General features: G+C 42.2%; 1 protein-coding gene across 2 annotated transcripts; it reads right to left on the bottom strand.

Annotated features, from left to right (window-relative positions):
* Nucleotides 1-39,047: 39,047 nt before the first annotated feature.
* Nucleotides 39,048-111,679, bottom strand: LOC147630167 (putative trehalase). 2 transcript variants are annotated; one of them, XM_086811809.1, is made up of 13 exons: nucleotides 111,295-111,679; nucleotides 110,749-111,046; nucleotides 109,932-110,051; nucleotides 77,363-77,478; nucleotides 77,125-77,225; nucleotides 76,887-76,993; nucleotides 76,696-76,768; nucleotides 75,878-76,057; nucleotides 75,635-75,722; nucleotides 40,561-40,660; nucleotides 39,875-40,088; nucleotides 39,600-39,730; nucleotides 39,048-39,506 (listed from the first exon to the last, which is right to left on the bottom strand). In XM_086811809.1, the coding sequence occupies exons 1-12, from the start codon at nucleotides 111,521-111,523 to the stop codon at nucleotides 39,644-39,646; spliced, it is 1,713 nt and encodes a 570-aa protein (XP_086667935.1). In that variant the 5' UTR covers nucleotides 111,524-111,679; the 3' UTR covers nucleotides 39,048-39,506; nucleotides 39,600-39,643. The 2 variants fall into 2 exon arrangements, 1 of the variants encoding a protein (XP_086667935.1); XR_015267791.1 differs by lacking the exons at nucleotides 39,048-39,506; nucleotides 39,600-39,730 and adding an exon at nucleotides 74,790-74,839 and having other exon boundaries at nucleotides 39,950-40,088; nucleotides 111,295-111,666.
* Nucleotides 111,680-144,179: the final 32,500 nt, after the last annotated feature.

Below are 144,179 nucleotides of genomic sequence, written 5' to 3' on the forward strand. Positions count from 1 at the left end.
CTGATTGGGCTGGTAGTGTTGCAGACATGAGATCTACTAATGGTTTATATTCTTATTTGGGTGTGTTGTTGTGAGTTGGAGCAGTAAGAAGTAGCCAACAGTTGCCTTGTGTCGAGTACAGAGGCAAAGTACAAGGGTGCTTCTATGGCAGTTGTGAGGTAGCTTGGTTTTAGAAGCCACTTGGTGATATGGGTGAGCCCGTGGATAGGGTAGTTGTCATTTATTGTGACAACATGAGTAGCATACAATTGGCCAGTAACCCAATATACCATGCTAGAACAAAGAACATTGAGGTGCACTATCAATTTGTGTGAGGAAGAAGGTTCTAGCAGCAAGTGATGATGACAAAGGATCAAGTGGCTGACATCTTCACGAAGGCATAGGGCATAGAGAAGCTCCATAGGTTTAGGAGCTTACTTGGAGTGCAGTGTGTGGAGTTGACGTCAAGGGGGAGTGTTGAGACATCGATCTCAACTAGTGCTATGGGGCGGACATTGATGACCCACCTGGGTGATAGCTTCCTCACTTATGTCACTAGCACAGTTGGTGCAATTATGGTTTATACGCTGTCAGTGGATGATAGTGTGACAATCACTTTGGAGTCCTAGAGTTATAGCATAGTTATAGAGCCAGCTCATATAGTCGGGTTTACACTATAGACTGACCATTTTGTATGTTGTTGCAGGAGAGTACTTTCCCTTTATGTATGTACTCTTATCTTTTAGTTATATGGTTGTAGAGAAGAGAAGAAGATAGAAGAAAATTTAGCCATCCATCTCTCTTGTGTCTTGCTCTCTTGTGTGTGTGTTTGCTTGCAAGGGAACTCAAGCTCTCTCTCTCCCCCATGTTCTCTTTATCTCATGCCAGTAATGTGTGTGTGTGTGTGTGTTTGCTTGCAAGGGAACTCAAGCTCTCTCTCTCCCCCATGTTCTCTTTATCTCATGCCAGTAATGGGTTCCTAAGGGTAGAGACAAACAAAGGATTAAGTCACACACACAAATGATATAGACCAAATTATTACATCTCATTTTAGGGGACATCCCAGGCAGAGTACCCTACACACATATCTTGGACTAAAAGGCCCATTCGTCATAACAATAGTTAGTTTTCTCTTTGGAAAGCTCTTCCTCTTCAGCAACATTTGCAGTGATCTTCTTGGAATAACAATCTTTCTCAAGATGATTGTTCTTACCACAAATAGCAGAAGATTTAATGTGAAGAAAACCTTTTCCAAATGATTACTTTTACCACACAATTTGTGAAAGATCCCTGCCGGATTCGAGGGTGCTAGCAGCAGAAGTAGCACTTCTTGCGCGGGGCAGGATCCCTCACTCGGGGCCTTACCCACGGATATCTAGACAAGAGACTAATCCCTTGGTTCTTCAAAAACCAAACCCAGAAAAACTCCCCCTACCAGAAAGCACGGGCGATTCCTCCAGGATATTTGTACTCTAACGTTGTCAGGGTCCTTACTGACCAAACTGATCCGACCGAACCTATGAGTCACTTGGTCAGATCAAGGAAGAAACTTGCACTTGGATCATAGAAACCAACGCTTTTTTCCCCATCGAGAGAAACAACCGTTGATTCTTTTTCTATAGAACAATTACTATTCGGGATTTACTTTAACTATCGTACTATAACAGAATTGAGTCTCATTTTACGGATCCATCAGTCCAGCCTCTAACCCCATCCACCAGCCCCATGGGTTAGCCAACTGCACAACCACTGTAGTGATGGGATCCAATTAGAAATTTGGTTAGGTTTTGTCCCGGGTACCAGGGAAAAGAGTTCCTAGGCCCCCAAGCCGGATATTCATGCAAATTTAACGCCAGTCACACCACTAACACACCCAATATGAAATTACCTTTTTCACAGATTCAGCTATCTTTAAAACAACAATTTAATGAAACCACAGTGTCACTGATCATAATCCTCCAAAATATCCGGTTGAATCCTAATTTCCAATCATTCCTTCATCGGTGTACCTATGGCATCATTGGCAACCAAAATGCTCACCACCTGTCCCTCAGTTCCTAGCTCATAGTACTCGACAATATATTCACTTATAAAAATCAAGATGGAATCTCCGTTAAAGATCAGCAAGGACTCATCCTTTGAAGACCAGCGAGGTCAATCAACCAGATCCATGCCCGGATTCAAAAAACAACTCTTACTCCTTGATCCAATATCTTCCACGACGCATGTGTGGGTATCTTCAACGACCCAGAGCCCGAGCATCGTATGGTCAGCACCCTCTAGAATCCTTTGCAGGTCACCTAGCGCTTCACTCATAGGCCGCTTCCTTGGTCCCTCATCCATCGTACCGGAAGCTCACCATTTAAATCGAGGCTGGTCAAGACCTCGGTCGACCTTGCTACGCGAGACATCCTCCGTTGACTCTCCGTCAACTGTTGCAACTTTATCAGTTAGGTCTCCACGACCTCATTCTCAAGACAGTCAAAATGCTTCCCCAGCATTATTGACATAAAACAGTCATTTAAAAACAGGTCATAAATACAGTTTCTATAATGAACTCTCGTCTTTCACATTGTTCCACATTTGTCCACATTACTTAATCCATATCCAATTCATATGTATTCCTATTCTCATCCAATCACATCATTTTTCATCTCATCACATCTTTCCTCATTTATCCTCATCACATCTCATCCACTTGCATCTACCCATATTTACATCCCATCACACCTCATTCATTTACATCACATATCATTCATTCACATCCATCTCAATTTACATCACATTCATTTCACATTTCATCTCATTCATTCTTATTCCGATTCACATCTCATCCATTCACATTCCATATCATTCCTTTACATCCGATTCACATGACATCACATCTCATTCATTCTCACATCCTGATTCACATCACGTTACATCTCATCCATTCACTCACATCGACATCACATCCTTTCACATACACATACACATCCACATCCATTCTTCCACATACACATCCACATCCATTCTTCCACATACACATCCACATCCATTCTTTCACATGCTATTCCCATTTAGTAGCTTTTTCTAGTTTGATTCCGATAATGGGACTTTTTCTAAATTTCTACCAATTGCTTGGCCTAATTAAAGGTTCCTTTTCTCGAACGACTATTTCTATATTCCTTCTCAATTCCTCAATTGAATTATATTCAATATTCCTCTTTTGAATAAAAGAATTCATGGGATCTACAGAAATCACTTCTACCCATATTTCCACTTTTGATAAATAATCATAAATTGAATTATACTAAAAATTCCTCTTCTTTCCATTTAATTTCTTGGATCTCAAATACCATGGGAATTCCTCTTTTTTGCATTTAATTATTTGCATTCCAATGTCATGGAAATTTCTCTTTTATCATCAATATTTTTCATAATAAAATACCCATTAATTCAATATGCTAGGAATTTCTCTTTTCCTATCTAAATGATGGAATTCCAAATGTCATAGGAATTCCTCTTTTACCATTTAAATATTTCTCGTAGATAAAATAAATTTATCTAAAATTCATCTTTGAATTTAAATAAAATACCCATTAATTCAATATGCTAGGAATTTCTCTTTTTCCATCTAAATGATGGAATTCCTCTTTTACCATTTAAATATTTCTCATAGATAAATTAAATTTATCTAAAATTCATCTTTGAATTTGAATAAAATACCCAAAAATTTTAATATACTAAAAATTATACTTTTCTCATTTAAATATTTCATTTCTAATATGGTGAAAATTCCTCTTTCATCATTTAAATTTATATATGCAAAAAGATAAATTTAACTAAAATCCTTCTTTCATTTTAAAATAAAATATACATTATTTTAGCATCCTAATTTTTCTCTTAATTCATTGAAATACATGGATTTTCATTTTCATGGGGATTACTCTTCTAACATAAAAATGAATTACTAGAAATTTCTCTTTTTTTCAATTAACTATTTATGCATAAACATAAAAATTAATTTTTCCATGATTATAATGAGAATCATTCAATTAATCTAGGATGATTAATCCTAGAATATGGTAGGAATTCCTCTTTTCATATTATGAATGAAAATGATTTATGTGTTAATTTTTCAAAAAATTTACCATAGCTTCGCTGCTATTACTGATAATTCTCAATAATTTTGAAAACATAAAGTTTAGTAATATCATATGATAGAACAACCATTAATTGGATCAATATCCAATTATGGACTTGATTCCTAATTTTTTCATGAATTAAATAGCATAAAAGCATTAAAAAGACACTTATTTGGCCTCAATTTGACAAGCATAGAAATTACTTTTAGATTATAGAATTGCTTCATGAGAAGCTTCATTTGAATATAGAATAGGTCATAGGAATGACCATTCTTTAGGGGGGGAGAGAGAGAGAGAGAGAGAGATGCTTTAAAAAAACATTTAATTTAAGCATAAATAAAAATTTATGTGTTTTATCACTACAATTCATTAAAGAACTTCAAGTGTATTAAAAAGCCATTCAATTGAATGCTTCTCAAGCTTGAGAGGGGTTGAGAAGAGAGAACATTTGGAGATTAAAAAGAAAAAAAGACCATAAACCACACTTTACCTCCTAGATTGCTTGATTCTTTAATCAATGTAGAGGCCCCCAACCAATCAATTGGTTTGGTATATTGATAAAGACTCCAAGGAAGATTGAAGAGAGAGATAAACTCCAATCTCTCCAATTTGTAGAGGATTTTTAGAGGATAATAGAAAATATCATTATTTCAGTATAATATTGGCATGGTATAGTTCTCATATTTTTTTACAAAGGGCTAAGGATCTATTTATAGGTGAGGGAGGCCTCTAACCAAGTCCAACTAGTTTCTAGAATTTTCCAGGTTCAGTTTGTGGACAAGATTTGGCTCCCTTTTGATTTGGTTTGATCCAAGAGAGAGGAGAGATAAAAATATCACAATATTTTTGAGTTTAAAACTCCACCACACATGTGAAATAGGCGCCTCCTTGAAGAGCCCCCATCTCCTTACCAAGGTGTCAAAATTGAATCATTATACCCAAAATATCTCATTTTTTTAGTAATATTCATAGTAATAAACCTTGTACTCAGTCAACTCTTCATCTTAAGTGGGCATTTACTCATTTTTGGATATTTTTCTTTTATAAATTGGATTTATCTCCTCCCCACACTTGGATTGATCGTATTGGCCCATAGGAACCTTAATTGAACCATAATTCAAAAAAATTCTGAAAATCTAGACCCTTAGGCTAAGGTCCTTTATACTTATTTTCAATTAATTCCAAATGCACATTGGAAATTTCTTTTTGAATTTCTGTTTTAGGGGAAACCATTTTAGACACTAGGATGATTTTTATATCCAAAAATATCTCAATTTTGGATTACCTCTCTCTAGATATTTTCTCTCTCTAGATCAAAACAGGGTAAAACAGAATCTTTCTTTTATTTCAAAGAGGGGAATAATTACAAGATCAGAAGGGGAGGTTCTTACACCTGTACACCTCAAAAGCTGGAGGGAGGAATCTTACCATTTGCAGGGTTTACCTTTGGAAGATCCCTTGAACTTTACAACAAATCCTTGTTCAGTGAGATAGCTTCAATTGATCTTTGCTTCTTCTTTCTTTCTTCTTCCTGCAAAAGGCACTGATAATTCCTTCCAGGGTTGGATCATATAAATTCTTCAAGGTTGTGACCAGGTTGTCATATTCTTCAGGCATGCTTTTGAGAAGCACTGTCATGGCATCATCATTGGTCTCAGTGGGCGGACTGAACTACAGCTAGTTGAGTCATAAGACTCCTCATCTTGTTGACGTGAGCAGCAAGAGATTCACCTATTCTCAATTATGGCTCAAAGAAAGCTTAGAGTTTTTAGAACTAGCTCCAAATAGTAAATCAAGTTTAGCCCATGCATCAAAAGGTGATTCAAGATCAAAAATGCGATGAAGGTAATCATCACCAAGACCAAGAGCACTGCTGTCGTAAGCCTTTTCTTGTCTAGCAATATCTCTAGCACTCTCTTGAGGTGACTTCCCCTTAGTAGATTCTCCTTCATTGGATACACTGGAAGAAGTACCTTCATTGGTTTTAGCAAATCCCCACAAGTTCTCTCTCAAGTGAAACTTGATTTTCATTTGCCAGGTGAACTTTTCTATCAACATATGAGAGCTCATGGCTATGAGGAAGGGCCTTACCTTTTTGACTCAAAGGGAAATTTCTATCTTCCTTAACAAGATGATTAGGAGTGCAAATGCAAGAAAATGCATAAATATTTTGAAAAGCCCCAGAATTTTGATGAACTGTAGAAGCTGAAACTTTAATTAAATGATTTTACCATGCTGTTCCAACAAAAACCTTAAATTTGCTGTGATGATAAGGATGTGAGTCTGCCTTGTAAGTCATGGTGTAAAGAAATAACTGAAGATTGAAACTTCACCAACTCAGCACACCGCTTGTAGAGCTTTGAGGACTTTGGTGATGGCGCAGTAAGAAGATACTACTACTAGTAACTTTGCTCATCACGACCACTAGACTATTGGAAAGGAGATCATATACCATTGCCTCGACCACATTAGAAAGATTACAGATAATTGGAGTGGACTTGTCTCTCACAGGTCATCTCGAGATGGCAGTAGATAGCGAGCAAGAGATGGCGCTGGATAGAGGTAGGTGAGGACCAGCAGATGATGGTGGTAGAACGGCACGGCAAGGAGCGTGACCCAAACTTGAGGTCAAAGAGTGATGTAAATGGAGAGCCAATCACACCAAAGAGTTGACCCAAAGGGCGGCTGAAAAGCGAGGTTTATTAGGACGATTCATGAGCTGATGTCTAGGGTGGCAGTGTAAGACGTGGGCAGAGTGCAGAGAGCCTAGCTCTGATACCAAATGTGATTGCAAATCAGCAGTACCATCTATGGAGGGTGGAAGTACCATCTATGGAGGGTGGAAGATGTCCATAGCTATGGATAAGTGTATGTGTGTGTGTGTGTGTGTGTGTGTGTGTGAGAGAGAGAGAGAGAGAGAGAGAGAGAGAGAGAGAGATGTCCATAGCTATGGATAAGTGTGTGTGTGTGTGTGTGTGTGAGAGAGAGAGAGAGAGAGAGAGAGAGAGATTTAACAAAGCTCAAAGGAGAGAGATAGTGAGATTGCATGACTCAATGATTATAGATTTGATTGATGTGTGAATTCTTCACCACATACATTGCTTTTGTACGCATAAAGCCTTATCTTTGACCCATTCACACATTATAGGGTAATGACACATAGCATGGCCTATAACATCACTGCTTACTACATACACACATAATATCTAGCCTTCAAAGGCTATTCACACACATAATGCATACATAAGAAAGACCTTGATCCCAACACCCAAGTCACAAAATCTTGCCGCAAACCCTTCTATATGCAAAAATCTCATTAGCAAAACCACGCCAATCACCCCAACCACACGACCGAACCAGCGAAGAAAAGTGGATACAAAACAGATGACCAAAACGGGTCCCAATCAAGCACATCACTCTACCATGTCAAGTAACATTTGGGTACCCAAGACAAGACCCAATTTAAGATTTGAGCTCACTAAGTTAATCAGAAAGATCGAGACTCAGTGGAAATGAAGACACGAGATAGGAACCACTGAACATGCACCTGGGAAAGCCACACACACTTGAGAAAAAACCACAAGAACCTTCCCAACTCGACATTGCAGAAGATGCCATGCAAATTGAGGTAAAACATGGGAATTACCCAATTCTCTGCCTCAAAGGTAAAGATGTCATAGCAAAACTACAATATCCACATATCTAAGGAGAGGTTCCCACAAGACCTAGATACAGATTCAATGGGCTGGCTTATTCAATGGATGGAGCAAGAACTCCTTTGTTCCACAGAGGAGCTATAAAAATTACACCAACATGATCCCTCTACATCACGAGCTTCATCCAGATATGCTTGGGGCTACCCATGGAGCATCACCCCAAGAAAACACCATGGTTTTGCATAAAAAGCCCCAAAGGACTAACTTACTTCTTCATACTCTTTCTGACAAACTCTCACTCACAATTGTGATTCTGCATAATCACGTCAAATTTCTTCTTCCCATCAATATCATGAAGGGCCACAATCAGTTACCAACAACAAATGCATCAGGACCCAAATCAAACCCCCTAATGGCCAACACTTCATTGTCTTTTCATTGTGATTTTGGTGGAATCATAGATGTGATTCCCCCTTGTGCAGAAACACCCCTCAAAAAATGTTTATGAAAAGCATTTTTTCTAAACCCTAGTAGTGTTATATGCATGGCTATGACTAAATCAGATCCCTTTTGGCAATCTCACTTGGCGTGATTATCTAATACTCACGGCCTTGAATGATGTGATCACAATTAACTATGACATGTTCACGCGAGTCCTTGCCGTGATCACGGCATAAATCCCTATACCACCTACATAGTGCTATGTGTCAAGCCATTAATCCACTAGCCATCGTGATCCCCTTTGCTTTAAATAGGCAAGTTTTTCTTTTTTTGTTATTATGTCCCTTTCTTTTTTAATTATCGCCTTCATTTTGGAGCTCTTCAATATGCTTGTGCTTGTTTCTTCCTTGGTTGTTTCTGCACAGCTTCTCTCCACTATCACCACCCACTCTAGAATCATGGCAAGCAAGGAGACCACACATAATCCTCTATATCAGAAACCAGGCTCTTTGACTTCATCGAGGGGAGAGAAAAAGTAAAAGGAAAAAACTAAATAGTAGAAGGGCAGTTACCTTGGTCCCCTGATGGATAGGTGCCATCATCACCCACATGTAGAACGGTGGGCAATTAGAAGGTTTACTTTCAATACCACTCCCCTAGCTACATGTAGTTTTATTGCATGACTCAAAGCTGAGGGAAAATCTGGAGAAGACAAGACTTTGAAACCTAGCAAAAGTAGTCCAGTGCCGGTGGGTGAACATCCAATTATGTGCCAAGTTCGTGGCCTCATATCAACAAGGCACAAAATGTAGTATGGTGGACAGCGGGAATAGATGGTGCCGAGATGCCAGTGCTCATTACAGAAAGATTAATTAGAGAAGCACTCTACCTACCTTGGTCAAGCCAAAACATTCCTCCTCCTCCAAAAAAGTTGGACTTCTCTAACATTTTCCTTCCCACACATGAATAACAATGGAGCAGAATTCACAGCTCTCAAGGATTGCCAGCTCGAGAAGGCATGTAGGGTGGCATCTATGATCATGCACGTAAAACTAGCCAACCGCTTCTACAACCATATGGATATGCATAAGGTTTATTGCCTACACCGCGGGATGATTGTGCCAGTATGCTTCACAGGGATTTTACTCATTACCTCACCAAGCATGGCAATAAGGTAGTAAATTCATACCTACTCACCCAAATCCTCAGCCATGTTGTTGGAGTCCCATTACCACGAATGCCCCACCTAAAGAACCAGAAGTGGCCGCCACAGCACCAAAAGTATTACAAAGAGAGCTGGCACAAGGCTCCACCATCCTGGAAGACACTAGGCGCTTGGTGGGCACAAACAACTGTAGACTCTTTAGAGCAACCCCAAAGAAACATGTAAAGAGCACACCTCCCTGAGCCCATTCTATTTCTTTGACTACCTTGACTCATGCGAAAGGCCAAGAGAGAACCCCAACAGAGCCAAAGTTTTGAGCCCACCACCACCTTCTTCGGCCCCCTAAGAATCAACCATCCCAAGTTTTGAGCCCACCACCACCATCTTCTCCAGCCCCCTAAGAATCAACCATCCTTGAAGTCTATGATGTCAGGACAAAGCATGCTTCCCCTAGAGCCCACAATAGCAAATAAGGCACAAAGCTAGCCTAGCCTATCTTGTACCTCACCACATCATATCCCGTTTATTCCAGCTCGAGGGTCAGCAAACCCATTCGAGCAGGGACTCATTTCTCATGTCCATACCCACACCTCCCTCCAACCCTCCTCATCCAAGAAGCACTTAAGAGAACCCATTCATGTGTTCTCTAGAGAAGTCACCCAACACTACAGCTAAGAGATAAAAAATAGAATCTTCTCAATGTAGTGAGGAGCCATACAAGCCCCTTTACATGTAGTGAGGAGCCATACAAGCCCCTTTACATGTAGTTGCAGGAGATGGATGCCACGACCAAAAGGGAGGTAGTACATAAGGTGGAGAAGGGAATTTTACATTGTTTATAGCCCAAATACACCCAAGTCAAGGAGTACCTAAAGTAAGGGGAACAAGTGGACTACAAAATGGAGTCTTATGTATCCGACCTAAATATCCTCTCCACCGAAATGATGGAGCACAACTTCCACATACACGCCTCAGCCAACAAGTTATTGAAAAATCATGCTAGCATAACTACAAGTTAAATGTGTAACTGATGGCGGAGATGGATTAACTAGTAAAGGATGCAGAAGAAAAGCAAAAAGGAATACTCGAGGCTAACTTTTCTCTAGATCAACAAGTCCAAGAGTTGCTCCATCAACTAGAATGCCACACAGCCCCATGAAAGAAAAGGCTCGCACTACACAATTACAAATTCAAGTGGATGGCATCAAGTTGAAGTGTCGGAGCTATAGAGACTAAGGCACATACTAAGTGCTGGATCTCCAGGCTCAAGTTAATGATCACCCAAGCCATGGAGCATCATTTGGAAGAGAAGGAAAATGAATTAAAGGCCACTGAAGTAGGGCTAAAAGCCCAAATGGAGGTGTTACAAAAAAAGGACAAGTGGGAGCAGACCAAAGAAATTTATGAAAATTAGTTACGCCAACTATGACATCTCCCTCCAACCCTACAAGTTAAATGTGTAACTGATGGCGGAGATGGATTAACTTGCAAAGGATGCAGAAGAAAAGCAAAAAGGAATACTCGAGGCTAACTTTTCTCTAGATCAACAAGTCCAAGAGTTGCTCCATCAGCTAGAATGCCACACAGCCCATGAAAGAAAAGGCTCGCACTACACAATTACAAATTCAAGTGGATGGCATCGAGTTGAGGTGTCCGAGCTATAGAGACTACGGCACATACTAAGTGTTGGATCTCCAGGCTCAACTATCTAATGCAGTTAATGATCACCCAAGCCATGGAGCATCATTTGGAAGAGAAGGACAATGAATTAAAGGCCATTGAAAAAGGGCTAAAATCCCAAATGGAGGTGTTACAAAGGACAAGTAGGAACAGACCAAAGAAATTTATAAAAATCAGTTATGCCAACTATGACATCTAGGTCAACAACCTCAAGGCCACACTGTAAGACCTCCAAGTCGAAAAGGTGACCATGTTGGCTATCTCACATCTTAATGAATAGATCATGGATGTCCATGCTGTGGACAGCCAGATTACAAGCCAAGATGGGTGTCCATGCTGTGGACAGCCAGATTACAAGCCAAGATGGGTGTGCTACAAAACAAATGGGGTGGCCTACTCTTACAAAATATCCAACTCCAAGAAGCTTGCCACCAAAGGTATCTACAGATTGCCCAGTCCCAAGATGCTTGCCTCACCGATCTTCACCAGAAGCTGTGGGCCGCAAGGAGAACCCGCCATGTCTGAAGAAAATGACACTTACAATAAGCTCGTTTGAATAGGGTAGCCCCACTAGTGGCTGACCTTCTTCCAATGCTTCCTTGGGCCCCCCTCACCAAAATTTCTCTTTATTTTTTGCTTCACTAACACTCTCTCTATGCCAATATAGTATTAACTTAAGTAAGAAACTAACCCAAGGGAGGACCTAGAATTAATTCAACAAAATGCTACACTACGTTATGCTGACCACACTATTATTATGGCTACCTTTACAAGGGCCCTCTAACTTCATAAGGCCCAATCAATATACATATATCCCCTACACCCTATAGTGCTAAATTTTAGATCTTGGTGCATGGTACTTATTAATTCTACTAGTTTTAGTGAGAGGAGGAACCAATTGACTCAATGAAACCATCTCCACCTAGCTCTTTTGTAGCCTCCCTTCCCAAATTATAGGAAAGCTTAACTTGGATGCTTACACATGGCTAGGTAGAGGCTTGTGACACCCACCGACACCTCCTCTTCCATAATAGCAAGCCTTATCATCCCTATGGTATTTTTCATCTTTTTGATATTATTTATGCATATCTATAATCTTTATTAACAACCTTAATACATGACTCTAATCAAGTACACATAGAATATCCCACATTATCTAATGAAGTAGATCTTCATCCTTTACATGATTTGTTTATCACTCACCAAGAAACCACCACTGGCAATGATGGGGATGGAGATAAGAGGGATGATATAGAGGATAAAACCTAGCCGGTGTTTAGTCCTATAATTCCTTATTTATCTACTCTATATGAAAATAAAAATAAGGATGATACTAATCCTCTACTAACCGAGAGAGATTTCCTTGATTCATCTTTTGATTTTCCCACTAACCTTCTCACCCCCGGAGGAACCACTGGATGGCCTGCTATAGAGGCGGATCCTGTGCCACACGAGCACAATGCAGTGGATCTTCCTATATAGATCAAATCTGGATCTCCCAGTCCTCAAATAGAAACAGGTAATCAAGGCTAGGAATCCCCTTTTAAATCCTCACTTGATGCATTAAGCCCTTCTGGGTGAAAGCATGATAAGGTGGACTGAAAACCTATGTCATGGACAATGGTTTACAACTGGTTGTAAACCATTGTCATGGACAATGGTTTACAACAACTGGTTGTGAAACACTTTTATGCAAAGTTAGAGAATTAAAACATGGTTGTTTAATCTTGTTTCACATTTATTATACCTAAAAGGCACTGGATAAATTTCTAAATACATCTTATAATGATATTAAATCCACTAATATTGGTTGTCTTCAAGTGTGGTAGCAACAACCAATGCAACTGGTAGAAAGTGTACCACACCTTACATACTTTCACCCTTCTACAGATAACCACGTTCGACCCAACCACTCCTATACAAGTTGAATCCTATACCACGGGGTTGTACCTTCAAATGTACCATACCCTTTAATGGGTGACACACCAGATGATAGAAAACTGGGGCACATGGAGTAGCAAGAGACCTTATGGTCTAATGTAGCACAAGGCTCAAAACTAGCCAACCCGTTGGTGGCTAGTGGATTTGCTCGTCGAGATAAGGCTTGTCACATACATGATCACCCATGCATATAAGCAATGGAGACACGAGCATACCATTAAGTCACGGGGTGGATACAAGGAGATTTAAGTGGATGCTAATGGTCAAGTTGCACTTGCAAACTTTGGAATATCTAGCCAGACTATTTCCCTTCTTTGCAATCAAATAATGTGCAAATATGTACATGGCATCTCTGTGACATCTGCATGTGGACCCCCTATATATGCCCATCATAGGAAGATTCATAGCTAGGGAGTTTCACATAAAGCATGCTCATGACTCACATTTCATTTACAATTTTTCATACTTCGAGCATAGCACTTTGGGGTCATTCAACCAACAATGATAATATATACTTACCACTATCCAGGTGTGGCAAGTCATTCCAGATTCTATAATTTTTTCAACACAGTCAGATTTCTTAAGCTCATCATCCTTCTCATTAACATTAAGGCATTCAAGATGATTATGTCCATAGCTATAATAGGGAAGGTATGCATTTTGATTTAAACAAAGGGTCATACAATAGTGGCATTAAGTATTATTATCACCTCCACTGCCTTCCCTCTTATATGCATACCACCTTTGATGAGGACATGATCGACACCAACTTTTGGGGATCCTTATACTTCCTACGTTGCACATTACATGTCCTCCAAACACACAAAAAGCCACTGCAAACAATACATGTACCAACAAGCCCTGTGGTGGTAGTAGATTTCGAGGACAAAATCTGGATTAGATAGGGGGAGGTTAACCCCATTTTGGGATTAACTTAGCATATCTCCATTACATATGGAGATAGCATAATAAGTGTCATGAAACAACACTCTAAATGATGTAATTATAAGAATATCTAGCTATGCTGCAAAACCATGTAATTTGTAAACATCTAGTTCATTTTTCATTAAGTTTTAGGTGCCCAAGTGCGAATAAGAGCCAGTTGTATAAATAAGATTCTCATAATACAAGACACAATCCCCCTTTATGCCATTTGAGTCCAGTCTTATCTCCTTTCTCTCTTGCTTGTCTATGGGGTGTGTGTGCATGTGTGCGTGTGCGTGTGTGTGTGTATGAGAGAGAGAGAGAGAGAGAGAGAAAAAGAGAGAGAGAGAGAGAGCTACATTCTTGGTACATGTTCCTTTCATGCTTGTATCCTTGAGTGTGAGAGAAGATAGGAGTAAATGTCGTTATATGAATAATGGAAACCTCATGGTGATAGCTTAAGGAGGAAGCAAGAGAGTGGTGCTAGCTACCACTAGCAAAGCTTGGAGTCTACCAAGATATGAGCTTGGAGCACCAACAAGTTCCCCATGACAAGTTAAGGTGAGCATTGTCCATTACATTAGGAGAGGGATGGTGCAGCCAATAACAACCATAAAGGTACAACATATATAAATATTTAAGTTTATGTGCTTTCTTGTTTATTCTTGTAAAATGAATGGTTTAAATGGTTTTCTTTTAATTTAAATACATAAATTAATAATTCTTTGTTAAATTACTACACAGTACATCTAGCCATTTATGTAGTAGTGACATGTGGACGTAGGCTATAATGGGTTGATGCAATTTTTCTCTACTTAGGAGGTTTTTTTTCCCAAGCGTGTGTACACACTCTTATGAGTGTGTTTAAATAACCTTATCATGTCATTTCACTTGTACTTCACTCATTCTCATCAATCTACTTCACTCATCAATCTACTTTGAATGTTGTGATTCTATTTTTCTCTCCTTGCTTGTTACATCTATTATGTGTGCTGCTACCTCCATCTCCACTCTAACAATTGGTATCAAGGTAGGTTCTCTTGGCCCTTACCCCCTTGTCATCTTCTCATCAAGCTACTCTTTTTATTGTATTAGATTTAGCTATCCTCTTACGTAGAGAAGGTATACCCTATAGTGTGCTGCTTAACTACATTAACATTCTAATTTTAACTATGTTAAACTGTTAACTACATTAACATCATGATTTCAACTATCTTAACATAGTTTTTGTATGTTTCGAGGTATTTTGGGTGCGTTTCGGGACTTATTTGCATGCTGTAAGTTTTTTGCAAACCTATTGGGGGAGTGTCAGCTCGAACTATCTTTGTTTGGCTTTGCTACACTGTAGCGGCATTTGTTGTGCACATAGGGCTATATCAACACATCATCGACATCGCATCTTTGCGCTCATTATCAATAGCATCTTTTTCATTGTTATTAATATTTTCATTCTTGCTAGTAACATTTCTACACTCTACACTCTGTCATTTTTTATACACTTTACAGCTTTCCTTTGTCATCAATGATCTACTAGCAATAACTATCTCGTGGTTGCAAGAAGAAGGTTATAAGAGTGATGCATTCCTAAATTTTGTGTATAGATTACACAAATGTTTAAATCAAGCGCCTAGAGCATGATGGTCAAACAAGATTGGGAGTACCTTGTTACCATTGCATTTCAGATATCTAATACAAATTTTTCACTTTATGTGAAAAAGATAGATAGAGGAATCATGTTGTTAGTAATTTATGTGAAAAAGATAGATGGAGGAATCATGTTGTTAGTAATTTATGTGGATGACTTGATTATCACTGTGGTGATAGTGATCCTTACAGACATGATGTTAAGACACATTTGAAGAAAAAGTTTAAGATGAAGGATTTAGATGAGCTATGGTATTTCTTAGGTATAGAGGTGGTGAGATCACCTCATGGGATTTTGTTGTTACAAAGGAAATATGGCTTGGACATATTATCCAAGTATGGTATAACAAGCTGTAAGCCTATTTTAGTGCAATTGAAGCACACCATTAGAGCAAAACATAAAGCTTTTCATAGATAGAGGTGAGCTTTTAGAGGATCCCACTATGTACAAGGGCAGAGTTGTTAGAAATCATGGATCTAGAGCGGCTCATAGTAAGCAATCAAATCCATGGTGGATCTTAAGAAAAATGCTAATATAAGATTATGTTAGAGATTAAGAAATCTCATAATAATAAGGATATAAACTCAATAATCAAGTTTCATACACCCATATTTATAGCCTTGGGAAGGGCTCCAATACATGCTTTATGTGCACCCTAGTGCCAACCATGTGTCCATAAATGCTCACACTACATGTGCTCCCTTGCACTTTCCATGTGCTACCTTTTTTACCTTTGACTTCACCTTTTACAAGCGACCAGACAAATCAACCTTTGCCAATGTACCCTTAGTCTTTTCCTTTTGAAATGTGCATGCTTCTTCTCTTGCTCATGTGACTCACTCCCTACCTTCCTTGTGCTCATTGGCACCACATTTCTCAACACCCCCCCTTGGTGCCAAATTTTTTGGGCTACTCAAGGTGGTTGGATGTGAGGTTTTACAACATATTTTCACCCCCCTTGATGGTGACTTGACCTATCTTTGAGACCTAGAGGTCATCTCTAAGAGTTATTTCCTCCCCTTGATAGATACTCTGTGGACGAGTGTTACAACATTTCAAATGATTTTTGGCCTACTCATTTGGTGGCCTTTACAATGTTGGCTTGGGTAGTGAGGGAATTTTTATGCACTCATTTGGCCGCATTTTATCAAAGGTTACATTTTTTTATAAATTCCTGGTCATGCATTTGCCTGCTCATACTCGGCGGCATTTACAAAGGTCACATATTTTTTATGAAACCATTTTGTCGATGACAAATTTGATCTTGATGAAGATCTCATATGTAATGCGCATATTGCTAATAATATAACAGCCCAACTCAATGATGAACATGATGAAAAAAACCTTTGTAGACAATGCTGGGGAAGCCAAACATGTGAAAGGTCGAGTTCATTTTCACAACATTTCTTTGTTATTTTAATTTTATTAATTTTATTTTTTTGAATGGATCTTTTCCAGCCGTGAATTTTCTGCCCGCCACACAGAACTGTGCATCATTTTTGACATTGTAGCCATTAGACTGGCTACAATGCCTCCATAACAGCATGATGTACTTGCTGTGCTATTCGAAAGATTCGACAGAATGCCTCTACCTCAGCAAGATCAACCTCCAAAGGTTCATGCCCAAAATGGCACAGATCTTCATCCCTCATCTTATCTGCTGGTGTGGAGTCGAAGGATTTTATTGCAAGAAAGCCTATCCCTCTGCCATATTTGCTGATGGCCAGATATCGTAGCAACTTGCTGCTTCGATGAACTCTCAGAAGAAGGAAAGGTTAGAGATAACGAGATGAAAGGGATGCATCAAGGCTTGTCATGTGTTCACCATCGTTTCATCATCCTCATCAGTTTCTCGTCGTGGCCAACTTCTCCATTGGCCTACCTCTTGCCAGCTGTTTTTCAATGCTTTTCTTCTCTTCCCCTCCTCCTTCTCTTTGCTTTTCTTCTCAATGGTGGGTGGTAATCTATCTCATTTCTAATGCACACTAAGAGAAGCTTGGTGAAGAGAGAAAAAAAAGGATTTTCTAAGACCTAATCAACTAATCAAAGATAGAAAATGATAGCTCCCTATCAAAGAAAACCTAATGTTCTTGATCACTTACTAAAATGAGCTAGCCCGACCAAGCTCTTATACCATGTTAGAAATCATGGATCTAGGGTAGCTCATAGTAAACAATCAATGGTGAAGCTTAAGAAAAATACTAATAGAAGATTATGCTAGACATCAAGAAATCACACACAATAACAAGGGCAAAACTCAATAATCTCCTTGCACTAATCAAGTTTCATACACACCCATATTTATAGCCTTGGAAAGGGCTCCAATACATGCTTTCTGCGCACCCTAGTGCCAACCATGTGTCCATAAATGGTCACACTACATGTGCTCCCTTGCACTTTCCATCTTGCACTTTCCATGTGCTACCTTTTTGACCTTTGACTTCACCTTTTACAAATGACCAAACAAATCAACCTTTGCCAATGTACCCTTAGTCTATTCCTTTTCTGATGTGCATGCTTCTTCTCTTGCTCATGTGACTCACTCCCTACCTTCCTTGTACTCTTTAGCACCACATTTCTCAACAATAGTGTAGATTGATCTATATGGTCATTATACTAGGCAAGACTTAAGCTATGTTATTAGACTTGTAAGCTAGTTTATGTAGGCCCCAAGAAGCCACACTTAAATGTGGCTACACAGATCTTGGGGTATATAAAATTCATATAGTTGATTATGGATTCTTCTATGAGGCTAGTAGAGACATATAACTAGATGGGTACACAAATGATAGTATGCTGATTGATGGTGGTATGTTAATTGAGCTAGTAGTGTTGCTTAGGAGTGTTGCTATGAGTTGGAGCATCAAGAACCAATAGTTGCCTTGTCAAGTACACAGGTAGAGTATAGGGGCATTGCTATGGCATTTTGTGAGGTAGTTTGGTTTTGGAAGCTACTTATGTGAGCCCATGGATAGGGACATTGTTATTTATATTGTGACTCTATCTCAGTATCATCAATAACTAAGTATACCATGCTAGGATGAAGCATATTGAGGTACATTATCACTTTGTGAGAGAGAAGGTTCCAACAATAATGTAGTCTGATGTATATTAGCATAGAGGATCAAGTGGCTAACAGTTGGTACAAAGAAGCTTGACAAGTTTAGCAGCAATAATGTAGATCTGATATATGTTAGCATAGAGGATCAAGTGGCTAACATCTTCATGAAGACAGTTGGTTACAGAGAAGCTTGACAAGTTTAGGAGCTTACTTGGAGTACATTGTGTGGAGTTGAGCTCGAGGAGTGTTGAGATATATCGAGCTCAATTAGTGCTACGGACATTGAAGACATGCCTAGGTGATAGCTTCCACACTCATTCCACTAGCATGGTTGGTGAGATTATGGTTGATATGCTGCTCGTGGATGGCAGGCTATGTGATAGCCATATTTAGATTACTAGAGTATGGCATAGTTATAGCGCCAACTCATATAATAGGGCTCACACTATGGATCAACCATTGTATGTTAAAGTAGGAGAGTACCTTCCCATATAGTATGTACTCTTATCTCTTTATGTTAATGGTTATGGAGAAGAGAAGAAGATAGAACAAAGTTCAACCATCTATCTCTCTTGTGCCTTGTCAAAAGATTGAACATGACCCTCAAGTATGCATGACTATGGTGTGCTTAACTCCAATTATTATGATTAAAGATTACTAATCTTATGGTGGATGTAGCCTAATTAACAACATAATAATGATCCTAATGACTTAATCAAGCTTGACTCAAGCACAATTAGGTTACAAGATGGAAACTTGTACTCATAGTAGAGAGGCTTGAGAGCTGCTTGAAAATGGCCCTTTTTATATAAGAAGAGCATACCTCTTACAAATGTGATCATGTGGGATAATTTTCAAGTGTGGTGGTTGCATTCTCTTTATCCTTGTCCTCTAATCATACCTTGCCCTCAATGGCACCACAAATTTCAACACCTCCCCTTGGCTCCATGATGTATATGCTACTACAAGGTGGTTCGATATCAATAAAAGTGTGGTATTATAAGATGTCTCATCACCCCCCCTAGATGAGTAAATTTCTACTCTCGGGTGGTTAAGTGCGGTAGGAAAACACAATACAAAGAACTAGGTCTACTCATCAGTAGAGACATTTTACAATCATGGGCTAAGGTGGTGAGGTTTGTTGATGTAGCTTTGGTTTAGAAGAGATTCTCATTAGGGATCTTCTCTTTGCTTTGATAAAGCCTCCATGTAGTTGGCCTCCAGGTTCTTCAGTCTACATTCTTCTTCGTTGTGCCCAAGGTTGTTGTTGTAGTGTCCACATTTGGGCTTGTGTTTGAGCTTGCATTCTCTTTTGAAGTGCCCTTTCCTTCCACAAAACAGTGGTAGCATTATTTTATGCCCTTATTGGTTTAGAATGCTTGTTCCCTTGTTGTACTTTGTATTCCATTCTTTAGCCGCTTCTCTTCTTCCATAAGTGATGAAATACAGCTCTCGAATGTTGGTTTAGGTAAATTTGTTACTAGTGCACCATATTCCTTTGGCATGCTTTTTATAAGTATTTCAAGTGCATCCTTTTCACCTATCTTTTCATCAATGACATCCAACTGGGTCATAATACTTTTCATTTTTCTCCATGAATTGTGCTAATGACTCCTAAAATTTCATCTTTAAGCCATAAAATTCTATTTTCAAATGAATTTCTTGAGTTTTGGCCACCATGTTTGTTTTTTTGTGGTTTGGAATCAATGTGATGAATAAGGTTAGTTACCAAGTGCAATCTAATTAATAATAGTGCATGTTCATCCTTTTCAATCTAATCCTCATTTGGATTAGCAAGTGCATTCTCCTGAATTAATTTCCATAGCTTCTTCTGCATGAGAAGTTACTTCATTTGTGTGGCCCATGTCTGAAACCCCTCTCCAAAAAACTTCTCAACATTCGTGATAGTTCCTAGTGCCATTGTAAAGGTATTACCGGAGTTTGACTCTCAGTAGTGTCTCCTTACAAATTGGCAATGCAGTGGACTTGGTATTTCATACACATGTAATGATGTGATTTGAGCGCATGTGAGTGTCTATAAGTGTCAAATATCAATCCCACTTATGAGTTCCAGCATCAATTTCTACTTTGGATGGTTAATTAATTGTTAATTGCATGAATTAGGCCTTAAATATAATAATTACCACGATTGATTCTTGGAGGATTCAATTGAGCAAGAGGAAAGAAATTTTGATGGTGGGGATTTTTACATAGCCCCCTTACCCTTGATGAGGACTAATGGCACAAGTGAAATACCCAGCTCAACTGGCTCAAAACTTAGTCAATTAAGGAAATCATGGCGATTGGTAAATTGATTACTACAGTCGACTTAGTGGATCATTTGACATAAGATTTGGAATGTAGAGTCCTTGTTGCATTGTTAATGAGCTCCTAAGAGGTATTTGATTGATTTGAAGTAGACGTGGAGAATAGCATGATTTACCAATCAGGGAGAGAAAGCGTCAAATTCGCATACTACATGCTAAATTAGGTTAAATCCTCCTAGCCAAGGATTTGCCTATGGTTGCTAAGAATGCCCACAAATTTTGAAGATAAACAGTTAGGAGAATGGGCAATGGCAAGTTAATCAATTTTTCACCACACAAGGGAGAAGAAGAGGATAAAGGTGAGATTAGGTCTGCTAATGATTTGATTAGTGAAAATAATTCTAGAGAAGTGCTAATGAGAAGCTCAAGGAAAGAGGGAAGGCTCTGATACCATGTCAAAATATTGAACATGGACCCTCAAGCATGCATGTCTATGGTGTTCTTAATCCTAATTATTATGATTAAAGAACACTAATCCTATGGTGGGTGTATCCTAATCCTAATTATTGTGATTAAAGAACACTAATCCTATGGTGGGTGTATCCTAATTAACAATATAATAATGATCCTAATGACTTAATCAAGCTTGACTCAAGCACAATTAGGTTACAAGATGGAAAATTTTACACTCATAGAGAGGCTTAAGAGTTGTTTATCTTCATTGCTTAAAATGACCCTTTTAATATGAGGAGGGTACACCTCTTACAAATGTGCTCATGTGGGATAATTTCCAAGCGTGATGTGGTTGCATTCTCTTGATCCTAGTCCTCTACTCATACCTTGCCCTCAATGGTACTACAAATTTCAACATATCTTACTCTCTCTCTTATGTGTCTTTTCTTGCAAGGAACTCAAGCTCTCCCTCTCCCCCGCATTCTCTTTAAGAAACACCTCTCAGAAACAAGATCTTAAAAGAGTATCTCTATTCAAGTGAAAAAAATTTCTAACTAAAGATGCCACTTGGGAGAAAGAGGAAGAATTGAGGAATCTCCTCAGAGGAGGAAGAATTGAAGACTATCCCTAGTTTGCAAGATGAGAACATATTAGTTCGTTAAGTGGGGGAGAATGTAAGGTCCCACTTCCTATGCAATAATTTAGTAACATGGAGTGTTGTTTCCTATATTGCACATTCTAATGAGAGAAAAGAAATTTAAAAAGAGAAGGTGTGCATTTAATGACAAAAACTTGAGAGCTTAAGAAGAAAATCAGATAAATAAATTAGGTTATTTTTATGCAAACTGGGCAAGTTGGTGTGTGCACAAATTTATTGAGACCTTCCCTAGCATATACTCTATTAGGGTTGAAAGAAAAAATGCCATTAGGAAATATTGTAAAATAAATAAAGAAGTAAATCTAAGAAAAGTAAACTTAAAAAATAGTCTCCATACGAATTTAAATTAAGCATATGCTTAGGTGTGAAATTATTAGCCTTTGCACTTATAAACGGAAGACTTCATATTAGATTTAATTAGTCTAAGCTTGAATGGTGTAAGGGTATAAAGCCAATGCTAAGGTTAAATCGTGTAAGGGTATAAAGCTTACGCTAAGCTTAAATGGTGTAAGGGTATAAAGCTTACGCTAAGGTTAAATGTTGTAAGGGTATTAATTACGTTTAATTAGTCTAAGGTTGAATGGTGAACTCATGGTGGAAGGGTACAAAAAAAGCCCAAGGTTTAATTTGGGTTGTGAAATAAATACATAAGTATAAGATAAGCTTTGGACCTAATTATAAACTCAAACCATGCATGAGGGAGTGAGTTTACTTGGTGTAAAGTCTAGATGCATGAGGAAGTGGTTAATTGCATGAAAAGTGGTTGGCTATATGCGCTATAGTCTCTAGTTATATTAGATTTTATGGGCTACATGCATTAGTTAAGTGGGGGTTCCCATTTGTCTTATTAATCTATAAAAAAGGCCTCCCTCCCTTCATTTTTATAACGACTTTTTCTTTGAGGCTGAAGAGTACATGTTACATCAAAATCTATGTGTAGACTAGGTTTTATACAAGTCTACTGTATAGGGTACCCATAAGGTCAACTTCTCCAAGTTCCGAAAGGTAACCCTCTTGGAATTAGCTTGACTTTGCGGAGCTAGGCACTTCGTCCATATCATTTTCAGTGCACTTGGATTGTTGTTGTACATTGGGAACTCAAAAGTAGGTGAGTTTTTTTTAGAGCAAAAGAGCATCACCATCAACTATTTTAGCAATCTCCATCAACCCCAAAGCTAGGCCATAAAGATATAGCATGTACAAATATTCAAGTCTATGCATTTTCTCTTCTATTCTTACAAATGAATTATTTAAATCATTTTATTTTGAGCTAAATACATAACTAAATAATTCTCTATTAAATTACTACATAGTACCTAAAACAAAGAGCCCAAAGGTCTAAATAATTAAATAGACCTTAGAATAATGTGCATTTATGACCAATACCATGTAAATTTATGTATTTACTTCTATACCTAGATTAAGGTGTGGATAGACTAGGATAATTTGACCCAACCCTAGAGAAAAATTAACTAACAAATTAATCTAAGATTAATTTATATTTTTATAAAAAGAGAAGCATTAGTACACATGCATAATTTAGCCTAATATTCTTTTTTATATGCATAAAATGGTTCAATAATGCACGGATGAGACCCTTAGAATGACTTTAGGATAGTTGCACTTTTAATTAGTAAGCTAAAATAATAATTATACAAGTTTTTAGTGACAAAACCTTTGAGAATCGCTTCATTATATAAAGGCATAAATGCACAAATAGTTTCTCATAATAGAGTGCAATTCCTTGTCCTTTTTGTGAAGAAAAGAGAAATAATTTACCCATACGAATCTAGTGTATCCTTAGCAAACCACGCCAACTTCATATTTTCTCTCTAAAAATAGTGAAGAAAATGGCCAAACCCTAGGGGAAAAAACGGAGATCAGTCAACTAGAGTTAGCCAAATTAGATGTAGATTTTTAGCATCATAACTAGAAAATTTTAGAGAGAGAATCAAGAAAATTAAGGTAAGAACCATAAAAGAGATAGCTTGAAAATGCTAGTGACTTCTTAAGAGTGCATAGTTTTTGTAAACATTGATATTCAATTCTTAGGGTATATATTAATATAAATCAACATAAGATTAGAAAAAAATTCGACCCAAAAATATCGCTTTATCAAGTTAGAAATCATGGGTGCTTTACCCTAAAAACAGTAATGTGCATGGATGCACACATACACAAAATGTGTCCTAGGATATCTATGACATAACCTTGACCCCAAAAATGTAAGCAAGAAATTAAGTAAAATTAAGACCAAAAATTATGGCTAATAAGATAGTTAAAGAAAGGCTAAGGAACTTATGATAACTTTAGGGTGACCCTAGAAGACCCACTAAGTACAACCAAAGGTCTCGACTAAAAACCATATAAAGGAGGACTATTTTATTCCTAAAAAATCTAGAGTTATGACCATAAGGCCCTTAAAGAGATTGTAAGTATTAAGATGATCAATTTTAAATAAGAAAGACCGAATGTATGACCTTAGAAAGACCCTAGTATACTTGAAACGCTCGCTTAAAGTTGTAATGAATGGCTACATGGCTGAGTTGTAATATTTTATGAATAGATGATCTTAGAAAGATTGAATAGATGACCTTTTAATACCCCATTGTACTTGAGACTCTGGTTTAAAGTTGTGATGAATGACCGCGGTTAAGGAGTTGTAATCTCATTTATAAAAATTGGTGTCAAATTTCAAGAACGATGCTTAAGGAGTTCATACTCTAGCTTAAAGTTGTGATGAATGACCATCTCGTTAAGGAGTTTTTATCTCCTTTATAAGATTGTGGGTGAAATTTCAAGAACGATGTATAAAGGAGTTTTCTTGAGAAGACCATGCCAAAAAATATATGATGGAGAAATTTCACGTACTCAAACTGAAGCTATAATGTCTCGTCAACTTGCAATGGTTTACATTGCTTCGGATATGTGCATAATAGGTGTTGCTTAAAATTATGTTTTACTAATTGAATAATGTATTCATGTGATGTATATGTGGGAATCTTGTAAAGGTGCTACATAGTTTCATGGATTGCTATCATCCATAAGGTGCGTCGCACATGAAGGTGGATGTCCATCGAGACCTTGACCCCTCTCTCAGCCAAACATGGATGTGCTCTTGACACAGTTGGTGTGATGAACAAGGAATCGGGTTTAAATTAATTTAGGCAAGGTGGTGCCTAGTTGCTAAGTATGGATGTGGATACTAGACTATTTGAGCTTTTGGGACCGGTGATAGCTACTAGAACAATGGCTCCTTGGATAGTGGGATTTCATGACCGTGGTGAATGTGACCATATGTAGGCTCCTCCGTACACCAATATTGAAACGGGACCCTTTAATCTTCTTGAAGAGAATAATCAAAAACTCATAAAATATATCAAATATTAAAACAACTACTTGAATTAAATTGAACATTAAAGCATATGACAAAACATAAGACAAGAGAAAGAAAAACATCACCATCAACACCATGCTGGGTGCAATCTTCCCACCCCTTGTGCGTGGCCTTCCCCCACACAAGAGTATTTTTATTAGCTTTCTTGCAAAAATACGCCATAGCCCCCAAAAATATACAAAGTGTGCTTTTAGAGAGCACGACACTCTTCCACAACAAAAATAGAGTGTCCCTAAAATATGGGCTAGGGTAAAGCCTTTAGGCTTTAATAAATTCAACATTATGAATGTATTTTTCCCAATGTATCAAAATGAAAAAATCAACTACTAAGGTTATAAACTACGCTTGTAAAAATAAATGTGATACACATAAGAAACATTCGACGGCCCCAAGCATACGTCATATACCGCACGTATTAATATTTATAGTGGTGTCACCCACGATATTAACCTAGCCGGCATGACGCAAGAGTAACCTAGGCGTTCCCAAATTACTCAAGAGGGAAAAATAATATTCTTAAAGAGGACTTAAAATATATTCTCATAACATCCCTCTTGCTTGAGTTTGCAATTGTCCTCAATTGCAGGTTTGCTGGGTTTGAAAAGAACGAAGGATCTCAGGATAAGCTCGAAAAAATTTCTCGGGCATCCATTTTGCATCTTATTGAGGATGGTTTTTGAATGTCAAAAGATATTTAATTAACATGGATCATAACAGTCCCCCCTGTTGGGAATCAACTGTCCTCAGTTGCGCAATCAATGAGTGGATGGCTTCATGGCACAAGTGGAGGACAAGATTATCACATCAAACAATTTCTAAAAATAAAACCAAACAAGTGAACGCATGTGAAATGTATCTAAGTGTCCCATACCACAGAGGTACCTTCCACATACAAACACTCGCTGGTGAAAGATAGAAGACATAAATACGTCTGGTGTAGCTAATTCCCTCTGAATCTTTCATTCTGACATAACTTTTCTCTATCCTCAAAATTAGACTACAAGTCTTATTCCAAAAATGAATTAGGTCGAAATGAAAATTGTTATCAACTTAAGATTGAAAAATAATCACTTACATTACTGTCAATAACTTGATGAATTCGGGGGATTGGTTCTTGATCTTAATCTTGTAATTGTCTAACTAAATTCTCGAGATTTGTTTTTGATCTTAATCTTGATGAATTCTCAAGATTTGTTTTTGATCTTAATCTTAATCTTGTAATTGTCTAACTAAATTTAAAAATTATAATCTTTGAATGGGTTTATAATTCTTGAATTTGTGAATCTTACTTGTAAACAATGAAATCTAAAGGGGATCTTGATCTTAAGCTTAATCTTAAACTTGAAATCAGAACTTGAAGAAAGATAGATATCTTGCGTCCTAGTTGATAGCAAGAACTTGATATACTAGTAATGAATGTTGGCTTAGATTAAAAATACTTGAATGGACGAAAATTGAGAGATTAGTCTTTAATAATTAATCATAATTATAATTCTTGAATAAATCTTGTTCTTAAGGGGTTTAAATCTTGTGGTTGAATATATCGTTGACTTAGAGTAATTCTTGGTCTAGAAAAAATCTTGTACTTGGATAGATCTTAAACAAGAACACTTGAAAATTTAGACAAAACTTTACTTGAATTGATATAAACTTCGTAATTGTGATTGGTATACAACTTAAGCTTGGTTTCTAGTCACTTGAGAGCTATTTCTTTACTTTTCTCATCATCACTAAATTCGATGGTGAAGCAATTGATAACTTGAATCAAAGACTGGAGAAACTTGATTGGTTCTTGAATCTTCAAATTGGTCTTAATCTTCTATGAAATGTCTAGCAATCATTTTTACTTGAATTTGGGTAACTAGATCTTGAAGATAACTTTTGCTAATCTTGTCGCGATCTTTCTAGTTAGGTCACGGTATCTAAAATTCTTTTCACGAGCTAAAGTTTTCTAACTAGGTCTAAAAGGAAATAATATTGAGAAAACAGATGCAAAAGCAAACAAGAAATTGTATACAATAAATAAATAAAAAATTTACACATACCTCCACCTTTGGTTAATGTGTCGAGTGCGTTAACCTCTTTGGTGTCAAGCATGTCCTTTGCTGCAATCTGGTTCTTCTTTTTAGTTGGACAAGATTTAGCATAATGTCCCTTCATCTTACACGTGAAACACTTGACAATAGACAGTTTGGATACGATGTCATTGGTCGGGCTATATGCATGTCAGATGCTTCCACAGTTTTAACTTCCTTCTTAATATATTTGTTCATTCTAGACAGATGTTGTTCAATCTTTCTTTGAAAGTTATCCCGATGCTCTCGTTCTTTATTCAAAAGAATATGGAGAGAATCAAGCTGTTCCTGAATAGTACGACGTGTTGCGGATATTCACCCATTTTCTGACAATTAAAAAGAATAGGAAAAATTTAAAACAAGAGAAAAGATAGGGTTTCTTATCTCATATGGAACGTCGAGATGGATGTGTCCTGCCAAGTTAGCTTAATACACAAATGCATAATTTTTCAAGAAATAATCCATGTACTTGTAAAATTAGAAAACTAGCCGTAGGTTAAAGCAATATTTTAATGATATCTTCACTAACAAGCTGTTTATATTATTCGTACTTCATGAGGATTTAGAAAACAACATTATTCACAAGAATTTGACTAAAGTCTCAAAATTTCTCTTGAGATAAATTCTAAAAATCTGTAGAAGAAATCCAAACTAACTATATGTACATGGGATCCTTTTCTATAAAATATGATGGGAAATAGTCCAAAAAAATATATTTTCTTTTGTAAAACATTTTATTGATCTCATTTGTAAAGCTTTAAGCTTTAAAAAAAACTTAACAAAGCTTTATAATAAAAGCTTTTTCAAGCATTTCTCAGCCTGAAGCTATTAGCTCAGCTAACCCAAATTTTGAGAAGAGGAATGAAAAATAATAATAGTAATAATATGAAGCTTTTTTTAATATTATTATTATTTATAAAGCTTTATCTCTATAAAGCTTTGCTAATGATTTATTCATCTACACAACGCCCATGATGAAGGAGGGAGATTTAAAAAAATAAAAAATAAAAATTACAACAATAAAAAATTTTAAAAATATATATATATATATATTATGCTGGTTTTATTAAGCTTTATTAAAGCTTAATCAAGGCCAAACCTCTCCTCTTGACACTACCCGCGCAGTGCGCAAGGAGAAAAATAAAAAAAATAGCGCAAGAGTAAAATTCTGCGCCTCCCTGAATTCGCAAATCTGAAAATTCCTCCCCTCCTTGAATTCGCACCCTGAATTCGCAGCGGTCGTCGCCGCCGGGGTATGAAGGAGGGAGAGAGAGATTGGAAATTATATATATATATATATATATATATATATATATATATGGCTTTTACTCATTTTCCTCACAGAGATGCGCTTTTACTACTCGAGAGAAATTAAGAAAAATCCATCACCTGCCACCCTTGATTATAGAAACTGAGCAAAGGGAAGGTTTAGCAATTCTGATTATGGCTCTCCATGCTCCTCTGCTTGCTCTTTCAATCCGTACGGACAGATTAAGAAGAGGGATTAGTGAAGAGGAAGGTGGTTTTATGGTTTTGGAAAACCCACTAATGGTTTTCCACCTAGTTTTACCCTTTGGGCAATAGATTAATGGAGATTGATTACCCAATGATTAAAAACAAGCTTTATTTCATCCATACATAAACAAAAATCCCTAAACGTGTTCTTCTTTCATTTAAATTCAAGAAAATTACCAAATCACTTCTGTTTTTGTCTCTTTCACCTCTTTTGACTGCCTTCAAGAAAATTAAATTACACCAAAGCTCTGATACCACTGAAACGGGACCCTTTAATCTTCTTGAAGAGAATAATCAAAAACTCATAAAATATATCAAATAGTAAAACAACTACTTGAATTAAATTGAACATTAAAGCATATGACAAAACATAAGACAAGAGAAAGAAAAACATCACCATCAACACCATGCTGGGTGCAATCTTCCCCCCCCTTGTGCGTGGCCTTCCCCCACACAAGAGTATTTTTATTAGCTTTCTTGCAAAAATACGCCATAGCACCCAAAAATATACAAAGTGTGCTTTTAGAGAGCACGACACTCTTCCACAACAAAAATAGAGTGTCCCTAAAATATGGACTAGGGTAAAGCCTTTAGGCTTTAATAAATTCAACATTATAAATGTATTTTTTCCAATGTATCAAAATGGAAAAATCAACTACTAAGGTTATAAACTACGCTTGTAAAAATAAATGTGATGCACATAAGAAACATTCTCCTCCACATTATTTATCAATCCTCGTAATCTTCTTCACCTGAAAATATAAGCCCAATTAATAATTAAATTAATCCCATAAATATTAAACAGGCACAAACCATAACCAACTCATGACTACCAGGCGTAAGTACTTCCAGGGATCACCCTGCCAATACAAACCTAACTGAAATAATCATAGACGGCCCCAAGCATACGTCATATACCACACGTATTAATATTTATAGTGGTATCATCCACGATATTAACCTAGCCGGCATGACGCAAGAGTAACCTAGGCGTCCCCAAATTACTCAAGAGGGGAAAATAATATTCTTAAAGAGGACTTAAAATATATTCTCATAACAAATATCACTAAGATCCAAGAGTGATCAAGCTTAAAAATGTGTGCCATCTTGTTTGAGGTTCATGGTCATGGTGCAAGGAGACATGTCATGATGACGTGACATCAATGTCCTACCCTATGATATGTGATTGTGATTTTTGTTTGGACATGGGGAACTATTGAAGTTATTTAAAAGTTATGTATGATGTTATGAAAAGTTTTGTATGATGTTATAAAAAGAATAATTTTTAGAGAAGTGCATGTGTGAACTCTGTTAAGAGGTCATGTGAGTTACATGGCAATTTCAATTATCGGTGTGTGAGTTCACACCAGCTCCATAGGCTTGGTGCAGAGTTAGTCAAGAGGAAGGCTAGACTCATGGGATTAGATAGGGCTAGGTTGAGTTTATGGAACTAGTCCAAGTAGAAAAAGGATCAAAAAGTGGGTGGAAGGGTGAACCACCGAGCTTGTTGCATGTACTCTCCAAAACAAGACCAAATTGTATTTTGAAAAAGAAACTTGGAAAGAGTAGTCTAGATTAGAGTAATGAAAAAGGATGGAGAAATTGCCTCCATAATCAAGGTGTCCTAATATCTTGTTGGGCCTTGGGGAGCCAGTCAATATGACCTACTTATAAGAAATGAGAACTATGAAGGAAAAATGCCTAGTGGAATCATTCGCCTTCCCTTACATAAGGATTATTCCAATCATAAAAAAAGAGCTGATCGGATAATCAAGCATTGGGAAAATACATAAGGATTGTTCCAGTCAAATAGATAAGAGCTAATGGGATAACCAAGCATTGGGATAATATGATATGAGACCCCACGTGAGTCACTTTTTGCTTAGTGTGATTTTTTATCCTTGATTGTATAGACAGAGGGGTAGGGATCTCACATTCACCATCAATAGGGGTCTCACATTCACCATCAGTAAGGGACGAGACCCCTAGCATCTTCTAGAGTTTGGGTACAATCAGGGAAGTCTCAGATTCTCCATATCTGACAACTGGAGCGTAGGCCCCAATCTCTCTCGATTGGATCGTTTCCATGTTGATAAGTGTCCATATGTGGACAATGTAGTTTGGTTGGTATTTTAGCTTGCACTACCTTTTCTAACCATTCGTTTATATCCTCTCTGTAAAGGATATAGGCATATGTGGACAATGTAGTTTGGTTGGTATTTTAGGTTGCACTACCTTTTCTGACCATTCGCTTGTATCCTCTCTCTAGATGACCCCTCGCATCATCAAGGTAGTTAGTAGAGCCTCCGCATAATACCCAAGAGCTTGATACAAGACTCAAAGATTTACAAGAGGATTAGGGCACAACAGACAGTGGTGGTGGGCAGGTGACTCTAGATATTAGGCTCAATGAGATCACCACAAGTCTCTAGGAGGTAGCTCCAAGCCAAGCTAGGAGACTTTAGAGAGTAGGAGAGGAGTCTAGCCTCCCTTCAGTTAGTGTGCAAAATCTCACACCATAGCCCTTGGGTTGAGGCTCAAATGGACACATCTCGCATTGAGATCAACTCCATCATAGAGGAGAAGAGAGTGGAGTACATATTATGGTGTACATATTCCATGCAAGCGCGTCTTTTTGGACTCAAGATCTGGAGACAGAGGTATAGGAGACTTCTTTAAGTGGGACAAGGCCTCACCACCAGAGGGATGATATTCAGAAGCTTAGAGGATCAAACATAACCATTGTTTCTAAACTGTCCTATGTTTGATCCATAGCCACTGGCTTCTTTAATATCCTCCTCACTACAAAGCCTCACTACCCGCCACCGCTGGTGCAAGATGCGAGAGAGAGGGTCTCGCAGAACACATGTGAGGTGGTCCCATCGGGTCTCTCACTATTCTTTTGTGACACCCTTCTCTTCCAAGGAGATTGTAGAGGCTTTGCAAGTGCTATCTAGGGGCACGTGTCCAATTAAGGATGGGCTTCTGATTCCCTTGTTTCTTCACCACAATGCAACTTTCGTGGCCTTCAACGAGATTATGATTTCCAAATCTATGCTAGAGAGACTGGCAAAGGGTTTTTCACCCACTTTGGGATAGCATACAAAATTCTAGCCAAAACCATTAGCCCTTGACTGCAACCCCATCTCCTAGGTATGATCCATGGCACGTAGCTAAGTTTTATCTAGGATAGGAGCATCCTAGATAATATCTTGACCTCTTGGGAGGCATCCACCACCGCCCTGACAGTAAGACTTAGTGATTCTCCTTCTGGAAAACCATTGCCCTAGGCACCTTGGATTAAATACTTGACTGTGATGACAGGCTCGAAGACACCTTGGATACAGGTGGTGAGGAAACACATCTTGCACATAGTCCCCTAGAGAAATCGCTAACCCACCCTATTGTAGGCTTTCTCAAAATCTTGGAGAGTCTCTAGAGGTTTGTGAATGTAGTTGAGATCTTTTGTCACACGGCAAGCCTCAAGAGTTAAAATCAATTTGGCACAAGTCGTGTGGATTTCAGGTTAACTCATCCCCTACCCCAGCTTGGTGTCTAGTTGAGTCCTTCTAGTGGATTTTGAGGGTTGAGATTGACATCACCTTAGAGAAGTAGATTTCCCCCCTCCTACTAAACATTTGAAAGAAGCTTGTATACCAGATCATGTAACTAGGCTCTCACTTGTATTGGCCGAGTAATGGTAATGAACTACGTCCTTCTTGCTACCATGTGGTACATCACCTCTTACTTGGCCTTTTCCAAGGCATGTAGTTGATCCGCAACTTCCATTGGGGAAGGCTATGATGGCATGCCAACATGAGACAAGGTGGCTTGGAAAGTCATCATTCAGCCTCGCTATAGTGGCAACCTAAGAATTATTGGTCCTTTTATGCATATAGCAAAGCCCTTTTGGGCAAGCTGATGATCAAAGGCCTCCCAAGCCTCCTAGGTGTGGCAAGCCCACCTGCACTCTAGTTTTTGGTGGTCCCTAACCTTCCAGCCTAAGATGGATCTTCACAAAGATGAGGACCTACCTAGAGCCTAAGCCTAGTGTCTCTGTCCACCTATTTGTGGCTAGTCTCTTCCGTGCTGCCTCTGGGATCACATGTGTTTTACTCTTCACCAATCTCCTCCATTCGAAGACAAGCAGAGACTTTGTCAACCCACTAGCCTAGAACCTCGAGATTTCCCTTCCTAGTAGTCACATGCTAGGCTCCCATCCTCATGTCCCATGAGGCCTATTGGGCAAGATGCTAGCTAAGTCTCTTGGAGAACCTAGCCTTCGGCGGAGGATCTTTTCTTCCATGCTTGGGACCACATTTGTTCTGCTTAGTTTCCTCCAATCCTAGATGGGGAGAGACTTTGTTAACCACTAGTCTAGAACCCCTTGATTAGCCTTCGTAGTGGCCACATGCTAGGCTCCCTTCCTCATGCCTCATGGGGTGCATTAAGAGAGGGACCTACCCAGCCTCTTGGAGAGACTACCTCACCTTCAAAAAGCTCCCACATGCTAGAGGCCCAGGAGTGGAGCCTAGCTAGGATCTAAGGTAGAGACATACTCGCCCTTGACATTGACCCTTCCATCCCTCCATACTGGTTTACATGGGTCCATTACCCACATCCCCTTGAGTGGGTAGGGTTCCTTACCAAACATGATATCTTGATCGTTGTCCATGGTGTGGATCGAGGCACCCTCATAAAGTTTTCTATAGGTCCATAGGGAAAATTAATCTAATCCCCCCCCTTGATGACTTCAGCAACTACATTTAAAAGTGATTGGGTTTCATGACCACAAATGGCACGTTGACCCTTCCCCCCCACTGCTAGAGTGGCTAGAGAGAAAGTGGAGATTATGGTTAATGGAGGGCCGACCAATGGTGTTGCTGCAGTGGGATCCAAGCGAGTGGTAGTGGCACAATCTCTTCACCCTCAAGGACACCCCCAGTATCCCCTTCTATGAGTACATAGTCTATCTAGGCCACATGATTCAGATGCTAGAGGCTTATAGTATGCTAGCGGAGGGGCAATACAATACACCAGTAGACTTAGGACATCCCTGCATGTTTCGTCCATGATTTTTGGAAACGCATGTGAGGGACAGCTTTTAGCCATAGAAGAAGACTCTTTTCCTTTGGTGGTAGGAGCTTGAAAGTGGGCACTTGGCTACAGTTGGATGTCGGTATGTTCTACGTGTGGACACCCATTGGAGTCACAGCGTCGTTACCCTTGGGATTGTCCCAAGGCACAACCTACTATATCCCAAGGCACATCAGGTTTGGTTATGAATAACCATGGACCAGGAATCTCCCCTCAATCTACCACCACCTAGAAGGGTGGTAGCCTGGACTTCTAAGTCAGCACTATCCCTAGCATATGAGGAGATAATACAAAACCTCACCCTTCTCCTGTCTCACCATACTACCTCACAACATCTCCACTATCAATATGCCCCAGTAGTAGAGAGGAGTACCATAGGCCCCTATCTCAGAGGTGGGAGATCATCAATATGAGGAGACTGGGTAGGACCTCGCCCTTCTCCTCTCTCACCATAGTACCTGACGACATCTCCACTATCAATAGCCCCAATATTAGGGGGGAGTACCATAGGCCCCTATCTTAGAGGTGGGAGATCATCAATAAGAGGAGACAGGATAGGAACTTGCCCTTCTTCTCTCTCACCATAGTATCATGACACCCAATTATAAGCAACCCTAGGGAGTAGTACCATAGGCCCATGTCAGAGGTGGGAGATCATTAATAGTATAGCAACATGGCACATTCGGCATGCTAGAGGTGGGAGATCATTACTAGTATAGCAACATGGCACATTTGGCATGCTTGCTGTAGCGAGGCCATAGAGGGTGGCATTACCACACCACTCATCGAGTCCATCCCCAGAGCATATGGATAAACATCATACAATCCAAATAGCATATGGGTAAACATCATACAAATCCCATAGCATATGGACAAACATCATAAAAACTCTCAATGGCCAATGGGAGAAGCTACAACGCTGCTCTAAGCATATGTAGAAGTGATGCCAGACTTTTATATGGATTTAGAGTAGTGGGCGGTGAACATGACTTCTGTAGACTTGGCACGCTACCAAGTAGGATACATACTTATGCATGCTATGTGACTGCATTAGTGAGTATTCGGGACAGCAAAGTGAAGACACTGTTTTTGGGTTATGGGGGTGGGGCCCATTTGAGAGTCCATACGATCTTAGATGGCTATGGAAGTTGCACAAGGTCCCTACGAGGCTTTTTTGTAGACTAATTTGGCCCTTATCAGATGATATGGTCAATTGGTCGTTTTGGGCACCAAGTTGTGGGTTGGCCGATGTGGCTGCCTACATCCATGCCTACCCTCGACATTCTATACAGACTAGTTTGGAAACCTTAATTCATCATCAAGTTCCTCATGTTCAAGCACTTTCATAAGCAAGATATCCTCCGTCTAGAACGTGTGGGTGGACACCCATCATGTGACCCACTAGATAATCGAACTAGAGGGTTCCACATCAAGAGCTATCAGAGGCGCTTTTCTACGGAAGCTAGGGAGGAGAGCTAAAGGGCCGGTCTAAGGTGTTCCCAAGCTTAAAGGAGGTTGGCTGCAAATGTGTCCTCAAATATTGGGCTAAATCCACGGGTGTGCATCTTTGTGAAGATCCATCTCGGACTCTAGAGACCACCACAAACAGGGGTGTGTACTGACACTCGGGCTAAGAGAAAGTCTTTCTAGGGTTCACCACCCAAAAGAAATCCATAAACGATCAACTTGCCTAGCAATGCTATAGAGGGAGGGATTAATGATGCCAATCCCTCCTTGATGGTGAGGTTGAATGATCACTCTCCAAGGGTCACCTTGGCCCATGCAGGCCTCCCATCACTACCAACCTAGAGGAAGAAGTTGCAAACCAACCGCTGAACCTGTCCAATGCATGCCCAAGAGGGCCCAGCAGGAAGTGATGTACCACATGGTGGTGGCGAGAAAAACCTAGTTTGCCACCATGACTCGACCAACTAAGCCTAACTGAACTCCAATATAGTGACTTACTCCGCATGCACAATAGAGGAAATGTAAATACCAACCTAGCATCCAAGGTAACAAATAGGAGTGTCGCTCGAGATCCACTAAAAAACCTCAACTGGCCTTCAAGTCAAGGCAGACAAGGAGCCAACCCAGCATCCACATGACTTGTGCCAGTTGATATGTGTCCGATGCACGTCAACAAATCGTTATCACATCAATGAATCTTTGGAGATTCCTAACATCTTCTAACATGTTTGCTATTGTGTCATCAGCAGACTCTAAATCAAGCAGCTCGCGGATAGGTAGACGCAACCCCTGTAAACTGGTCTCTTGGCGGAAAGGAAACTGCTCATGGTCTGTTGCCAGAATGCCAACCATGCTACCTCATCCACAAGCCCACTCAAAAACGGTCCAGTCGGGAGAGGTTGGGGCATGTACCTCTTGTTTGATCTCAGGAAGCTCAAACTCGCTAAGCTACACCGGAACTATAGTAAATGCCATGGATCCTACCCCCATAGAGCCAAAATCGACTCCTCCCAAGCCGAGTAGTATGTGCTTGAAATGGTGGCTGCACCTCCTTCGAGACTGTCCTTCATCACGAAAATCTCCACCCATGCACCCAAAATCAAGCTGTGGGAGGGATTGAAGGACCATTCTCCAAAAAATGGCTATGCTTGTTGCAATGTCCGAAGTGTAGAGGTTAAGGAAACCCACTGTCATCGCTAATCCTAATGATCACCCGCTGCACTCTCCTTATGATTATGGTGCCTGAATTGGTAAGAGTTGCTCACTGGCGGAGATGCATACTCTGCCTTGGATCCTAGAGGTGCCAAAGGCATGGGACAAAAAGGTGTGGCTTATGCCTTGGACAATCCTCCCAACATAGAGTTTTGTTACAATTCCATAATGCCGAGAGAGAGAGAGAGAGAGAGCACAAACTGGAGTCCCTTAGCAAAACAATGTGTGTTCTCGTGCATGAATTGCTTATTGATTCGACAACCCCAACTCTGGGGTGAACATATCCGCACTAAAACTTACAAGAATGGATTACAAGCTCTTTAAATCATTCATTCTAAAATCCTAGACATTCTAAATATTTAACTTCCAAAAACATAACAACCATCATTTAACATAAATCCTCATCAAGGAAGGGGTCGTCGGCCTACCACTCACCTACCCTAGAATAAGGCCGAGCCTTGGTACACTGGATCCTAAGGGTTGGATTCCTCCCCTCCACCCTGATGAGGATTTGTGGTGGGACCAGGACAGAAAGGTTGATAATGGTGCTCACCTGGACTGACGACAATAGGGGCATGCTCTAGCAAGATGCCCCATTTGACAACAAATGAAGCATTGTCCAAGGAGGCCAGAGTACTCCACTCTCTACATAATAGGATCTCTAAGGCATGGAAGAGAAATGACACGAGGAACAGACTTCGGAGAGGCGAAGGGAGGGAATCCCTACCGTCAAGCTAAAACCGAAGCGGTTAGGGAGGGAATCCCTACCGTCGAGCTAAAACAGAAGGGAGGGAATCCCTATCATAGAACTAAAACCGAAGCGGTTTTTTTTTTTTTGGGGGGGGGGGGGGGCGCCATTACGCTCTACAGAGATAACTCTACTGATCATCGTTGGGAGTAGGGGAAGGTACTCCTTCCCTAGAACAGGTAAGCAAACTATAACTGAGAAGCCCAAGACACCTACCAAGGGGTCGGATGTTGGGTCGAAGACGTGCTACCACCTCGCAAAGAAGGCCTGGGCTGTTCGTAATGTGACAGGACTCAATTGCATGACTCTATCTAATGCTGCAAAGGAGAATCAGACTCATGGTAGTATCCTCACCCAAGAGTATGAATACCAATAATCTTTGTCAGCTTGTCAATGAGGCCAACCTGCAGAAGATCCTTGAGCTGTCCGCGCGGTCAAGCAACTACCCACAATCTTGCAAACCAAGGTGAAGACCTCTAGGGTGGCGACTATCGATGCCATGGGCAAGAGGTCTGCTTCAAAAAAAAGGGGGGGGGGGGGCAAGGAACATCAACCTCGATCAGGGATAATGGAGCACCTTCCATGGAGCCCACTTGATGGGTGAAGACCAAGAAGTAACGACACTCACCAAAGAAACAAATTGGGAGAAGGTAGAGAGGATAGTAGTGCTCGGGCAATGCCGAAGAGAAAAAGAGAGGGCCGCACTATATAACGGAGAAGGGGGGAGATTGCGGGCAACACTAGGAGCAAAGGGGCTGCAAGAGGTGGTGGTTGGCGAAATGGAAAGGAAGTTACAGGCAACGACGGTGATGGGCCATAATGGTAGGCAAGATGGGACGGACCAAAAGGCAAGAAAGCGGGTTGGCCGGGGTGCATCGGAGGTGGGAGGTGCATTCGAGGCAAGAAGGCGAGGGCAAGCGTGTGCAACAAGCCAAGTGGGCACTTAGGTAGAAGCGGGAGGGCAGGCGACAGCATGGGATGCACACACTGGCTATGACAGGGATGGGAAGGATGCACAAGTCTCTGTGAAGCCTCATGTGTCTGACCATAGAGTTTGTCACACTTCCATACTGCCAGCTCGTGAAGAAACTGAAGTCCCTTAGCAAAGCAATATGTACGTCCTTGTGCGTGAGTTGCTTATTGGCTCGACGGCCTGGACTCTAGGGTGGACCACTTCTTACTAAGGAGAAGTTAAAAAATCTGAAAAAAAAAAACAATTAGGGGGGTGGGTGGGTGGGTTGTGTGTGTGTATGTGTGTGTGTGTGAGAGAGAGAGAGAGAGAGAGAGAGAGAGAGAGAGAGAGAGAGAGCAATGGCAAAACTTTTGTTAGCATGTAAAAATGTGACATGCAATTGTGTATAGGTGCGAAAAAAAAAGGCTTTCAAACATACCCAACTAAAACTACAAGAATGAGGATTACAAGCTCTTCAAATTTTTCATTCTAAAATCCTAGACATTCCAAATATTTAACTTCCAAAAACATAATGACCATCATTTAACACAAATCAAACCTATTTCATGATATTATGATTGTAGACCTTTTGAAGAAGTAAATGAATATTGTAGAAAGGTGATCGTAAGCCTTGTCCCAACAGAAAACCTGATATTCAAATTACTATAATCCATAACCCCAAGACATGTAACTAAAATTATAAGACTCTAGAGTGGTTAAGCTGATGGCTTCATGGGGTTTGTAAAAACAAGTCCTTAATGTTTTAAGTAGGAGTGGTGGTGTTACATCCCCTGTTTCTGCCATTCTTCCAGCCCACAGAAACTAACTAGAATGGGGTACTATTTACCTGGAGTCAGTTTCAAGTTGAAAACGCAAGTACGAAAGCAAGAAGTACTTGCTTGTTTCCTATACTTTTGGTGTTTGTTTCTCAGATTGAGCGAGGACTCGTCATCTTTGCAAAACAATGAATTTGAGCCTGTATAGGGGAGGATGTTAGGGGCAAGTTCATGCCTTGACAAGACTGCAGGAGATGGTAAGGACCTCCCCTGCATATCACCAAGCATTTGTATTAAGAAAACTCCATTTAAAAATGAATAAGTAACTCCCCTCATATCAAAAGCATGCCGCTAAACTGGTACCTGTGTACAAAGGAATTGTAACACTCTACTGGCACAGTTCTCCCTCAAGGACAAGTAGGTGAAAGGTTCAACGAACACCCGAAGTCATTGAGTAGAGATAAAACTACGCCATTGCTCCATCCAAACCCAGTCTGTCAAGTCACCATGTAACTCGTTAGAAACTAGTAGTCACCCACCCCAGCCTCCCCTTGAAGCCATTGAAGCAGAAAACCCACTTCACTATGCACATAGTCGAAGAACTACAGTCAGAGAAGGGCAATGTGCCATGGAAATACCTGTAGCTTGTACTCTCCACCTCCGCCCGTCCCCCCGCACACTGTTGCATCATACTTCTCCAGCATATGATCAGTCTCATCAAAAACCACATAGTTGGTTTGGATCCACCGTTGAGCTATTGTTCTAGCTAGAATTTTCCCTTTGTCTGAGCCAGAAAACATGAGGCCTTCTATGATCATGTGCTGCAATGGAGGCCAGGCATTTGGAAAGTCCCTGCAGAAATGCACATATCTCTTAAACTTAGAGCACACTCAAAACCAACCATGCTATTTATTACTAGTATTCAAAACGAGCCAAATGTTAGTGGCTTGAAAGTTGACAGGACTTGTCCTTGCGTTAGTGTTTGCAAGCATAAGCTCTACTCAAAAGAAGAATCAATTTCGCGCACTTTCTACCAAGAATGTGGCATGTGACCAGATGCCAGGCACTAACCATAGCCCTCAACCACATCTGGACACGATGGTGTTGACATGGATCCACGTTTGGTATAATGCCAACTGAATGGCCCAAGGTCTACTGCTTCCACCTCGCAGAAAATATCTTGAATCGCTTAAGAACGTGATAATTTCAATTTCCAGGTTCTTGCATCTCAGCACCGCCATCGGCTAGTGTGCATGTGAGTGGTTTGTTTTTTTCTTGTGGCACACGTGTTAGGAATTTCAGGTAAAAGGATAGAAAGCTTCACCATTGCTGTCCAGTCTCCTTCAATGACGTTGCAATTCCAGCAGAAAAGAGAAGCCCGGATTGAGTCAATGCATTTATAACTTTGTCAACCCTTGAGTCACCTGCAAAGAAGAGAGCAAGCATCCACAATCATATTACAACTAGAACACATGTCGAAGACTAGTTCAAACCATGCAGCCAAAACCCTAGAACCTTGTCTTGCATCTTAGGATTTTTCCATAAGATAATGAAATTATATATTCCAAATGATTGTGCCAAGAAGAGACTAGCCCAACTTGAATACACGCAAAAGCCAAAAGGAACAAACAAACAAATTATTGGATTAGTAAGTAGGTTTCATCAGCTCTAATTAGCTTATCTATCCATCCATCCATTCGTCCGTCCATCCATCCGTCATCCAAACAAATTATTGGATTACTAAGTAGCAGCTTATCTATCCATCCATCCATCCGTTCGTCCATCCGTCCATCCATCGTCCTTACATCGACATACCATCTATCTATCCATCCATCCATCCGTCTGTCTGTCTGTTTACCTAGGTGTCCATGTAATCTACCTATCAATCTGCCTGTCCATCTGTCTCCTATCCACCTCTCTACTATCTGTCTATCTATTCAACTCTCTACTTATGTATATGTATATCCATCCATCACTCTACTTATCTATTTCCATCTTTACTCGTCTATCTATCTATCCATTCTCTACTTATCTATCTATCCACTCTCTCCTTATTTATTTCTCTACATCTATCTATCTATCTATATATGTATGCACGTATATACTGTACATGTATCTATCTCTACTTATCTATCTATCCATTCTCTACATCTATCTATCTATCTATATGTATGCATGTATATGGTATATATGCATACAAACATACATGTAGAGAGAGAGAGAGAGAGAGAGAGAGAGAGAGAGAGAGAGAGGTTATTAACGTCTACAAAAGACTTGAAGGGTCTATAAGAACAAAAAGCTGTTACATGTGATCCATGAGTAAAATGGATGTCAAGACAACATAAAAAAAGTAAAACCCAAGCGACACTGCAGTCTCCTTCAGTGATGATAGGTCCGACGCTCCAAGTACGAAGTAAGGCAGCGGGGCACTACTGCATGCTCTCCGAGTCATTTGTCATGTGCTCCCGCAGGTGAGGTCCGTCTAGCTAGAGCAAATAGTCTCCACCGGCAGGAAGCCCTCAATGGTCTCACTGCACCATGCCTGCCAGATATGACAAGCTGCAATGCTGCTAATGGGCTAACATCATTGATCAGAGGATCCAACTCACACCCCCCATCTTTACAAGGCACCACCTCAAGCGGCAAGTGAGATTTGAACCTGCGGCCTCATGCATGGACTTCAAGCACCCTAACAACTGAGCTATGTGAGTTGTAATTTCTAATTCGTCAAAGTTTTTTTATATTTTAAGAAACTGGAGGGTCCAAGAAGCCACTCGGACCACCGTAGTAGTAGTAGCCAAGATCATGAAATAAATGAGCTGAACCACAACCACCTCACTATCCTCCTCGTAGAGAAGTGCCAGACATCCATCCACAATGGCCCCTCAAGTGACCACACCCAGGTCCAAAGTGAACAAGGGCACAATCCACCACCACATCTACTGCACCTTCGGAAACACTCGTGGAAGCTTGGGAAACACCTTAGTAAGCTTGGATATGGAGTTGGGAAGGAGAAAGTGCAAAAAATACAACCCAAAAGCCGTCATGAAGGAGGCGAGTTGTCCACTCTAGGTGGCAGGCAGGTGCTTTGTGGAGCAAGCTAGAAAGGACACATGGCTGGTTACTCCCTTTGTACAAAGGGAATAATGTCTGGGCGGTGGACATTGGGGTTTTGTCCAACTCGGGACATTAGTGTGTGTGAACAACAGGCTGGTCATAATTTATAGGTGAGTTTTGGTTGCCCAAAACTTAATGAAGTGTGTACACACTCACTTATAAATTAGTGTTAACTCCTAAGGCTAGGTTTATAACCAATACTTACCACTTGTCACATGCCATATAACCATGTCACCAAACAATTTCACACGCACGGTTCGCGGGCGAGCGCCCCCTTACCCAAAACTACACATTGGTAAAGCAAGCATAAAAACAACATGTAATTTCAATTGCAAGCAAGCACATAAAAGATGCTATGCAATGCAACATTGGTATGGACAATCCCCGTTCTTGAGACTATACCAAAATAGACGTGCTCTAGGCAAGTACACGAGGTACCAGACCAATTGGAACACCAATCCACCACGCATTTCCAAGCATGTACACAAAGGCACAAGTCCCAACGGAAAGCCAAGTCCATAGTATCACATGAGTGGCATCAATCGCCGGTATATACAACTTCCATAGACACCAATCCAATGTACATACATGATGAGAAAGCACGGGTGGACCAATTGGGTGGCCAAAAGCTAACATCTCCCCCCCGACTTCTAAACAGTTGTTCGCATCTGAAAAGCATCCAAATATGTTTGAAGCACATGCGGGCAATCTCTGAAGAACTCTTCATCTACCCATATAGCATCAATGGAAAGATAGTTCTTAAACTTCACAAGGTAACGCCTGACAACTTTGCATGCAGCAAGCTTGCGTTCCTTGTGATTCACAATCTGCTCTAGCTGCAAAATCTCCTCAAGTTCATCCCCTTCTAGTGGATCCTCAATGACCATGTCACTGGGCTCCGACCCAACATACTTACGAAAGAGACTCACATGAAAAGCATTGTGTATGTGCCAATGACTAGGCAATGCCAATTTGAAAGCCACTTCATTGATCTTCTCGATCACTCGAAAAGGCCCATAGTACCTGGTTGAAAGCTTAGGATATGCACCCTCTTTGCCAGGCCTCTTTGCAAGTCTTGCTTTCTCAAATTTCAGCAATACCCAATCATTCTCTTTAACATCTAATTGCCTTCTATGCTTGTCGACAGCCTTTTTACGCTTGTCTTGTGACCTTGCAATGGCTGTCCGCACCTGAGCAAAAGCAATATCCAAGTCTCTTACATACTCATTAGTTGCAAATATCTCATCCTTTGTGCGAAGGATGGGTGGCAAAACCACCTTACCATAAACAATCTCAAACGGGACCTTTCTCGTAGATGCATGCACCGTGTTATTTTATGCAAATTCCACAAGCGGTAAGTACTCCTCCTAAGTACTTGTCCCAAGAAGACTTCTCATCCGCCACATAACATTTCAAGAGATCCAACACGGCTAAATTTGTAGCCTCACTTTGCCCATCCGTTTGAGAGTGATAAGCTAATGAGAAGTCCAATTTGGTGCCCATATTATCAAATAAGGCCCGCTAAAAGAGACTTGTAGTCCTGGGATCTCTATCCCCTACAATGGACGTCGGCATTCCATGATGCTTGAACACTTGTGAAGATATATTTTAACCATATCCTCAGCTTTAATGGTCTTTTTGACTAGCAAGAAGTGAGCTTGCTTGCTAAACCTGTCCACAATTGTCCAAATTGCATCATTAACCTGTTGGGTCCGTGGCAAGTCCATAATGAAATCCATTGTAATACTTTTCCATGGCTGCGTGGGATTAGACAATTGTTGAAGCAAACCTGGTGCCTTTTGCCTATCAAATTTCACCTTTTGACAGGTGATACATGCACGTACATATGCCTCTATCATAGTAACATGGGACGGGGAACGAGGACGGGGACGGGGATTCCTGGGAACTGGGACGGGGAACGGCATGGGAAGGCATACAAAATATGCAATTTTAAGTAAGCACTCATTCAAGAAACTTAACAATACTAAAACAAAGTCACTTTACACTTCCAAAGCATCAATATTAAGTCATACTAGCAAAAAAATGGGTATTACAAAAAAGGAGATCGGGCACCCAGGACCCGGTCGCCAAAGGCTAAAGCAAAAGACAAGGGCAAAGGCCTAGGCCCTAACCACGTAAGTGGCATACAAAAAAGAGACTATCACTAGAGTAGTACATATGTCAAAAAGTCTCAAGGGGCATGTGAAGTGCTGGTCTCACGATCATGGGTCCCTGCAATGCCTGCAGGCTCCATAGAGATGTCCTCCACTTGCTCCTCCAACTCCTCATTATCTTGAGACATCTCCCACTCGGTAAATGCATCAGCCTTTGCAGTTGCACTCTTGCAAAGCATTCGCAAGTTTGCACTCACAAAGACTAGATCATTTGCCCGTTCCACCCCAAGACGGTTCCTCTTCTTCGATGCAATGTGACCGTATGAGCTCCAAAGTAGGAGAGAGATGTAGGAGAGGCTTGCCAATGGAGAGGCTAGAGCAAGAGGTGAGTGTAGGAGAGCAACAAGACTACAAGTGACAACTTGAAATTACAACTTACCCAAGGTCCCAATGCCACTTGAGCCTTGAGGCTTGAGGAGAGCTAGAGCCTTGCCGGGTTGCCCAATGCCCACTTGAGTCTTGAGCCTTGAAAGTTGAGGAGTGTTGAGCCAATGAGCTTTCCACTTGAGCCTTGAAAGTTGAGGAGCGTTGAGGCTTGAGCTTGAGCCTTGCTTGTGCCTTGCCAATGGGGGCTCTTCTTATAGCTGGGGAGGGGAGGGATGGTCAACGGCTAGGCGCCCAACGGCTACAAGGCGCCCAACAGTCGACTGCGCAACGGTCCACTCACCGTCCCGTCCAGCTCCGTCCCACACGAACAGCCGTCCCGCCGTCCCGCCGTCGTCCCCTTGTTGTAGCGTGGGCTCACACGTCCCCTAGCCGTCCCCTGTCCGGTTTCGTTCTCGCGCGTTATGGGACGACGTTCCCCCGTCCCAGGGGTCCGTCCCCCATGTCCCCTGTGACTATGGCCTCTATGTCCTTCCGCATACCTGGCCAAAAGAAATACCGCTCAATCATGTGCGTAGTAGGCATTATGCCTCTATGACCAACATATGGAGGAACATGGCACTCATCCAAAACCTTTTACCTCATGTCAGACACCACACATAGGCAATTATCTTTCATGAGATAACTCTCTTTGATCACATAAGAGACATGTTCATGACCAACCATCAAATCAGCCCATATAGTACATCCGCATGATACAAATCATGCATGGCAGACAAGTCCCTATGAGAGGCAACCAAGATAGCTGCTACATACGGCTTTCGTGACAATGCATCTGCCACCACTACATTCTTCTTTCCTGGGGTGTGCAAGATCTGAAAATAAAACATAGAGAGGAAATTGGCCATCCTCATATGCTTCTCTGACAATTTAGTTTGGGTAAGGAAATACCTCAAACTCTAGTGATCTGTTTTTACAGTAAAATCATCCCCAAGAAGGTAATGTTTCCATATGGTAAGTGCATGAATTACAGCCAAGAGCTCTTTCTCATAAATGCCAAGAGATAGCTCTGTATCATGCAATCTACAGCTCTCATAAGCCACGGCATGTCCCTCTTGATTTAGGACAGCTCCTATGCAATTTCCAGATGCATCACATTCCACACTAAAAGGCTTTTGCAAATCCGGAATGATCAACACTGGACCATGAGTAGTTGCATCTTTCAATTTGAGGAATGCATCCCTCTCTACATTAGTCCATCTGAATGTGGCCTTCTTCTTTGTCAAATCATGCAAAGAAGAAGCAATCCATGCAGTGTGCCAAATGAACCTGCGGTTGTAAGAGCATAATCCAAGAAAACTACGGATCTCATGCACCGAACTCAATTCGGGCCAATTCCGAATTGCATCAATCTTTGCAGGATCCATCCGCACTCCATCTTTGGACACAATATGCCCAAGATAATGTATCTCTGACAAGAACAACTCACTCTTCTTTGCATTTATGAAGAGTTTATGCTTATGGAGTTCTTCAAAAGCAATGGCCAAATGAGCTCTATGCCCTTCTTTGGTCTTTGAGAAGACTAGGATGTCATCAAAGAAGACACATGTAAATTTCATGTATCCACAGAATATGCGATCCATCGTTCTGTTGAATGTAGCCAAGGCATTCGTAAGACCAAAAGGCATAACAAGATACTAATAAAGCCCAAATGCTATCCTGAAAGCAGTTTTGTGTACATCCTCAGGCACTACACACACTTGATGATACTCTTGAGATAAATTCAGCTAAAGCATGTCGATACATCCAACTTGTCAAGGATGTCGTCTATGCGTGGAATTGAAAACTGATTCTTGATGGTAAGCTTATTTAAAGCTCTATAATCCACACACATTCGAAAGGATCTATCCTTCTTTTGAACCAAGAGGATGGGTGAACAATATGGGAAAGAGCTTTGCTGAACCAAACCCTTCTCAAGAAGCTCATTTACCTACTTCATGATCTCCTCTTTTTAGGATGCACTTACACGATAGGCTGGCCTATTAGGTGGTGAGCTACCCAGCACAAGATCAATGCAATGATCTTCCGGTCATACGGGTGCCAACTCATTTCGTAACTCATCAGCAAAACAATCGTTGTACTCTTGCAAGAATTTCAGCCTATCATTACTAAGAGTGTTTACGTGTACATTTTTTTCCTCAACATGATCTTGTACAAAAATAAGTACGCAAAAACACTCTTTTTCATTACTTTCTTAATTTGTACATAAGATACAAGGGAAATAGTATCACCCTCTTCACCAACATCAATTACATGCTCTCAACCTTTATGCATGAAGGTGATTCTATTGGTCTTGTAAGCCTTGGCATACACGCATTCATGGATCAATGCGTGTATACCAAGGCTTTTCAGGCAATACATCACAGACATTCAAAGGCGCCACAAGAAAATCATCATGATCCACATAGCCTTGAATGTGTATGCGCAACTTGCCAATAATAAGCATGACCTGCACTTCTCTACCAACAAAGGCAGTCCCTGCTTCAATTTGAGGACCCATGTCCTCCACTTCAATATCCAAAGCAACTGCCATCTGTGTAGATATGAAGTTCTCAGTTGCACAATCATCAAACATGAACAAAGCGGGCTGATTAAGCTGTCCCCAAGCTTTACATACAACCCTATCTTTGCTATCATGTGAAGTGTTGTACTGCACATCTGGGACCATATGTACATTGGGCTTTGATGCATTTGCATTATCACGCTTCTTGTTTGGACATGCATTTGCAATATGCTCAGTGCTACCACAAGTAAAGCATTTCCCCTCGCTCATATATTCCTTTTTCTGCTCAAGAGTGAGACCATAGTCTCTCACTTTGAATGGACGCTTCTTGGTAGAGTTATTTTCAACCTTTGGACCATTTTTATCTTGGTTTTGGTCCTTTTTAGGTGGCTGTCCATTATTTTGCAGGTTTTGGACAGTCCTCTCTTTGCCTTGAAATGAGGGTTTAGCCTTATTGGATCGACTCAATTTGAGTTCCAATTGCTCGGTGGCAGTGGCGGCTGCAATTAGTTGGTGTAAGATGTGACCAAGATACATTTGTAGTCCCGCTTTGTACACGGGTTGCAATCCCGATTGAAACCTTCTCTTCGTTTCCAGCTCGGTGACGTGCATAAATGTCACATGCACTCTGCACTCAGTGCATGGTGACAAGATGGCTCATCATCAGCAGTGCAACATTTGTACAATATAAGGACCCAGTAGGATGATATTTGCCGTACACCGTGACCGCATTGTACATCCTCAGTCCAGGATAAGTCAGGCACGAGCTACGTAGGTCATTTCACAGCCTTAGCGGGTCAGTCAGTCAAGTCCCTTAACCCACTTGGAGAGAATCATTCATGCATGTAGAGTCAGTAGAAGCCTTAGGGTTTGCATCAGAAAGCACTCTGCATCCTGCATAATATGCATTCATATGCCTGTGCATCATTTAGAACATCCCAAAAGCCTTAGGGAATTTACTAGGATTTATCTGGTATTTTTCCCATATTTTATGGTATTTATTTGGCATTTATTGTCATTTATAAACATAAAGCTTATTAAATTATAACCAGCCAGCTTGACCAACCCCTATCTAGTATAAATAGGCTTGCATAGGGCTTAGTTTCTCATTCAGTCTTCAATGTGCTAAGAGCTTTCCTCCTCAGCCCTAGGAGTACCCTTGCCTTCAGCACTAAACTAGTCTCATCCAGCCTTGGAGTACTTGAGTTTTGCTTCTCCAACCCTCTGAGCATCTGCGTTTTTGCCTTCAGCCATCTACAGTCCTAGTACAGCCGCCCACAGTCCTTCAACGCAGCAGTACAGCAGCCCACAGTTCTTCAACGCAGCCATACAGTCATACACAGGCCATAACCAGCAAGTACACCTGCGTTTCTGCATATCCAGCAAGTACACCTGCGTTTTCTGCATATCCAGCAGCCGGCCTGTGCACAGTACCCCCCACAGTCTGCGTTTTCTGTCCAGCATCAGCCATATAGCCCTGCATTTCAGTCCAGCATCAGTCTCTCCACAGTAATCAGGCCTACAGCTCTGCGTTTCAGTCTACAGCAGTTCTCAGCCTTCTAATCATCATCCACATCTGCCCCAGCCATCTGGTGAAGGTAACACAGCATTCATAAGCATTTACAACATTCTAACATAGCTTAGAACAGTCCACCGCCTTCTTTTCTCAGCCTCAGGTGTGCAGCCCTTCCTCATGCCCTTGGGAAGAGTGCATAGGCTCGAGATCAATTCATTGAGGTGTTTCTACAGCCGTGTACAGTTCAGCCAGGCTTCATATCCTCCGAGATCTTGCGTTTGGCTTATCTACAGTCCACAGTTATTCTCTCTAAAGTAATAAAGCAAATACTATCTCGTTATCAGGATAGGGGGCCCTTCAATGGGTAATTCGGGACCCAATCTGGTGTAAAGTTCTCATATCTCTTTAAAGTTTGAAGTATTAAAGTGGATTGCTAGACTCACGAAACTCAGGATACAAAGACGGTGTGAGCATTTGTGTGACAGTATCTTCCAATACAAAGACTTCCGCTGCATATCACATTGGTATCAGATTCAGATTGTCCACACACACCGTATCCTAGCGTGGGGGCATCCTTGGATGGTTAGATTGCGTTCCGGAACGACCACCGACTTCAGCATCATGTCTACAGAAGAGAGTACTCATCAGCCGGAAGACGTCTCCCCCGAAGGAGACCATGTTCTTCCGCCTAGACACCATAGCTCTTCTAAGAGCTCAGAACCAGCTGCTTATGGAGCGTCTCCAACTCTTGGAGGCAGCAGCAGTACGTCCTTCTCCGCCTCCAACAGCACCCGACTACATCTCCCTCTTCTTTCAGATGGAACAACAAAGGAGAGAGGATGAGGCCCGAAGGAAAGAAGAAAAAGCAGAAAGACGGGACTATGAGGAAGCCCAACGCAGGATCGACGAAGACCGGCATCAAACTGAACTCGCCGCTCGGGAACACCAACGTGAGCTTGATCAAGAACGTATGTTACTCGAGCACCAACGGGAAAAGGAGGCCATACACTTGAGGTATCAGCAACTCTCCTCAGTCTCCCCAATCATAGGTGTCACCAGCCAGCAGTCCGCAGCAACATCAACCACCGTCATTCGCAGTCAACCAAACTTCAGTAAGTATGATGGTAAGTGTGATCATTCATCAGTTAATCAATTTATTCATCAGTTTAATGCTCATTTTCCATTAGCTAGGATCACAGACCCACAAGATAAAGTCCACTTAGCGGCTCCCCATCTCACTGGTGAGGCAGTCACTTGGTGGCAGCATTGGTCTAGTGTTCATATACACCAGGCCACAAGTGTCACAACCTTTGACTGGGACATCTTTGTCCATGACCTGAAGACCAGATTTCTCCCGCCCCAGTACATGACCGGTCCGAAAGATGAGTTCTATAGACTCAGACAGAACGGACCCCCCAGTGCTTCAGTTTTCCAGTAAGGTTATTACTTTAGCACAGCAATTAGGGTTATCTGCACAGGCTAAGATGGAGCAATTCATTCGTGGATTGGACTCTAGCATTCGGTTCACAATTCGTAACTTTGAACCAAGTACATATGACCGGACTCTGACTCTCGCTCAGAATGAAGAAATGAAGCTGAACGGGGAAGGATTGCCACAAATGGCAAGCCGCACAAGCCGCCAAAGCTCCTTCTGCCACAGTTGCCACAACCTCCCCAGCTCCTCCAACCCCGCCTACTACCTCAAATGCAGTTCAACTTTTACTTTCTATGCATCCTATGCCATCCGTGGTATTTGATGCTAAGTAGGAGGGTGAGAGCGATGCTGCTCAGAAAATCCTCATCCGAGCTTATGGCTCTGCCCAAGGCCGACAGTTTGTAGTCCTTTTCGATATGGGTAGTTCTGAAGACGCCATCTCTCCCCAGTTGGCTAATAAATTGAACTGCACATTAGTCCCATATCATCTGGATGTGGACGGGTTTACACCTGGTCTTCGCACCCACATTTTCCAGAAGGCATAGCAATTTGCCTTTGAAGTTCAGAAGGCCTCATTTCAACGAGATTTCATCGTCTCACCTCTGTTGGGGTGTGACATGATCTTAGGAATTCAGTGGTTCCGTCTGTATGAGCCTATTCCCGTTTGGGGGCAAGACACTTTTACTATTTGTAAAGGTTTTCCTGAGCCTGTCATGATTCGTGGGGATAGAAGCATTCTTGGCATCCCATTGATTTCGCATCTCCAGGCCAGACGAGCTATCCGCAAAGGAGCAAAAGAAGCACTCCTTTATGTTCGTGGTCAAACAGCCCCTCCCTCACATTAGTAGCATCCGTTACATCTTCAGTCCCTCAGTTAGCAGACCTCCTATCCAGACATCACGACATTATGCTTAGGGACGATCTCCCGCCCAGTTTCCCACTCCCTCGCCCTGAGGACCATCACATTGATTTGGTCCCTAGATCAGATCCTCCTAGCAGGTTTCCCTATCGTCTTTCTAAGACTTTAGAGGGCGAGTTAGAAAAGCAGTTATGTGAGCTTCTCCGAGCCGGAATCATTCGGCCTTCTTCCTCCCCATTTGGTGCACCTATCCTATTTGTCCAAAAGAAGGACAAGTCTGCACACCTTTGTGTAGACTACATGGCATTGAACAAACTCACTATCAACAATAAGTTTCCTATGCCAAGGATAGAGTACATTTTGGAGCGTTTAGACGGTGCTAAGTTTTTCACTAAGATTGACCTCAAGAGTGGTTACCATCAGGTCCGCATTTTTGAAGCTAACATTCCAAAAAACAGCTTTTCGGACAGAGCGTGGTCACTACGAGTTCGTAGTCATGCCTTTTGGGCTTACAAATGCACCTACAACCTTCAATAAGATGATGTCTACGATTTTCGCAGTCCACATTGGGAAGTGTGTTTCCATATTCCTTGATGACATACTAGTCTTCTCAGCCACTGCGGAGCAGCATGAGAAAGATGTGGAGAAAGTCTTGCAACTTTTGCGAGATAATCAGCTCTACATAAATGCCAAAAAGTCTGTCTTTGGTGTTAAGGAAGTTCAGTATTTGGGCTACATCATCAGTTCCAATGGGATTAGACTCGATCCATCAAAGGTTCAGGAGATCTTAGATTGGGACATTCCTAAGACCGCCCAAGAAATCCATTCATTCGTAGGTCTTTGTCAGACCTATAGTACCCATGTCCATCAGTTTTCCAACCTTGCAACACCTCTAACCAACTTGCTCAAGGGGGTGAAGACTCCCAAGCAGAAAGTCTCAGTTAGAGGCAAGGCGCTTGATGCATTCCGTGCACTCCAGAAAGCTGCCTCAGAAGCACCTGTATTAAAGTTAGCGTCATGGGACGAACCTTTCGAGGTCATCACTGATGCCAGCAATGTAGCCATAGGTGCAGTCCTCCAGCAGGACAATAGACCCATGGCATATTACAGTAGAAAGTTGGATGTCGCCGAAAAGAATTATTCGGTATATGACAAAGAGCTTTTGGGTGTGATCACAGCCCTCAAGCATTGGAAGCCTTTTCTTTATGGATAGGCTTTCACAGTGAAAACAGACCAGCAAGTACACCTGCATTTCTGCATATCCAGCAAGTACACCTGCGTTTTCTGCATATCCAGCAGCCGGCCTGTGCACAGTACCCCCACAGTCTACATTTTCTGTCCAGCATCAACCATATAGCCCTGCATTTCAGTCCAGCATCAGTCTCTCCACAATAATCAGGCCTACAGATCTGCGTTTCAGTCTACAGCAGTTCTCAGCCTTCTAATCATCATCCACATCTGCCCCAGCCATCTGGTGAAGGTAACACAGCATTCATAAGCATTTACAGCATTCTAACATAGCTTAGAACAGTCCACTGCCTTCTTTTCTCAGCCTCAAGTGTGCAGCCCTTCCTCATGCCCTTGGGAAGAGTGCATAGGCTCGAGATCAGTTCATCGAGGTGTGTCTAGAGCCGTGTACAGTTCAGCCAGGCTTCAGATCCTCCGAGATCTTGCGTTTGGCTTATCTAAAGTCCACAGTCATTCTCTCTAAAGTAATAAATCAAATACTATCTCATTATCGAGATAGGGGACCCTTCAGTGGGTAATTCGGGACCCAATCTGGTGTACAGTTCTCATAACTCTCTCTCATATCTCTTTAAAGTTTGAAGTATTAAAGTGGATTGCTAAACTCACGAAACTCAGGATACAGAAGACGGTGTGAGCATTTGTGTGATAGGATCTTTCAATACAAAGACTTCCGCTGCATATCACAATAAATGGAGACACCTCCAAAAGCACTTTCCAAAACTTTTGTACGTATGCATTCATTGTTTCCCCCTCATTTTGCTTCTCACCCAATCCACTTCAGTGTTATCTCATTCAATGCATTGGGAGGCAAGAATTGGGCATAGAACCTCTCCTTGAACTCTTTCCATGATCTAACAGGATTCGGTGAGAGTTTCTCCGTGAGCCACCAATGGGCAACAATGTCTTTCATGATCATACTTACATGCCGGATCATGGATTTCTGAGTAAAATCCTCATCACTAAAAGCAATATCAAACTAGGCAATAAAAGCAAGTGCCTTTGATGCATCTTATTCCCCATGATGTGTTAAACTTCATAAATTTGTCTCCGTCTTTGAAGTCACGAGACTTTGATGCATGTGCCTTAATCTCAACATGTTTTCCTGCATGTTTGTCCATTGGGATAGCCCCTGTGACTAGCATGATTTTAGGAGCAAAAGGTGATGCATAAGACATAGATACATGTGCCCTGTAAGCATGAGGCATGGTTGGTCCCTCAACATGCGTTGGTTGCATTTTCAGCCATAGCTTCTCCCTCACGAGCACACTCAAAGACATGAGTGGCATGAGAGATACGCGGAATACCTGCACCAACAGAAAATTGCAGCCCATGTTGCATGTGTTGTGCATGCAAATTTTCGACCCGCAATGGCATTTGACATACATTTTGAGCACTACCATAAACATTGTATCCTTCACGGGCTACATAAGGTTCTCCTGCATGGCGTGAAGTCGCCAATGGTTCCTCTCCCATAGCATGGAGATTCATCCTCTTAGACATATGTTCTTGTTCGGGCACCTATGGGGATTCCAAGACATGTGGGACGGTTGTCTTTTCTGCATAGGCATCCTCGGTACGAGCCAAGTATTACACGTGCTCCATCCCTTGGTTGCATGTGCAACTCTTGAGCAATCATTGCCATTGCATGATCCGTATAAGATTCAGCTTTCTTAGCTTTCAAACGGTCATGTACCAATGGATTCTCGCAACGGTAGAGATTCAATTCTTCTTGTTGTGCACGGAGAAGAGCCTGCATACGAGTAAGTTCAACCCTCAAGACTATAGACTCTTCTTCCTGCATCTTCTCTTTGCCACGGGACGGTTGTCCCACATATTCATGTTCCCTATTGTGCACCACATGAGTTTTCTCATCTTGTAAAGCATTGGAGGCATGCAATTCATTGTCCCCACCTCTTGTGTTAGCATGTCCAACATTCACTGTATGGCTGTCCATAATGTTCTAAGTGTAGAGATAGCTAGTGTTCACAGATATCATCTTTCACGATAGAAGTGAAAGAGAACCGTATGCTCTGATACCAATGTAACTTAGTTGAACACAATGCTAATCAAGATTCAATACACTTAAATACACCAAGATTTTATGGACAAAGATGCTGAATATAAGAAGTAATTTGCTGAAATGACAAGAGACACACAATGAGCCAGAACGGCTAGCCCCTCCCTCAAATAAAGTATATTGATCTTGGGAGAATCAAGTACATAGTGTCATGGGCATTTCTGACTAGATTTTCATACCAATGTATATGAATACAGTATTGCAAACATGTGGTTGTCGGTGTAGACTTGCAACTCACACTACCCGCTCAAGTGCCCATATTCCCTACCATCTACTCTCTATTGTTCTACCAACACATGGTAACAACAATCTCCAAGAGAGCACGTAGGATAAGAGAACACTACACAAGGTATGTGATCTTGTAATCCGGTTCCTCCCTCCTGCTACTTGCTTCCATATTTAAGCATAAAAAATTACCAATTGCAAGTAGAGTCGATGACAGGAAGTCCTCGCGATGAAAGTGCTTTGAGTGTTGAAATCTTCGATTTGTTGCAATTCTTCGCAAAAGTCTTCAAGAGGATGAAGGGAACCCTGGGATAGCTTTCCCTATGGTTAAACTTGAGAAAGGAGGACTGAAATTAGGATTTTCAGCAAAAAGACCAGAAATTACAGCAAGAAAGAGAGCTGTTTTGCTGAATTTCAGTCATTGGGAGTGTGTAGGAGAGTGATTAGCATCCGGAAACACTCTTGGAAGCTTAGGAAACACCTTAGCAAGCTTAGATATGGAGTTGGGAAGGAGAAAGTGTTGAAAATACAGCCCAAAAGCCCTCATGAAGGAGGCGCCTTCTTCTAGAGAGAGTGGGAAGAGAGGTGATAAGTTGTCCACTCTAGGTGGCAGGCAGGTGCTTTGTGGAGCAAGCTAGAAAGGACACATGGCTGGTTACTCCCTTTGTACAAAGGGGATAAGGTCTAGGCGGTGGACATTGGGTTTTGTCCACCTCGGGACATCAGTGTGTGAGAGCATCAGGCTGGTCATAATTTATAAGTAAGTTTTGGTCGCCCAAAACTTAATGAAGTGTGTACACACACGTATAAATTAGTGTTAAGGCTAGGTTTATGACCAATACTTACCACCTGTCACATGCCACATAACCATGTCAACAGACAGTTTCACACGCACAGTTCGCGAGCGGGCGTCCCCTTACCCGGAACTACACAATGGTCAAGCAAGCATGAAAACAGCATGCAATTTCAATTGCAAGCAAACACATAAAGATGCTATGCAATGCAGCATTGGTATGGACAATCCCCGTTCATGAGACTATACCAAAATAGACGTGCTCCAAGCAAGTACACGAGGTACCAGACCCAATGGAACACCAATCCACCAGGCATTTCCGGGCATGTACACAGAGGCGCAAGTCTCAACGGAAAGCCAAGTCCACAATATCACATGAATGGCATCAATCCCCGGCATATACAACTGCCCCATGGACACCCGTCCAATGTACATACATGATGAGAAAGCACGGATGGCCAAATGGTGACACCTTCAGGCAATCCTGAAGGCAATGATGCCGACTCCTAGAAAGCACCACATCAACCGTAGGAGGCTGTCAAATCCCCACGGATCTCCTCGTGATCGTCCTTGGTTCGAGACTCGAAACCTGCAAACAAACGAACAAACAAACAACAAGGGGGGGCAGGCCTGACTCACCTCCCAACCATGACAGCCGTGGGCGAGCCCACAGTCTTGGCTGTCCCCCCACCGAGCCACGAGCTGAGCTAACTAGGATGACGTACCGACCAATCTCCTCCTCGCGACGTCCCATACCGCCACGAAGCTGCCCTCGCGGGCCTCGAGACTGCTGTCGGCCTCGGCTGCGTAAAGCAGGTGCACGTCTGCACTAGATCCAGGCTCCAAGACCATAGAGCTCTCACAAACTCGCGAGACTCTCTATACCCCAATAACTAACCTTGGCCACCCTTTTATAGGCTCTTGGCCGGTCATCGAGCGTCCACACTTGGGCGCCCGCCCGTCCATACTTGGGTGCTCGCCCGTTAGTCTTTCCCTAACTCAGCTCACCAATCAGCCTGCCTAGCTCCAAGCTTCCCCAAACCTCGAAGCTAGTCCTGCATGCGTGTAGCACACCATAGATACACACTGTGCACATGACATACTCCCCTTCTTCTAAGAGCTCACTCCTGAGCTCACTAAAAAGCCAGGGTAATCTCTCTGAAGAGTAGTCAATGTCTCCCATGTAGCATGTCACCAATTGGCCGACCATTTGGTCCATTCCTAGTTTTTGCGTCTCGTTCACTTGAGGCCAGGCCGGTGTCTCATGTGAAGAGGCCAGTATTTTGCTGACATGGACGGGAGCCAGACTGGTGCCACCCGTGTGTTAGCAGGATGGTGTCGTATGGACGGGAGCCAGATCAGTGCCACCCGTGTATGACCTGGACTGTGTTCGATCCATGGGACTGTCACACCATGGAAGAGCCAGTATTCGTGCCGTGTTTTACCTATGGGACTGTCACACCTAGGGAAACTCGTGCCTGGAACTGTGTCTTACCTATGGGACTGTCACTCCATAGGAAGACCAGGTTTTTATGTTTTATGTCGTGCCAGTTTTGTGCCGACAGATATTTTGTACATGTTCCATGAACGGGAGATATGTCCATGTTACTATTTGCACATGCACACATGATTTGCATGCTTGAAACTGTTTTCGCATGATATGTATTCGTGTGTTTGCCTGCTTGACGTGTTACTTACTGAGCGGGGACGCCTGCCAGTGAGTCGTGAAGTCTGCCCTGTATTCTGACAAGTTTCAGTGCATGTGAACAGGTGGTAAGTATGTTGCACATGTAGTTTTTAATATTTAATTCTAACCCCTTTATTTTATAAGGTTAGGGGTTCACACTTATTTAAAAGTGGGCACCCCCTTTGGGCACCCACTTAGGGGCCAAGGTGGGGAGCCTCACTTTTAAGTGAGTGTGGGGGTGGGCATGGTCACCTACCCCCACTAATCCCCCACATGCAAACGTGGGTATGACCAAGGCTAACTTCACTTTAATTTATTAAAAAGAAATCTCTCTCTTCAAGCGTGAAATCAATCGCTTCTCCCTGGCGCTGATTTTCATCAACCGGCGCTGGCTGCTCTTTCTGCTGGCGATTAGCTTGCTGCAGGCGGCTCCTATACTCTGCCGCCGCTGCTGCACCTGCCCCTTTACAGGCGACTGAGTTTGCTGCTGCAGGCGGCTGCCACCTTTTCTACTGGCTGCGCTTGCCCCTCTACAGGCTGGCTGCAACCACCCCTGCAGGCGGCTGCCTTCTCTTTCCACCTCTACAGGCGACTCCTTCAACGGGCTGTACCCTCTGCTGCCGGCTGCTCTTGCCCCTCTACAGGCTGCAATCAAGCCCATCTACATGCTCCTACAGGCGGCAGCAAATTGGCAGTAGGCGCTGCCTGTTTCTCTTACAGGAAGTCGTGGGTCCTCTCCAGAAAGTCTACGCTTGTTTCTCCAGCAAGCTACCATCTACAGGAAGCTACGCAGGCTGCAGCTAAATAGCTGTGCACAGCAGCCTGGTGCCTCCTCCATACTCGGTGGTTTCTTTTCTCTCTCAGGCGGCTGAGCTTACAGCGGGAGGCTATCTTCAGTTGGCAACTACACAAGCCTCTCCTTCTTTCACAGCAGGTGGCTGTGATCTTTTGCGGTGACTCTTGTCTTGGTGGTTCTCCACGAGGCAACTGCTTCTTCATCACCTGGATGACTTCATCATACTCTGAGGATTGGTTTTCATATCAACCATCTACAAGTAAGTGATTTACAGATTTGAGTAAAGTATTATATGTTTAAATCTGATAAAAGATTCGTCCCACTCGGCCAACACCCGTTCGGTGCCGGGTTGTCCAAGCTGTGTTGGCGAACCTCGGTCCAAAGGTGCTGAGATCGGGAGAGCCAGGCGTTAGTACGAGAGCGCCTGTTTGTGCGTGGTCTCGGAACACCAGTGAGGTGCTCTCCGCGGAGTCCAGTGAAAGCACAGGACCGTAGTGATTGGACCACACTAGTGGTCGTTCTGCTTCGAGTTCTCTTCATCGAAATCCGAGCCTATTTGTTTGGTACTGTTTTCATATGTACATGGACATTATCTGGTTCTCAGAACCCATGGAGCATTGTATTCATTAAAATACTCCCAATAAATATATCATATATTGAGGGGGGGGTCGGCCCGTTCCGGCCCCAGTGCTGGTGTCCATCTTTCCATTTCTGTTCATTTAATTTCAAGTTGTTTTAAGTTGTCCATTTCATATTTGTGGTTTTAAAGTTGTGCTATTAAGCGTGTGGGTGTCCAACGGAGTCTTTCCCACTTGACGAGATCGGTTTCATTGGTATCAGAGCACGGTTGTTTCCCTCTTCCTAGTGGGGAAACGAACCTATGAACTGGACATCCCGCTTTTAGCAAACTTTGACTACAATGGACAGCCAAGGCAACCCTTTGGAAGTGCCAAATTCGAGGGGTCCATCTAGTGCTTCTCGTGGGTCTGATGCCCTGCGAGGTAGACACAAGCCTCTTGAAAGGGTTATGGATAGAGAATCCAAAGGTCAACTGTCTCCAGGAAAGACAGTTATGCTTGAACAAGACCCTGATGCTATGAGAGCTGAAATGGAACATATGAGAAAACTTTTGCAGGCTCAAGAGCAAGAGTTAAAGTTTTTACATGAAGATCCCCATCTGCAAAGTGCTATTGAAGCCAGGAAGGCTGATGCTATGGTTGATGTAACCTTTGAATCAATGGCTCGTGAAGTGGGCAAGAAACCAAGGGAGTTGGCACTTGCCTATCTCCTTCGCAAAGGTGATATCAAAGAGGGGGATGACGGAGAGCTGATTTTCAGAAATCCACCTCGTTTGAAGCATGGAGATCCCGCATCCCAGAGGCTGAAATCTTTTATGCAAAAGGAAGAGGTGACTGTCACCTCTCGTCATGCATCCTCTCCCCAAGGCACTAAGCCTGACAGATATATGTATGCCAGTGCTCATGGAGGGCAACAAAGTCACATGCATGCAAGATATGTATCTCATGGTGACAGGTCTGCTTCCAGAAAAATTTTGCCTTCTGAGTTGTCTCATGGAGAGACTATGCCATATGCAGGTAAGTCACATGCATCTGAGCTTCGAGTTCGTGGAGCACATGCCACCGTGCCCCATGAAGCTTCTATGACGGCCCATGGAGCCCATGCAGACAGGGCTACCCCATTGGATAAGGGGAAAAGAAAAAGAGAAGACCATGAGCCTCATGCCAGGAAGCTCAAGGAATTCAAAGCAGGTGATAAATCTGTCAAATTTGATGTCTTTCATGGTGAACATGATGCTTCTAAGGTGTTAGCGTTTGTGGCACAGTTCGACATTGCTTTTAGCGATGAGGACTTTACAGAAAAGTCGAAGGTGCGCCATGCTAGCATGTTTCTGAAAGGCACTGCTGCCCATTGGTGGATCACCGAAAAGATCACCAAGGATCCCATCTCTACTTGGAAGGAATTCAAAGATAGATTTTATGCTCAGTTCCTGCCACCCAATGCAGAGCAAACTCTCACTCAAAAGTGGGATAGGCTGGAACAAAAAGATAATGAGAGTGTGCAACAGTATGTTAATAACTTTGGAAAGTGTTGCTGGAAGTGACTCCCTTCATGCTAATCACAGAAGATGAAAGAAAGAGGAAGTTTCGTTCTGGATTGCAACCTGCCTATAGATCGGGTATTGAATTGCACCCAAAACATACGTTGCAACAACTCACAGCTTCTGCCCTTGCTACAGAGCAATTGGTGCTCAAGATCAAGCAGGATCAAGGAGGTTCCAAGGCAAAGGACAAGGCTGCCCCAAATCAGCAAAAGGGCGGACAGCCATTTAAAAAGAACTTCCGGGAACCTTACAAAGGTGGTAAAGCTGAAAATAACACTTCTAAAGAACAGGGCCCAAGAAAGAACAAATTTGGATTAACCCCGGAGCAAAGAGAGCAATATGCTAAGGATGGAAAATGCTTTTCTTGTGGTAGCAAAGACCACATGTTTCGGCAATGCCCAGATCGTAAACCAAAGCACGAGGACAAGCACACCAAAGCAAATGTTCATGCAGTTCCTGATGTGCAAGGTAATACAGGTCATGATGCAAAAGAGCGTATGGTTTGCAAGGCTTGGGGGCAAATCAAGGATCAGCCCGCACTCTTTATGTTTGATGACTGCGCAACTGACAATTTCATCTCTATGCAAATGGCAGCTGCATTGGGTATTGAGGTTGAAAACATGGGACCTCAGATTGAAGCCGAAGCTGCATTTATTGGTAAAGAGGTGCAGGTTACCCTTCGATTGGGAAGTTGCGTATCCATATACAGGGCTATCTTGATAATGAGCATTTTCTAGTTGCTCCACTGAATGGATGTGATGTATTGTTGGGCAAGCCATGGCACCATAGGCTTGAGCCCCGCAAAGACTACAAGTCCAATATGATTTCTTTTATGCATAAAGGCCGCATGCATTTTATTGATGCTGGCAAAGAAGGGGATTCCATCCCAGTTGTATCACACATCCAAATTAATAAAGCAATGAAAAAGAGTCTTTCAGCGTACTTGATTTTTGTGCGTGATAGTCCTTTGCCAAATCATCAAAATGTGGATGCTATGTCTAATGATAGGCTGAATTTTCTTAATGCATTCAAAGACTGTTTTGCTGACTCATTGCCAAGTGAATTACCTCCCCAAAGGCCCGAAGATCACCGCATAGATCTTGTGCCAGGTAGTTCTCCTCCTAACAAACCCGCATACCGAGTGAGTGCCGCACAACAAGAAGAAATTATGAAGCAGGTCAACGAGCTTTTAGAGAAAGGTTTGGTTCAGCCGAGTTCCTCACCTTACTGCTCTCCTGTGCTTCTTGTTCAAAAGAAGGACGGATCATTCCGTATGTGTGTAGACTATAGAGCTTTGAACAAGCTTACCATCAAGAACAGATTCCCAATTCCACGTATTGATGATATCTTGGATAAGCTGGATGGCTCAGCCTGCTTTAGCAGACTTGATTTGAAGAGTGGTTATCACCAGATCCGAGTGGTGCCACAAGATGTCCATAAGACTGCATTCAGGACAGCCTTCGGATTATATGAATTCTTGGTAATGCCTTTTGGTCTCACCAATGCTCCTGCTACTTTTAATCGTATGATGGATAGGATATTCCGATCCCATCGCAAGTTTACAGGAGTCTTCTTTGATGATATCTTGGTTTTCTCCAAGAATGAGCAGGAACACAGAACTCATTTGGTCACAGTGTTCGAAGAGTTGCGGAAGCATAAACTTTTCGTCAATGCCAAGAAAAGTGAGTTTTTCCTTTCAGAGATTCATTATCTAGAGATTCATTATCTGGGACATATTGTATCCAAAGATGGAGTTACAATGGATCCTGCAAAGATAGAGACTATTCGGAATTGGCCCGAATTGCAAAACGTACATCAAGTACGTAGTTTTCTGGGATTATGTTCGTACTACAGGCGTTTCATAAGGCATTTTGCTATGATTGCAACTCCTCTACATGATCTCACGAAGAAGAAAACTGTTTTCAAATGGACTTCAAAGGAACAGGATGCTTTCTTGCAGCTCAAGCATGCGATCATATGTGGACCAGTATTGATTGTTCCTGACTTGCACAAGTCATTCGTGGTTGAATGTGATGCTTGTGGTGATTGCATAGGAGCTGTCCTAAATCAAGAAGGGCATGCAGTTGCATACGAGAGCCGTCGTTTGCATGATGCTGAGCTTCATATGGATATCTATGAGAAAGAGCTCTTGGCTGTAATTCACGCCTTAAAGATTTGGAAACACTACCTTCTTGGGGCTGAATTTGTGGTCAAGACAGATCATCAAAGCTTGAGATACTTTCTATCTCAAACTAAGCTTTCAGAGAAGCAGATGAGAATGGCAAATTTTCTTTCCATGTTTCATTTTCAGATTGTCCATACACCAGGAAAGAAAAATGTGGTGGCCGATGCACTATCTAGGAGGCCTTATATTGCTGCAGTCTCAGTGGCCTCTCATGGAGATCTATCTGCTATGAGAGATTTGTATCATTTGGATGCTGATTTTTGCCATATATGGACTGATTTGATGGCTGGTCATTCACATGCCTCTTATGTTATCAACGAGGGTTATCTAATGAAGGATAATTGCCTATGTGTGGTGAAGGATTTGCGTCCAAAGGTTATGGACGACTGTCACGCTCCACCTTATGCTGGTCATAGAGGTATTATGCCTACTACTCGCATGATTCAGAGGTACTTCTTTTGGCCAAGCATGCGTAAAGACATTGAGGCTTATGTGCGTGCATGTATTACTTGCCAAAAGGTAAAATTTGACAGGCAAAAGCCTCCAGGTTTGCTTCAGCCATTGCCTATTCCCTCGCAACCTTGGGAAAGTATCACGATGGATTTTATTATGGATTTGCCTAGATCCCAGCATGGGAATGATGCTATTTGGACTATTGTGGACAGGTTTAGCAAGCAAGCTCACTTCTTGCCCGTCAAGAAAACCATTAAAGCTGATCATATGGTAAAGCTTTTTCTTGCTAATATTTTCAAGCATCATGGTATGCCTAAATCCATTGTTGGGGATAGAGATCCCAAGACTACAAGCCTATTTTGGAGGGCTTTGTTTGATAATATGGGTACTAAGCTTGAGTTTTCATCAGCTTATCATCCCCAAACGGATGGCCAAAGTGAAGCTGCAAATTCAGCCGTGTTGGATTTGTTGAAGTGTTATGTAGCAGATCAAAAGAGTGCATGGGAGAAGTATCTTCCACTTGTTGAGTTTGCCTACAACAATACGATCCATGCTTCCACAGGAAAGGCTCCGTTTGAGATTATTTATGGCAGAGTGGTCTTGCCACCCATCCTTCGTACCAAGGATGAGATTTTTGCAGCTAATGAATATGTTCGTGACTTGGATGTTGCCTTTGGTCAGGTGCGGACAGCCATTGCAAGATCTCAGGATAAGCATAAAATGGCTGCTGACAACCATAGAAGGGACATGGAAGTCAAAGAAGGTGATTGGGTATTGCTGAAATTTGAGAAGGCTAGGCTTCGGAAGAGGCCAGGACGAGAAGGATCATATCCTAAGCTTTCTCCTTGCTATTATGGACCCTTCAAGGTGATTCACAAAATCAATGAAGTGTCCTACAGGCTTGCTTTACCTAATCATTGGAAGATTCACAATGCTTTTCATGTGAGTCTATTTCGGAAATATGTGGGGCCAGATCCTGATGAGCCTGTCACAGAAGATCCGCCAGAGATTGAAGAGCTTGAGGAGATCCTCCAGCCAAAACAGATTGTTTTTCACAAGGAGAGAAAGCTACCTGCAGGAAAGCTTTCCAGGAGATACCTTGTGAAGTTTAAGAATTATTTGCCTATTGATGCCAAATGGGTAAATGAGGATTATTTTGCAGATTATCCGCAATTGTTGCAGGCATATCTTGAGGCTTTTAAGTTGAGGTCAACTCTTTAGAAGCCCGGGGGGATGTCACCAATTGGCCGACCATTTGGTCCATTCCTAGTTTTTGCGTCTCGTTCACTTGAGGCCAGGCCAGTGTCTCATGTGAAGAGGCCAGTATTTTGCTGACATGGACGGGAGCCAGACTGGTGCCACCCGTGTGTTAGCAGGATGGTGTCGTATGGACGGGAGCCAGATCAGTGCCACCCGTGTATGACCTGGACTGTGTTCGATCCATGGGACTGTCACACCATGGAAGAGCCAGTATTCGTGCCGTGTTTTACCTATGGGACTGTCACACCTAGGGAAACTCGTGCCTGGAACTGTGTCTTACCTATGGGACTGTCACTCCATAGGAAGACTAGGTTTTTATGTTTTATGTCGTGCCAGTTTTGTGCCGACAGATATTTTGTACATGTTCCATGAACGGGAGATATGTCCATGTTACTATTTGCACATGCACACATGATTTGCATGCTTGAAACTGTTTTCGCATGATATGTATTCGTGTGTTTGCCTGCTTGACGTGTTACTTACTGAGCGGGGACGCCTGCCAGTGAGTCGTGAAGTCTGCCCTGTATTCTGACAAGCTTCAGTGCATGTGAACAGGTGGTAAGTATGTTGCACATGTAGTTTTTAATATTTAATTCTAACCCCTTTATTTTATAAGGTTAGGGGTTCACACTTATTTAAAAGTGGGCACCCCCTTTGGGCACCCACTTAGGGGCCAAGGTGGGGAGCCTCACTTTTAAGTGAGTGTGGGGGTGGGCATGGTCACCTACCCCCACTAATCCCCCACATGCAAACGTGGGTATGACCAAGGCTAACTTCACTTTAATTTATTAAAAAGAAATCTCTCTTCAAGCGTGAAATCAATCGCTTCTCCCTGGCGCTGATTTTCATCAACCGGCGCTGGCTGCTCTTTCTGCTGGCGATTAGCTTGCTGCAGGCGGCTCCTATACTCTGCCGCCGCTGCTGCACCTGCCCCTTTACAGGCGACTGAGTTTGCTGCTGCAGGCGGCTGCCACCTTTTCTACTGGCTGCGCTTGCCCCTCTACAGGCTGGCTGCAACCACCCCTGCAGGCGGCTGCCTTCTCTTTCCACCTCTACAGGCGACTCCTTCAACGGGCTGTACCCTCTGCTGCCGGCTGCTCTTGCCCCTCTACAGGCTGCAATCAAGCCCATCTACATGCTCCTACAGGCGGCAGCAAATTGGCAGTAGGCGCTGCCTGTTTCTCTTACAGGAAGTCGTGGGTCCTCTCCAGAAAGTCTACGCTTGTTTCTCCAGCAAGCTACCATCTACAGGAAGCTACGCAGGCTGCAGCTAAATAGCTGTGCACAGCAGCCTGGTGCCTCCTCCATACTCGGTGGTTTCTTTTCTCTCTCAGGCGGCTGAGCTTACAGCGGGAGGCTATCTTCAGTTGGCAACTACACAAGCCTCTCCTTCTTTCACAGCAGGTGGCTGTGATCTTTTGCGGTGACTCTTGTCTTGGTGGTTCTCCACGAGGCAACTGCTTCTTCATCACCTGGATGACTTCATCATACTCTGAGGATTGGTTTTCATATCAACCATCTACAAGTAAGTGATTTACAGATTTGAGTAAAGTATTATATGTTTAAATCTGATAAAAGATTCGTCCCACTCGGCCAACACCCGTTCGGTGCCGGGTTGTCCAAGCTGTGTTGGCGAACCTCGGTCCAAAGGTGCTGAGATCGGGAGAGCCAGGCGTTAGTACGAGAGCGCCTGTTTGTGCGTGGTCTCGGAACACCAGTGAGGTGCTCTCCGCGGAGTCCAGTGAAAGCACAGGACCGTAGTGATTGGACCACACTAGTGGTCGTTCTGCTTCGAGTTCTCTTCATCGAAATCCGAGCCTATTTGTTTGGTACTGTTTTCATATGTACATGGACATTATCTGGTTCTCAGAACCCATGGAGCATTGTATTCATTAAAATACTCCCAATAAATATATCATATATTGAGGGGGGGGTCGGCCCGTTCCGGCCCCAGTGCTGGTGTCCATCTTTCCATTTCTGTTCATTTAATTTCAAGTTGTTTTAAGTTGTCCATTTCATATTTGTGGTTTTAAAGTTGTGCTATTAAGCGTGTGGGTGTCCAACGGAGTCTTTCCCACTTGACGGGATCGGTTTCATAGCATCCTACTTGATCTTGTATTCCATGATAAGCATATTATGCAATCTTCTTTCACGAAATCTAAGAATCTTTTCAGGTTCGTACAGAACAAATGTCATGTCCTCGACATCTATGATTTCTTGAGAAGTAACTAACTGATCTGCTCCACCCAGTACTTCCTTATGTCTACTGACATGAAATACAGGATGAACTTTCACATGAGAAGGCGAATTCAATTCATATGCAACTGAACCAATCCATCGTGTAACACGAAATAATCCACAGTATCTAGGAGATAATTTCGGAGATCGACCTGTCCGTAAAGTCTCGGAATCTTTCGGAACTCGCAAATACACCATCGTTCCTTCAGAGAACTCTCTCGGTGAACGATGTCTATTAGAATAAAACCTGTCTCGATCTTGAGCACTTCTAAGAGATTCCTTCGCAACTTGTAACATTTCCTGCATATCTTGCAAAAAATTACGTGCTGCATCATGCTGAAGTCCTGAGAATCCTACTGTAACAGGTGATCGAGGTTGAAAACCATACATAAGCATGAAAGGGCTAAACCCTGTACTCGTATGCTTAGTATTGTTATATGCAAATTCTAACATAGGAAGATAATCCTCCCATGAACTCTGTCTTTTGGATACATATGCTCGAAGCATATCCTCCAAAATTTGATTCACTCTTTCAGTCTAGCCATCAGATTGAGGATGACTAAAATTCAAAGTTCTTTCCAACTTCTCAAAAACAAGTTTCCAAAAATCACTCGTAAACTTAAGAGTGCCTATCACTGACTATGTCCTGCGGTAACCCATACAGTCTAAACAATTGCTCGATAAACTGCCGTGCTAATTGCGTAGGTGTAATAGTCTTCCGGGTCGGTAAAAATCTAGCCATTTTTGTCAAGCGATCTACCACAACCCAAATAGAATCGTGGCCTTGATGTGTTCTTGGCAATCCAATAATAAAATCCCATGGAAATACTTTCCCATTTATTACCTGGGATTTGCAAAGGATGCAACAACCCAGCCAGCGTTCAGCTTTATTTGCCTGACAAATCTGACACTTGAGAACATAATCTTCTACATACCCTTCCATCTTTGGCCAATAAAAAGAGTGTTTCACTAACGATAGTGTCCTGTGTACCCCAGGGTGTCCAGCAGAAGGGGCGTCGTGACACTCCTTAAGAATCTTGGACCTAATGTCCGGGATCTGTGGTACACAAATTTTGTCATTACGGAATAGTAAACCATTCCGAATCATCCACTGGCCTCCTACAGCCTGAATGGTAGACTGTTCAGTCATTGAGTCTTGGTCAATCAATGAGCTCCCGTCCTGGATCTTCTGCCAAAATGGACCAAAATAACTATCAGTCCTGCAAAGCCCTCTCAATGACTGAAATAAGTCAGTAGAAATCTCGGTGAACGACAAAGTATTCACCTCTCTAATCCGACTAAGCGCATCTGCAATACTATTCATGGACCCTTTCCGATAACGGATCTCAAAATCAAAATCTTGCATTAAGTCTGCCCAACGAGCTTTCCTGCCTCTCAAATCATCCGCATCACACACATACTTGATTGACTGATGATCAATCAATACCACAAACTTGGAGCCATATAAATAATGTCTCTAAACCTTGAGAGCATGAATCACATCAAAAAGCTCCTTCTTAAGGGTTGGACAACAAGATTGAGTGTTGTCTAGCTTTTTACTTTCAAAAGTAACCGGTCTACCATCTTGAAATAGAGCAGCCCCGATAGCATAGTCACTGGCATCAGTTTCAAGAACATAAGGCCGACTAGGATCAAGTAATGCTAGGATAAGTGCCTCCTTGACTTTATCTTTCAAAAGTCTGAAGGCCATATCCAAATCGTTATTCCAAGTGATAGGCTGATTTGACTTACGTCCACGACCTTTCAATAAGTCGGTCATCGGTAGTGTGAGCTGAGAGTACTCCCGTACAGATTTCCGAAGAAAAACAACAAAACCGAGAAAAGAACGAAGTTGTTTCAGTGTTCGTGGTATAGGCCAGTCCAGAACTTTCTTAACTCGGGCATAGTCAATGCTCAATCCATCTCTAGTGATCTTGTGTCCCAAGTAAATGATGTCGGCCATAAAGAACTCACATTTACTTAACTTAGCATATAGTCGATTCTGTCTTAAAATAGATAAGACAATCGTGAGGTGTCTAACATGATCCTCAAGAGTACGACTATAAATCAAAATATCATCCATGAACACCACCACAAATTTTCCCAAATGTTCACGAAAAAGATCGTTCATCATTTGCTGGAAAGTGGCTGGAGCATTGGTTAACCCAAAAGGTAATACGAGAAACTCGTAATGACCATACCTAGTCTGAAAGGCGGTTCTTTCGACATGCCTTTCATGAATACGTATCTGGTGATAGCCAGTACGTAAATCTATCTTCGTGAAATATTTCGCTCCTGCTAACTGGTCAATCAGGTTATCTGATCTAGGGAGAAGATAAGGGTTCTTAATGGTCAGCTTGTTCAATCTCTTGTAATCTATACACATTCTCCAGGTATTGTCCTTCTTTCTCCTAAGCAACATAGGTGCACCCCAAGGTGATTTACTTGGACGGATCTGGCCCATCCTCAAATAATCTTCGAGTTGTTTAGCCAACTCATCTTCCTCGGCTTGGCTCATCCTGTAAGGTGGAATACTGACAGGATGAGCACCAGGGATCAAGTCAATACGATGATCTACTGCCCGTTCAGGTGGTAAACCCGATGGCAGTTCCTTAAAAAATACATCTTGAAACGAATCAAGTATCTTCTGTAATTCTTTGCTTTCAAACACACTTAATTCATTTACATCCATGGAAGGGATGAGAAAAGAAGAAAGTGGAATCAATACACAATGGAAAGCGGTATACAAAGAAGAATCCATTATATTTCCAAAATCAATTGTATTTACAAGAATTTCCTGAGAGGGATGAATACAATCACCTAAAATACTATACTTAGTGTCCTTATGCTGAAAAGAAAAAATATGACTAGACCAATCTATCTGGACTTGAAGAGTCTTAAACCACTCAATCCCTAATAACAAGTCTACATTTTCCAGATGCATTACATAGCATTCCAGAGTATCTTTGTAGTCCTGAATCTGGATTGGAAGCATCTCCACCTTGCGATCCCAAACTTGCCTTCCCGCAGGTAGGCGTACCTCGTAGGTATGGTCGCTGAGTGTCGTATCAAGACTCAATTTCTGCACAAATTTGTAGTTAACAAAGTTATGTGAACTGCCAGGGTCTAAAAGAATGTAAATTTTATGGCCATTCACTTCTCCATAAACTCGGAGAAGATATGCAAGCCAAATACTTTAGAACTGAACAGACAATCAGAACAAGTACTAGGGCGAAAAAGTACAGTAATTGACGTACCTGTCAAAGACAACTGGTTAGCTGCCTTTGGCTTGGGTCCTGCGTTTGTCTTGGTGCCCTTTTGCTTTGGGCACTTGTTACGCATGTGTCCTTTTTCTTCGTAGATAAAACAACGTCCTTCCTTCTTGAGCTTTAAAGCCCTAAGGAGTCGTTTCTTCTTCGCTGGTGTCGAACTGGAATTCTTCGAAGGTTGGTCCGAAGACTTTCCTTCTGTCGTGTTAGCCATAGGTGCGGAGAACTTTCTTTTATGCTTGTTTCCCTGCTCGGTAACGGGTTTCTACTTGGAAGAGACCAATGTTTTACATTTGTTATTTTTAACCTGTAATCGGTATGAGTCTGGTAAACCAGCTACGAAAAACCCCAAAAGAGTAGTGGGATCCATGTTTGTAGCTTTCATCTACAAGTCACGAAACTTCTGGAGGTAGACCTCATAAGTGAGGTGCTGCGAGGTCATGGTCAAAGCTGAAAACCGAGCAACAACATCATAATCATCCTCTTTCTTGAGGAATTCTTTCTTGAAGACGTCTTCGAATTGTGCCCAAGTCGTTGGCTTAGGGTTGAGTTCCTTCCACCAAAGCAAAGCTTTGCCGGACACGAAACCTGTTGCTAACTGGATCTTCTTTCCATCATCATATGCATGAAACTGAAAGTGAACTTGCCACTTATGTAGCCAAGTGTCCACGATCTCCTTGGTACGCTGCTTTTGCTCGCCCCCGAACGGTTTCGGAGTAATGTTGGGGCCTAAAGCTGAAGCCAAGGTATCCATACCCGAGAAAGTAGAGAGGGTAGTGGTCAAGAGAGCGATGGAGTTCTGCAAAGCTTGCATCTGGGCTGCGATTTGTGCCTGACGTTCCGTCGAAGAAGCTTCGAGAGCTACTTTGAACTTTTGGAAATCTGATTTTGACACAAAATCGTCAAAAAGATCGGCATCGGTACCTTCCGTAGCCGGCAAGCCTTCGCATTCCACAAGGGGCTCCAACTCCGATTCTTGGATCGACATCGTGAAGAGGATACGTGGAGAGAAAATTCGATCTTTGCACAACAAAAGTGCGAGTGAACTTGAGAGCTTGAGAGCTTGAAAACTTGAGAGATATGTGGCAAGAAGCCTTATAAAGATAGCCCCAAAAGCTAAAAATCTCCAAAAGCTAGGCTTAGCTTTTGCTTTGCTTTTGTGTTTTTTTTTTCTTGAATATATATATATATATATATATATTCTATACTCTTAAAAAAATAAACACTTTGAAACCTAGGAGGAGGGGTCTTTTAAAACTTAAAAAAAATTTAAACTCAAAAAAGCGAAAGCCCATAAAAAAAACGTGTGCTTTCCCCTTTTTTTTTTCCCTCCAAGATTAGCCGGCCGGTTGAAACTGCCGTCGATTGAAGCTGCCGGCGCATGCTTTCCTTCCGGCGCTTGCTTGCGCACAGTTGGTCTGCGCCTCCCTCCGTAAGCCTAGCCACAAGGCCTTACGTAGGCGTGGCCTAGGCACCAGCCCACCTGGCGTAAGCTGCTGGCCGCCTGGCTGCCTGCGTACAGAGCCGGGCTGCCATGCTACGTAGGCCTAGGCGCCTGCCAGCCTACTGACCTGGCTGCCAATCCACTTGCGCCTTCAACCACCCGCCGCAGCATCAACCTGCAAACCGCACGTGACCAGCAGCACCCGGCCAGCTAGCCCACTCGCCAGCGAGTCCACCTTCTCACATGCGTGCTCTCTGTCTCATTCACGAAAAGCAAACCTGCTTTTTCCTGTTTTCTCTCTCTGCAGTTCATGCGACTGCACAAACAAGTCTCTTCTCTTCTTTGCAAAGCAACGACCCTACTTAGACTACCACCTCCCATCAACATGGGTTTCTTTGATGAAGAAAAAACACATACTATTCTGAAAACAGCAGTATGCACAGAAAAATCAGCAAGCTTTTAACACACACCTTTCTTCGACCTCATCTTCTCTACCTACCGACTTGCTCGTTCACGAGGTATGCTCTGATACCACTGTCAAATCCCCAGGGATCTCCTCGTGATCGTCCTTGGTTCGAGACTCGAAACCTGCAAACAAACGAACAAACAAACAACAAGGGGGTGCAGGCCTGACTCACCTCCCAACCATGACAGCCGTGGGCGAGCCCACAGTCTTGGCTGTCCCTAGCGAGCCACGAGCTGAGCTAACTAGGATGACGTACCGACCAATCTCCTCCTCGCGATGTCCCATACCACCACAAAGCTGCCCTCGCGGGCCTCGAGACTGCTGCCGGCCTCGGCTGCGTAAAGCAGGTGCACGTCTGCACTAGATCCAGGCTCCAAGACCATAGAGCTCTCACAAACTCGCGAGACTCTCTAAATCCCAATAACTAACCTTGGCCACCCTTTTATAGGCTCTTGGCCAGTCATCGGGCGTCCACACTTGGGCGCCCGCCTGTCCATACTTGGGTGCCCGCCCGTTAGTCTTTCCCTAACTCAGCTCGCCAATCAGCCTACCTAGCTCCAAGCTTCCCCAAACCTCGAAGCTAGTCTTGCCTGCGTGTAGCACACGGTAGATACACACTGTGCACAGAGGCAGGGTGGCCAACAATGGTGACCAAGTGCCCACCTCTAGGCATCTCTTGGCAACCACCCAAAGGAATAGCGTGATCTTGCTCAGATAAAAACTCTCCCACAGTCAAAGAAGTTAGAGAGGAAGAAGGGGAGGAATGTCGTGGGGTCACCAATGTCAGGCAATCGCAGGAGTGTTGTCAATCCCATAAATTGGATCCGCCATCTCAACTGGGCGGAGTAATCGATGAAGGGGAAAGCCAAGTCCTCCAACACACCTCTCGCCTGAGTCCCACTAAAGCCAAACCAGGAGGCGTATTTTCAAAGCCACAAACACCACAAGGGGTCTACGACCTTGCGAGGGGAAGGTTCATCACGCGTGATGCAATTCACACTCATGGAAGTCGTCTACACGCACCCGCTGTCTTTTTGCAGACACGCAACCCTCAAAGGGGGTTTCTCTGCATGCACTACAGACGGCCATGGTTTCCGATCTCAAACCGGAGGCTACTCTCAAACTCTAAATGAAAGTTGACACAAGCAAACAAGAAGCCCTTAAAGAAAGGTGGCGGAAGGGAGGAAGGGGATGAAGGCAAATTGAAAAGATTAAGATATTTATCATTATATTTTTAGCAAATACGAGCAGCGCCAAGGGTGAAAAAGAGGGCAGCCGCCGCAACATTGAAAAGGGGGAAAGAGGAAAGATGGGAAGGGTGGGATGTGTTGGTGAAAAGAAAGGCGAACAGAGGGATGAGGCAGGTTTGTGCATAGGAAAGGGGATGGAAGCGGAGTGGTAAGAGGGGGAAGTGGGCTACTCCACAAGCCTTGCAACAAGCAAGGGGGTCGCGGGCAGCAAGCACGAGAGGAGAGGAGGCTGGGGAGCACACACAAGGCAGGGGAGCACGTGCAAGAGAGAGGGGGCAAAATCAAGATGCATAGCCATGAATCCTAACTAAGGCCAGACAGACCATGTCCTGATAAAGATGGCCTAATGTGCTAGTGGCGTCTTGCAGGAGCATGAAGGTGTAAATTGATCACCTACTTTATCGATCTTCCTCCTCTTCATGTTGCTATGGTGATTGACAACCATCGTCTTTTGCTGTCGTCTGCGTCTATGTACCTCTTGCCATTTCCCGGAGCCGGGGGCACATTGCTAACGCGAGGACTCGTCAGGCAATCCATCCCCAGGGCAGGCGGGCGGAGAGGCACCGGCACGTGGGGGCGGACGCCTGCTAGCAGTATCCTGAGAATGAAGAGGGAGGGGGAAGGAGAGGGAGGATGAGGATGAGGATGAGGATGAGGATGAGGATGAGGATGAGGGGGGATACAAGTGAACAGCCAATTGAGGCATTGCTCTTTGTTTGCTTTCCAAATGTTAAGCAAGAATATTAGTAAGATTTAATCAAAAATATTTTTTTAATGAGGTTTTGGAACTCAAAACTTTCAAGTTTTGGCACCATTCACATCATCATGTTAGATTTGATTTAAAACTGTAAGCATTTTTAAAGAATAAAAGTTACAAACTCAAACCAAATGTGTACTAATACATGAAAGCACTGCCACATAACTATGGTTCAGCTCCACATCAAAATCGATGCTATAGATTGCATATTTTTCATAGGCAGTGCTAACAATCTTGCAACCTAGAGAGTTTAAGAATTTGATCAGTTTCGATGCTATAGATTGCATATTTTTCATAGGCAGTGCTAACAATCTTGCAACCTAGAGAGTTTAAGAATTTGATCAGTTTGTTTTGAAGTTTTGAGGTTTCATAATAGAACAATGGATTTCCTCATCAGTGGGTGTGTGGGTGTGTGTAAATGTGTACATATACATATGTACATACTACCAATGTGTGTGAGTGTGTACATATACATATCTGCATTCACCAATATAAGACATGCATGTAGGCACACATGCACGCACACACATAAATGCATACATATGTCCGTGCATGCATGCCTATGTAGAAGTACCATAGTAACAAGAAACGGCTGTTTCCTAGCCAAACGTTGCGAAAACTCCATTTCTTGTGAGGAACCATTTCCATTTCTATTTCTCCGTTTGGTAATCTCACCTAAGAATTTTCCCACTATTTTCACTTGTTAAGTTTTAATTTTACCCAATTTTCCTTGTTTCTATTACATTATGATCTATCCCGAGTTTCTCCTCTATTTCTCTCAACTATATTCATCATTTCTATTTACATCTACTATATAATGTTAAAGACATGCCGTTTCCGTTTCCTAGTTTCAAGCCGTTTCCATTGCGGAGACATCATCCGTTGCCGTTCCCATTGCCATGAGTCTATGCTATGCGTGATGAAGTTGATTTGAAGTTTTGTTTGTAGACTCTCATGGAATTTAGATTGCCCTCTGGTTCTAAGTTTGGGAATCAACCTGAACTTTTTTTTGAAAGGTGTGTGTGTGTGTGTGTACATATTATAGTTGCATGCAATGGAAACAGCGCCTGCTATGACGTCCCCACCATCCATACTCACATCATCAGCGCACAAGAGTAGGTGCAAGTTCATGCACCTCCGCTTTATTAGGCAAATCTTCTAAACCACCATGCTGAGTTTTATCACAACTTCAGGGGTAAAGGGACAGACTCAGCCATGATGAACACACACAGAGTAGCTGGTCAGGCAAAATGCACCGCTTAACGTTTAAGCAAGAAGGAATTAGCACACACCACCTGGCACCAGGCTGCAACTTGGACAAAGACTTCAAAAGAAATCTGCTTGTCTGCTTACACAGCAGAAAGATATATCAATGGAAGGTTCAGTTTATTTCCAAACTTAACCAAAAAAAGAATGCAATCTAACTCCATGGTCTACTCACAAAGCTTCAAATCATCAACTCCCTCATGCATAGCATAAGACTTCCTATCATGACATCCTCACTCACGTTTCAGCACCAAAGAATAGGTGCAGGTTCATACATGAAGATATGTCCACTTCATAGAAAATAAACCACCAAACTGAGTTTCTATCACTTCTCTAGACGTGAAGGGCAGGCTCAGCCATGATGAATGCTAGAACTAAAGAGAGCACACACACACACACACACACACACACACAGTGTAGTTGGTCGGGCAAAATGCAATGCCTAAGAGAGAAAATTAGCATAAACCAGCTGGCCGCAACTTGGACAAAGACTTCAACAGAAATCTGCATGTCCACTAATATAACAGAAAGAGAGGGGGGGGGGTTTGTTTTGCGCAGACAATCATATAGATCTACATGTGAATATATATGTATGTACATAGATATACATAGATAATGTATGTACATGCATATAAATATGTGGGTGCAAGCGCATATATACACATTAGTATATGTGCATGTGCATGTGCACAATACCCAAAGTAAAACAAGCTTATATAGAACGATGAATCAGACATCAAGCAATAAGATTGCACAATACCCAAAGTAAAACAAACTTTGCACAATACCAAAAGTGAAACAAGCTTATATAGAACGAAGAATCAGACATTGAGCAATAAGATAGCATCATTCAGATAAAGGTTTGGTGTAATACCTGCATTTAAAACCCCACTCCAAAGTGGTACAAAATTAGATGCACTTATAATTTTATGTTGGTTGTTTTCATTCCAGACATACACTGTCTGCAAGAGTATACAAAGCAGCAAAATAAGAATCAACGTTTTGCTGATTCAATACAAGCTACTTACAGTGCCATGAGATCAGCTCAACACACAACAATCATGCAATCTACAATTGCAACAAAACATTATCAACTGTTGTTAGTGTGTGACCATACTTTATTTGCCTGAGCCTCACACTGTTGAGAATCCAGTATATAATCAAACCATTGGCCCTTGTTGTCATTCCACATAATCGAGTGTATTGCCAAGTTCCGTGCTTTGGCTGCTTCAGCAAACTTTGCAGCAACGGTACGATTCCCTAATGTTTTTGCCATGAAGGCTATATTCATTTCCATCTGCTCTCAATATTGACAAGAGGAAAAAAATGTCAGCCATCGAAATGCAAACTTGGCAAAGGTGACTAGTGCCTTCAATTACAAATAAGTTACAACTCCACCTAATTGATACTCTTAAGGTCGAATTGCACAAACCAAGGAGCAATTAAAGCCAATTACACTCCACCCCTTTTGCACATTTTCCATTTTATGGGATGGATGGTCCCCTATTATACATTGGCAATCCAGTGTTCAGGCAGAATCCTGACAAGGCAGCTATAGTGTGCCCAAAAAAGAAGGAAAAATGGGCGACCAGATCCCGCCAAACTTAACAACAGCCAATTGCAAGGTTGTGCATCCACTATCCTTGGAATGCCAGGCTGTGGGGTGAAAAAGGTCTGGAATAACTGTGTGTGCTACTTCTGTGGGGCCTGTGGTCAACGTGTCTTGACACAGTTGGGTAAAGAGTGTGCCTTATCCTGGGCACCCAACCCACCAGTGCTCCTGCGCAAGTGCGGAAGGGTGCCCAGCCTGTGCGTAACCAGCATATGCCAGTGCAATGTTTATAAATTACTATGATTGGTTGTAAGCGATCCTTTTGTAAATTGAGAAAAGAGACAATTTTCCTTATGATCATGAATTTCAACTAAAAACCACACCTGAAACACATAAGCATTCAAATCTGCAGGTACAATGGATGAAGTGAATAATGTGCTAAGGTTCTGCTGGTCTCTGCAATCAGAGAAGAAAGACAGAGTTAGTCAGGATGCCTGTGATGTGAGGTCAAATAAAAACATAGTCTCTACCCAAGAGCATTTAAGCTCAATTAACATTAACGCTGAAGACCAACCTCATCCAACGCGAGCCAAAGTCCCAACCACTTTCAGCAGCTGTAGCGATATCGTGGTAAAGCAACTCTTGCTTGATCTTTGAGACCCCTTCCGCCACTTGCATATCCTAGAACAACAAGTAGAAGCCATTTGTGAGAGACTTAACCATAAGGAGGCAAGGTCACCGTACAAACCATGCTTTTCGAACATTTGCAAAAAAAAACCCATTTCGTCATGTCAAGTCACACTAGCACTTACTATAGTAAAAGACTCCGGGCGTGGTGCCTTCCAGTTCGCATAATACCTGCTCAATGAGTGCTTGCACCCTTTTCCATCTATGATGATCACCTGCTTTGGATCTGTTTCCATGAGAAGAGATAAGATTGCTCCTCTATAATGGATTATATACATAATGTTTGCCATCCTAAATTTATATCTCAAAAGAGTTGCTCTAGCATCTATCCATCAGGCAGATCACACAAGAATAAAGACAGACCTGAGGTCCAGTATTTGTGCTCCTGAATGAGTATAGGCAAAGCCCTCTCTAACAACTGGGAGTCATTGGTTGCCGCATACACTTCCCGTACCATGGCACTAAGAAGAGGAGGCTGACTGCAGTTCAAGATTTTTGACCCTTAAGCAGACCAAATATCATAAATCTCTTCTCCATATAAAAGATACACAAAAGCTTTTGAGCCACCTAAATCATGCAATGTGAAGACAATCTTAAAAAGAAGAAGAAGAATTAAAAAAGCAAACACTGTGATGGTCTTCTAAATAAACCCACAACATTCGATATCTTCTACTTGCTCAAGGTCCCAGTCAGACCTGACAAAAAAACCTTGTACATAGAACGATAGAAAGCTGTTGTACATAAACTTGCTACACTCAGATAAACTAATCCCAGCAGGCATAAGAGTTCATACAAAGGCTGGTTGTGCAGACCTCACAGCTGCATGTTCTGATGTTACCACAGCCTGCAGAGCATGCGATACTATTGCAGGATGGGAACCGCAACTTACCCGTAAGTTAGTTACCTCCATGACAATGAGCAATCAGGCATATCCCATGGCTGAGCGGCTGGAGGTTAGCATTATCCCCCTGCCTCCTATAACAAGCAGCTAAACAGCTCTACAAAGGAGAGCTAATGTCTGTGCACTAATCCCAAGACAGTACACCATCGTTCCTTCAGAGAACTCTCTAGGTGAACGATGTCTATTAGAATAATGTCTTTGTCTTGAGCACTTCTAATAGATTCCTTCGCAACTTGTAACATTTCTTACATATCTTGCAAAAAATTACGTGCTACATCATGTTGAAGTCCTGAGAATCCCACTGTAACAGGTGATCTAGGTTGAAAACCATACATAAGCATGAAAGGAGTAAAACCTGTACTCGTATGCTTAGTATTGTTATATGCAAATTCTAACATAGGAAGATAATCCTCCCATGAACTCTGCCTTTTGGATACATATGCTCGAAGCATATCCTCCAAAATCTGATTAACTCTTTCAATCTCGCCATCAGATTAAGGATGATCTGAGGAACTCAAATTCAAAGTTGTTTCCAACTTCTCAAAAATAAGTTTCCAAAAATCACTCGTAAACTTAGAGTCCCTATCATTGACTATGTCCTGCGGTAACCCGTACAGTCTAAACAATTGCTCGATAAACTGCCTTGCTAATTGCGTAGGTGTAATAGTCTTCCGGGTCGGTAAAAATCTAGCCATTTTTGTCAAGCGATCTACCACAACCCAAATAGAATCGTGGCCTTGATGTGTTCTTGGCAATCCAATAATAAAATCCCATGGAAATACTTTCCCATTTATTACCTGGGATTTGCAAAGGATGCAACAACCCAGCCAGCGTTCAGCTTTATTTGCCTGACAAATCTGACACTTGAGAACATAATCTTCTACATACCCTTCCATCTTTGGCCAATAAAAAGAGTGTTTCACTAACGATAGTGTCCTGTGTACCCCAGGGTGTCCAGCAGAAGGGGCGTCGTGACACTCCTTAAGAATCTTGGACCTAATGTCCGGGATCTGTGGTACACAAATTTTGTCATTACGGAATAGTAAACCATTCCGAATCATCCACTGGCCTCCTACAGCCTGAATGGTAGACTGTTCAGTCATTGAGTCTTGGTCAATCAATGAGCTCCCGTCCTGGATCTTCTGCCAAAATGGACCAAAATAACTATCAGTCCTGCAAAGCCCTCTCAATGACTGAAATAAGTCAGTAGAAATCTCGGTGAACGACAAAGTATTCACCTCTCTAATTCGACTACGCGCATCTGCGACACTATTCATGGACCCTTTGTTAGAAGTCATCTCTTGTCTATTTTTATACACCAGGACCTTTGTTGTGGATGTGCCCGCCCTTATGAGGTGTTTTCTCATTTTTCTCCACTCTCCGTATTTTTTTCCATTTTTTTCCTATTTTTCTGTGGCATGGGAGACAGTCTAGTAGTGGCAGGAGGACCTTGAACCTGGCCGACTGCATCTGTGGAGATTCTCGAAGTGGCCGACTGCACTGCATGAGTCGGGGGACTTCTCTGATGCTGGCCGACCCACTCTGCTGCTGCTGGCCGACTGTGACTTTTCAGTCGTGGAGGTTTCTTGTGTCCAGTCAGCTACCCTACAACAGGCCGACTGCTGATGAGGGGCCATATAAATAGGCCCCCAGTCCCTTGTCATTTTTTGTATCATTTCTCGGGATCTTCTTGTGTATATAGAGCAGAGTTACACGCCTCTATCTCTCTCTCTCTTGTGCTGTGATTTTCTGCACTGCGTTTTGCTCTTGTGTTCCCAGATCTGGTCATCATCTCCGCTGCGTATTCTGACACCCTTTTCTATAACGAATCTCAAAATCAAAATCTTGCATTAATTCAGCCCATCGAGCTTTCCTTCCTCTCAAATCATCAGCATCACACACATACTTGATTGACTGATGATCAGCCAATACCAATCACCACAAACTTGGAGCCATACAAATAATGTCTCTAAACCTTGAGAGCATGAATCACAGCAAAAAGCTCCTTCTCAAGGGTTGGACAACGAGATTGAGTGTCGTCTAGCTTTTTACTTTCAAAAGTAACCGGTCTACCATCTTGAAATAGAGCAGCCCCGATAGCATAGTCACTGGCATCAGTTTCAAGAACATAAGGCCGACTAGGATCAGGGATAGGTGCTTCCTTGACTTTATCTTTCAAAAGTCTGAAGGCCATATCCAGATCGTTATTCCAAGTGATAGTTGGCCGCCTGCGCATAGACTTGGCTGCCTACGCCTGGGCGCCTACAACTGGTTATGCGTGCATACCTGATCGACTGCAAACGTACCTGGCCGCTAGCGAGTACACGTACCTGGCTGACTGTTGCCAAACTCGTCTGGCCATGCATACGCTTGGCTGCGTGTACCAGTCCGGCTGCTTGCGTGGATCAATTGGCCTGCTTGCGTGTACTGGTGCAACGTTCTTGCAGTTGGCTTCTTCGCTCATAAGAGCTGCGCCATCACACAGGCGTCACACAGTTACAACTCGCTACTTTTCTCTCTCTCTCTCTCTCTCTTAGTATATAGAGATGCATTAGTAGCCCTAGTACTCCATCCACACCCTCTCGTTTGTACACCACCATTAAGTCCCCTATGGTCGTGTTGTCATACTTGTACATTTTATTCTCACTCCACATTTTCCTCTTGATGACTGGAGGAAGATCATTGTACTACTTGTTTGTCTCATAGGCCAATTTTGGCCTTTTGCAGACGTTAATATATCTTTCTTTCTCTCTCTTACAATCAGCCGACAGGCTTTTTCTTCTTTTCTCTCTCTCTTAAACTGTTTATTCAGTTAAAAGCATCTAGCCTTCTCTTTGCAAAGCAAACAACCCATACAAGACCACACCTTCATCACGGGTTCCCACGATGCAAAAGCAACATGCTGAAATCTGAAAAACAGCAGTATGTATGGAAAAACAGCAATCTTCTCGAACTCATACCTTTTCTTAGACCTCATCTTCTCTACCTACCGACTTGCTCGTTCACGAGGCTTGCTCTGATACCACTGTCAAATCCCCATAGGATCTCCTCGTAGAACGCTCCTGGTACAAGACTCGAAACCTGCAAACAAACGATACAAACATGACGGGGGTGCATGCCTAACTCACCTCCCAACCTTGATAGCTGTGGGCAAGCCCACAAGTCTTGGTTGTCCCCACCGAGCCACGAGCTGAGCTAACTAGATGAACGTACCGACCAATCTCTATCTCGTGACATCCCATACCGCCACGAAGCTACCCTTGTGGGCCTCGAGACTACTGCCAGCCTTGGCTGCATAAAGCAGGTGCACATCTGCACTAAATCCAGGCTCCTGACCATAGAGTTCTCAAAGACACGCGAGACTCTATATGACTAATGACTAACCTTGGCCACCCTTTTATAGGCTCTTGGCCGGTCATCGGGCGTCCACACTTGGGTGCCCCCCAGTCCATACTTGGGTGCCCGCCCGTTAGTCTATCCCTAACTCAACTCGCCAATCAGCCTGCCTAGCTCCAAGCTTCCCCAACCTCGAAGCTAGTCTTGTGTGCGTGTAGCACACGGTAGATACACACTGTGCACATGACAAACATTATTGACTATCTGCTGCTACCGGCCTACCTCTACAGCAGCCTGGATTACGATCATTGTTCCTCCGCAGCAGTTGTCGTCGGCTCCAGCATCCTGCACATAGCAGCCGTCGGCTCCTTCCTCTGTACCTGCAACACAGTGCCCAGTGACCTGCAGCCAGTGCCCTGATCTCTGATCTTGTACCTGCAGCTTGGAGCTCCTGTTCCTGCGGCACACCTCGGGACAGCCCATTCTCTGCTCCTTCAACGTCAACAGTCCCATAGGCAAAACACGGCACGAATACTGGCTCTTCCATGGCGTGACAATCCCATGGATCGAACACAGTCCAGTCATCCACGGGTGGCACTGGTCTGGCTCCCGTCCATACGACACCATCCTGCTAACACACGGGTGGCACCAGTCTGGCTCCCGTCCATGTCAGCAAAATACTGGCCTCTTCACATGAGACACTGGCCTGGCCTCAAGTGAACGAGACGCAAAAACTGGAGATGGACCAAATGGTCGGCCAATTGGTGACAGAGACGACCAGCCTATCTACACCTACTCACCCTCTACACCTTTGACTTCACCACCTTCCTCTTGGAACTTATCAGACTTTGCTTCCACATGGGGATACATGCCTTCTGCCAATGTGGGATCCTGGTATCCTTTTTGTCATCAACTCATCTTCTGTCATGGTCCCCTTTTGGCCTGAGAAGGGGTGTGTGAAAGGGTATTTTTATTTGATTTTTTGCTCGTGCTGCTGGCTGACAGCCCTTCTTTGGGACGACCAGCAGCCCTTCCACATATGTAAGCAACATCTCATAAATCTGGAAAATATAACACAAACAATATCGACTATCTGCTGCTACCTCTGCACCAGCCTGGATCATGATCATTGTTCCTCTGCAGTAGCTGTTGTCGGCTCCAGCATCCTGCACATAGCAGCCGTCAGCTCCTTCCTCTATACTTGCAGAACAATGCCCAGTGACCTACAGCCAGTGCCCTGATCTCTAATCTTGTACCTGCAACCTGCAGCTCCTATTCCTATGAGTCAAAATCCAAGCGCATTTTGCGTTCAAGTCTTTAAAGGGCTGCCATAAGCTCTTCTACTTGCTTTCAAGAGCCCTCTACATGCAGTGCTGCATCATGCTGACGTCGTGAAAATCCCACAGTAACAGGTGATCTAGGTTGAAATCCGTACATCAGCATAAAAGGACTAAAACCTGTACTCGTATGCTTAGTACTGTTGTATGCAAATTCTAACATAGGAAGATAATCGTCCCAAGCTGAGGGGCTGCTTTTATGAGTCCAGGCGGCTGCTGGTCGGTGGAACAAATGGTTGTAGCACACCTCGGGACAGCAGCCCATTCTCTGCTCATTCAACATTGACTTGGGACAGCAGCCCTCTCTGCTCTTCACCACCTACCTCGTGACGGCAACACACCATCTACTCGGGACAGCAGCCCTCTCTACTCCTCAGATCTGTGTTTCTCCTGCAATCCACTCATCTGCAGATTTGCATTCGTCTACACCCCTCAAGTATAGCACCACCCTACTGTTGTCCTCAACGCAAGCCTTCGTCACCGACCGTGCTTCAGCTCCGACCTCGTCTTCGCTTCTTCGCCGGTCTACTACTCAGAGTCACCTCACATCAAAGGGCCTCTCGTACAAGATTATATTCATCATTGTACATACACTCATTCATCCATTTCATCTCTCGTACACAGCTAGCACAGAATTGCTGCTGTCTATGTTGAAATGTAAGCTCCAATAAGAGCACGCGCTGCACAAAAGAGAGAGTTTGAATAATTTGACAATGGTTTCAACAAAAATTGTTTTGATTGGGTGTTTACATGATGGGTAAGTTTGATTGCTGAGAAAGTTATAGAGATGTGGAATCGTTTGAGAAAAAAAAATGACTGGGTGATTACATTAGGTGTAAGCTTGATTGGTCAGATAGTGCTAGGTGGTGTCGAATGATGAAACCAGAGGACCTATAAAGCTTTGTATTTGACAATGGGTTAATATGAGAACAATTTGATCTTTGCTATGCCATGGATCTCCTCATCCTCCTTGAACGTTCACGCTTCCTCTACATACGGCTTCATTTTAGGCCAATAAAATGTATGTTTTATTAAATCATAGAGGATCCTTTCCCTAATCTCAACATTTATCCAATACACAAACCTTCATTCTGGAATAGCAATTCATTCTGGATAAGGAACTAACCACCTATCACACTCACCAAATGGCATGACTCTTGAATCTCTGTCTAAATATATGGAGCTCCCTCCCTCAACTTGTTGTTGCGAATAGCGACCAAAATGACTATCGGTCTCACAAAGCCCTCTCAAACAGCCATAAAGGTCAGCCCTAATCTCAGTGAAGCTCAAAAGGGTTCACCTCCCCGATTCTACTCAAGGCATCCGCCACTCAGTTCAGGCTACCCTTCCAACCCTTTATTCCCATATCGAAGTCTTGCATCGACTAAGCCCATCGTGCCTTCCTCCCCCTCAACTCAGGTCTATCCCATATGTACTTAATCAACTCATAGTTGGTCAACACAACAAACTTAGTTCCATAAAGATAATGTTGCCAAGTTTTCAGTGTGTTTATTACGACCCTGTGTTTTCCCTCTGGACAACAAGCAGGTGGGCACAGGCACGGGCACGGGATGGACAGTGTGATCAGGCATCAGTTAATATGAAAAGGAAAACTCATAAGTGTGGCCAACCCAACTCTGAAAGGAGAGAAAAGAGATTTTTAAAGTTATAAGATTTAATAACCTTTGATGCTTAAAATATTATTATTATATTTTTGAAAAGCATGCGTTTTTTTTTTTACCTTTGCTTTTGGCGTTTTTTAGAAAAAGCGAATTGTTTCTTTATAAGAGGAACGGTGGCAAGCAGGCAAGGAAGGTCGCCGTATGGATCATCAGAGGTGGCCGGACGGTTTACGCAGGTGTATCCCCTAGGGTGCTACTGCGCATGGGCAGCTGCTGCTGTTGCTGCTGCTGCTGCCGCCGCCGCCGCCGCCATGGGAATTCCTCTTTTTGCATTTGATTATTTACATTCCAATGTCATGGGAAATCCTCTTTTTTCGTCAATTATTTCTCATAAAAAAATTTCATCTAAAATAAAATATCCATTATTTCAATATGCTAGGAATTTCTCTTTTCCCATCTAAATGATGGAATTCCAAATGTCATAGGAATTCCTCTTTTAACATTTAAATATTTCTCATAGATAAATAAATTCATTTAAATTCATCTTTGAATTTAAATGAATTATCCAATAACCTCACGATTGTCCATGGCCTAAGTAGGGGAGAGCAAGAGAGGGGTCAGCCCACCAAGAGGGACTCTAGAGAGAGCGCATGTCCACGTGCATTCGAGGCATGCATCTACTATTTTAACTCAATTTCACGAGATTTGTTTCTAAAATAAAAAAGGTCTAAATATTTCAAACTTTCGATTTAGTTTTCCGAAGGTTAAATGAACAAAGATTTTCTAGCATTTACCTCTCTAATTAATTAACGGAACACTCTATTTGCTAGAAGATGATGTCTGCTCTATTTCACTATAAGATGTTCAGACATGCAGCCGTTGCCGCCGCCAGATGCTGATGCTGGGCGTTGACAGGCAGGCTATGCGCATGGCTACAGCCAGGCGAGCTGAGCGCATGGCTACAGCCAGATGGGTTGCTACCAGCGAAAGGACACCAAACGTGCTATGTGCACAGACTGCCAGCAACCAACGACCAGACATGTGGGCAGCTAGGCAAACGTCAATTAGGCGGACAGCCAGTTGGGCAGCCAAGTTGACGCCAGGTGTGGGAAGGCGGTGCAGAGGATGGGCACGCAACAACAAATCTGGTAAGGTGCTGGCGGTCGTGGAGCAGGTTACTTGCATATGACAGCCAGGCGGGCGGTTTTTCTACAGCATGGAGCAAACCACATCACTGAGGCATCTCCGCAGCCAGACCGGACAGGCTTAGACCAGCATGATGGAAGCAAGTCTATGGGTTTTTGGCACCGTGATTGGATGGTGCATATGTGGATTTATCTGTCATGGAAGCAGGACATTGGTTTTTCGAGAAGAAACAGGACTTTGGTAACAAGGATACAGGCCTATGGTTTATGGATACAAGTTCTCTAGCTCCACCTTGTTTTCCTTTTCCAGGTTCCCATGGGTGATGAAGTGTTTTGTGTGCGAGTGTTTGTTCCACCGCCCATCAGATTTCTGAAGGCCGGTTTCATGGTTCCATCGCCGGGATATCGTCGACTTTGTCAAGGAGGCGAGCCCGTGGCTGTCACATCAAAAGCTTCTACATGAGGAAAGTGGAAAGGAAGTACAAGAGACAGTGCAGGATTGTGTCTTTGCCTATATGAGGTGAAGAGCAAAAGCTGAAGATGAAGCTCAGGAGAAAAGACACCAAGGACAAGAAGTAGTCAACCAGGAACAAGAAGCAGTTGAAGTGTTATGGTGCAAAAGATGGATTGAAGGCTATGGCTTTCCACGCTTTGTTACCGGTGGTATCTTCACGGAGGCTTCATGGGTTCGGAAGACAGTTTCTTTCTATGTTTAGCTGTGGTGGTCTACTATGCTTCATCAAGGACTTGTGCTTACCACTTGGGTGGAGTGCAAGCAGGTTTTGGGTGCCTGAGGATGTCTCAGATGAGGCTCAGTAGGAAGCGGAGGAACTTGATGAGGTTCTTATTCCCGAGCAGATACTGGCACATAAGGAAAGAAAGGTACAGGGTAAAGTTTCCCGTCGCTATCCTGTGAAGTTCAAGAGCTGTTCACTAATGGATGCGAAGTGGATGGAGGAGGGTGACTTGGCAGATTCACCTCAGGAATTGCAGCTTTATCTTGCTGCCTTTGAGTTGGAGTCGACTCTTGTTACGGCTCATTCAGGTTCAGCAGAGCATAGGTCTGGAGCATTGCCTGATGCTCAAGAGGGGGGTAGCACCTCCGCTTTCTTGTCTAGACAGGCTCAATTTTTCATCTAGGAGTCGCTTGGTGACATTTTTGTATTCACCCGAGGTACTGAGGCTAACAGTACATCTCCTTATGGGACTTCTATGATATTGTGTACTGGTCACATGAGATGATGCTATTTCTGGAGTTGGTTTCCTTTGGAATGGCATGGTTTGGTTTAGCTCAAAGTCTGCAGCAACCTGAGTTAACACTTCGAGACTCTATGAAGGGCATAAGTCTTGCGAGCAATCCTAGAGTTGGTTTGGTTCATATATGGATTGAACTCTATTTGTGCATGTATTTATACACTTTCTGAGGTATTATGGTATTCTGGTGCCATTGCATCCTAGTACCCTTGAGAATACATTGGGTAATACTCTGGATGTGTCAGGATGAGATGCATGTATGTTGGTATGATACATCACGTACTTTACCATGTTCATGGTGTATCACTAAGTGTGGCTCCTGTGGGATGGCCATGTGTAGAGTGGGTAAAGCATCAACAGGGACATATGTGGGAAGTACTTAGTGGATGTATTTAGATGCATTGAGCGCTTTCATATGCTCATGTTGTACCTTCAATTGTGGGTCCTATAGGGATGCCCATGGGTGTAAGGCTTGCAAGCAACCCTGAGACTGTTATTTTGGAGTAGGTAGAGCATCATGAGGAGCATATTGTTTGCGAATGCATATATGTGTCATGCATATGTTTGTCATATGTAGAATGATGCATGGTTTTATTTTTGGCTAACACAGATTACGTGTTTCCACTTGGTTTTAGACTTTTGCTTGCAGGTTCTGAAGGAACAAGCAAGAGTGGTTTGTCACTTTGACATGACAGTGTGGCCTTATTGTTCAGGATGATTGTTTCATCACCCAGATGCACTGGAGGGGCATTGCTTTGGTCATATGGGGAATCCTTCTTCATTGGATGCTTACTGTGTTATTGAGTGCAATCGAGGACGCTTGCTATTTTTCAAGAGGGGGGTATGTTACGACCCTCTGTTTTTTCCTCTGGACAACAAGCAGGTGGGCACGGGCACGGGATGGACAGTGTGGTCAGGCATCAGTTAATATGAAAAGGAAAACTCATAAGTGTGGCCAGCCCAAGTGTGAAAGGGGACAAAAGAGATTTTTAAGGTTATAAGGTTTAATAACCTTTAATGCTTAAAATATTATTATTATATTTTTGAAAAGCATGCATTTTTTGTTAACCTTTGCTTTTGGCGTTTTTGAGAAAAAGCGAATTGTTTCTTAATAAGAGGAAGGGTGGCGAGCAGGCAAGGGAGGTCGCCGTATGGATCATCAGAGGTGGCCGGACGGTTTACGCACTGCGTATCCCCTAGGGCGCTGCTGCGCATGGGCTGCTGCTGCCGCCGCCGGGTGCCGCTGCTGCTGATGCTGCTGGGCGCTGACAGGCAAGCTGTGCGCATGGCTACAGCCAGATGGGTTGCTACCAGCAAAAGGACACCAAACGTGCTATGTGCACGGGCTGCTAGCAACCAGCGACCAGACAGGTGGGCAGCCAGGCAAGCATCAGTTAGGCGGCCAGCCAGTTGGACGCCAAGTGTGGGAGGGCGATGCAGAGGATGGGCACGCAACAGCGAATCTGGTCAAGTGCTAGCGGTCGTGGAGCAGGTTACTTGCATATGACAACCAGGCGGGCAGTTTTTCTGCCGCATGGAGCAGACCGCATCGCTGAGGCATCTCCGCAGCCATACCGGACAGGGTTAGACCAGCATGATGGAAGCAAGTCTATGGGTTTTTGGCACCGTGATTGGATGGTGCATATGTGGATTTATCTGTCATGGAAACAGGACATTGGTTTTTCGAGAAGAAACAGGACATTGGTTTTTCGAGAAGAAACAGGACTTTGGTAACAAGGATACAGGCCTATGGTTTATGGATACACGTATATGGTTTATCGGATACAGGTCTTTGGTTTCATGTGGAGAACATGTCTCTGGATTCATGTGAACAGGATATAGTTTTCTCCAGGTTACATGCAAGCTGTGACTATAGGAAGGACATATGGTTTGGTACAGCCCTACTGCTGTTTGGGAAAGGGTTGTGGGATCCATGGTTGAGATGGAGAAGACCTTTTCAAGCAGGGAGGTGTCGTACAGGTGTGCCCTCTCTATGGAATGCTTTGTTGTGATAACGATAGTTTTTATTTTGGAAGTCCTGGGTGAAAGCTGGAGGGATCCTATTGGCAGAGGATTCTACAAGTTGTACTTTGTACTCAAATTTTGTTCAAGTAAAGAAATACCGCAAGGGGCGCTACTGTGTTTAGGGGCCAATAGGTGTCCTTGTACTATTTGCAGGAGCACTCTAGCTCCACCTGTTTGTTTCCCTTTTCCAGGTTCCCATGGGTGATGAAGTGTTTTGTGTGCAAGAGTTTGTTCCACCGCCCATCAGATTTCTGAAGGCCGGTTTCAGTGTATAACCACATACAGCTCTTTCTCCCAAGTGTGTCATCTGAACTGGGTATCGTCAAGCTCCTTGCTTTTAAACACCACAGGTCGAGCATCTTGAAACGATGCCACACCTATCGTGCAATCTCTAGCATCTATCTCAAATACGATTGGTCTGCTTGGATCCGGCAAGACCAATACAAGTGCCTCCTCCATCTTAAGCTTGAGAGCTCAAAAAGCTTAGCATTCATGAAGTTGTGAGTACTCAAAAAGAATGTATATAATTTTAACCACAACTGACCCCTACATGCATATTAGATCCGTAGGACTAAAAACTTTCATATTAAAGCTATAACCCTTGCAAGAACTATGATCGAAAGCAACAATATGTACGAAAGTAATTTTACTTTTGACCTCAGTCACATGGCCTCCCTTCGACTTTAACATCATGCCCCTCAACTGCAGGCAATTCGTCCTCATGTGCCCTTGCTAACCACAAGTGAAGCAATGACCCTCCTTAATGTACTTCTGATTCCACCAGATGGACTGGAGTGTTTGGTTGAACACAATACTACACTTAGATCTAATGGACATCAAGCACAATACAAAATGTAATTTGCTGAATTGACAAGAGACGCACAATGAGCCGGAACGGCCAGCCCCTCCCTCAGCTAATGTATATTTATCTTGGGAGAATCAAGTGGGCGACCAAAACTCACTTATAAATTATGACCAGTCCTACATACACACTTGCAGAAGTCTCGAGGCGATCACAACTCAATGTCTAGGTGCCCAAGCCTTATCCCTTTGTCCAAAGCAAGTATCCAACCATGTGTCATCTCCACCTTGCATCCCTTTGCACTTACCTTTTGTAGGTGGACACCTCTGTCCCTCTCTCTCCTCCCTTCTCAAAAGTGGTCGCCTACTTCAAGAGGACTAGATGGCTGTATTTTCTGCACTTCTACTCTCCCAACTTCATATCCAAGCTTGCTAGAGTGTTTCTCAAGCATCCAAGATTGTTTTTGGGTCATATTCTTCCTCCTACACACTCACAGTGGCTCAAATTCAACAAAATAGTCCTTTTTTTGCTGTGATTTCTGGTCTTTTGACTGAAAGTCCTAATTTCAACCATCCTTTCTTAAGTAGAACCATAGGGGAAGCTTTCCCAAAGGATCCTTGTACCTGGTTGAAGACTTTTGTCATGAAGCCTAAAGGATCCCAACAAATTGAAGATTTCAGCCTTCCAAACACTTTCATTGCAAAGACTTTCGCTGTCGTCTCAACTCTATTTGCAATTAGTAAGCTCACATGACCAATAATGGCAACAAGTAGTGTAACTCGCGGCGGTGCCCGGGGGACTAGGGCCTTTGACACACTTGTTGATACCATCAATGCATATTAAAACACTTAAACATGGCCACAGTCTTAACACATATCCATCATCACTTTGCATAAAACATAAAAGATGGACAAAACATCCACAAATGCTGAAAATGGAGCTTGCACGTGTGACACCGCATAGAGGCCGGAATGGGCCGACCCCCCCCTTGGAGTATTTTATTTCCCAAGGAGAATAATATCATGTACAAGCTTTGAGGGCCTTACTCTCCCCACAGGAGATGCCGGATTATCCATATACAAATGCCATAACACAGCCCAACACGAGGCAACCAAGCCGGAACATAAGCTGTAGAAATGCGGAGCCAACAACATAATCCATATATCTCCGTGTGGGTACTGATTCTTCCCCAAAAACCACAGGTCTTCATGCAATAGAGCTGGTACAGCAAGTACAACTCTCCATTCAGCCGGTACAGCAGGTACAATGGTTGGTACATTGGCTGCTGGTACAACGAGTGCAATGGCTAGTACAGTCGGTACGATGGCTGGTACAACACGTACAACAAGTACAATAGCTGGTACAACCGATACAAGGACTGGTACAACAAGTACAATGGCTAGAAATCATAATAAATGATTAAATACCCTTGCCTTCAGTATTTCTTCGCGATGGAAGCCTCCAAAACAATCCCCAACAGCTGGTATTCTTCATGGGCAGCCTTCAAGAGAGAGAGAAAGAGAGTAGCCATCATTAGGGCAGCCTGTAACGGTGGTAGAGGCTAGTGTGCAACAAGAGAGCCTCCATTAATGAAGAGAGAGGACTCCAATTTATAGATTTGGGCCTCCCATGAGCTAAAACGGCAAGAGAAGGCTACAATGACAAGTGGAGAGCCACACAATAGCTGAAGTGACAAGTGTGAGGCCACTTGTCTCACTTTGATCCACTTTATAACAAGTGTCAAGCCACTTGTCTCACTTTGGTCCACTTTCTTGCCACATGTCCCAATCTAAGAGATGGGTCCTTCCATAATCTTTACCTCTAAAAATATCCCAACTAGTAGACATTCTGTCATAGGCACTTTGCCAACTCTTGGTATCTGCTCAATTCCAGAGATAATGACGCGAACAGAATTTCCATCGAAGTCGGGTCAAAAATAACAACTCTCCTAAATTTTAGGAGCGTGGTCCTTTGTATTCTAGGATAATCCCCCATTCCCAAAGCTTGTACTTTCCAAATATTTAGACATCCTAGAGTCCACCAGACTCCTTTCATACTGGGAAATGTCCAGGCTCGTGACATCCTCCCCAACTTCTTAAAAGTTGTCCGCAACTTTAAGCTTGAAGCCATATATCCAAGATATAATCATGTCCCATCAAGTGGGCGAGACAAGACAGTCTCAAAAAATCCAATATAACTGAAGAATCCATGTCCCAAAGAAATGGGTGAGACTAAATAAGTCTCCGTAATACCAATATCAAAATCATGTCCCAAAATAAATGAGCGAGAATTCCATGGAAGATATGCTAGACACAGGCACAAGAGCCAATTGTGTCTCAATCACCAATATCAATGAGATAATCATATGCTAATGAAAATCACCAACCAGGTGCGAAGACACTTAAATAAGTGCCATGCACAAGAAACTAGTGCCTCGCACAGAAACATGTGCTATGCACACAAACTGGTGCCATTCAAGAGCACAAACCATGGTGACAGAAAAGCTGGTTCTCCATAGTTCTGGCAATCCTTTCTCCCAATCCCAATAGTTTCCATGTTCTCCCATACAATCCCAACTCTGATCAACAAGCATGGTGTGGAAACAATGAAACACTCACTCCACAGTCGCAACACGAATCCACGTGTATGGTGGAGTGTTCATTGAATTGCCCTCTCACAATCCCAACATGAATCCACATGCATGGTGAGATGAACAATGAACCCACAGTCACAAGGGACGGGGGACAGTGACGGGGGACGGGGACGGGACGGGGGACGGCCATAAGTAGGGAACGGGGACGGGGGAGGGAACGGCACTCAAAAAATACTTTTTTTTTTTAAATTTTTCTACTCTACACTTATTCTACTTTGGAAGTACATCAAAATGAGCACAAATTTACACTAAAATGGTAAGCTTTTGAGTCATATTAATAATTAAGTAGATACAAAATGAGTCATGACTCAAAGGTCAGGACTCAGGAGTCAGGACTAAGCCTTAAGGAGGCAAAATACATGGACGAACTCAAATGAGTCAATGACAAAAAAGTGCTGAAGACTAGAGGCTAGAGACTAGAGCTAAGTAGTAAGGCCCATGAATCATGATCCATGAATGATCATCCACGTGAAGTGCTCGCCTCATGGTCATGGGTAGCTTGTGCCAAAGAAGCATCAAGCTCATCCTCAGTCTCATCCTCACTGGCATGCTGCTCCTGCACCTCATCCTCTTGTTGCTCTTCTTGTTGACTCATCTCCCACTCGGTGAAGGAATCTGCCTTCTTGGTCACGCTCTTGCAAAGCATTCGCAAGTTCGTGCTGACGAAGACAAGGTCATTGGCACGCTCTACCCCGAGTCGGTTCCTATTCCTAGAGGCAATTGGCTGTAGGTACTCCAAAGTTGCTCCAAGCAAGAGGGGCTGACGGCCTGGCTAAGAATGCGGATGGCAAGCTGCTGCAGCTCCGGTCCATCTGAACCAAAGTCCTCCCACCATAGAGCAGCACCAACTTTGGAGCGGTCAACCTGTGCATCATGACAGTCATAGGAGCCATGAAATGACCTGTACATCGACAGCTGGTCCTTGATCTTGCACCTAACCTATGCATCAGGCACAAGACGATCCAAGATGATCCTCCATCCAGCGCTCACCTCCCGGTCGCTCTCCTGCTTGTTGCCTTGGAATTCTGGGTCCACCACATAAGCTACTGCATGCAATGGAGAGTAGTAGGAATTCCACCTTCCTAGACACAAGGCATGGATCTCCTCGTATCTGTCTTCGTCAGGCACGAAGTCTTTCAACTTCTCTATCATGCGATCCATGGCCTCGTAGACCTTGCCTATGCATGGTTGCATAGCGGGGAGACTCCGTTCCTCTCCCATTGCCGCTTTGTGTTGTCGGCCGCTTGCTCTACAATGCGCTTCTCCTTCTCGAGCAATGTAGTGCGCAAGCTCTCGGATGAGGGGGGCGTATAGGTTGAGCCATACTCCCCAATCTTCTTAACCATGACCTTGAAGTATTCCAACCTATTCAAGAAAGTAATTTACTAATGAGAAGGGAACTAGGATGATGAAAACATGAATGATGAATTGGCAATGATCGATTGCACTTACCTAGCCGCTTGAAAGGCAATGTGGTCGTGGAAGAAGAAGCGGGCCACCGCCATATCCACCTCCTTCAACTTGGGGTTCCAATTCTCCCCAAGTGTAGATTGTCGCCGTGGGCCACGTAATGATTGAGAGGCCGTGGAGATGGAGGGTGCCGGTGTCGTGGATGGAGTAACATTCCGACTTGATGGTGAAGGTGATGGTGTGCATGATCCCGATCCACCACATGACTCATTTGTAGAGGCTTGAGTTCCTCTCCCCATCGTCGCGGGATCCACGGCCACTCGTGGTGTCCTCCTTGTCGCTTTGACCGCTTCGTAGACGCTAAGCTTGTCAAGAAGTTCCCGTCTCTTCTCGGGCGTGACATTCGTGCAAAACCTCACCTCATGTCCACTCTCATGCAAGAGGTGGGCTCGCACTTTGTCGGCGCCACCCGTTCGCCGGTACGGGCAAAGCTTGCATACCCATGGTTGAGAACCGCTTCCATGAACGGATGTGGTGTAGTTAACCTCCTCCCACCATGTCCATCCCGTTGTCCTTCTACGAGAAGCCCCGGCACGTGAGGAGGATGCCATGGTTGAAGATGGCTTGACTCTTGAGCCTTGAGGAATGAGAGAGAGAGAGAGAGAGAGAGAGAGAGAGCCTTGAGGAATGAGAGAGAGAGAGAGAGAGAGAGAGAGAGAGCCTTGAGGAATGAGAGAGAGAGAGAGAGAGAGAGAGCCTAGAGGCTTGGAAGTTGGAAGAGTCAAGACTCAAGAGGCTTGAGGGAGAGGTGAGAGCCTAGGCCCTAGAGCTTGGAACTTGGAAGTTGGAAGAGAGAAGAAGCTTGAGCCTTGAAAGCTTGAGCCTTGAGAGTTGTGAACTTGTGTGTGCTTGTAGCCTTGTAGAGGCTTGTTCTTATATAGATAGGCAAGAGAGAGAGAGGAAAGCCTCAAGGGCAAGAGAGAGAGAGAGGGCCAAGCCTCAAAGAGCCAACAGCCATAAACGGCTAGAAACGGGCAGGCGCAACGGCCAAAAACGGCAGGCGCAACGGCTCTCTACCGTCCCCGCACAGCGCCGTCCCCTGTGAGAAACGTTTCGTGGGGAACTCCCGTCCATCCCCGTCCCGAATCGCCGTCCCAGCGTTCCAAGCCTCTGTCCCATCCGTCCCCTGTGACTATGAATGAACCTCTTGGCCTCTGTATGGGGAGAGAATGATTCTAATATGGTTTTAAAAAATAAATAAATCCATGTCCCAAATAAATGGGCGAGACAAAACAGTCCCATAAGTCCAGATATCATAATCATGTCCCAAGTAAATGGGCAAGACAAATCAGTCCCATAAGTCCAGATATCATAATCCATGTCCCAAGTAAATGGGCGAGACAAAATAAGTCTCCTGCCAACAAGGCATCGGTCCGCATGACCCTTGGCATATACATAAGTCCTGTGCCAACCAGGCGTCATGTCCACTTTACCACTTGCACTCCGTGTTGGTACTCTGACCACACACCTTGGATGAGAGGTGGGCTCAAGTAACAAGATAAAACAGTCACTCGCAAGCATAGATAGCCTGGTGTTCCATAAGCATTTCTGCTACACATAGTTTATAGGCATTTCGGCCACAAACTCACACTACCCTCTCAAGTGCCCATGTTCCCTTCCATCTGCTCTCTATTGTTCCACCCACACATGGTAGAAACAATCTTCAAGAGAGCACGTAGGACAAGAGAACACTACACAGGGTATGTTGTGCTTGTCACTACCCTTTGAAGTGCCCATGTTCCCTTCCATCTGCTCTCTATTGTTCCACCCACACATGGTAGAAACAATCTTCAAGAGAGCACGTAGGACAAGAGAACACTACACAAGGTATGTGAACCATGAGTTCCATAAGTCCAATGCATCCCAAATAAAGGGAGCCATAAAGAATAATCCATCCCAATAAAAGGGAGTCATAAACATAATCCATAAACCTGAGGATGGATCCAAATCCCTAGAAAAGAAGTCCAGGAATCCATAGACCTGTATACCACAACTCTTACCACATACTCCGTGCTAACCACACACCTTGGAGTAGAGGTGGGATTTATCCATAAAAGCATCATATCCATGAGATATCCAAAGATTGTCTTCTCTATAAACTCGGACAGATTCGTCCATAGAAATTGCTTGTGAAGCCCAATATCTATATAAACCTCGTCTAAGAAAGAAATCTCCATAGATATAATCCATCCCAATAGAGGGAGCCATAAACAATGTTTCCCTGAAAACCATCTCAAGGCAAACAACAACACTTTCTCCTTGCATAGCTATACAAGGATTGGTGAACATCAAAAACACTTCATAGCAAAAGCACTAACTTTGCAAACTCAAAGTATACTTAGCTTTTCTTTGCCAAGTTGGTCATGAAGCCAAAAGAAATATCTCCTCACCATCTCCTTAAGATATTCCGAGATATATCTCCATATAGCATGCCTCTAAGCTTGATAATATAATCCACAATATCCATATGGAAAAAGTGCTAATGTCACAAACCCCTATATTCTAGGGACATGCGGATGCGTGTCAGGCCTAGAAACATGCGGATGCATGTATGTATTATACCTGGGCATGTGTATGGATCATATGAGTGGATGCATATGAGTCCAAGGACATGGCAGGACATTTGTGGACTTTCGGGCGGTGCCCGTGTGGATTCCGGCCATGCACACATGGTGTGTTATGATGGCAGGCGGAATATTTTCAAGTACAAGAATGATGATAGGTGGTTCTCCAAGTTTACATGTGCACAATGCATAAATGATGCATGCCATAACTTTATTTTACTTTGTGTGACATTGTCTTGCTGCCTGGACAAAGCTTGTTATTTTGGCTTGTGAAGTCCGAGGGACCAGGGACGCCCGGGCACCTTGTGGACACGTGTGTGCACTCCTGTTTGGGCCTAAAACTGTGGGCTTATGGGTTTTGCAGGTGGTAAGTGCGTCCACACTCAATTTACAGCTTACTTCATTTACTACTAAGGTTTATTGGTTTGCAGGTCCACACTCATTAATAAGTGGGGCCGGACAACTTATAATGCGTTCGCATTTGGTTGGACCAAACTTAATGAAGTCCGGACAGCTTATGGCCATTTCCCATTTGGTTGGACCTAAACTTATAGAAACAGGACAAATGGAGCACTATGGGCCGGACACCTACCTGACACCTTATGGGGACACATGTCAGCCAGCATGTGTACCCACCAGGTCCCTGAGGTGGCACCTGAAAAAGGCGCCTCCCTCAAGAGGCCCTTTTGGGCTGTTTTACTCATTATTCAACATATTGGAGAGCTGGTTGGAGCTTTGGGAGTTGCTACAGGGCTGGTTGCTTGCTTCCCGGACTCACACAAGCTTGGACAACGATCCCCACACTCTTCTAAAGGGCTGGTTGGTAAATTTCAGACCTGCAATTTCTGGTTATTGCGAGTTTTGGGCTGGTTACAGCTGTCCAAAGTCAACTTGGACAGTACAGGACAGCTCTAGGGACCTCCACAGGGGTGTAGGACCCTTTAAAAGTGGATTTCTCGCAACAGAAAGTTGCTGTTTTGGACTGGTTATTGCACAAAACAGGCCGGACAGCAATGGAATATGTGAGCATGGATGTGTTTCAAGGATTCCTGGTATAGCAGGTGCTTAGGGCAAGCATTGGGGACACTTGCCCGCGGAGAACACAGGTTTCTGGATCAGTTTCTCGCGTGAAAAACAGGGCCTAAAGATCCATTTACATCTTGTGCAGGGCGGAGTACCAGTGAGGATTGTGATACTCGTGCAGGGCGGATGTACCTATGAAGAGGCTTGTGCAGGGCGGATGTACCTGTGTGTAGGGCGGATGTACCTACAGATTCTCTTGTTTGAAATGTATTCATTCATAATGTATTTGGAAGAATCAGGTGCAGGCTGGTGGTGAATCCCCAGGCACCCGTAATCTTGTACTTTGCAGACTCTTTTGGTAATATAACCTAAAGGGGGGGGGTCAGCCTATCATCGGCCCCTTTATGTGGTGTACTGTCATTTTCAGCTTTGTGGTTGTAATGCTCAAGTGTTAAGTGCTCAGAATCTTGTTCACATTTATACGATTCCAATACACGCGTCCGCCTCCTGTTACATTGGTATCAGAGCTCAGTTTTTCCCCTCATTGGAAAACGGTCTGAGGCTTAGAATCATAACTGGTGACCTGATTTGAGTGTCATGGACAGCCACATTTATGACAGTGTGGAGAACACACAGGACCGTGAATTTCATGGTACAAGGGATGCAAGAGATGCTGCAGGCAATGATGTCTATGGGGATACATGTACTCATGACACTATGCATTCAGATTTGGAATCTTTGAGGCGTCAAGTGCGACGCTATAGGGCTGAAACCGAAGAGCTCAGGTCATTGAAAAATGACCCGGATGTACAAAGGGTGTTGGCTGCGAAGGCAAAGGCTTCGGTCCATGAAGTCACTTTCGAAGCAATTGCAAAGGAAATGGATGTTGAGAAACCCCGAGAGCTTGCACTTGCATACCTAATGGTTAAGGGTGATGTATACACCGAAGCAGATGGTAGATTGGCTTTCAAGAAGCCACCCCTCATGGCTGCCCGTGGTGGTGCACATGATGCACAACAAGCAGGAAGAGCACAGCAAGTGCCAAATGCTGAAAGGACAAGAGTCCCTGGTGCTAGGCTTGATGCAGGTCAAGAGAAGAGTAAGGATGAGGGATCCTCTACTCATTCCCGCTTTGCTCCAAGAAGACATATCCGTTCTCGTGTTGAGCTTTCCACTCATTCGGAGAGTGTGGCTCAAGAGAGAACGAAGAGGGATCGTGAATCTTCATCGCGGCATCATCACCATGGAGATGAACAAGATGTACATAGGATGCACATAGAAGGAAGAAGCCTCGAGAGTTCAAGTCCGGTGACAAGGATGTAAAGTTTGAAAACTTTCAGGGACGGATGGACTCTACCAAAGCACTTGCTTTCATTAGACAGTTTGAGATAGCTTTTTGCAATGAAGACTTTTCGGAAAAGTCTATGCTCAGGCATGTGGGAATGCATCTCAAGGATACGGCAAGTGATTGGTGGCTTGCAAAAATACTTGATGGAAGTGCTGCCCCAACTTGGTCTTCTTTCAAAATTCAGTTTTATGATCAATTCTTACCACCAAACTTTGCAAAGGATGTACGCAAGGAGTGGGATTGGCTGTCCCAAGATGAGGGAGAGTCCGTTGCTTCATAGCAAAGTTTTGGAAAGTCCTTCTCAAGGTTACTCCCTTCATGAAGATTGGAGAGGACGAGAAGAAGAGAAAGTTTGAATCGGGGCTCCATCACATCATCCAACAAAGCTTGGGAGTGTACCCAAATAAGACCATACAAGAGCTTATACACTCAGCCATGATTGCAGAGAACTTGCACATGAAAGCACCCACAAATAAGCCATTTGCAGGTCAAAACAAGAGCAAATTCAGAGCTGGTTATGACCAGAAAAAGGGTGGACAGCCACCTAAGAATGCTCCCAAAGATGGCCGAGATGCAAAGGATGACTCCGAAAAGAAGCCGGGGGGTAAACGCCACAATTTTGGGCTCTCAAAACAGCAATTGGAAGAGTACAGGAAGGCTAGAAAATGCTTTAAGTGTGGCAGTAAAGATCATATATATCCTAAATGCCCACAGAATCCTAAGAATGCTGAGCCTAATGTGGAAAAGCCTCTTGTGAATGTTGTACCCGATGTGCAAGGTAATACAGGGCATGAGCCCAAGAGTAGAGTCATATGCAAGGCTTGGGGCAAATTGAAGGATCATCCCGCTTTGTTTCTTTTTGATGATGCTTCCACAGATAACTTTATATCCGTGCAGATGGCTGCTGCCATAGGTCTCAATGTGGAAGACATGGGAATGCAAATGAATGCAGATGCCGCCTTTGAGGGCAAACAGGTTGATGTAACTCCGGTCATTGGTAAGCTCCGTGTACATATACAGGACTACCTCGACCATGAGAGCTTTTTAGTGGCTCCTCTTACAGGTTGTGATGTTTTGTTGGGGATGCCCTGGCATCACCGTTTAGCGCCTATTAAGGCTTACAAAGAGAAGAAAATGAGCTTTGTACATAGAGGCCGTGAGCACTCTATAGATGCTGGTACTACTGGAAGTACCATGCCTCTTGTAAGCCATGTACAAATTAATAAGGCAATAAAGAAATCAGCTTGTTCTTACTTGGTTTTTGTACGTGATACCATTGAACATTCTAGTGTTGATGTTAGTACATTAGATCAAGACAAGCTTAACTTTTTGAATGAGTTCAAAGATTGTTTTGCGAATGCTTTGCCAGCAAGGTTGCCACCCGAGAGGCCGGAAGATCATTGCATAGATCTAATTCCCGGTAGCTCTCCACCTAATAGGCCACCATACAGGGTGAGTGCTAGTCAACAAGAAGAGATTATGGCACAGGTGAATGAACTTCTGGAAAAGGGTTTGATTCGGCCTAGTTCCTCGCCATATTGCTCGCCGGTACTTCTTGTTCAAAAGGATGGTACTTACAGGATGTGTGTTGATTACCGTGCCCTCAATAAGATAACCATCAAGAATCGGTTTCCGATTCCGCGCATTGATGACATCTTCGACAAGCTTGAAGGTTCGGCATGTTTCAGCCGATAGACCTCAAGAGTGGGTATCATCAAGTGAGAGTGGCACCTCAAGATGTACACAAGACTGCATTTAGGACAGCCTTTGGTCTTTATGAGTTTTTGATGGTGCCTTTTGGCCTTACAAATGCACCCGCTACCTTCAACAGGATGATGGACAGGGTGTTCAGAAAGCATAGAAAGTTTACGGGCATATTCTTTGATGACATTATTGTATTCTCAAAGAATGAAACCCAACATCGTGAGCACCTGGCTATTGTGTTTAAAGAGCTTAAGGAAAATCAGCTCTACATAAATGCAAAAAAGAGTGAATTCTTCCTCCCAGAGATTCACTATCTTGGTCACATTGTATCAAAGGATGGTGTGCGCATGGATCCCACAAAGATACAAGCCATGCAAGAATGGCCAGAGCTGAAATCAGTCCATGAAGTGAGGAGCTTCCTTGGTTTATGTGCTTACTACAGGAGGTTCGTCAAGCATTTTGCTTTCATTGCCGCTCCGTTACATGAGTTAACGAAGAAGAAAGCAATCTTTAAATGGACACAAGAAGAGAGAGATGCCTTTCAAAAGTTGAAGAGTGCAATCATCTCGGGACCGGTACTCATAATTCCGGATTTGCACAAACCTTTTGTGGTGGAATGTGATGCATGTGGAGACTGCATAGGGGCTGTTTTGAATCAAGGAGGACATGCCATTGCCTATGAGAGCAGACGCTTGCAACATGCAGAGCTTCACTTACAGGTTTATGAGAAGGAGTTGTTGGCTGTAATTCATGCCCTTACTATTTGGAAACACTATCTTTTAGGGGCTGGTTTTATGGTCAAAACTGATCATCAAAGTTTGAGATACTTTTTGACTCAAAGTAAGCTCTCAGAGAAGCATATGAGATGGGCAAATTTCCTCTCAATGTTTCATTTTCAGATTTTACACACTCCAAGGAAAAAGAATGTGGTGGCAGATGCCTTATCTAGACGACCACAGGTTCATGCTATTACAGTTGCATACCATGAGGACTTATCAGATATGCGTAATACTTATCATCTGGATGAGGATTTTGCACATGTATGGGCTGATTTGCAAGAGGGTATTACTGTCCCATCTTATGTTATAAGAGATGGATATCTAATGATGCAAAATCGTATGTGTGTGGTAAAGAACCTTCGCCATAAGGTTATGGATGAGTGCCATGCTCCTCCATATGCAGGTCATAGAGGCATTTTGGCCACAGCACAAGCTTTGGAGAGGTATTTCTTTTGGCTAGATATTCGCAAGGATATTGAAGCATATGTACGTGAATGTATGGTATGTCAAAAGGTCAAGTTTGACCGACATAAAGCACTTGGATTGCTTCAGCCTTTGCCTATACCAAATGAACCATGGAAAAGCATTGCTATGGATTTCATTATGGATTTGCCAAGGACGCCCCACAGGGAAATGATGCTATTTGGACCATCATTGACAGGTTTAGCAAGCAGGCACATTTCATTCCCGTGCGCAAGACAATAAAGCCAGATCATATGGCTAGGATGTTTTTGGCACAGATATTCAAACACCATGGCATGCCTAAATCTATTGTGGGGGATAGAGATCCTAGAACCACAAGCTTATTTTGGCGCGCATTGTTTGACAATATGGGTACAAAGCTGAACTTCTCATCAGCTTACCATCCACAGACAGATGGGCAAAGTGAAACAGCAAATTCAGCCGTCCTCGACTTGCTGAAATCTTATGTATCCGACCGCAAATCGGATTGGGAGAAGTATTTACCACTTGTGGAGTTTGCCTACAACAATACGGTACATACTTCTACGGGCAAGGCGCCCTTTGAGATTATCTATGGCAAGGTGGTACTACCACCCATCCTTCGTACAAAGGATGAGATTTTTGCAGCAGATGAGTATGTCAGAGACTTGGATACTGCATTTGCACAGGTACGGACAGCCATAGAGAGGTCTCAAACCAAGAATAAAAAGGCAGCTGATAAGCATAGAAGGGATGTACAATTCAAACAACGTGATTGGGTCTTGCTGAAATTTGAAAAGGCACGCCTTCGGAAGAGGCCAAGGAAAGAGGGAAAGTATCCTAAGCTTTCCAACAGGTACTATGGACCTTTTCAGATCTTGGAGAAGATCAATGATGTTGCATTTCGGCTTGTACTCCCAGATCGTTGGAAGATGCATAATGCTTTTCATGTGAGCCTATTGAGGCCTTATGTGGGACCGACACCGTTTGAGCCGGTTTTGGAAGACCCACCCGAGGTGGATGAGCTGGAAGAGATTCTTCAACCTGAACAGATTGTTTTTCACAAGGAACGGAAGCTTGCGGGAGGCAAAATTGTTCGTAGGTACCTTGTGAAGTTCACGAATTACTCAGCTTTGGATGCGAAATGGATGGATGAGGCCTACTTCGAGGATTACCCAGATCTTTTGAAGGCCTATCTGGAGGCTTTTCAGTTGCAGTCAACTGATTAGAAGCCGGGGGGAATGTCACAAACCCCTATATTCTAGGGACATGCGGATGCGTGTCAGGCCTAGAAACATGCGGATGCATGTATGTATTATACCTGGGCATGTGTATGGATCATATGAGTGGATGCATATGAGTCCAAGGACATGGCAGGACATTTGTGGACTTTCGGGTGGTGCCCGTGTGGATTCCGGCCATGCACACATGGTGTGTTATGATGGCAGGCGGAATATTTTCAAGTACAAGAATGATGATAGGTGGTTCTCCAAGTTTACATGTGCACAATGCATAAATGATGCATGCCATAACTTTATTTTACTTTGTGTGACATTGTCTTGCTGCCTGGACAATGCTTGTTATTTTGGCTTGTGAAGTCCGAGGGATCGAGGACGCCCGGGCACCTTGTGGACACGTGTGTGCACTCCTGTTTGGGCCTAAAACTGTGGGCTTATGGGTTTTGCAGGTGGTAAGTGCGTCCACACTCAATTTACAGCTTACTTCATTTACTACTAAGGTTTATTGGTTTGCAGGTCCACACTCATTAATAAGTGGCCAGACAACTTATAATGCGTTCGCATTTGGTTGGACCAAACTTAATGAAGTCCGGACAGCTTATGGCCATTTCCCATTTGGTTGGACCTAAACTTATAGAAACAGGACAAATAGAGCACTATGGGCCGGACACCTACCTGGACACCTTATGGGGACACATGTCAGCCAGCATGTGTACCCACCAGGCCCCTGAGGTGGCACCTGAAAAAGGCGCCTCCCTCAAGAGGCCCTTTTGGGCTGTTTTACTCATTATTCAACATATTGGAGAGCTGGTTGGAGCTTTGGGAGTTTCTACAGGGCTGGTTGCTTGCTTCCCGGACTCACACAATCTTGGACAACGATCCCCACACTCTTCTAAAGGGCTGGTTGGTAAATTTCAGACCTGCAATTTCTGGTTATTGCAAGTTTTGGGCTGGTTACAGCTGTCCAAAGTCAACTTGGACAGTACAGGACAGCTCTAGGGACCTCCACAGGGGTGTAGGACCCTTTACAGGTGGATTTCTCGCGACAGAAAGTTGCTGTTTTGGACTGGTTATTGCACAAAACAGGCCGGACAGCAATGGAATATGTGAGCATGGATGTGTCTCAAGGATTCCTGGTGTAGCAGGTGCTTAGGGCAAGCATTGGGGACACTTGCTCGCGGAGAACACAGGTTTCTGGATCAGTTTCTCGCGGGGAAAACAGGGCCTAAAGATCCATTTACATCTTGTGCAGGGCGGAGTACCTGTGAGAATTGTGATACTCTTGTGCAGGGCGGATGTACCTGTGAAGAGGCTTGTGCAGGGCGGATGTACCTGTGTGTAGGGCGGATGTACGTACAGATTCTCTTGTTTGAAATGCATTCATTCATAATGTATTTGGAAGAATCAGGTGCAGGCTGGTGGTGAATCCCCAGGCACCCGTAATCTTGTACTTTGCAGACTCTTTTGGTAATATAACCTAAAGGGGGGGGTCAGCCTATCATCGGCCCCTTTATGTGGTGTTCTGTCATTTTTAGCTTTGTGGTTGTAATGCTCAAGTGTTAAGTGCTCAGAATCTTGTTCACATTTATACGATTCCAATACACGCGTCCGCCTCCCGTTACAGCTAAACGTGTGAACATAAAGCCAACTCCATACTTCCAAGATAAATTTTGTGAATTCATAAATCCTTAGATCAACAAGTTGTCTACTGCTCGTGCTCTTGATTCATAAGCTATGAAGCGGCTGGCCATGCTTAACAGCAATGATGGTAAGTGTGGTCCCCACTTGAGATCTTTTCTCTTCCTTATTGATAGAAGGAAGCCTCCGCTTCCAGGAAAACCTATTCTCTAATACCAATGTAACTCGCGGCGATGCCCGGGGGACGAGGGCCTTTGACACACCATATTAAAACACTTAAACATGGCCACAGCCTTAACACATATCCATCATCACTTTGCATAAAACATAATAAAATGGACAAAACATCCACAAATGCTGAAAATGGAGCTTGCACGTGTGACACCGCATAGAGGCCAGAATGGGCCGACCCCCCCCCCCCCCCCCCCTTGGAGTATTTTATTTCCCAAGGAGAATAATATCATGTACAAGCTTTGAGGACCTTACTCTCCCCACGGGAGATGCTGGATTATCCATATACATACGCCATAACACAACCCAACACGAGGCAACCAAGCCAGAACATAGGCTGTAGAAATGTCGAGCCAACAACATAATCCATATACCTCCGTGTGGGTACTAATTCTTCCCCAAAAACCACGGGTCTTCATGCAATAGAGCTAGTACAGCAAGAACAACTCTCCATTCAGCCGATACAGCAGCTACAATGGCTGGTACAACCGGTACAATGGTTGGTACAGTAAGTACAGTGGTTGGTATAGTTGGTACGATGGCTGGTACAACTAGTACAGCAAGTACAATAGCTGGTACAATCGGTACAAGGACTGGTACAACAAGTACAATGACTAGAAATCATAATAAATGATTAAATACCCTTGCCTTCAGTATTTCTTCGCGATGGAAGCCTCCAAAACAATCCCCAACAGCCGGTATTCTTCATGGGCAACCTTCAAGAGAGAGAGAAAGAGAGTAGCCATCATTAGGGCAGCCTGTAATGGTGGAGAGGCTAGTGTGCAGCACGAGAGCTTCCATTAATGAAGAGAGAGGACTCCAATTTATAGATTTGGGCCTCCCATGAGCTAAAATGACAAGAGAAGGCTACAATGACAAGTGGAGAGCCACACAATAGCTGAAATGACAAGTGTGAGGCCACTTGTCTCACTTTGATCCACTTTATAACAAGTGTCAAGCCACTTGTCTCACTTTGGTCCACTTTCTTGCCACATGTCCCAATCTAAGAGATGGGTCCTTCCATAATCTTTACCTCTAAAAATATCCCAACTGGTAGACATTCTGTCATAGGCACTTTGCCAACTCTTGGTATATGCTCAATTCCAGATGTAATGACGAGAACAGAATTTCCATCGGAGTCGGGCCAAAAATAGCAACTCTCCTAAATTTTAGGAGTGTGGTCCTTTGTATTCTAGGATAATCCCCCATTCCCAAAGCTTGTACTTTCCAAATATTTAGACATCCTAGAGTCCACCAGACTCCTTTCATACTGGGAAATGTCCAGGCTGGTGACAAGTAGCACGAGGGAAGGCAGGACACATATCTTGTGTAGTGTTCTCTTGTCCTACATGGTCTCCTGGATGGAACAATAGAGAGCAGATGGAAGGGAGCATGGACACTTGAGAGTGTAGTGTGAGAGAACAGCTCCTTGGAGATCTTCAAGGGCAACCATATTATTTATTTCATATGCATTGGTATGGAAATCTAGTCAAAAATACCCTAATGCTATGTAAAACTTATTAAAGTGTGAATACGCTCACTCACAAATTAATACTAAGCCCTAAGAGATAAATTAATGCAAATTAATCGATACTTACTACATGTCCGCATGCAACATAACCATGTCAGCAAACAGTTTCACACGCACGATTCACAGGCAAGCGTCCCCCTTACCTGAAACTACACATTGAGCATGCAAGCATAAAAACAACATGCAAATTCAATTTGCAGGCAAGCACATAAAGATGCTATCCAAGGGACGTTTCCGAGCAAGTACACGAGATACTAGACCCAACAGAAAGCCAATCCTCTAGGCATTTCCGAGCATGTACACACAGACACAAGTCCCATCAGAAAACCAATCCTCCAGGCATTTCCGACCATATACACTCAGGAACAAGTCCCAACGGAAAGCCAATCCTCCAAGCGTTTTCGGACATGTACACTCAAACACAAGTCCTAGTGGAAAGCCAAGTCCACTAGATATTCCACGCATGTACACATAGCCACAAGTCCCAACGGAGCATCTAATCCCAAACATGACATCCCGGACATAAACACATCAAGTCAACGAAAAGCCAAGTCCACTCGATGTTTCGGGCATGTACACAGACACAAGTCCCAACGGAACATCTAATCCCAAACATGACATTCCGGACATAAACACATCAAGTCCCAATGAAAGATCATGTCCACAGTATCACATGACATGTGTCAATCCCATGCGTAAGCATAAACCAACAACCATGGAGGCCAATACAAGAGACCTTTGGATGTGGTACATTGAGATGTATGGGGACTCGGGCCAACGAAGTCAGCATTAATCACAGGATGCCATTGTTATGTATACACATAGTGTGAAAGCAAGGGTGGACCATTTGGGTGGCCAAATGGTGACAATACTAAAAAGTCTGCTCTGCTTTCTTTGATTTTTCGAACTAGGGTCTCCCAAAGTCTCTGATCTGGGTGCCTACAAGAATCTATAAAATCTTTCCATGGGCCATGCTTAAACTTTCGTTTGCGCTGGGATCCTGCCTGGTGTGTCAATGAAGGTTGTTGGGGTCTTTTTGTTGTTTCTTCGCCAGTCTCATAAGAAATCTTAGCATATCAAATGACATCATCCAATGTTTTGCTTTGATTATTCCCGATCTAGAGCTAATATCCATCACGTAATCCATCCACAAAGAATCCCAAAATAATGATATAATCCATGTGAGTTGCCCGAGCTTACAACCCTCTAAATTTTTGTAGATATCTGTCAAAAGGCATATTCTTCATTTCCAAGTTTTTAATACTTGGACACTGTCATATTCATCCTTGGCATGCAACAACTATTCTCAAAAACTCTCTCAAACTCTACCTACTTCATGGATTTCACTTGAAACTCTTTCCACCATGTAAGGGCTTTTCCCATCAAGAACCCCTATACCATTTGTATCTTCTTCTCCTCAAGGAAAGGATGGAACTCAAAGTGTGTACCCCATCTGTGAAGCCAGGAGTCAACTGTCTCCTAAGTCTTCTGCTTATGCTCCCCCTATAGGGCTATGGAGGTAAAGAGGGTGCACCGTGCAACCCCCCAACTCCCCATGCCGTCACCAAACCTGCCAATGTTGCTTGCATAACAATAATGGTGTTGGTAAGGTTCGAAATTTACGCTCAAGCAAGGTCATCCTTGCTTCGAAGTCTACCTTGGTGACCAAGTCATTGACTGTCACATCGTCATCCTCATGGTTGTCGTTGAGACAAACATTCTCATCCATCACACAATCGTTTTGCCACTCTCCCACGAACTCAAGTACCAATCCTACTCTTGGAAGCTGGCCGAGTTCTTTCAGCCCTCTTAACCAAGGAGATTGACTTTCGGTGTGGAGATCTCACAAGCAAGAGGTCTACTTGCTTTTGGTTTTTTACTAATGTGCTTTTCAGTTTGACTTGTAGCTTTCCCCCTTTGTTTGAAAAAAAAAAAACATCGAATATTTATGGTGAAAAAAAACTATCTGCTTTTCTCATATAAAAAACAATGCTGCTTTTTTCTAAAGCTGGTGGCCTGTTTTTCTCTTTGTGCATGCTGTGGCTTTTCCCTGCACATATAGACATGCTGCTTTCTCTTCAGTGCATATAGTCTGCTGCCCACCTCTTCCTATGCGCCCTGCTTGGCTGCTCTAGGTGGTGCCAGACTATGTGCTAGGGTTTGGCGTTGGTGGCACCTGCTGGCTAGCAAGCTGCCTGCCTGCCCAGGCCTGGCTAAAGTGCTACGCTGCCTCGGCTGGCTGTCAACTTGGCCTGGCTGTTGCCCAAACAGCCATCTAGGCTGGGCTGCCCTCAGGCTGGCCAACATATGCCTTATATATACCTAGATGAATCCAGAAACATGCCCAAATTCACCTTTTAAGAATGTGCAATTCATGGTAGTCATCCACAAGACAATAAACCATCAACTCCATCATGCATAGTATGGACTGGATACTACGACATCCCCACTAACGACATCAATGCCCAATAGTGGGTGTATGCTCTCCTTTGCACCGACTAACCCCCCAATACAGACCTCAATCGAGTACTTGCATCAAGCCCAACACACATAAAATATCAGCGCTTTTTTCTCATCTCTCAAAGACACATAATCCCTGACACCAACAGTCCTTGTACAACTTCAGTAGAGCAATTCATTTTTGATAAGACACAAAAAACAATGAGAGAAATACCTCAAAACTCCGACCTCTACGACACCTAGACACACATACCTCTTCAGCCTCTCCATTAGGGTTACTCTGATACCAACTGTAAAGTCTCTCCCAAAATCTATCCTAAACACAGCTGAAACAAGGTTAGTCCTAAACCAAACCAAGCGAGCTCACCTCCAACCGTGACCAGCATCCACCAATCTCCCCCAAGCCAAGGCTAGGCTTCTTGCACAATCCCATAGGCCCATGTCTAACTCTAGCATCCCATACCACTGAAGCCTACCCGAAAGCCTTCGACACACCAACCTACGTACTCACCATGTGCGCGGCATGAATCTGCTCTCTCTAGTCCAAGCTGGACCTTCAATGGTGCATCCGCACAACTGTGTCTCATAATAACCCAAGCTCTCACTTATATAGTGATAACTACGCCATAAATAGCTAACTTGCTATAAAAGGCCATTAAGCTTGTTTTATCAATCCACGAAGCCTAGCAAGTATCTGCCTGCTAATCCCTAATCCCAGGGCCCCCTAACCCCACTGGATAAGGTCCCTAATCTGTAGATTAGCATCCAGGTGCATCGCTAGCCCATCTCCCATTCTATCTATCCAAACATCACTCCTCAGAAGAATAAAGCGCACGTATCTTCAATCAAATCAAACTCAAAATAATCCCCCACCCCTAGTATCTATTATTGGACCATTAGTTAGAAGCAGGCTCCCATTCAGAGCCCATTTGTATGCTTGCGCCAGAACCAGGTAGTCCAAGCCTAGTGATAAGAATCTAGTTATTGGACCACTAGTTAGAAGCAACCCAATTTGCAATGAGTTGGCTCCCATTCACAGCCCATTTACATGGTTGTGCCAGGACCAGGTAGTTCAAGGTCAATGACATGATTTCTTAAGATTTCTACCAACATATGCGGCGAATTCTTGAGATTCCTATTCATATACCACCAGCAAATGCCACAATTACACTCATATAAACCTACTAATTGAAACAGACACCCTGTATGAGTCTAATATACAGTTCAATGGTGACGTTATCAAAGTGACCCCTCAAAAAAAAGGCACCAAAGGCTGTTACTTTCTGTAAAGCACTATGAACCCTGTGAAGCTTAACTCAGAGTTGGGACATATATAAGTGTAGAATGAGTCGAAATTAATAGATATAAATCAACAATACAACTCCCAAGAGATAGATCTGTGAGAAAGAACAGAATGGAACATTCAAAACCTTCGATTTTCATAGTAAGCCCTTGCCCCATTCAACACGAAGCCATAGACTTCTACAAGGTGCAAAAGATTGTCCACCATTCCTCTTGCAGTATCAAACATCTTGCTGATAAGGAGGCCCCTGCAAAGAGATTAGTGGAGTTAAGACACTGATAATCATAATGAGACCAATATTGAAGACATAATGCAATGACAGTATTTGGTTACAACCCTAATAGCAGTAATGCTGCAAGGTTAGCCCATTTAGAGATAATTCAAGAAGATTAGTCCAATTGAGCACATATCAGTTATAATTCAAGGAGATGAGGGCTCTAATAATGACTCTGACAGTAATATGCAACAAGATTGTTCAACAAAGAGTTATCGATGTAATTTCGTACAACTAATGTGTTTCAAGCCAGAAGCCTCCCGGACGATGTCCACCCCAGCCCGAGTCATATTTTGAATAGTAGCGATAGCAGCAAACCTGGCTTCAAATCTGGTCATTTTTTTCTTGGACTATTATGCGGTGACCACCCAGTCAGGCCCGAGAAGGCCAGAAACCTTTCTTGATTAAAAGCTTCATCTTGGAACAAGCGTCCAGCCAGAAGCTTGTAAACCCACCCAAAACGTGAGATCAAAAAGGAGCACTCATCACACAGACTCACTAGCAAATCATTGGCAGCCTTGCTCTCCTTGGCTCAGCAAGACTCGTGAGAAAAGCAGAGGGCTGCAGGACAAACAAGTCCGAAGGCCTGCTTCAGATAATCCCCCACCGAGCTCTTTTTGAAGCCCCCCTAAGAGTCTCTTGATGAAGTGAAGTATGAGGGTGCGGTTACCTGATGATCCAGTAGCTATCCCAGTAGTAGACCTCTCTGAAACGCGAACCCGGCACGATGACAGGATTGGGTAAGGGCAGGAGCGTGTGCTGATCGGGTTCGTCTTCCACATTAGGGGCCACTTTCCGGGCCAGTTCCAGCCATATAGCATGCACCTTGAGCGCCCAGGTGCGAAGCTTAGGGTCTTGCACGTGCGGCAGAAAGCCTGCAGGCTCTACCTTATAATCAAAAGGAATGTACTCCACAAGATCGCTTCCAGCTTCGTAGAAGTAGTCCTTGACAAATTGCTGGAATATTTCTGCGAGACACACAAAAGAAAAAGAAACAAAGAAAAAATCGAATTGATCAAACTCGAGAAGCCAGGAACCTTAACTCTAACGATTAATCCTAATTACTGAAAACCGTATACAAGCGCAATAACTGCAGAACCCTAGCGATTGCGTAGTTGACATGCCCTATCTTTGCAGGTCGCAACCCTAACCCTAATAGCTGAAATTGGACTAACCCTCACTCTAATTGTGGAACCATCACCTACGGAAAACCTACCTGGTGAAAGCGTGCCGTTTGCAGAGCGCGGTAGGCTCTGGAAGGCTGCAGAAGTGCGATGAAGAGGGAAACGTAGGGGCAGATCGACGTAGGTCTTGGGATCGAAAGAAGAAGAGTTGACGCCGAGGCTCGAGAGGGCGGAGGCCTGCAGCTGCTGGAGGAAGGCGATGAGGCCAGATGGGGGCGAAGGCGAAGGGAGGGAAGGGGCTGTGAAGGGCTTCGACGCCATAGAGCAAAAAGAAGGAAAGGAAGGAAAGCAAGAAGGAGGAGGAGGGAAAGCAGGTGAGTGAAGGAACAGCAGAGCGTCGTCGCCATGGCCGGGATCTCGATGATGTAGTAGTAGCGGTCGGAGAAGGCGAGCACGAAAAATATGTTGAAGAACAACAAAAAGGAAACAAAGCCTCGAAGGTCGCCATTGTTGAAAAGTGTTGAAACCTTTAAAAGTGTTTAATTGACCGGCACCACCACCACCACCACCACCATCAACATCATGGACGGGTTGATACCGTTGAATGTTTGGATGCTTTGCAATCAGGTTGTTCGTTTTTCCAAAAAAAAGGCTTTTTCTTTTTTTTTAACTCAATATATTTAGTTATAATTAAATTAGCATGTAAAGAAAATGCTTGTGGAGAAAAAGATTAATTTATTAATGCTCTCTCAAAATAATTTCCCAAACACCCCTTCAGGCTTGAAAAATCACTATTTAGTTATAATTAAATTAGCAGGTGATTGTTCGAAATTGTAACTTTCTCTTCAATCCATGGCTAAAAAGATTAATATTAATGCTCTCTAAAAATAATTTCCCAAACACCCCTTGAGGCTTGAGCCTTGAAGCCTTCACCAAGGTGACCAAATTAGAAAAGAGCACATGGCTATAAAGCAAAAGGAAAGAGAACAAAACAACTAAAACTACAAGCAATCAATGAAGATTATGGAGACAAAGCACTTTCAAAAAGGTTGAAATTGGATATATATATATATATATATATATATATATATAAGTGGTCCTTTCAACCCCTTTATCATTGGGTGGCATGATGAGGGAACGCCACATGGATGGGAAACCTTCACCAGTCCACAACATATGACAAAGAGGGTCCTCACAAACAAATTATTATGTAGGGTCCTCACAAACAAATTATTATGTATAAACATCTAAAGGCTAGTGGAAAATTTTTAGAATTCAAACAAGTGCAAGAGTATACAGAGTATGACCAATCACAAGCCATTGTACCACATGAAGGTAAAGAATAAGAAGCCCTCAACCTCAAACGAGGTGAAGCTTCTCTAAACTAAGCCACTTGTCACTTAAACCCTCAATACCATTACTCCATCCTCCCTCCTTAAGTCTTAGACATGAAAACCTCCAAAAATGGGGATATTCTCTCCTTGTCTTACTATCCATTGTTTATGTAGCCTTCCCTTTCTTGGTGGACACAATTTTTTCCTTGATCGTTTGTAAAATGAATGTCCTAGATGTGTTGTTGTTCCTTCTTTGTATCATCTTTTTCACTACTCGATTATAATGAATGTCCTAGATGTGTTGGTATTCCTTCTTTCAATCATCTTTTTCACTAATCGATTATAAGAAATCTCCCATATGCTCTCTCTCTCTCTCTCTCTCTCTCTCTCTCTCTCTCTCACACGTGTGTGTATACTATATTTTTATATACCTATATACATATGCGCACGTATACACAGACATATGTATATATCTATATTTTTGTATACCTATAGCCTCGCTGGTGCCACTGAATGGAGCACACCGCAACCATACTAGGCAAATAAGACCTGCCTACTTACCGCAATTGAACACTGCGATCGAACACGAATACAAGCTCTCGGAACCAACCGGAAAATGAATCTCTGGCATTGAGGGCTAATGAGCGAAGGAACACTTCTATCCGGCCGGCCTACAGTCAACAAAATCTCAGTCATCGAACTCGAGGGCACGACGAAAACTAGTCAAATTCAACACACACACACACACACATACATATGTATATGTCTATAATTTTATATGCCTATAAAAATATATGTCTATATTTTTGTATACCTATATACATGACATGCACATAGACATATATGTCTATATTTAAACAAAGCCATGCATACTCTCCAAAGAAAGAAATATATATATCTATTGGTCCCAATATGTGTGTGTGTGTGTGTGTGTGTGTGTGTGTGTGTGTATTTTCGAATATCTATATACATGTATACATACAGACAATTTTGAGAAATTATAAAATCAACACGTTCAAATTTCAAGATTTTCCTTTATAAAGGTTTTCCCTTTTCGAGAAAATACTTTTTTCAAACACTACCTTGAAGCCCTCACCAAGGTGACCAAATTAGAAAAGAGCGCGTGGCTATAAAGCAAAAGGAAAGAGAACAAAAGACTAACAAAACAACTAAAACTGTGACAACTAACCAATGAAGATGGGTATGTAGACAAAGCACTTGCAAAAAGGTTGAAATTGGATATATATGTATGTATGTATATATATATATATATATATATATAAAGTTGTCCTTTCAACCCCTTCAGGCTTGAAAAATCACTATTTAGTTATAATTAAATTAGCAGGTGATTGTTCGAAATTGCAACCTTCTCTTCAATCCATGGCTAAAAAGATTAATATTAATGCTCTCTAAAAATAATTTCCCAAACACCCCTTGAGGCTTGAGCCTTGAAGCCTTCACCAAGGTGACCAAATTAGAAAAGAGCACATGGCTATAAAGCAAAAGGAAAGAGAACAAAACAACTAAAACTACAAGCAATCAATGAAGATGGGTATGGAGACAAAGCACTTGCAAAAAGGTTGAAATTGGATATATATATATATATATATATATATATATATAAGTGGTCCTTTCAACCCCTTTATCATTGGGTGGCATGATGAGGGAACGCCACATGGATGGGAAACCTTCACCAGTCCACAACATATGACAAAGAGGGTCCTCACAAACAAATTATTATGTAGGGTCCTCACAAACAAATTATTATGTATAAACATCTAAAGGCTAGTGGAAAATTTTTAGAATTCAAACAAGTGCAAGAGTATACAAAGTATGACCAATCACAAGCCATTGTACCACATGAAGGTAAAGAATAAGAAGCCCTCAACCTCAAACGAGGTGAAGCTTCTCTAAACTAAGCCACTTGTCACGTAAACCCTCAATACCATTACTCCATCCTCCCTCCTTAAGGCTTAGACATGAAAACCTCCAAAAAAATGGGGATATTCTCTCCTTGTCTTATTATCCATTGTTTATGTAGCCTTCCCTTTCTTGGTAGACACAATTTTTTCCTTGATCGTTTGTAAAATGAATGTCCTAGATGTGTTGTTGTTCCTTCTTTCTATCGTCTTTTTCACTACTCGATTATAATGAATGTCCTAGATGTGTTGGTATTCCTTCTTTCAATCATCTTTTTCACTAATCGATTATAAGAAATCTCCCATATGCTCTCTCTCTCTCTCTCTCTCTCTCTCTCTCTCTCTCTCTCTCTCTCTCTCTCTCTCTCTCTCTCTCTCTCACACACACACACACACACGTGTGCGTATACTATATTTTTATATACCTATATACATATGCGCACATATACACAGACATATGTATATATCTATATTTTTGTATACCTATAGCCTCACTGGTGCCACTGAATGGAGCACACCGCAACCATATTAGGCAAATAAGACCTGCCTACTTACCGCAATTGAACACTGCGATCGAACACGAATACAAGCTCTCGGAACCAACCGGAAAATGAATCTCTGGCATTGAGGGCTAATGAGCAAAGGAACACTTCTATCCGGCCGGCCTACAGTCAACAAAATCTCAGTCATCGAACTCGAGGGCACGACGAAAACTAGTCAAATTCAACACACACACACACACACATACATATGTATATGTCTATAATTTTATATGCCTATAAAAATATATGTCTATATTTTTGTATACCTATATACATGACATGCACATAGACATATATGTCTATATTTAAACAAAGCCATGCATACTCTCCAAAGAAAGAAATATATATATCTATTGGTCCCAATATGTGTGTGTGTGTGTGTGTGTGTGTATTTTCGAATACCTATATACATGTATACATACAGACAATTTTGAGAAATTATATAGGTATTTTCGAATACCTATATACATGTATACATACAGACAATTTTGAGAAATTATAAAACCAAAACGTTCAAATTTCAAGATTTTCCTTTATAAAGGTTTTCCCTTTTCGGGAAAATACTTTTTTCAAACACTACCTTGAAGCCCTCACCAAGGTGACCAAATTAGAAAAGAGCGCGTGGCTATAAAGCAAAAGGAAAGAGAACAAAAGACTAACAAAACAACTAAAACTGTGACAACTAACCAATGAAGATGGGTATGTAGACAAAGCATTTGGAAAAAGGTTGAAATTGGATATTTATGTATGTATGTATATATATATATATATATATATATATATATATATATAAAGTTGTCCTTTCAACCCCTTCATCATTGGGTGGAATGATGAGGGAACACCACATGGATGGGAAAAAGAGGGTCCTCACAAATAATTATTATGTATAAGCATCTACTAAAGGCTAGTGGAAAAATTTTAGAATTCAAACAAGTGCAAGAGTATAAAAATTATGACCAATCACAAGCCATTCTACCATATGAAGGCATCGAATAAGAAGCCCTCAACCTCAAACGAGATGAACTTCTCTAAATTAAGCCACTTGTCACTTGTCATGTCACTGAGCCACTTGTCACTTGTTCAATCTTTAAAAAATATTTTCTAGATTGATGGGATAAGGAAAACTTCCTCCTTAAATTGATGGGATAAGGAAAACTTCCTCCTTAAATTGATGCGATAAGGAAAACTTCCTCCTCAAAAAAATTCAACATGAGAAGAAAATGCTTGTTCATAACTACAATTTTCTCTTTAATTCATGGTGATGAAAATGATTGATGTAATTGAAAGGAAGGGAGAAAAAGAGATTGCACTCATTAATATGGAGTATAAATAAGTTTAATCTTGTGAGAGAGAGGACACCATGGAAGCTTAAGAGCATGAGCTCCAAGAAGGTAGAAGCCTATTAATTATGTTTAGCAAAGTGATTAATATCCATTAGGGCTTATGAGTTATCCTTAATACTAGCCCCATGTGTTCACATTTCATAATCCCTAGGCGTCCATACTTGTCCAGCTTTATGGCTATGGCCTTGGGCCTATACAACAAGTTTAATCTATAAGCTAGATTATATGCATGGACATATAATCCTCACCCATAGGTTTCGTCCTCAAAACCATAAGCATTCAGATCATGACATGGGATCTATCGTACACCATGTAAACCATGTATATCATAGCATGATGAAGGGGCGAGGCTATAACAAACTATAATAAGAGAATAATGACCACCATGTGATTAAAAAAAATCTAATGCTTTCAAATTAGTGCCCCATCAACTCCCCATAGCTCCACATAGTTCCCATGAAAGTCCTCATACATAGGAACTCAATTCCACTACTATGGGGCCTCCAAAATTGTAATTCCATAAAATTCCAACAAGTATATAACCCTCAATTTCGTGAAGTACTATCCACTTAATGTATGTATAAGCTCTTCAAACCCCTTAAACATGAAAGCAGGCTGCCATGAAGCTTCCTCAAGAGGTAAACCTTTCCAATTGACCAAATATTCCACCATAGTGCGATTGTGAAGCACTCTTTCCCTCTTGCCGACAACACTCTCTGACACATACTCAATCATGCCTTCCTCATCCATGGGAGGAAGCTCTTCCACAACTTGCACATCTAAACCCAAAGATGCTTTCAAGTATGATACATGAAAGACATAATGTATTATAGTGGTAGAAAGAAGTAGTAATTGATAAGTTGCCTTACCAACTCTCCTCAACACTTCGAACAGTCAGTAGTAGCAATGAGCAAGCTTTGTATTCGTCTTGCTTATAATTGATAAGCTATACCTCACCAGCTCTCCTCAACACTTCAAACAGTCAGTAGTTGAGCAAGCTTTTTATTCATCTTGCTTTTGAGTAAGCCAGAATCCTCAAAAACACCAAATCCCCTCCTTTAAACAACAATGGCCTTTAGTATTGATGAGCATCCTCATACTACTTCATTCTTTCTTGAAACTTCTTGATATTTTCCTTACATTGTTGGAGTAATGCTTGTATCTTTTCCATTCTTCTCTTGCATTTGGATTCACACCATCTTTCTTAAAAACTGCCATTGGTAGGTTCACTTTGGATCCATACATAGCCTCAAATGGTGACATCTTAATACCATCCTAATGCTAGAGTGCTAGGTACTATTATATGCAAACTCCGCCAAATGGAACCACTCATCCTCCCAAGCATGTTGATTGTCAAAGCAATAGTGCCTCAACCACTTGTTTACCCTCTTAGTTTGTCCATCCATTTTGGGATGATAGGTAGTGCTAGGTGTCAACTTTGTTCCCATGCTCTCAAATAGCGTGCACCAAAAACCACTCGTGAATTTAACATCTCTATCACTCACTATTTAAAATGCACCCCATGTAATCTAAACACATTATCCATGAATTGATGAGCCATAGTTAATGCTATATATCTCACTTTTGTGGCCATAAAGTGGGTTGCCTTTTTCAACCTATCCACCATTATGTAGATGCTATCTAAACCACTCTTAGTGATAGGAAGGCCGGTGTGATGAAATCCATAGCAAGGTGTGTCCATTTGCCTACTAAAATAGGCAAGGGCTGAAGCAATCCACCTTCTTTATGAGTTGGTTCCTTCTTCATTTGAGATGGCAAACATTTGGACACATAATTATGCACTTCCTTCCATAGCCCTTTCTAATGGAAATTCTTTCTCACAGCATCATCATATGTCTTGAAGAGACCCAAACGGCCCACCATTGGTAAAGAATGCAGGTAATTGATCACATATACCATGCTCTAAATTATGCATCATATGGGCTAAATCTTTCCTCTTATATATCCCTTATCCAATCTTTATGTACTTCCAATATGACTACCAAAGAACATGCCCACATTCTTGACAATGAAAATTGGCAACCACATTATCTTCCCCCTTGGTGTACATGATCTCAAAATTATAGTTTTGGAGACTAGCCAACTATCTCAAATCACCAATGGTGGTTAGTGAACCATCATCATATTCATCATGCATTTGTTTTGTACCACCGGGATTAAATTGAAACTCTTGCTCAAACTCATAGAGTCACCATCACAGTATATAGAATCTTGGCAATCATCAAAAGTCTCCATCTCATGATCATGCTCTTCCTCAACCATTTCAGAAAGAACCATGTTAAGAGTAAGGTTCCTCTTTTTGCATGACTTTGCATGGTGCTTGCTCCATTTCTCACCACATTTATAGCAAAAACCCTTGCTTCTTAACTCATTGATGTAATCCTCTTCCACAAATTTTCTCTTATTAGCCCCATTAGAAGACTTTGCATCATCTTTAGAAGCCTCTATAGAAGCATTCCCGAATCTATAATTTTCCCTTCCACCACTTCCATAAACTTGGTTAGAACCTTTGTTTGAGAAGCAACGAGTATACTTCCCTTGTGGATAAGAAGTCAATTTTCCCTTCCACCACTTCCATAGACTGTGGGGTGCTTAAGAATGGTAGAACCATGATAAAATTCTTTTAAAGATTTCCCTTGTGGATAAGAAGTCTTTTCAACTTGATTAGCACCTTTGTTTGAGAAGCAATGAGCATACTTCTCTTCATATATCTTCGCCAAGTTCATGGACTCCTTGAGGGTAGAAGGCCTTTAAGTTCTCACATCAGATCCAATGTGCATTTTTAAAGCTCTTTTATGTACTTGAGAATCTTATAGTGTTCACTAAATCCATCCACATGTAACATGAACTTCAAGAATTTATGTGTATAGTACCTTACACTTCCCACTTGCCCAAATCATCCTATTCATCTATCAATTTGTCTTTATGCATTTTGGAAGTGAAATTTTGTCTCATTTCCTCTTTGAACTCTTCCCAAGTAGTAATATCGCTCTCTTGGGCTTGCAAATGTCTCCACCATGTATGTGCATAGCCCTAAAGATGCAATGTGGAAAAATAGATCTTTGCATAATCACTTCATGTCATATTATATATCCAACTTATTCACCCACTCTTCATATTCCTCATTGTTTGATACCCTTAAACTCATCTTTTTCCTCGTTTTCTCTTCCCAAGCACATCTTTGCATGAGGTGCATTATGATTCCAAGAGCCATCCACATGGCCACCACCACCATCCACACGTGAAAAGTCAAAAGCCACTTTACTTCCTTTCCTCTCTCTTAAAGAAGAAGGAAATTACCCATGTTGACTCGCAAAAGACAATGAGGTGATAGATGATTCTCCTTATTGCCGAAGGTAACATCATCTCTATGTCCAAATAAAGCACTCTTTTTGAACTTGGTTGATGTGTCCCATCTTCACCAGTGTCCATGTTCACAACATTAGCCCTTCCTTTTGTGTGAATGTCACACAAAGGAGATGCTTCCAACAAGTTGCACACAATTACCTTGAGTTTATCACTTACCAAAGTAGCCATTTCACTTTTCAAGTTATCAAGCATGATGGATTGTTACTTGTTAAATTTGTCCATCATAGTGTCCATTATTGAACACATCATCGTCATTACCATTTATGTCTCATTGTTCAATGAACGATTGCACGTGCATTGGCATTTACATGAGCATTAACATTTTCATGTTCCATCCCCACGTTATCTTGAGATGTTGCATTCATATAGATTTCATTGAATTGTGGGTGACTCCCCTCAAGATTGATAATGTCATGCAACACTTCCTCATAAACATGATCTCTGTGTTCTTTCTCCCACTCAAATTCTTGAAGTACATCCACTATTTTTTTTATGGCAATAGAAAATGTTGGAATTAGGGTTGCAAGAATGCACACACAACTTCAAGAAGATGAGGAAGCTTGAGCACAACACAGTAGTGTATTATGAGTGCCAAAAATGAAAGATAACAAGCCCTAGAAGATAATGGGCGTATATACAATGCACGGGGGAAAAAACCTCCTAGTGAGGGAAAAAGTGCCCCGGCGGTCCTAAGTGTGTTCACACACATCACTACTATAATATGGTAACAAATCCCCCCTGGAGTGATGCGGTGAACAAGAGCTAGCACTCATGTATAGGGAAGTGTCTAGCTATGTGGACGAATCCACAAAAGGGAGTAAGCCCAAAGCTTTGCGAAAAGCTTCGAACTTCTCACGAGGCAGAGCCTTTGTGAAAAGGTCTGCAAGGTTATCCTGTGTTGGCACATAAGCCAAACTGATCTCTCCTGCAGAGAGTCTCTCCCTGACATAATGGTAGTGCACCTCAATGTGCTTCGTACGAGCATGGAACACTGGGTTCCGCGCAACTGCCAATGCGCTCTGACTGTCAGTGAAGATGGTGGTGGCAGATGGCTGCCCAACACCCAAATCAGCCATAAGGCGTCTGAGCCACACACACTCAACCGTAGCTGTGAAAGCTGCCCTGTACTCAGCTTCACAACTAGAAGTGGCCACAGTAGGCTGCTTCTTGCTCAACCATGATATGCATGAGCTTCCAAGCATGAAGCAAAAACCACTCGTGGACACGCGTGTGTCATAACAACCAGCCCAGTCAGAATCTGAAAAAGCATGTAAATCTGGCGGCAATGATCCCCCCTTGGGATAAAACAACCCAAGATGCCGAGTACCACTCAAATAGCGAAAGATACGCTTCACTGCCTGCCAATGCTTAATGCCTGGGCTATGCATAAATCTGCTCACCTGTGAGACTGCAAACTGAATGTCTGGCCTCGTAATGCATACATAAATGAGGCAACCAACAGCTGTCTGATAGAGTGTGACATCAAAGTGATCTCCAGCATCATGAAGACTCAACTTCAAACCTGTCTCCATTGGAGTAGCAATAGGCTTGCAGTCTTCAAGGCCAAATCTCTGCAACAATGTTTCAATATACTTTGTCTGACACAAAGCAATACCTCCATCACACTGCTTAAATTGTATCCCCAAATAATGATGCAAATGCCCCAAATCTGACATCTCAAAAGAGGCATTCAAATCAGCCTTAAAATCAGCAATATGACTCTCATTTGGTCCTGTGAGCAGCATGTCATCGACATAGAGAGCAATGATTAGATGTACACCATCCACACGTTTAGCATACAAAGTGCTTTCTGTTGGACTATTCTGAAACCCATGTGCAGTCAAATATGCATGTATTTTTTCATACCAAGCTCGTGGAGCTTGCTTTAAACCATATAAAGCCTTTTTTAACCTGCACACTTTGTTTTCCTGCCCTCTTTGAACAAAACCACGAGGCTGCGATACATACACCTCCTCATGCAAATCTCCATTTAAGAACGCAGTCTTTATGTCCAGCTGATGTACATTCCAACCATTATGAGCTGCTAATGCACAGATGCTACGAACAGTGGTCATACGACATGTGGGAGCAAAAGTCTCATCAAAATCAATGCCCTTCTCTTGAGCATAACCTTTTGCAACAAGCCTAGCCTTATGGCGATCCACTGTGCCATCAGGCTTACGCTTCAATTTGTATACCCACTTAGTGCCAATGGCCTTCTTGCCAGGGGGCAAGTCACATAAAGACCATGTACCATTCTTCATAATAGCATCGTATTCTGCTTGCATAGCAGCCATCCAATTTTCTGAACTTTGTGCCTCATCAAATGAAACAGGCTCACTTTCATCGCACATACTAGAAACAGCCAATGCATAACAATCTGACGCATAAGAGGCACCATGAGAGCCAGAACGAGTGCGACTAGACAAAGGGGCATCCAACTTGCTGTCACGCAAAGTCTGCACCAGCCATCTAGGCATATTCCTAGAGCCCTCAATCTCTTGTCTCTCATCCTCAAGTGCATCATGCACATCTGCATCAGATATAGGCTGATCTGTGCCATCATTTAAAACCTGCATAGGCTGAAAAACTGCCTCATGAGGTATTGCACTTGACTGTGCACCACTGAAAAGAGGCAACAATGTATCATAGACATCACGTGAGCTGATATCTGTCTCCTTAGTACATGAAACCAAGGGCTGAACTGCATCTTCCACAAATACAACATCACGGCTAACCAAAATGCGCTTTGTCTGTGGATGATACAAACGATAGCCTTTGCTCTCAGCACTATATCCAACAAAAATACATTTGACAGCTTTGTCATCCAATTTTCTGCGATGTTGCACAGGCACTAATGCATATGCCAGGCAACCAAAAACACGTAAATGGCCAACAGATGGCTTGCGGCCATGCCAAGCCTCATATGGAGTGACAACCTGTAATGCTTTGGTGGGACACCTGTTTAGTACATAAGTGGCACACATGACAGCCTCAAGCCAAAAACCATGTGGTAGACTTTGACTCTTAACCATACATCTTGCCATTTCCATGAGAGACCTGTTTTTTCTCTCAGCCACACCATTTTGCTGTGGTGTATACGGCACTGTACATTGGTGTTTTATCCCACGCTCAGCCAGAAATGCATTAAATTCTGAAGACATATACTCCCCCCCTCGATCTGAACGGAGGGTGCCCATCTTACTTTCTGACACATTTTCAGCCATAACCAAAAACTGTTTGAAGCACAAAAACACTTCGGACTTTGCCTTCAAAGGATATACCCATGCATGCCTGGTAAAATCATCAATGAAAGTCACGAAGTAAAGGTAGTTTCCAAATGATGGAGTTTGCATGGGACCACAAACATCACTGTGAACAAGCTGCAATCTGCGTTCAGCTCTCACTGATCCATCTTTGGGAAAGGAAGCACGCTGCATTTTACCCAATATGCAGCCCTCACAAACATGCTTGACAGGTGCCTCAAGCTTAGGCAAAGAAGACACCATTTCAGATTTCTGCAGGCGCAGCAAACTTGCAAAATTCAGATGACCAAAACGTGCATGCCACAGTTTTGCATTTGAAATAGCCTGCGTATCCATAATAGCACATGCTGAATCCTCTACACATTTGCCATCCATATTAAGCTTATACAGCCCTCGACATAGTGAACCAGATGCTACAATGATGTCACCACAAGAGAGATCATGAACAGTACATCTGTCATCCACAAATTTTACAACCAAACCTGTTTTGGCAAATGCGGAGACTGACAGCAGATTCTTTTTGATCCCTGGCACATACAATGCATCAAAAAGTGTAAAGGTGTTGCCATTTGCAACATTCAGCACAATCTGTCCAACTCCTTTAACGGGATAAGAGGAGTTATTGGCACAAGTGACAGTATTCCCTGTGGGAGCAGACTCAAGGAAAGTGAATAAACTGCGCTGCGAGGTGATATGCTTAGTGGCACCACTGTCAAAGTACCATACATCTGAATCTACTGCAGACATACATGTGTCATGCAAAGATGGGTCATAACTGCACTGCGCATTGAATGCCCATTCTGTATCTAGCACAACATTAGCAGATTCATTGTTAGAAGGAGAGGCATCTGCAACAGCCATACCAGCCTCTTTCTTCTTAGCCTCTTTCGCAGCCAGCTTAGGACACGCTTTGATGACATGATCATTTCCCTTACAGTACTTGCAAAATGTCTTCTGTTTGTCACCCTTCTTCTCATCTTTGTCTTCCTTCTTTGGTTGCGCAGCATTTGCAGATTTCTGCTTACTAGAAGAAAAGCCAGCTTTACCTTTCCCGCTTCTCTGACTAGCACCGAAAGCTTGATCTGCGACACGCATAATATTCCTGTTTTGCCTTGACTGGTCTTCTTGCAGCAAAACAGAAACTAACTCCTCAAATGATAAGGCATTGGGATTGCCTTTCATCATCAAGCGAAGAGTGGAAGCAAAACCCTGATAAGAATCTGGTAGACCATTCAAAACAGTCTGCACAAGTGAACTGTCTGACAGGATTTCATCTGCAGAAATGAGCTGCTCTTTGAAATCCTTGATCTTTGTCAAAAAGCTATCCATAGAATCACCTTCGTTCATATGCTCATTCTCCAACTGTTTTCGGAGGTAAGCAACACGAGCCTCATTTCTTGCCTGATACAATGTGGCAAGTACATCCCAAGCATCCTTAGAAGTCCTGCAGGAGCGAATATGTGGGATAATGGTACGTTTGACAGACAGCGCAATCAAGGCATGAGCCTGCGCATCTCTACCATCCCAACGAATCTGCTCTGCTGAAAGTGGTGGTTCCCGAACAGCTGCTACAGCACTTGTGCCTGCACCATCATCAACAGTACCTGTTTCTGATGTGTTTGCAGCATTCCCAGCCACAATAGGACGTGCATCAATACCCTTCACAATATTCCATAACCCCTTTGCTACCAATACATGTCGCATCATATATGCCCACAATGGATAGTTGGTGCCATCCAACTTATCCTCAGCAGCCAACATGCGGAATACATCATTGTTGTCAGCCATGGCCAATGACTGTTCTACTAGATGTAAATGCTGTCTGCAAGAGGTAAACCTGTATAAAATCAACCTGTGCTATATAGCACAGCCCAAAACAGACGAATGGGCACCTGTCCTGCAGATTTTAATCTCGACAGAAAATCTGCACAGTAGGACGATTTTGCCTGCGCAGTACTTGGAATGCAAAAACGGAGGGCGAAATGACTCCAGATCAAAATTCTGAAACGACCAGGCCCTACGGGCTCTCCCACGGCATATACTAACCTGCAGACGCTCGTGAAACCTCGTTGCAATCGGAGGAGATGAAGCGGCAGGTGCCGGTGATGCTGCCCGGGAGGAGGAAGCCTGCTCTGATACCAATTGTTGGAATTAGGGTTGCAAGAATGCACACACAACTTCAAGAAGATGAGGAAGCTTGAGCACAACACAGTAGTGTATTATGAGTGCCAAAAATGAAAGATAACAAGCCCTAGAAGATAATGGGCGTATATACAATGCACGGGGGAAAAAACCTCCTAGTGAGGGAAAAAGTGCCCCGGCGGTCCTAAGTGTGTTCACACACATCACTACTATAATATGGTAACAGAAAAATGACCTTTTGACCAAGCAAATGTGCCCTAAATTAAGTAATGTATTACGTGTGTGTGTGTGTGTGTGTGTGTGTGTGTGTGTGTTGAGAGATGCAATTGTGGTGTTGTGTGTATGTGAAAAAGCACTCTAGAGGTGTAAGATATTAAGGTAAGATAAGAATGCCACATATGATATTGTATGGTGTGTGAATGGTGAGAGCCATATAAAAAAATATGGAAAAGGGAGTGCCACATGGATGATGATGTGTAAAGTGGGATAAGGCTAGAAGGCCTATATCATTATATGGTTCATTGTGAGAGCCATATAAAAAAATGTGGAAAAGGGAGTGCCACATGGATGATGATGTGTAAAGTGGGATAAGGCTAGAAGGCCTATATCATTATATGGTTCATTGTAAATACAATAGAGACCTTGTGTTAAGTGTGCAATCTCTCTCTCTCTCTCTCTCTCTCTCTCTCTCTCTCTCTCACGGAGTTTTTAGTCTGGGATAACCCACCTTAATCTTATGCTTAATCTTGAGTCTATGACCATGATCAACCCATTTTAGGATTGTTAACATGGTGTCAAAGCTTGGGTGGGCTCTTGGTCATGGTGAATATCTATGTATAGTTTTCTTGGTTATGAGGTTGTTTAATTAAGCATTATTTTTAGTTTATTATGAAAAAAATTATGCACACTCATATTATGATTTATATTTGCATTTGCAAGGATTAAGAGAGATTTTCATTAGAAGATGGAGACTAGAAGCTGCCAATTGAAGATTGCATCAAGGGGGATGCAATGCAACCATCATCAAGATTGAAGTCAAGATTTGCATCATGGGGGATGTAAAATCAAGTTGTCATCATCGAGGGAGAAGCTAACAAGGAGATTTGTGAAGGTATTTTGATGATTTTGCCTCTAATTTGGTCTTTGAGCATGGAAGAATGCTCATATTTGAGGGGGGTTGCTATGTGGTAGGACTTTGATTCCTACAACTTTTACATTTGGCAAAGAGCAAGTTTGAAGGTGTAAGCTTGTCAACTTGGTGGCAAGCTATAATGGGCTGATTTGTAGCTCACGTTGGAGTATGTTGTAAGGGCATGGCTCACGGAATCGCTCATAGAAGATCGGCAAATGGTGGTGGAAGCGACTAGGGCTTTCACATAAGTGTTTTCCACCTTGGAGGCATCTTGGAATAGAGAAACAAATGGAAAGCACCCTTGGTTGCATGCAAAGAAGGGCATGCATATGGTGAGCTCATGTGACCATGTGTGATGGCTATGGAGAAACCTCTACTTGGAGATTCAAAGAGGCAAAGATTTGTAGCAATGAGAAGTTGCATGTGAAGCTCAATTGAAAGCTCACAAAGCCATTAGAAGAATAAGAAGCATCTTGGAATAGAGAAATAAATGGAAAGCACCCTTGGTTGCATGCAAAGAAGGGCATGCATATTGGAGCTCAATGGTGAGCTCATGTGACCATGTGTGATGGCTATGGAGAGAAACCTCTACTTGGAGATTCAAAGAGGCAAAGATTTGTAGCAATGAGAAGTTGCATGTGAAGCTCAATTGAAAGCTCACAAAGCCATTAGAAGAATAAGAAGCGGAAGACTGAAGATACAGCAATGATGACAGGCTCATCATCGTAGTATGAGCCAACAAAGATGGCCAAAAATGGACGCATGTGTAGAGCACACAAGAGAGAGGAAGTTCAACACAACAGATGTTGACCTTAGAGAGGTTATCTCAGAGAATACCTTCACTAGTAGCAACAACAATAAAAGAGATTAGAGCAAACCTAGCATCACAGTAGTTTGGCCAAATTGAAATGGAAGGGGCAGAAGGCCCAAAGTCGACAAAGTGATTGTGGAAGACATCTTTGCAAATAACTCATAGTGGTGTTGTGAAAGCACCAGAGAGAGGCAACCCAGTAGTAAATGGTTGCATAGATTCCCACCTAGCAAGAGCTCTACATTTGAGACTATCATATATAAAGTGACCTTGAGGCAGCGATCTCCACCACTACATCAATGTGATGCTAAGCTTGGTGATGACAAGGAGAGACAGTGGGCAAGAGATAGTGGGTTGCAGAGAGAGCTACTACCCAACCAATAGTTGTCAGAAAAAGAGATTAGAGCAATGCAAGATGCACTATCAAGGAGCTGGTTGAACGACTGTCTGAAACAGCGAAGGTAGCTGAAGCCGTGGCATCTGCTCCTCATATCATGGACAAGGAAAGGAAGACAACTAGAACTGAGATTGCAATGTTGAAGCCTTGTAGGCATTGGCTAGTGTAGGAAGCAGCGTCAAAAATTAACGTTGCAGAGAGAAAGCCATGGTGGTGTGGTATAGCGTAGAAAAGCTGCGCAGCATGACAACAAAACAAAGAGATTGAACTTGTAGAGTATTTGAAGTAGACAATGATGCAACCAAGGGAAAAATAGGGTGGGTGTGTTGGGCTATCCACCGCAGCCCGTAGAAAGAGAGCTCAAGAGGAGCACGACAGTGAAGGGAGGTGGCTGTCTCGCAGAGAAGTGAAGGGCTCACGTTTTTTTAATAATTAAAAAAACAAGGATAAGGTTCAAATGTAAGGCTTCAAAATTTACCTTATTAAGCCCCCATTCACACAGGCTCTTGTAAACACTTAAAGCCTTATTCACATGCATAAAAGATGCGGCATGTGTTTACCATGTTTGTATAAGATATCCATGTATATGTGTTCACACATGGTTTTGCTGCCAACCAAAATGAGTTGTATTTTTTTTTCTCTCGAGTGTCCTAAAATAGTGGGCAAATATCGGCTGGTAAAAATGAAGCCGTGGAAATTATTTTGACAACTTGGATTTTGTGGGTACCTTGCCCTTGCTTGCACGCATAAAAAGGATTATACTATCTCACCCAGATTTATAAGGGCAACCGTGCCTGAGCCTACATGCTCAAAACGAGATGTGTATTCACCCATTGGTATGAGGGTTACCCTGCCCGAGCTCACCGAGAAGCTCAAAATGGTTGTCGTGATGTGTGCATGAGCATGCACGTGCGAGGTGCATGTGCATGGGTTGGTTCCCACCTAAACTTTTATGTTCAAATCGGACTCAGTGGTTTCGTTGGAGCAAGTGGGCTCAAAATGGACTTCGGTGTCTAAGATGGTAGACACGCCCATACACGTTCATTGGCTAACACTCCAATTTCGTATTGAGGGAGAGTATTAAGAGACGCGTTGCATTTGGCAATGCTACATTGGTGTTATGAGTGATGGGATATTATGGTAAGATAAGAATACCACATATGATATTGTATGGTGTGTGAATGGTGAGAGCCACATAAAAGAATGTGGAAAAGGGAGTGCTACATGGATGATGATGTGTAAAGTGGGATAAGGCTAAAAGGCCTATATCATTCTATGGTTCATTGTGAATACAATAGAGATCTTGTGTTGAGTGTGCAATCTCTCTCCCTCTCTCTCTCTCTTTCTCTCTCTCTCTCTCTCTCTCTCTCTCTCAGTTTTTAGTGTGGTATAACCCACCTTAATCTTATGATTAATCTTGTGTCTATCACCATGATCAATCCCATTTTAGGATTGTTAACATGTATGTGTGTGTGTATGTATATATGTATATATTTATACACACACACACACACATATATATATTCATACTTTTATACATATACATACACACACACACACATGTATACGTATACATATCCATATCCATATATATGTGTGTGTGCGCGTGCATGTGTGTATACACATACATGCATACATATATACATACATATATATATTTATACACACACACACACACACACACACACACACATATATATATACATGTATATGTAAATATCTGTGTGTGTGTGCATATACGTGTATATATATACATACATATACGTGTGTATATATATACACATACGTGTATATGTGTGTGTGTGTGGTGTGTGTATGTATGTATGTATGTAAATGTATATGTGTATATATGTGCACACGCACGTGTGTGTACGTATACATATATGTGTGTGTATATATACACACACAAATATATATACATATATTTGTGTGTGTGTGTATATACATATACACACACATATATACATATATATTTATGTGTGTGTATATACATATACACACACATATATACATATATATTTACCTATTAGTGGAAATGACGAGAAATAAGAAAAAACACATACACACACATATATACATATATATTTACATATTAGGGGAAATGACAAGAGAAATAAGGAAAAACACAACGTTTTAGAGTCTATTATTATAATTGATTAGTGGAAATGAGGAGAGAAAGAAGAAAAAAACACCGTATGGGAGTTTTTTGTAACAATTAGTGAAGAAGAGGAGAGGAAGAAGAAAAAACATAACACCTAGGATTAGAATTTAGTTGTGAGAAAGATTATGTGTCCTAGACATGGAAGGCTACATTAACCATTAGAGAGTAAGACAAGGAGTATTGTATGTCCAAATAAGGAGGATCGAGAATAGTGTTATCGAAGGGTTAAGTAACAAGTGGCTTAGCTTAGAGAAGCTTTGGTAGGAGTTGATTTATTATTTTTTGCCCTATGTGGTGTCATTCACATGGGTGAAAATTCTTTATAAAGGTGTGGAGATTTTGTGGATTTAAGGCTGACAGCTTCTTATTCTTTGCCTTTATGTTGTCTAATGACTTGTGTTTAACTTGCAGTTGTTTGAACTCTAACTTTTTTCATTAGCCTCGAGATGTTATGATACTTTTTATGCATAATTGTTTGTGATGTGAGCCTCTTTGTGTGTGAATTTTTCGTCTTAGTGAATGATCATAATTTATAAGACTCATAGGATCCTTGAGGTTTTCCATCCATGTGGCATGCCCTAGGGCATCATTCACCCAATGACAAAGGGGAACTTTTCTTCTCATATACACATATGTACATATATATATATATCCCATGGCCATAGTTATAAGACTCGACAAGTATTAAGGCCAGTGAACTATGAAGTGTGAACACATGGGGCTAGTATAAAGGATAACTTATAAGACTTAATGGAGGTTAACTACTTTACCACAAATGGAGGCTTCAACTTGCATACGATGCTCCCTTGAAGCCATTGGGCATTCTCCGTGCTTTCTTGAAGGCTTTGCAAGCATTTACTTCTTTCTTGAAGCATTTGTGAAGTTTCCTCATCATTCCTTGCAAATACATAAGGCTATTATAACAAAGTGGTGTGGTCTCATGTAATAATGGGCCCAAGGGCAATTCCATGGACATTATTAATCATAGTGTGAAAAGGTTGTTTATGTGTATATATCAACATAGGCCATGATTGGGGGCTAACTTTGATAATGAGAAATCACTCTTTCTTTCCTTAAACCTTTTGTAATTCGTATCAATCCTTGTTAATTCATGTTTCCTAGGCTAATTAAGGTTAATGAGGCTAGCTACTTTCTTTCATTGGTATCAGAGCCTAGTTTTTTTTCCATTTCTCATTAATTTTTTAATTAGTCACACTAATCTAAAAATGAGGCTAGCTACTTTCTTTCATTGGTATCAGAGCCTAGTTTTTTGTCCATTTCTCATTAATTTTTAATTAGTCACTAATATAAAAATTAATTTATGTAAATTTCTTAATCTTGGCAAGAAATCCTTGAGAAATCTATTTTTGGGAGTTTCTTAACCATCTTGGGGGTAATATTGGCCATACTTGACAAGTTTGAATTCATTTTTTGCATTTTCCTTAATTTCACAAAATTTTGTAATTTTCGTACATCTTTGTAAACCTATTTCATGCAAACCCTAGCCTTCTTAAGGGAAAGAATTGTGCTTAGAGGCTTGTTTAATGCTTTAGCTGAGTACTTGAGATCATTTTTAGCCCATCCAAGTAAGTGATGATCATTTTGTCTCCCAAAACCTTCATGAAGCTAGCGATAATTTTCCTGTACGCCTAGAATGGCTTCTTTTGGTTTTGTTTGCAATGGTGACCAATGGAGGGCACAAGGTTCTTAGCAATGATGGAAATGGCTCTCCAAAGGCTTGTACAAAGTGTTTTATTCATTTTTTTCAAGGCTTGGACACAAATGGTGAGTGTTTGATTGCTTGTGGACTAAGATTTCATGTATTCTCATTGTTTTGAACCAAGAAATCAAGAAATTGGTATCTCCATTGGCAATAAGCTCGACCTTTCACCATGTTGGCATAATTGGACACATTCTTGATCCCTTTTGATCAAAGAATCACCACCATTATGGAGCTTCCATGGTGTTTCTTGATGCATTGAGGGCTTTTTACCATAGCCATACATGCTTATGATGCTTTGCATTTTAATCTACATCAAATCGGTGACTCTTTTGGCAATAATGGCTTCACATGGGGAAGATTGATTGCATTTTGGTGAATTTGGAAATGATTATGGCACATATCATGCATAATGGTGTATAGGAGATATGCGATGACTCGTATGGATGGCTTCATGTATTTCCTTGAGCCTTGGGTGAAAGATTTGGTACATTGTAAAGCTTATGCTTATAAGTTGTAATGATTTGGCATGCATCTATAAGTGCCATTTATAAGTGATCTACACTCTCATCCATTTCTAAGCTTTCATTTGATTCTTGCACAAGCAAAAAGCTAGATATATGGTGAGGGTACCTTGGCAATAAGGAGAAGAGGCCAAGGAGAGTGTGTCTTAAACTTTTCGTGCTGTGAGTGTCGTGGAAAAGCGGCATAGAAAGGGATTAGGTACAATGGTGGTGGACTTGGCCCAAACTCTTGCCCTTGGATATCAAACTTGGGTAAGAGGTTTGGAAGAGCTTAGACTAGGAGATCGACAAGCTTTAATGCGCTCCATTGACACAAATCAATTGGTATTGTGTTGGTACAACGGAGCAAGTGGATATATAAGCTTTGCATGTGATCTTTTCCATTGAGATTTGGTTCAAAAAACAAAGAAGGTTATGGTAAAATTTTACCCGAATCTCATGGGAGCATTAGATTAATGCACGCTTGAGGAATTGTTTGTTGCCCTATTGATTAAAGGATGCCTATGCACATGTGTTAAAGACAATGGAGCGCTTTGGTGGGGTGAATTGAGGGTTTTGGCAATTTTGATAGTTAGTTAGCAGTACACATGACCCTAACTCAGTCAGAAAGGGTATGAGCTAAATTGAATTTGAGCATATAGGGTTTTGTTCTCCACTGTTATATGCACATTATATGTGCATATACTAGGAGGCTAACCCACATTAGGCTTGTGAGCATGGGAGCATGGGAACAAGCTCTAGTGGAGCATGGATTAGGACTAACCTTTGTTGAAATTAGAGCAATGTGATGAGCTATGGTGGATCAAATACTAGAATCAACATCATTAACAAAGTGATTAGATAATAATTAAGACTGAGCAATTAACAAATAGCTTAATGTGAGCAATTAACAAATAGCTTAATGTAGGCATGGATAATCAAAAACCAGCAAATTCTCATTAGGCCAATGCCTCAATTTATAGTGTTTACATCCAAGCATCTAATCCCACTGATTTCTTCTTGATTCACTCCACCTCTTTTGCTTGATTCTCTCCACCTCTTCACTTTTCCCAAAATATCTCCACACTTCCTAAATCTTCTCATGCTACCCTTTATTCTCTGCCAGTAGATTCTTCTCACCTTTTCACAGGTTCTCTCACATTTACACATTCTCTTTTACAGCCTCTAACCAAGGGCTTGTTCCCGCACACACCCTATTCACTTGTATATTTCAACACCTCCGCTCAAGTGAATACGCCTAGCACACCTGGACCCTATACCAAGTTTCCCTCTTACTTGATAGCCGGCGACCAGTGCCTCAAGTCCCTAAACTCATAGTCCTTGACACTCTCTCTCTCTATGTGTCCAAGGCTACTACAAGTGCCCGCGACCTTGACCAAAGTGCTCACACATACATCTACCATGTGGCCTACATCATCGGTGGCTCAGAGGTGGTTTTACTTTGTTGGGGCAGGTTACATTGGGTTGTGGGGTCTCTCTCTCTCTCTCTCTCTCTCTCTCTCTCTCTCTCTCTCTCTCTCTCTCTCTCAGAAAAGATGATCCGACTCCACTTCCTTTGGAGCCTCCATGAAGTTTGCTGATGTCGTTCCTTCTCCACTGGGTTTGCTGTAGCAGTCTCTTGCCATGTGTCTTGGCTTTCCACAGTTGTGGCAAATGAAGGTCCTTCCTCCTACTCTGCCTCTTCCTCGTTGTCGTCCTCGAGAGAATCCTCTCGGGTGAAAAATGCTTTTTCTTCTCCTGCTGTTGAGCCGAGCCATTTCTTCTCTTTGCCTCTGCTCTCTTGCTCTAGTAGAGCTCCTTCTATCTCGTGTAGCTTCAATTCAGGTACATTCTTTAGTGTTGCTACAATATTTTCATATTCACCTTTGTCCACACTCTTTAGAAGCACTGCTAGTGCCTCATCATCTTCTACCTTTTTGCCAATAGCTGCCAGCTGTTGCTTAATGCTTTCATATCTGTTGAAGTGTGTGATTAAAGGTTCACTTTCCTTCATATCCAATTTGTAGAATTGCCTTAACAGATTTATCTTTCCATTTTTAGCTTGTGTGCCAAATAATTTATCGAGTTCATCCCATGCATCTTTTGCCCATTGTATCCCTGTGATGTGATGAATGATTTCATCATTTAAACTGAGTGCAATAAGTCCCAATGCTTTTTCATTCATGCTCTTCCACTCATTTTTCCCTCTCGCCTCTGGGCATTCATCTCTTCCCTCAACTAGCCCCCACAGATTTTTCCTCATGAACAAATACATGGTTTTTGTCTGCCATGTGTAAAACTGCTCCCCATTAAATTTGGCTATTTCTTGTGCTGTACTCATGATGATGTGAAGGGGGTCTTACCTCTTGATCCAATTTTAAGATTCAAGGGCAGTGTCTACCCTTTTACAACTCAATCAGGTGTTTAAGAGATGATTACAACAAATTTATCAGCATAAAATCACCAGAAATTACATTAAATCAAGGGTAACCAATTTGTACGGAATGGTTGGAGTATCAAACCAACTCCGAATTGCAATCTGAAGTTACAGGGATTTGGTATCAGATACCTAAGTAGAGGATTAAGCCAATAAACACAAGATTTGACCAAATATTGAATGCTTAATCTCTATTTTACCAAAGTCACTTGCATATTTGATGAAGTGCTTGGATCTCACTGTAGATTTAATCAAGTTGAATTCTGACTTCACCAGCTTGTAGAGCATGCTTGAAAACTCCTGGAGCTATGAGGAATTAGAGCAATTTGATTGGATGAAGACAAGATCTTCAATTTCCTCAGAAAAAACTGTGCTAGCTAAAATGGCGATTTCTCCTTCGTTCGCCGGCAGTTTGCGCTTCTTTCTTGATGGGCTGGATTGTGGAGAGGCTAGCTATGTTGGGCTAGAAGGGTTTGGCCTAATGTTGAGTGTGCAGAGACTAGTTGAAAAAAGAGGGAAAAATTATAATTTTTTACTAATCCTAATTAGCAAAGTAATTAGCAAGATAATGAGCTCACAAATTGATGGATTCTAGGTATGGCTCTGATACCATGTTGAAATTAGAGTAATGTGATGAGCTATGGTGGATCAAATACTAAAATCAATATCATTAACAAAGTGATTAGCAATAATTAAGACGTAATTAACAAATAGATTAATGTAGGCATGGATAATCCAAAACCAGCAAATTCTCATTAGGCCAATGCCTCAATTTATAGTGTTTACATCCAAGCATCTAATCCCACTGATTTCTCCTTGATTCACTCCACCTCTTTTGCTTGATTCTTTCCACCTCTTCACTTTTCCCAGAATATCTCCCAGAATATCTCCACACTTCCTAAATCTTCTCATGCTACCCTTTATTCTCTCCCAGTAGATTCTTCTCACCTTTTCACAGGTTCTCTCACATTTACACATTCTCTTTTACAGCCTCTAACCAAGGGCTTGTTCCCGCACACACCCTATTCACTTGTATATTTCAACAAGGTTAGGGTCAGGCATCCAAGGATCACACATGGAAAACGGAGAGTCAAGAGTCATTTGAGGGCCCTCCTATATAATAGGGGCATGGGGCACACTCAAGGGATTTTATCTTGAGGCTAGGTTATGATATGATGTTCTCTTGTGTAGAGAATTATATCTACTCACCTACCATTTCACACTATAGCTACATGCTACTGGATTGCAGTCATACCTCTTGATGGTATGGGATATCAAGGTAAAGATATGAGGTACTTCATTGTAATTCATGTGTGCATTCCTTGGGCTCGGGGGTGGTTGGGTGGATGAGTTTATGCCTGATTTATGCATAACAATTATCTAGAGAGATCTTAGAGTTTTAACAGTGGTATCAGAGCAATCTCTAGTTAATTGTTGTTATTTTTTCTTTCTTCTTCTAATTTTTGACAGTTTTAAAAGTAAATTTTAATATTTACTAAATAAAAAATATTATTTTATTGATTTATTGATGATTATCACGTGGATTGTTAATTTGGCAGATGGAACGCGTGTTTCTTCTATTCAATGGATGAATCGACATTGCAGGAAAATTTTGTGAGTTTAATGGTATTTTTTCTAATTTATTATGGTTTAAAATAAGAATTTATGGAATTTTTACAAAAATACTGTATATTTTATTGCAAATATTTGTGGTAGAGTGAATTCCCTAAATTTCTATAATTTTTAGAAAATTTTTCTAATTTTACACAAAATTTTAGAGCATTTTTATGGAAAAAATATATATTTTTCACGGAGATGCTATCAAAATTTTGCCAATTTTCTGCTAAAATGCAGTGTGGGGAAACCAATTGAAGCATTGAATGCTCTCCCGTGTGCGTGGGATTCTCTTCCTCTCTCAAAATTGAATTTTCCTTCTATTTCTTCTCTCGCACGTGTGAACGTCTCTTAAAAGGCACATTTATGATTAATGTTAATCATAATTAGGATTTAATTATAATTAAAAGATTAATTAAATGTTAATCCTCCTCTCTGTTTAACAGAGAAGGAGGAGGTGGAGAGAGAAGGTTTGATTGAAGTAGAAGGAGAGAGGAGAGTGGAGAGAGGCTCGTCTCTCTCTCTCTCTCTCTCTCTCTCTCTCTCTCTCTCTCACATCGCAACATCGAGGGGGGGCTGGGCAAAAATCGCCACCCTCCCATAATCGTTTTTAAAAAAAGCTTAAAATCAAAGCTTTTTAATATATATTAAAAAGGGTTTTTTATTTAAAAAGCTTTTCAATGTTTTTAAAAAAGATTGGAAAAAAGCTTGAAAAAAAGGGAGAAGATATGAAATTTGAGAAAAAAAATTCTCTGAATTTATTTTCTTGAAACCTCTTGGCTTTCCGCATTCCCGGGAAACCTATTGACTTTCCGAATTCCGGAAGTCTTTTGACCTTTCGGATTCCGAAAACTTTTGACCTTTCACATTCCGATTTTTTTTTTTGTCTTTTCATTTTTCCAAAACTATTGGCTTTCTGTATTCCATGAAAACCATTGGGATTCTGAATTTTTTGACCGTTGGTATTCTAATACGTTCGGGATAAATTAAATTTTTTAAAAAACTCATGAAAATTAGTGGAAAATTAGACAAAGGTTATTTTAAAATTATGGAAACTATGCGGTTGGTGAGGCATGTGGTGTGACTATTTAAATTCCTTTAAAAGTCTATTTTTTCCCAAAAAATTAGGAAATCCATTAAAATTGTAAATTTTCATTGGATTTGAGAATTGTCGGTCAAAAGTGGAAATTTCGTGAACGATGGGATTCTTAGGAAAAATTAGGAATATTCTAGAAATTATTTTTAGAAATCCTAGAAATTGGTATTTTAAAATATCAATGGTATTTTGGTAAATTTAATTGCTAATTTTTTTTTGGAAAAATATAGTTTGGAATGCCATAAGATAGGTTTGGTGGAATTCAAAATCAACGTATTTTAAAGCCCTATAAAATTAGGGAAAAAAAGAAAAAAATCATGATAATTCTTTTTCTCGAGAATTTAATATTTTCAAGGGTTATTTAGTATTGAAGTACGTTTTCACGTGATGACATTAGATAGATGCAGGTTATTCATATATTATTAATACGATTATACCTCGTATTAGTAGATATTTCTGTTTAGATTAATTTTGAATGATGCTTTCATGATTTTTTATCGTTGTTTAGCCATTCTTTTTGAACACGTTCCTTACTTTCTTCAATGATGGCTAGAATCTGTGTTCAAAGTGTGTCTCACCTTTCACACTTGTCCATGATAATTTATTTTGCACTTGTTTAAGTGTGGTCTATGCTTAATTTTTTAAGCCTAGGACAAATTCTATCATGGGTTAGTTGATCTGTTTGTTTTAGTGGATTTTATTGTATGTTTTTCAGCTTTTATTTGGACTCATTAGGTTCTGCCTAGATCACTTGTGTCTAGGGGTTTTTTAATGAGTGCTATACACATGTGTTTAACTTTTTCTTTCTTTGGAGTTTTGCTTGAACGACACCACGTTCATATACTCCAGATTGATGAGTTGGCCACCAATTTTAATGCTTCTTTTGGCATGATTAATGACCATTAGATGGCATGCATTGATTTTTATGATCAACTATGGTTTTCATGGATTCGAGGAGCTTCTATGCTTTTATCCATGGTTTTATAAGGATCTTTTGATCTTTTGGATAATTTCATGTGCTTTGAAGGTAGCATTTGCCTTCGTTTTTGCACGTAATTTTTGAGTATATTCCTTGTACTCTTGTACATATTCCAACTTGCATACCTAGTTGCTTATGTATCTAGTTATTTTTCTTAAGCCTAGGATAAATTCTATCATGGGTTAATTGATCTGTTTGTTTTGGTGGATTTTATTGGATATTTTTCAACTTTTATTTGGACTCATTAGGTTTTGCCTAGATCACTTGTGTCTAGGGGTTTTTTAGTGAGTGATACACACATATGTTTCACTTTCTTACTTTGGAGTTTTACTTGAATGACACCACGTTCATATACTCCGGATTGATGAGTTAGCCACCAATTTTAATGCTTCTTTTGGCATGATTAATGACCATTAGATGGCATGATTAATGACCATTAGATGGCATACAATTATTTTTATGATCAACTATGGTTTTCATGGATTCGAGTAGCTTCTATGCTTTTATCCATGGTTTTATAAGGATCTTTTGATCTTTTGGTGGATAATTTCATGTGCTTTGAAGGTAGCATCTACCTTTGTTTTTTTCACATAATTTTGGAGTATATTCCTTGTACTCTTGTACATATTCCAACTTGGATACCTAGTTGCTTATATATCTAGGTGAGTTATTTTTCTACCCAAGCTTTATTGTGTTTATTGGGTAGTTATCATTAGAAAGGCACCAATAATTCAAATTCTTTTCTAATGATGTACTCAGAAAGAGTTATTCCTTGATATGGTCTTAGGAATATAGAGATAGGTTTTAGTATGTGAAAGTATGGGATAAGGCCATCTTATTCCTTTTATACAAGAGTTTATTGATATTTCCTAGACGGCATACTAGGGAGTTTCAAATTAATAAGGTATGTATAGGTGGTATCATGGTGGTATGGGATGCTAGTGATCCCTCATATATATTATCTTATTGGATAATTTGGGCTCAAGATTGTTGCTTTGCTTACATTACTTGGCATGTTGACCTCAACATTCAAAGACAATCTCATTTTCTGAATTCACTTGAAGTTGTAGTGTGGGCATTCTCTGCATAAACTTCTTTTATCTATAGCCTACATGTTTTGATGAGTGTAATCTCATCGGCATATTCACTTGTTGAAATCTCTTTCTTTAGAGTTCAACAAGTTTATCTTGTTGTGTTCAGATTAAGGAAATTTGGATTCTTCCTTTGTTGGCATTTCTTTCTCTAGTTCCGTATTTTAGGTGATTTATACAGTCTACTTGATGGTTTACAGATGAACATATGTGACTCATTTAGACGTTGATGACTCTCTATGTTGATATGGGTAACTCGGGACGCTGATAATTCCATGTGCAGATGTGGGTACATCGGGCGCCGATGGATCCCTAGTTCTTGCTGTTATAATGCCATGTCTTCCTACTTTATTCCAAATGGTTTACAACGAGGAAACTACTTTAAGTATGAATTTCTCTGATTATCCGCAGTTTGATGGGCAAATAGAGTGTATGAATCAGATTGTAGAGGATATGCTTTGTACATATGTCTTTGGAAAACCATCAAATTGAAAAAAGTATCTTCCAATGATGGAATTTGCCTATAACAATAATCATACGGCTATTGGTTTTAGTCCGTTCATGCTTATGTATGGGTATCAACCTTGGGCACCTATTGATGTCGGTCTTAAGGACATTGAGGTTGATGCATTGAGGGATTTCTTGTGAGATATGCATGAAATACTGACCCAAGCCCAGGATTCTATCAGGAGTGCTCATGACAGGGCATGGTTTTATGCTGATAGAGGACACTCATCTCAATCATTTGAACCAGGAGCGTTGGTTTATTTAAAAGTTCCTAAAGATTCTCAGATTTTGTCAATAGAAAAATGCTCAAATTTATCTCCTAGATATTGTGGTCCATTTTGAGATATACATCGGATTGGCATGGATGCGTATGAACTAAAACTACCTCATGTTAGAGTTCATCCAGTCTTTCATCTCAGTAGATTGAAAGGGAATTCGGGAGGTGAGGATAACAAAGTTACTCCTCAAGAAGGCTATGCTCATAGCAGAGATCTATGAAGCAAAGTATGCAAAGCAAGGTAATAAGGTTGAATTTGGTACTCTAAATGTGGAAAAATCTTCAAGTGGTGTCACTCATTTTTTTACTGCTCCAAAATTTCCAATTGTTTATGGAAAATGTGGTAGAGAAAATTTCAGATTTGGTACCTCTTTTCCTAAGTCTTCTAATGTTGATAGTGGGAAAGGAGGTTAACAAGAGCAAGGTGATTGGTAAAGATCGCATCAACGACTTGAAGAACAAGGGTTTATGCTTCAAGTGCCAGGAAAAATGGGGTAAAGATAATTAGAAAGTATGCAAAGCTAAGAAAAAATGACTCCTAGCATGATCCTCATCGAGTTTGGCAAATATGAGGCAAAAGAGGAAGCAGAAGACCTTGAAAAGTGCTTTGAAGATTCCAACGATGCAAATGAAGTTGAAGATGAGGGTGAGTTTCTTTTGATCCGGGTGGGTCAAAGAAGGGAAATCTTGATTATGATGATGGATTTCCCCTACCTATATGTACTTATGATGATAAAGACTATGTGGCTACTTTGTGTAATTTGTTTAGTGATGCTTTTTCTAGATGCAAAGGTGCACGTACATTGAGGCTCAAGGTATGCATTAATGGAAGACTAGCACATGTTTTGGTTGTTAGTGGGAGTACACAAAGCTTTGTCAACAAGAGGTCTATGTTGAGTCTCAAATTACATCCCATAGCTTTACCTTCATTAGCACGAAGTTCAAGTGGTTAATGGGGGAAAAATGGATTGCACATTGGTATGCAAAAATGTGGATTTGGTTCTCACAAGTGATTATACTTGCAAAGCTGATTTACTTGTCTTAGATATGGTTCCCATTGATATCATATTGGGTTGTGATTGGTTGGCAAATTAGGTAGGTTTCTTTAGGCACTGTAGGTGTCAATAGATAGCTGATATTAGCTCTTTCTTTCTGTTAAATTAAAAATCCAAAAAATTATTGGGAAGATACCTAAAATTGCAAGAATCTGAGGGGGAAACAAGACAAAAATCACATTTTTCAGGTTTTTCTGAGAAGCGAATAGACGCTCCTTTCATAGGCCATGGCCATGGCAAATGTGTCACGCTCGTGCCATTCTCTCTGGTCAAATTTGGGAAAATCTCCAGCCTTGAATGTGGCAATTTGCATTAAAAATAGAATATTTGCATTAAGTGGGCATAAAGTGCATTCAATCGCATTTGACTGAGTGGGTACATCTGCATTAAGTGGGCATAAAGTGCATTCAATCGCATTTGACTGAGTGGGTACATCTGCACTGTGGGAATATAATAGGTGGCAGTTAGACTTGTAGCCTTAAATTCTCTGAAATTTGACAGTGCCACAACCTTCCTTCTTGAAGGGTATGCTTGTTCCAAAGCATTCATCTTGGTTGCCATGTTCATGTCAGTTTTGCCACATTCGTGTCATTCTCTTTTGCCCTAGTTCCAAAAAGTGTATGGCCGTTCCACTTGTGCCACGCCCGTACCAGTTGTCCTGTCTACGACCTACGCCCACGACAAACTTGCAATGTCCATACCATTCATCTACCATGCTTGTACCTTCTCTATCTAAAAGTGCACGTTTGGTCCTTCTTGAAGCCACGCGCGTGTCCTTCAACAAGCGTACGCCTGTGCCATTTGCTCCCTGAGAAGCGTATGCCCGTATCCTTCAGGAAGTGTACACTCGTGCCATCTTCTTGTTGAGAAGTGTACGCCTGTGTCCTTCAAAAGCGTATGCCCGTACCATCCCAAAGCATATGGCCATACCATTCCCATTAAAAAAAATCAAAAGAAAAAACAGATTGTTCATAGGGGGTTATGCATAGTAGTTCCACACTTCCATGCACCTACGTTTCGGTAAATTGGTGCGAAACAACCCTCTTTTTGACGACACGTAAACTCTCATGAAGCTCCCTTGCTCATAAGGTCAGACCCATCGATCAATACCATGTGGAGCCAAATGGTGCTCGTCTCTGACACCACCAGTGAGAGCTAAGACCATCCTAGCACGGGACGAGAAACTCCTAACCTCAAGACAAGAGAAACCAAACCTTAGTGTATGGACAGACTACATGTCCAAGAGCAAGATCCTACCTCTCCCACACATTCGTATAGAGAAGCCTTGCTTCGAGGCTCCACAACTTTATCCTGGGAAACACACAGTTGGAAGAGTCGCAACCCATGGCGAGAGGTATGGAACATCCACAAGAAAGTGAGCCCACACTATCTCTAGATCTTAGAGCAGAAATAGGGTAGAGTGAAAGCCATCAAACCCAGACCCAACCACCAGTCTGGAGAGCCATGCCTATCTTCTCAGAAGTGGCTGATTCATACAGGGCCCAAAGACCCATACAAAACTTAGGGCCAGGTCTATCTTCCCAATGACTAGAAACATCATACCAGAGAGAAAGGGCCTACCCAGCCCAGTCTCATCAGCCCAGTTCGCCTGTATATCAATAGTACCCACCACCACCACCACCACAGGGAGCATACCTAGGGTACCACATGGGATCACAAGGGGCACAATTGAACCCACCCATAAGACAAGGGCCTCCAATGGTTTATTATTCACTTGTCGCTCCTCCTCAAATCGATCCTCCACCAATACCCGCTCTATCCATGGCATGGCTAACACTAGAAATGTTAAGATTAACCATGGAAATAGGGAGGGGGTGGCTGCGGGCATCACACCCCGAGCTCCAGTGCAACCCGCATCAGGACCCAGATTAGAGTGAAATAAAGCTACAAACATCTCGAAGCTAATCACTAAATTTGATGGGACTGGAGACCCCATCCCACATTTGGAGATGTTCAGCCAAATCTGTGAAGCCTTTGGCCACGTGAAAGATCAAGTTAAGGTGAGTGCCTTTGGCCTCACCCTATATGATAAAGCAGCCAATGGTTTAGGTACTTGAAAGTTGAGGATAAGGCCACCTTTGAAGCCTTGGCCTTTAAAGTAAGATATTCTCTCCGCCAAGGTACTAGATGGAGTCCAGTGGAGTAGCTACACAATGTCAGACAAAGGGATGGTGAATCCATCCGAGATTATATTAACAGAGTCAAATTTCTCCACTCTTGCTGTAGTGCCAGAGACAAGTTCTTTGATGAGAGACTAATAGGGAGATTTACAGAAGGTCAGGTTGATGTACCCTTACACAATTCATTGTATGCCTTGGCCCATACTTCCTTCAAGCAATGTTGTAGGAGTGCTATGGACTTTGAGGACAACTTCAAGGGAACACGTTCCCAAGAACTCCATGCGGGTACATCAGAAGCCTTATTCAAGACCACCGACACAAAATCTAATAGAAAGAGCAAGGATACCACATCTAGATAGCAAGTTGAGCAGTTGGCCCACTACATTAATGTAGCAGATGACCCAACATTGGAGAACCGACCGAATTGGGTCGGCCAACCCCATCTCTATTCGAAGAGGAAGCTTGTATGGGGCTCGATCTGTTGAGCTAACCATACCAGCATGGAGTGTCCACATTTATGGGCCCATCGCACCCTCTATTGCACATATTGCCAAAGATGGGGCAATCACGAAGTCATAAACTGTTATCAGTAAAGGGTTGCTCAAGCCCATGCTCTACCTCAAGCCTTACTTGCAAACCTAAGGCAACCGCTGGCTTTGCCAGCACCTTCTCTCTGCAATGCACCTCAAAACCAGGCCAGCTTATGCATCACTATACAAGAGAAGCTCACAGGGAATGTCTTAAGCTGTCACCTTTTCAAGCTTGAAAAGCTCGATTAAACACACCTTTCTAGCTGTACATAGCATGATTGTCAAAAAGCTAAGGCGTAAACAATGGTTTGACAACCAGCTACTAAAAGACAAACAAATGAATGAGGGTGACATGGTCCTCCTATTCAGCACAAAGATGCACAAAAAGAAACTCAATCTCAAAGGCTTAGAATCCTTCCTAGTCATTGAGATAATGCCGCAAGGCATTATGCGCATAGATACACTTGATGGTGTCAAAATGGCAGGCTATTTTAATAGTAGCAAATTAAAACGGTACTATGGCCCACTCATCGAAGACACCCTATGGGCCATTCATGGCAAGAAACAACAAAAAAAGGACCATGAAGATA

The sequence above is a fragment of the Cibotium barometz genome, chromosome 17 (assembly GCF_041138505.1).
Source record: "Cibotium barometz isolate CiBa-2024 chromosome 17, ASM4113850v1, whole genome shotgun sequence".
NCBI classification, from domain to species: Eukaryota; Viridiplantae; Streptophyta; class Polypodiopsida; order Cyatheales; family Cibotiaceae; genus Cibotium; species Cibotium barometz.

What these genes read in the sequence shown, in the direction of transcription:
- LOC147630167 (XM_086811809.1), bottom strand. Translation starts at nt 111,523, where the DNA reads ATGGCGTCGAAGCCCTTCACAGCCCCTTCCCTCCCTTCGCCTTCGCCC. An exon ending in TTTGGCTCGCGTTGGATGAG is followed by an intron (nt 76,769 to 76,886) that starts GTTGGTCTTCAG and finishes CTCTGATTGCAG; the next exon opens with AGACCAGCAGAACCTTAGCA. An exon ending in AAGGAGACTGGACAGCAATG is followed by an intron (nt 40,089 to 40,560) that starts GTGAAGCTTTCT and finishes GCATTTCTGCAG; the next exon opens with GGACTTTCCAAATGCCTGGC.